The 108,195-nt window shown below is 38.1% G+C and overlaps 14 protein-coding genes and 2 long non-coding RNA genes across 23 annotated transcripts; 6 read left to right on the forward strand and 10 right to left on the reverse strand.

The window, feature by feature from the left end:
* Positions 1–1,692: 1,692 nt before the first annotated feature.
* Positions 1,693–5,591, forward strand: LOC118439529. Its single transcript, XM_035860921.1, has 4 exons — positions 1,693–2,077; positions 3,269–3,318; positions 3,775–4,083; positions 5,426–5,591. Exons 1-3 carry the CDS (start codon positions 1,768–1,770, stop codon positions 4,051–4,053), a joined length of 639 nt encoding a protein of 212 aa, XP_035716814.1. The 5' UTR covers positions 1,693–1,767; the 3' UTR covers positions 4,054–4,083; positions 5,426–5,591.
* Positions 5,592–11,125: 5,534 nt separating this feature from the next.
* LOC110861189 (protein Skeletor, isoforms B/C) lies at positions 11,126–12,531 on the forward strand. Its single transcript, XM_022110298.2, has 4 exons — positions 11,126–11,511; positions 11,715–11,880; positions 12,231–12,258; positions 12,344–12,531. The coding sequence occupies exons 1-4, from the start codon at positions 11,231–11,233 to the stop codon at positions 12,466–12,468; spliced, it is 600 nt and encodes a 199-aa protein (XP_021965990.1). The 5' UTR covers positions 11,126–11,230; the 3' UTR covers positions 12,469–12,531.
* Positions 12,532–14,063: 1,532 nt separating this feature from the next.
* LOC110861150 (platelet-derived growth factor receptor alpha) lies at positions 14,064–17,717 on the forward strand. Of its 6 annotated transcripts, none has more exons than XM_035844497.1 (10): positions 14,070–14,636; positions 14,699–14,798; positions 14,893–14,978; positions 15,054–15,330; positions 15,398–15,682; positions 15,743–15,851; positions 15,919–16,021; positions 16,091–16,213; positions 16,647–16,862; positions 16,924–17,065. In XM_035844497.1, exons 1-9 carry the CDS (start codon positions 14,436–14,438, stop codon positions 16,827–16,829), a joined length of 1,467 nt encoding a protein of 488 aa, XP_035700390.1. In that variant the 5' UTR covers positions 14,070–14,435; the 3' UTR covers positions 16,830–16,862; positions 16,924–17,065. The 6 variants fall into 6 exon arrangements, with proteins under 6 accessions (XP_035700391.1, XP_035700390.1, XP_035700389.1 ...); XM_035844496.1 differs by having other exon boundaries at positions 14,072–14,633; positions 16,759–16,862; positions 16,924–17,717; XM_035844495.1 differs by having other exon boundaries at positions 14,075–14,636; positions 16,759–16,862; positions 16,924–17,717.
* Positions 17,718–23,273: 5,556 nt separating this feature from the next.
* Positions 23,274–27,764, reverse strand: LOC110861179. Of its 2 annotated transcripts, XM_022110291.2 has the most exons (5): positions 27,659–27,764; positions 26,002–27,357; positions 25,214–25,360; positions 24,901–25,086; positions 23,274–24,730 (listed from the first exon to the last, which is right to left on the reverse strand). In XM_022110291.2, exons 2-5 carry the CDS (start codon positions 26,170–26,172, stop codon positions 23,363–23,365), a joined length of 1,872 nt encoding a protein of 623 aa, XP_021965983.1. In that variant the 5' UTR covers positions 26,173–27,357; positions 27,659–27,764; the 3' UTR covers positions 23,274–23,362. The 2 variants fall into 2 exon arrangements, with proteins under 2 accessions (XP_021965983.1, XP_035700426.1); XM_035844533.1 differs by lacking the exons at positions 26,002–27,357; positions 27,659–27,764 and having other exon boundaries at positions 24,901–25,105; positions 25,214–25,631.
* Positions 27,765–30,003: 2,239 nt separating this feature from the next.
* Positions 30,004–31,671, reverse strand: LOC118433018. The gene is made up of 4 exons (XM_035844542.1): positions 30,929–31,671; positions 30,620–30,846; positions 30,417–30,549; positions 30,004–30,335 (listed from the first exon to the last, which is right to left on the reverse strand). Exons 1-4 carry the CDS (start codon positions 31,086–31,088, stop codon positions 30,010–30,012), a joined length of 846 nt encoding a protein of 281 aa, XP_035700435.1. The 5' UTR covers positions 31,089–31,671; the 3' UTR covers positions 30,004–30,009.
* A 2,373-nt stretch (positions 31,672–34,044) lies between these two features.
* On the reverse strand, positions 34,045–35,035 carry LOC110861151 (zinc metalloproteinase nas-20). The gene is made up of 2 exons (XM_022110259.1): positions 34,938–35,035; positions 34,045–34,399 (listed from the first exon to the last, which is right to left on the reverse strand). The coding sequence occupies exons 1-2, from the start codon at positions 35,033–35,035 to the stop codon at positions 34,045–34,047; spliced, it is 453 nt and encodes a 150-aa protein (XP_021965951.1).
* Positions 35,036–38,873: 3,838 nt separating this feature from the next.
* LOC110861152 (galactose mutarotase) lies at positions 38,874–46,907 on the reverse strand. 2 transcript variants are annotated; one of them, XM_022110260.2, is made up of 7 exons: positions 46,670–46,907; positions 41,637–41,888; positions 41,079–41,288; positions 40,920–41,010; positions 40,326–40,464; positions 39,168–39,354; positions 38,874–39,087 (listed from the first exon to the last, which is right to left on the reverse strand). In XM_022110260.2, exons 1-7 carry the CDS (start codon positions 46,784–46,786, stop codon positions 39,004–39,006), a joined length of 1,080 nt encoding a protein of 359 aa, XP_021965952.1. In that variant the 5' UTR covers positions 46,787–46,907; the 3' UTR covers positions 38,874–39,003. The 2 variants fall into 2 exon arrangements, with proteins under 2 accessions (XP_021965952.1, XP_035700421.1); XM_035844528.1 differs by lacking the exon at positions 41,637–41,888 and having other exon boundaries at positions 46,670–46,906.
* A 4,283-nt stretch (positions 46,908–51,190) lies between these two features.
* On the reverse strand, positions 51,191–52,213 carry LOC110861153 (putative per-hexamer repeat protein 5). The gene has a single exon (XM_022110261.1). It carries the CDS (start codon positions 52,211–52,213, stop codon positions 51,191–51,193), a length of 1,023 nt encoding a protein of 340 aa, XP_021965953.1.
* A 9,429-nt stretch (positions 52,214–61,642) lies between these two features.
* Positions 61,643–64,280, reverse strand: LOC118433002. Its single transcript, XM_035844505.1, has 3 exons — positions 63,802–64,280; positions 63,161–63,466; positions 61,643–62,676 (listed from the first exon to the last, which is right to left on the reverse strand). Exons 1-3 carry the CDS (start codon positions 64,270–64,272, stop codon positions 62,659–62,661), a joined length of 795 nt encoding a protein of 264 aa, XP_035700398.1. The 5' UTR covers positions 64,273–64,280; the 3' UTR covers positions 61,643–62,658.
* An 11,220-nt stretch (positions 64,281–75,500) lies between these two features.
* On the reverse strand, positions 75,501–76,949 carry LOC118433016. Its single transcript, XM_035844537.1, has 2 exons — positions 76,726–76,949; positions 75,501–76,128 (listed from the first exon to the last, which is right to left on the reverse strand). Exons 1-2 carry the CDS (start codon positions 76,899–76,901, stop codon positions 75,621–75,623), a joined length of 684 nt encoding a protein of 227 aa, XP_035700430.1. The 5' UTR covers positions 76,902–76,949; the 3' UTR covers positions 75,501–75,620.
* Positions 76,950–78,412: 1,463 nt separating this feature from the next.
* Positions 78,413–81,731, reverse strand: LOC118439532. The gene is made up of 2 exons (XR_004837471.1): positions 80,762–81,731; positions 78,413–78,775 (listed from the first exon to the last, which is right to left on the reverse strand). It is a non-coding gene; the product is annotated as an uncharacterized LOC118439532 (long non-coding RNA).
* A 422-nt stretch (positions 81,732–82,153) lies between these two features.
* Positions 82,154–83,176, forward strand: LOC110861200. Its single transcript, XM_022110313.2, has 4 exons — positions 82,154–82,290; positions 82,366–82,460; positions 82,541–82,658; positions 82,717–83,176. Exons 1-4 carry the CDS (start codon positions 82,224–82,226, stop codon positions 82,968–82,970), a joined length of 534 nt encoding a protein of 177 aa, XP_021966005.1. The 5' UTR covers positions 82,154–82,223; the 3' UTR covers positions 82,971–83,176.
* Positions 83,177–86,471: 3,295 nt separating this feature from the next.
* On the reverse strand, positions 86,472–87,920 carry LOC118433013. Its single transcript, XM_035844534.1, has 2 exons — positions 87,697–87,920; positions 86,472–87,099 (listed from the first exon to the last, which is right to left on the reverse strand). Exons 1-2 carry the CDS (start codon positions 87,870–87,872, stop codon positions 86,592–86,594), a joined length of 684 nt encoding a protein of 227 aa, XP_035700427.1. The 5' UTR covers positions 87,873–87,920; the 3' UTR covers positions 86,472–86,591.
* A 1,463-nt stretch (positions 87,921–89,383) lies between these two features.
* LOC118439531 lies at positions 89,384–92,702 on the reverse strand. The gene is made up of 2 exons (XR_004837470.1): positions 91,733–92,702; positions 89,384–89,746 (listed from the first exon to the last, which is right to left on the reverse strand). It is a non-coding gene; the product is annotated as an uncharacterized LOC118439531 (long non-coding RNA).
* Positions 92,703–93,124: 422 nt separating this feature from the next.
* On the forward strand, positions 93,125–94,147 carry LOC110861199. Its single transcript, XM_022110312.2, has 4 exons — positions 93,125–93,261; positions 93,337–93,431; positions 93,512–93,629; positions 93,688–94,147. The coding sequence occupies exons 1-4, from the start codon at positions 93,195–93,197 to the stop codon at positions 93,939–93,941; spliced, it is 534 nt and encodes a 177-aa protein (XP_021966004.1). The 5' UTR covers positions 93,125–93,194; the 3' UTR covers positions 93,942–94,147.
* Positions 94,148–96,083: 1,936 nt separating this feature from the next.
* On the forward strand, positions 96,084–97,343 carry LOC110861202. Its single transcript, XM_022110315.2, has 4 exons — positions 96,084–96,220; positions 96,318–96,406; positions 96,757–96,874; positions 96,941–97,343. Exons 1-4 carry the CDS (start codon positions 96,154–96,156, stop codon positions 97,198–97,200), a joined length of 534 nt encoding a protein of 177 aa, XP_021966007.1. The 5' UTR covers positions 96,084–96,153; the 3' UTR covers positions 97,201–97,343.
* The last annotated feature ends 10,852 nt before the right edge of the window (positions 97,344–108,195 follow it).

Consider the following 108,195-nt stretch of genomic DNA (forward strand, 5'->3'; position numbering starts at 1 on the left):
TATTTAGATATTTTACACACATATCCTATTAGCCTACATACTTTGCGATTATGAAATTACGATTTTAATTAAGAAACCTATCAGTACATAGGTTTCGTACAGTTTGCTTCGCCCGAACCGGGTTTGCTTAGTAAATCCATGTTTATCACTACTTTTCTATAAAATTGTGTGCTACTACTTTGAACTAATTCTTGCCTTGTCATCAATTATTCGTATTACATAACTACTTGGTTCCAAATTGTAAAAATATTTACTATCCACTCGACTACTTCCAATGACCAGAGGAGGTCGCCTCAATAAAAATTCCGAAATTCAACTCTCCCATATGCTAATCATAAGTTATTTTTCGATCCATTCTAAGTTTCAACTGATTATATAAACCCAATCGCTAGGGGTCACCCCCTAATACCCCTCTGCCCAATTTTTGTTCATATTTATATATCGGCTCATCGTCGCCTTCCGCAGGGGTCAAAACAGTCGAAAATCTAAGTTTTTCACCCAGTTTGCGAAGTTTAACTGATATCACTTGGGTTTAAAAGTGTTTTATACTGACCCCTGCATGTCTGGCACCCCTCCTTTGTCACACCGAGTTAGTCCCAGTAATTATGTTAATTCTTCCAAAAGTGCCGTTGTGCAAGATTCCAGTTTTTATAGCAGAACTAGCTTATTTCCTTGCAATTTTTTATGCAACCTAGCATTTTTTTGATGGGGAGAGTATCCTCGAACTATCTGAACTGCGTTTGGGTGTAAAATATTTTTTGATGCTCGGAAATCCTAGCTTCTTTCGAGTGTTTAAATTTTCAATAAACCCAATACCCTGCCCTGTACTGGATGATGATATATGTAGTGCTTATTTCCGTGTGCTGGCGAGACGACTTTCCCTTTGGTATCGTATTGCAAAAAATATTTCACAACAAAACTTACAAATACAAAAGTTGTCAACAAAAACCGAGGGAAAAGTCATCGGAGAAACTTTTAGGACACCCTCCATACAATATGGTAAAAATTTCAAGTCAATCGGTAAACTTGTTCGTAAGTTATTGAAGGACAGACAGAAAGACGGACGGACATTACAATTACATAAGGCCTGGTTCGGGCTAAACAGTAAATTATTTCGTTGGAAATTTTAATGAATAGCGTTGTAAAATAAATCAATTGGTTGCACAAGTCATGATTGGCGAAGTTATTAATTTTGGTTGGAATAATCCATATTTTCGTTGGATGGTATAAATAACTTCTTTGCGAAAAAATCGGAGCTAGACTGTTGTTACATATGTACTGTACATATGTGTACCTAAGTGCACAACACGGTTGGCATTTCTATGTACACATTACGAGAGAAATCAGTCGAAAAACTGACTAAATAAGATTCGTGTGGAGTCAGTATTTCGATATGTATGTACGATTCTTGTGACAAGGCCCTAAGCCCTGACCTACATACCTAGATAGATATGTATGTATGTACGTACATAAATAAGTACAATATATATCTTTACGTATGTATGGTACATGTTTACTACAGTAACGTTACATTATTGTCATAGTCACACCATCAACCGCAAGGTTGACTACTGCCTGCGGCATTACTAAAATTGTGAGCCCTTTTGGGTACTTATGTATGTACATATACCCAAATCATATCATGCCCTCATATTTATTTCAACATAAAGTCACTTGGCACAATAAAGGCCATCAAGGACTTCACAGTATCAAACTTTTCCCCCCCAGAGCAACAACAGCCTTTGCCTTACTCAATATCTGTTTAAAATGCACTTTAAGAAAATCTCCTTACTTACCCTATTCGTATTTATCTTCGGGAACATTGGAGGAATTGTTACTGAAGAAAATGTCGCCTTACACTTGGCTTCCGATTGTTATCACCAAATTGGAAAGAATTTTTATCTTGACTACAACTCCGAACTTTCCCCATTGTATTCCAACAAAACTCCCACAATTGCAAAATTTTCGTTGAACGTGGAACTTGCAACTATTTTCGGTTCTATTAAAAGAGCAACTGCTAGCGCGACGATGCTGTGGGAATGGAACGACCCGAGATTAGCGTGGGGAATGGGAAGCGGTAAGTCTGGTGGTTTAGTTATTTACACTCTTAGAAATCCGGTATAAAATCACACCAAGTGGTACATATTAATATACGACTCTACCAAAGTAGTGTTGATACGTAACGCTGTGAAATGATAGCTCAGTATTAATGTTTTACCGAATGGGTAGCAAATATTTTAGGGTATAGTATAATTTGATGTAATAGAAATCGGTAGCAGCGTTAATACCGAGAAATCAGTACCTTCATGTCTGCACCAGATTTCTAACAGTCTATGAAAAAAATTCATGTGTTTACTCGACCCGTTTCCAAACTTCTTGATCTAAATGTACATCCTCTAAACAAGGTTGTAACCGGTCATACGTGAAAATGGAATTAATCAGCCCCCGACTTACAATGCGATGGTGTGAAGTGTAACCCTCCGATTTGGCTGAAATTTTGAAATTAGGTAGTCCAAGTCAGTACAACTAACGTTTCTTCAGCCAGTTTGTGCGATGGTTGGAGTTACTCAAAATATTTGAGGTCAAAGTTGAAAAAACGGCTGACTTTTTTCAGGTGGAGTGAGAAAACTCCACTTCCATTCTCTCCTCCTCGCATTGATTCTCACTCCGAAAAATAATTCATTTCATCAATTTTAAATTTAATTTATTATAGAAAAACATTAATTATTCATTGCACATGGGTCTTGGTCTTTGTTTTCAAATGATTTGAAAAACAAAATAACCAACGGTTTCGAAATGGAAAGTAAGTTAAGTTTTTCCATGCTTATTTGCCGTTAATGAATTTATATTTATATTAATGTTTGTATGAATGTTTAATGCAAAGAAGTAAAAATCTCACTTATTCAATTATGAATTAAATTAAGCGAGCATGAGGCGTGTTAATTCCTATTTAAGTAATGTTTTATTTTGGTTATTTTGCATCACTGCTTATGCTTGTTTATGAAGGCGTATGTGTGAGAAACTGAATAAAATCAATGCGAGGGGAAGAGAATGGAAGTGGAGTTTTCTCACTCCGCCTGAAAAAAGTCGGCCGTTTTTTCAACTTTGACCTCAAATATTTTGAGTAACTCCAACCATCGCACAAACTGGCTGAAGAAACGTTGGTTGTATTGACTTGGACCACCTAATTTCAAAATTTCAGCCAAATCGGAGGGTTACACTTCACACCATCGCATTGTTAGACACATCTGGTTGCCTCAATTTGCAGATTCAACTTATCGAGAGGAGATGTTTACCATTATTGGGAGAAATGGAGAGGTACATAAGTTACCACAAAACAAATTGTTTCCTGACAAAGGAACTCTACCAGCGTGTTCGCTCAGATTTTGAGTAAGCTAGTGTCCATCGATTACAAATTTGATTAATATGAAATTCACAAAAGAAATGTACTATGTACACATCTCCCAATGCCCATGTTTGGCAAATTTGCTTGCATCTGAGGACAAGGTAACCCGCAGTAAGTCTGGAAAGCGTAAAGTCTGTCACTTTATGAAGGTTGTCTCCTCTTCAAATGCAAACGTTTCTGCCAAACCGAAGGATTGGCAGGTGTGTAGTGTATTTCTTTTGTGAATTTCATATTAATCCAATCTAGCATTGATGGACACCATTTTAATCAAAATCGAAGCGAATCCGCTAGTAGATCTCGATTGTTAGCTAGTTTAAGAAAACAATTAGTAGAATTTTAGCTCATGTGTCACTCGAATTTTCATCCAGATTTCCCGTAAAACCAAGCAGAGTTACATTAACCTTGACCTTACACGGATTAACGGCACCGAGGTTACAGCATCCTTCGACCTCGTACCGAAAGAGTTTAGTGATCAGGTCATATTCGAGTGGCGTCGTAAGAACCCTGTAACAATAGCGCCACAAGTTCTGAACGAGTATCGAATGACCATTACAGCAAACACGTACAAAATTAGTGATGACGTTGGGGCCTTGGGAAAGTTGAAAAAGATTTGTTTAAAGGCTCTGGTTTCTTTTGTTAGAATTTAAGCATGAAAACACTTGAAAAAATTGCTGCCTGTTTGTTAAACAATATATCAAGTGTCCCCACAAAGAAAGTGTCAAGTTTCCCCTTGTTTTTTCAACCATTTACAAATTAATTTTGGATATGTAAAAAATAGGCAAAATAGGAAAATTTGATAAGCTTTCTAAAACTGAAAGCAGAATTTGATTATCTCTGTTCGTTAAAAAATGACAAAATTAGGGGGAAGTGGAAAAATTATTTTGCCACTCAGTCAAAAAAATGTTTTTCTCGAAGCGGAAAATGGCTCGTGACCACTTCATTCTTCAAGGGATGCCCCGGACAAAATTAGTCATACGCTAGACATATCTAAGGATCGTGAAAATGCAAAATGTAAAATTTTTCTTTGTCAACCTGTCCGCCAGGAGACCAATATTCTCACGCGAAACGTGAAAAAATCTTTTTGACGCAACCCCAACATACCCATAAGGGTTGAACCCAGACAACTAAAAATTTCAAAAACCTATCTTCACAAGATCAAAGCCAATAACATGGGCTTCAAAACTTGCAACACTAAAACCGCGACAAAATACAATGAAGATAAAAAAGCTGGAGCTAAATCATTTTGTGGAAAACTTATGGAGAAAATGTTAAAATTGACTCTCAGAAGTTTCTCGTCGTGGATGATGAAAACCACTGCCCCGTTGACCTCGAAGCGTCAATGGTGCAATGTTCTACTCATGTTGAAGTAAAAATGACGTTCGTTCGAATTATAAATTCAAAGCCAAGCAAAATTTCCAATGAAATACATAAAATGGCTGTCCATGAGAGCATCTCCAATATACATATTTGCTTCAACCATGAATATGAACTTTGCACTTTATTTGAAAGAGTGTATCATCAAGAGATTGACCCCATCTATCAAAAACCAACACGTTTCATTTTGGCCTGACATGACTACGTGCCAGAATGCCAAAATAGTGACTGGGTACCATCGAGTTAAAAAAACTGATTTCGTCGAGAAAAAAAACATCGCTCCAAACGTACCTTAATGTCGGTCCATTGAAAGATTTTGGGCACTAATTGCGTAACAATATACTTAGAAACAAAGCACACCAAGAAATTTCTAAAAATTTCAACGGCTATTGAGAAAGTCATTATAGAAGTTGATGAAACGAGTGGCAAAGCACTCATTAGAGGTGCTCGACAAAGTCGGCTCTCCACCGGCATCCAAGATGTATTTTGACCATTGAAGGACAAAAAAACTTCGGTATACCGAAACTCATCATTAGTATAACACAAAAGTTTCATTAAATTTGATTCACGCATTCATTTTTACTGGTCTAAAACGTTCTGACACTTTCTTTCTGGGGACACTTAATAATCTGTGTATTTATTAAGTTTGATAATGATCATGGACTTACATACATGTTTACCTATATATATATATATTTTCATCAGGTTTATTCAATGTTAAACTTTTGGTGTTATTGTTGCGATGCTTATTTGTTCAGATATTTGTGAAGGATAAGCAATCGGAGAAATAAATCTTTAGACTTTTTGAAAATTATCTTGTGGGCATTTCTTGTTTAGTTAATCGTAGTTAAAATTTCGGTTTGAATGTATGGAATTCAGCCAATAATGCCTGAAGTAACGAAAGCAATTATCCTCATGCAGGAAAAATATATTATCAAGGAAATTAAAACCCATATGGATTAAATAAATAGTTCAGTAAAATTCATCAACTGGGAAAGCATTTTTTATTTTTTATGTAGATATCATTTACTTAAAACTTTAAGACTAATTAAAATTTGCAAGTATGTAGATATTCGTGATAAGGATAAGTTTCAATCACTTAAAACAGTTGTTCTCAGAAAGTATGTTTTGTTGAATTCTATTTACGTGTAGAGTAATAAATAGTTTTTAATCCTGATGAGATTATTAACAACATATAAAATTTATTAAAAAATATCGCTTCACATATTCCAAAAAGTACACAATTGTATGTATGTAGCTGTATCCGAATTAGAATGCTCACAACTGGCCACACACATACATGCATAAACATTCGAGTCTCGATTTTAACAATAATCACATTTTCACCACGAAAAAAAAACATTTTGGTAGAAATTTCAACAAATATTTAATGTGACAAGTAATATTCCAAATGTAAATACATACAGGCCTTCAAAGTCTAGATATGCAAATATATATACATTAAATGTAAGTTACATTAAATCTTTATAACGAATTAAGAAGAAAGGCAACGAATTTTAAAAAGTGGGCAGAATACACGTTACCATGAGTAACAGATAGACTACATAAATAATTGTTGACTCCAAAATCGTCTTAGGACTTAGTATTTTCGACACTAATTTTTAATCATGTCTTTTATCCACATTACAATGTGCACATTGAGTATAATTTCATTAACCTGCAGTGCCCAACCTGATGTGATTGATATTCAATATTATGCCACCATTCTCTAATCCCAATGTTTACTGCGATTTACAAATTTTGCACGATGGCATGAAGTTTTTCATCATTTGTTCACTCCGCGTTCCCGTCAAAATTGTGTACATGTCCAATTATATACCTCACATTAGATCAAACAGAGACTTCGAGGGTGCGCAACTGCCATCCCTTAATATCTTGCAGTCTCGTCTTCCTCCATGCAAGGTGACATTTATAGTAAGTTCATTTTTTACGGGAAATTCTCAGGAACAAATTTCATGGTCCATTCTAAAGAAATGGTTACAAATAACTTCAGAATATCACCTCTCTTACCAGAGACATTTTCCCGACCTCAAATCATACATACGCTCGCATAATACATTCGTGGTTATTATCTATACACGAAAGCCGGAATATTTTTATCGAGACGTACCCAATTACTTTTTCACCTACGAAGTCCCCTATGTCCACCTAAGCGTTCTTTTTGTTCACCAAGAGAAATATAACTTATGCCATATTCCGATCGAAATGTGGAATAAAGCTTGGTATCTATTAAGACGATCGTATTGGGCTAAATTTCGATGAATTATAAAACGATGAAGCCCACGAACGATTTTTCTGATTTTTTTATACGATATCAAACAACTTTCAAACTACCATTCCTGAAAATTTCAGGAATGGTACATGTCCACAAGTGGAGAAACAAATATTCTCCTGGGCTATGTTTAACACGTATTTAGATAGGCCAAAAACAAAAACGCAAATTAAAATACGAAGCCCACGAACGATTTTGTAAATATTTGCATATGTTGATGGTCATACTATTGGTGATTTTTCATCAAAGAATTTAAGATGGTACATTTCTAGATTTCGAGCAATAAATTCAAATGCATCAAAAAACAGGGAATAAAATGGAAACCATGCAAAATTACCACAGGTATTAATAAAATGGTAACCATGTTGCGCGTTGCTACCATTTTGCATAACATTTTCAATGCCTATACACCAAAGCCCGATAAGATAAAAACGGTAATTACATTCGTGGGTTGGAAGGGACTCAAACGGGTCCCTTCGAGTTATAGTAGACACACTGAATAATTGTTTGATAGTATAATCTGCCAAATCGTCAAGTTTTTAATCAATCGGGGTTCATTTGACGAAGTTGAAAATGAACAGACATACGAACAGACAGACTTGCAAACCGGTTCCCCAAGCCTTAAATCGGGGTATGAATCATTGAGCCCTATTTACTAATCAAAAACCACTGACAACCAACCGGATTTTGATAAAATATATTAGCCCAAAATATCGCCTTAATTACTGATCAGAATAATGCAAAATTCAAAGAAATTTAGCCCAAAACGATCACCGTAACAGATACCCTTCTTTGACCCTGAATTGCCACTTTATCACTAAAGACATTCCTATTCGCTATCTTCTCGAAGAAGACACAAGTTCCAAATTTATCAATTGGTGTTACAGGATGCCCTTTGGAGAAGATGTTTACCAAAAATATACAACTTCAAGTAACCCATTTGATCGAAGAAATAAATACTCGATAGCACATTTCGTTCAAGCCATAGTTACTAAAGCTAATGCCATGCTACATTTTGTACCTAGTGATGGGTCCTGCAATGCGATGACAGAATTCAAAATGAACGCACTAATTAATGGGTTTAACGGGGAATTAGTGGTCATAGTGACGGAAGTAAACGGCTTCGCATTTTTGTCGTGTTACACTGACAACTACGTATCATTTCAGTTTTACCTTGCCCCATTCCAGCCCGCCATGTGGTTGGTTTTAATCATCTCATTACTCGTGGTGATAAGCGTCTTATCCCTGAGTATAAGGTGGAGACGTGATCGGTTTTCATCACCGGCATGGTTATACACTTGTGGGACATTATTGGCCCAATGTTATGTTCCCGGAAGGAAGATTGAGATTCCCTATTTCCGCATCGTTTTCAGTATTTGGTGTCTTATGTTGGTGATTTTATCAAACGCGTATACCGGTTTAATTACGACCGAATTAAATTCCCCATTTCCTGCCTCCCATCCGGAAGTTTGGGAAGACCTTGTATGTAAAAAACTACCTAGTAGAGACGATAATTCAACTTCGATACGTGATACCGTAAACCAGCTAACGTCCTACGCGAAAATATTAATAAGAATTTTACAAACGCATGAAAGATTACCCACGTTCGGAACTGATAACTGTTTTCATTTTATATCATTGCCGGTGGAATATAGTGATGGATATCCAAGTTGGCTTATTTTCGTATTCTTTTTACTTGGCGAGGCTGAACGTATGAGCAGAAAAGTATTTACCAATTCGTTTATAGACAAGCAAATTCTTCTAAGCATCAACCTACTTTTGCCGCAGAATTACCATCATATTAAAGATTTTAATTACGGGACGAAGTATAATGATAGTACAGAGTTACAGAAAAATATTGAGCCCGAAGTGGTAGATTGTGGGAAAAAATCGGTTTTCGTTTCGCACGAAAATCTAGTCGAGGAAGAGTTCAGATTTTTGTCAAAGCAGTACGCTGGGAAAAAGTTTTACAGGGGGAGGGACATAATGGGCGGAAGTTGTTTAGTTAATGGACTAGTGTTCTCGTTGAAGGGGAAGAGATCCCGATTGCTGAGATATTTTTGGTATTTGGTGGATACCGGCGTTTATGGACGTATCGAGAAAGAATTGGGCGACAGGAGGTTACTATTTCGAAGGCCAGCACTTGCTGTTGGGAAGGAGAATGACATAGTGGTTCCACTAAGTTTGGGTGGAGCCATTGTTACCGTGTTCATATTGTCTGGTTTGTTAATTTTGTTGGCAGGAGTTGTGTTTATGATCGAAAATAAGTTACGGATCGGTAAATTTCTAAGACGTATTTTAGCTGAAATATACTTGTGTTTGGATCGAAGTAAACACCTGTACGCAAAATCTAGAAAACACAGGATGTAAAATTAACCAGAAGGGTAATTTTTGCTTGTAGCGAAAAGTAATTAATTAACAAATTAAAGTTGTCACGAAAGTAGTTGTACTTAAATCAATAGATCAAAATTTCTTACATCCTGGAGGAAAGCACTTAAGAAATTGAAATATTTACTTCAAAATCAGCCTTCTTACATTAGTTTATAGTATTGTCGATTAATACATATGGAGAAGAATATGTAAGCATGATGCTTCTGGATCTAAAACACTTTATATCTATATATGTGCACATAAAATAATTATAAGAAAGCTTTAGTTACTAAACACCTTCATTAAGAAGTCTCAATAAACATAAAATAAAAATTCAGAAAATGTTGCTCTGTTGCGAATTAAATTTTGGTGGGTTCGAAAGTTTAGGCAGATGTATATATAGGTATGCACATAACATGAAACTCTGGCTTCTGTGGCGCTATGACGTTTGGTAATTATCTAGTATGTATTGAGCTCAGATTAAACTATAAAATATTTTTAACATAAATACAATATCTAGACTTAACCAAACATCAGGAAGACATAGTTTCTTGGGATAAAATCTACAATTTCGGACCTATTTTAAAAACAAATGTTTGCGTGACTGTTTTTAATGTAACTACGGCATTTGTCATCAAAAGTATCTATTTTCTGCGTGGATTTCCGCTAATTTGTGTCACCCAACCAGATGTGATGGAAATTTCACCAGCATTTTCTTTTCCCAACTACCTGTATGTTTCATGGGATTTGCAAATTATGCATGATGGGATGAAATTGTTAAGCCTTTTTCGGCCTTTCAGAAAGCTTGGAAGCAACGGTAAATCTGTTAATTCATGTAATTATCACTCATTGACCTTATTGCTACCTAACACAATTTATGCCAGGTGTGCATGAAACAGATCTTCATTAATAAGCAAATTTGACGTCAGTGTTTCGTTGCTTACGGGTTTATTTCGGGTTGCATGATTTATTGCACTACAAATAAGCAAACTGCTAGAAATTCTAAGTGAAACAAAACAACAAAAAAATGCAGGAAATTCGTGCCATCTAGCCAAGCACCCCATGAATTAAACTGGCGGGAAGGATTTTCTTGCACGTTGTAAGAAGCGTCTCCACAAATAAAGTGTCAGAACGTTGTAGAGTGCAAAAACTGGAATCAAATGTAATGAAACTTTTGCGTAATACTAATGATAAGCATGCCGAAGGTTTTTATCCTTAGTTATCGAAATACGTCTTCCCCACAGGTGGAAGAAGGCTGTGTCGAGCACCTTTCAGGAGCGTTTTGCCACTATTTTTTTCCCAACCCCCATGACGAATTTCTCCATAACCGGCTGAAATGGTCCCAAATTTTTTGGTCTCCTTTTTACTTCGGATAGTATCTGTTACTTTATCCCCAAAATCTTGTCAGTTACATACATGTCCTAAATTAATTTCTAACTGATTCAACAGATATCTAGATATGGGGAAACTTGTCACTTTATTTGTGGGGACAATCCTTATTTCTTGCAAGTCAAAATACTTAGGTGTAGGAAACCACTTTCTTGCCATTATTTCTTGCACTTGATTACTTGCACCCGGAACACTGTTTGACGCATATTTATTTCCCACTTGGGTGACCCAGGTTGGGTCCCACTTGCGTGTCGTAGGTATTTACTGCTGAGGTATGAACATATGAACTGGTTCCCTAAACGAGTTAGTGAACCAGTCCATTTCATTTTCAGGTTGGTGTCAGGTACCAGCTCGTGCATACATATATTGTTCCATTTCTCACCTTTCCAATTTAGAAAATGTTAAAATTATTATTTACCTCCATAACCTTAAAATTAAGCTTGTTAATATTGCACTTGGATATTGCAAGTAGTAAAGGAATGGAGATTGGCAGAATGCATTCTTTTATGCACGGCGTCAAAGGCTATGTCTCAGTAATGGACGAGACCACGATCCAGATCAACGGATTGACCTATGATGGTGAAGGGCCCGGAAGTTGGTTCGTTGCTGGAAAGGGGGACGATTACATTAAGGAATTTGTAGATCTGGATGGAATTGTCGTGCCAGATGAGAAAAACAGGTGCTTAAAGATTTAACAAAGTTCAGACTCACTCTTTATTCTAAATTACGCCACTAATAAACAGGTCGAGATCGGAAGTTTTTAGCATAATTAAATTTTTGAGTGTGGCAAAAGTTAACTCTAGAGTAAAACCGCTAAATTTAACATAGTAGTCTTTCTATAACCTTACATATTAATTAGACATGTTTCTTTTACTACAAAAGGTGTACCCAATTACGACGATATTCCGGAGAAACTATCACCTTAACACTTCCCGGTAAAGTGACTGACTATGACTATTTGTCAATCTACTGTCTCAAATTCAACCACAACTTTGGCTATATTGGGTTTCCGGATGACATGAAGATTCCTGCAACGGAAAACAGTCAGGTAAGGAGAAAACTAAATAATCTACAAATAATAAAAGGACATACATATACATTACCAACGATAACTTCGGCTATAAATTTATTAAAAAATTATTAATAAAATTTAGCCGTAATAAATTTATTACGGCTGGTCGTAAATTTGTTAGCCTACATCTTATCCCAGGATTACAGTTAGTGCGAACTTGGTAACAAATTTATTATCACTTGGGAACAAGTTTATTACCATGGAGGTAGAGTCATAATATGTAGTCACCGACTGGTAATAGATATTACTGGATTATTTAGAGTGTTCAGATATCGCTAATTGTTAGTAACACTGGTAAATAAAATACTTGTTTTATGAAATTACAGTGGCGAACTCAAAAGAACGTGCAAGCATGTATGACAATATTTTAAACATTAATGTTCTACATTACTTACAAAAATCGGGATAACTTCAACATATTCATGGCTGACTTATCTAGGTGAGGGTGTGGACACGGACGCCGCGGAAAATAGGGAACCTACATGCGTTCCTTGGCCAGCTTGTTGGGACAAACCTGATGGTGATGAGGAAGACGATATTGATGGAGAAGATGATGAAGAATAAATTTAAGCTTTGTATTGGGTTTTGACGAATTAAAATCAATGTGTTAAGAGACTACTACTGGAATCTTATTGAGAAATTGTGTGCCATTGTTTCCCCTCACCAGCAGGAGCTTCATGTTATGTCGATAGATTTAGATTGTCGAATTGCCAAATGCTTTATTACATCTTCAAGAATTGCTTTTCTGAAAACAAGTTTAATCCCCAGATTAAATGGTACATAAATACGTTGAGTATGTGGTTTTTCCTTCGCGCACTATGATGATCTTTTATACTTGTTGCTGAGGTGTAAAGTTAAAGGGTTTACCATACGGAAAATAAGGACTACGAGACCCATCGGAATCTATGGGGGACTGATGTAGGATAATTTTTATGTTTGCAAGCAATCAACGGGAACTACGTTCCTAGTGACGACGCTAAATTAGACAATTGCCTCGGTGATGTCGTTTAGAATCAGTACTACATAATTAATAAACTTACATAAAGCCCAATGTAAAATTTTGTTTTCTTACATACACACGTGCATGTACGTATGTATGTTCATACGTAAATATGTAAATGTAATGATGTAACAAACTTGCATGACATGCACGTATGTAGCAAAATGTCTGTCGACACTGATAATTACGTTGCAATTTTTGTAGTTTATGTATATCGAAATACTTGATGCATACATACATACATACATTCTTTGCATAAATTTGTGAATTTTTGTATGCACCTTATGCTTACTCGTAGTACTGACAATTGTAAGTACAGGCAAATAGGTTGTTTGAATTCATAGTCTTATTTTTCCCCAAGAATTTAAACTGAGCGCTGGTGGTATCAGCATTTTTCCAGATCTTTCTTTGGTCAGTTAAAAACGTCAGTAGTAAGGTGAATGTATGTATGCGAGAGAGCATCAAGGAAGAGTCAGTAAAGTTTTGTCCAGTATTTAATTAAATTGGAATAATTAAATAAAGTAATTTGTTATTGCTCGATTGGCGTAAAATTAGAGTTTGAGTTTTTATACAATTTCATTTACACCACAGTAGTATTTTTAAGCAACGACCCAATCTTTTTAAGAAGTAGAACCTTTCAAGCTGGTAGTTAGTTTGGTTTTATAACACAGGTCAATGTATATTAAAGTATTTTTACGACTATTTCGCATTTAGTTATAAATACATACATACATCTCAAATATCTGGATAATTCTGTAAAATAAGATTTCAACGTATCAGGTAAATATCAATTTGTGTTCTATTTGTGTTTGAACTGGACTACTGGATTTTCTGGGCATTGCCACCAGCTTACACGGATGCCATTGTGGCGTTGATCAAGCCGAACTTAATTCCTCTATGGCTCGAAATCACTCCTTATCAGTTAAGCCAGATAAGTATGTAAATTGACCAATGTACGTATGCAAACGAAGTTATACGTGCAAACATATTCCGATCAGTAATACTATATTAAATATCCTCATTTATTGTAAATATGTATATATGTACCTTCGTAGGCGCCTGTCTTATTCCTTCGGCATTGACCATTATTTTACCCAGCATTTTAACAGCAAAAAAACATACATAGTTTCGAAAGATACATATTGCTCACTATTAGTTGTTATCGTGATATGAGGTCTGATAGAGTTTTTTTCGACGTCTGCTTTGTTTTTTTTTGTTCCCACTACAAAAACTTAATATATGTATTTTTGACTGATTGTGCTAATCTTCGAAATCGGTCTGAATTTTATAAATACTTAAGGATTCAATTATTTTTGTTAAAACACGTTTCATAGAAATGGTACCACGCAGAGATAAAATTTTCAACAAATTTGAGGTTTCATCCATCATTTTCATACATGGATTTGTTGCGTCGCCACCACCACCATTAATCAACATTCCATTGCCATGTTTAACATTACAAGGTATTTGTTTTGGGAGCTATCGAACAAACAAACTATTAACTAAATAGTTTGATCAACATACGAAAAACATGACGTTAATCTTGATCATTATCACAATAATGTATGATAAAAGTAGTGCAATAACCCTTTCCTGGCTAAGCCATTCATTGTGCGACGATTCACGAATCACCATCTCAATAATGGGGCTCAATTATAAAAATCTGATATTACAGCCGTGCATGGGACTGTTCCTGCGTGGGGCTGTGAAAGCTGCAGCAGTGGTTGAAGTTGTAGGCATATTTTTCAAATTACTTACGCTTGGGTGAAATAAAGATGGTTTCGTAATTTTCAGGGTGTCAGCCTTGTAATGATAATTATGGCTACAGTCGACTACGCCAACCACTTAGAAATAGTTTGGAGTAAGAAGGACTCTAATGTCTCACAGTTTTGTGGTATCAAATCAATATTACGCAATTCATATGCAATTTCCTTCGTTGTATAATTATAAACCTTAATTGATGTTATGCTACATTTGTTGTTGAGTAGGTTACATGCTAAGTTGGATCTTCTGCTATTTCTATAGGCTTGTTACAATTGGCTTGGCAATTCGATTATTGATGATAGTTTCTAAGGTTGGCATCTCAAATCTTTTTTACCATTTATTATTATTATATGTATGTTATATGTACGAGTAACACTTTTCACAGAGAGATAGAAAAGCTTTGAAATGGTGGTTGGTCCAGTCCGCTTTCTTGTATATCATTTGGTTCTGCTGTTTCATCATTAACGCGCATCACGGACTTTTCTACACTAGAGTTTCATTTGTTACTTTAATCTTACTAGCAATTTACAAGCTATACTTCTTTTGGACAGTTGTTTCGTTTAATATAGAAATTGGAAGGAATGGGTCGATCGACCCAGCACTTCGTGTCTTGTCAGACGAAGATTTGGACGACTTCTTTAGCAGTAATCAGGCTAATAGACGTAATTGCTTGCCTAAAAATAATACGAACGTTGTATCAAATTTAAATATGCTTTGGCCACATTTTAGACCAACGTTACAATAAAACGTTTGAAATCTCGTTCAATGATTTGGCCTTTGACACGAATCCTCCACTGGGCAGCGGTGCTTTTGGAATTGTGTACAAGGCATCATTAACAAGACGCCACGTGGATTCTGTGTCGACTCAAATTGTTGCCCTAAAGACGGTTTTACCCTCTCCAGACGTCACATTTCTTAAATCTTTACTACGGGAATTGCAAGTTCTGAATTTTATAGGAAGTCATGAAAATATAGTAAACTTAGTGGGTGCTTGTACGTCGGAAGTGAAGAGAAGTATGTTGCCATAAGCTGTTCAAGATGAAATAGAAATTTGTACGATTTTTTGTTGTCTAGGAAAGTTGTACTTCGTCATGGAATACTGTGCGTATGGTAGCATCAAGTCGTATTTGAGAAAAAATCGTGAAGCCTTCATAAACAAAGAAGCATGCGACCTTATAAACAGGTACTCGATTCTTGTAAAATATTATCTTATTTATTAAGTAATCCGTATTTCGGTTTGACTTACACAGGGATTACATTTCATGGGAAAGCCCGAAAACCATTACCATTCAGGATTTAATCACATGGGCATTTGAAACAGCGAATGGCATGGAATATATTGCCGGCAAACATGTGTGTTCAAGAATTTGAAATGGGCTTATGTAAATGCATATGTTGATTTACATTTAATCAATATAACAGGCCATACACGGCGATATTTCGTCGAGGAACGTTTTACTCAATTTAATGAGAACAGCCAAAGTTGCGGATTTTGGGTTATCTCGACAACTGTATCGTTACACCACTTTTACGAAACATGAAAACGTAGGCTTTGAACGATTTCATAATTCTTAAGGCTCTACTTCTTTTTCATCGAGTGTTTTGCCTCAGTCAACCCTTGCTAAATGTCTTTATATACAATTTCTAAAATGGGATCAAATTCATGAGTCTTAAGACAAATGGGACTTTTGATATTTTAATTTAAAGCTAATTTTTGTTACTACAAAACCTTGGTGTTTTTAAAAAAAATAGAAAATTCATTTACTATTTTTGCACACTAAATTTCTTCAAAGACGAATCTTCTATTTTTTAAAACACCAAAGTTTTGTAGTACCGAAAACTAGCTTTACATTAAAATATCAAAAGTCCTATTTATCTCAACGCTCATGAAGTTGATATGTAGCATTTGAGAAATTACATCGAAAAACATTGAAGAAGGGTTGAGTGAGATTAAGATCATGACAATTTTTCTGTCAAGAAACCTTCACCATGGAAATGGATGGCAATCGAATCATTAGTAGATTCGGAGTATTCAACACAGTCTGACGTGTGGTCATTTGCTCTGACCGTTTGGGAATATTTTTCCTTAGGAGTGTCTCCCTATCCGGGGAGAGATCTGTCCGACTGCTTTCATTCAACGATTAAAAAATGGAGAAATTAAGCCTGACCAGCCAACACTAATGACAAACGAGATGTAATAAGTATCCTTATTAAAAATACGATTCGAGCTAAAATTTTTTTATCTATATTTGCAGTTACGAGGAACTATGTAAATGCTGGGTTATGAATCCGAAGTCTAGACCGTCATTTACAGAATTAAAATTATTTTTCGCTAAACAAATTTTGCGCAGTATTTCTAATACTGATGTACTTCCTCGGGCAACAGCTCGAATTGATCCGAATATGACCGCACAGCCCTACTTGATTGTTGGAGACGCAGCCATACACATATGATTTTTATTGGAATTTCGAATACGCCCAGGGAACTGATGATACATGACTGTGTACATACATGTGCGACAATTTTTCTTAGGGTAAGCATACATTGGTTGATCGTTGTTCCAAATGATATCTGCAATGTCAGCGATAAATATCAAAAATCAATTTTCAACATTATCCAACATTTGACCTCGTCCACAGGGGCACAGATCCCCCACGTTAATAGTTTGTCGTTAAAAGCATAGCCTACGATAAGATCCAGGATCACTTACACTAATTAATGTTTACCACTGCTAGTGTAATTGGCAATCACCTTAAAACCATAGTACCTCTAGTTGTCATGAATGCAATCGTGTTTAAACAACAGATCATAGTTCTTACACCCCAGGTGAAAGCACTTATGGAATTGAAATATATAATTCAAAATCCTGCTTCTTATATTAGTTTATACTAGCTTCGATTATTATGGTGTATGTAAGCATGAAGCTTCTGGATCAGAAACTCTTTGAACACATGGACACATAAAGTACATAGTTATAAGTAAGCTTTACAGATATTTTTTAAACACTGTCATTAAGAAATCTCAATAAATATTAAATGCAATTTGAAATAATGTTTCCTCCATGCCGAACTTAAGTTTTACGGGTTAGCTTGTTTAATCAAATGCACATATATACATATATTTAACATGAAACACTGTATACTTAGTTATGACGCCTGGGAAATAGTATTGAGCTCGGATTACTCTAGAAAATATTTTTAAGGTATAATTTTTAGCTTTAAACAAGCATCAGGAAGACAGCTTTTTAGGCCTACATCTAAATACAATTTCTGACCTACAGACATATTTTGAAAACCAATATTTTCTAAACTGCTTGTAACATAACTATGGTGTTTGTCATCAGAATTATCTATTTTCTGAGCGGGTTTCCACTACTCTGTGTCACAAGGTACGATATGATAGATATTTCACCGGCATTTTCTCTTCCCCATGTCCCGCACGTTTCATGCGATTTGCAAATCATGCACGACGGGATGAATTTTTTCAACCTTGTTTCCTATAACATTCCTGCAACACTAATGCACTTGACCAAATATCAACTCAACATATGCGAGTACCCTTCATTTAAAGACCCCAACCTACCATCCATAAATATCTTGCAGTCAAGATTCCCTCGCTGCAAGGTAACCTTCATAGTTAGTTCTTTTTTCATGAAAAACATGTCACGCCATATTCTCGAGAAATGGTTGAAAATAGCGTCAGAATATCGTATGTCTTACAACACTTATTTGCCCGAATTTCTTAAATCCTACCTACCCACGAATACTTTTGTCATCTTGATCTATTCTGGAACACGGGAAGAATTTTATCACGAAATTGACAAGTACTTTGTATGGTACGTAACTAATGCTAACTTCGTTCACTTCAGTGTACTTTATATTACCAAGGTGAAATATAGGTTATGTCATATCAAACTTGGAACAACTCGTGAAATGCATAACCCCAACTGCAACGTTATCAGCAGTGATATGAACGAAAATCTTGACTCATTGGTCCACACAGACGATAGTTTTTCCAATTTGATCACCTGGTGTTACATGGTGCCCCGGAAGGATTGGCTTAAACTAGATTTGGCCTGGTTTTCATCATTAAATCAAATTAATCCATTTAACCGTGAAACTAGCTACTCCATGCAGCATCTCATCCAACTCGTATTTAGGAAAGCCAATTTCACCTTAAAATTCCAACCAAGTGACGACTTCTGCTATGAAATGCCGGAATTTAAAGTCAATTCACAAATAGACACTTTTGATATTAAGCTTGCTTGGACTTCAATCCTACTAGTGACGAAAATCAATGGATATTCGTATTTGTCATGTTACGCTGATAAATATATATCTTTTCAGTTTTATTTGGCTCCATTTAAGCCCGCTATGTGGTCAGTTTTGATCATCTCATTCTTCATGGTGATCAGCGTTTTGTCCCTGAGTATAAAGTGGAAACGTGACCGATTTTCCACACCGGCATGGTTATACGCTTTCGGTACATTATTAGCCCAATGTTATGTGCCTGGAAGGAAGATTGAAATTCCCTACTTCCGCATCGTTTTTAGTGTTTGGTGTCTTATGTTGGTAATTTTATCAAACGCGTACACCGGTTTGATTACGACCGAATTAAATTCTCCACTTCCTGCTTCCCATCCAGAAGTGTGGGAGGATCTTGCTTGTAAAAAGTTACCAAATCTTACAGACAACTCCACCTCAGTACGCGTGATTATGGAGGGAATTAAATCTCATGTTAATGAATTGTGGAGAATGGGCATTATGCGGGAAAAGGTAACAATTTCCAGTGAAGTAAACTGTTTCCGTCTGTTGTCGTTGCCTCACGAATACTATCCGGATGGTTCTCCAAGTTGGCCTAAATTCGTGACGTTTTTATTTAAGCAGATACTAATTGGAGACAGTTCAAAACTTGCAGGCACAACGGATTCCTATGTCGATAAGAAATTACGTCTCAGTCTTAACCTTGTCATGCCAGGCATCCAACATCACACTCAGGGTTACAACTATGGCAAGATATATAATGATTCCACTGAATTGCAGAAAAGTGTGGAAAAAGAAGTAGTAGATTGTGACAGTAAAACAGCTTTTGTTTCAGAAGCAGATTTGGTTGAGGAAGAGTACAGGTTTTTGACGAGGCATTACTTTTGGAAGAAATTTTATAAAGCGAGAAACATATTTAGTGGAAGTAGTTCAATTTACGGGCTAATCTTTCCGATCGCAGGGAAGAAATCGCTTGTAACGAGATATTTTTGGTATTTAATTGAGACGGGTATTTATGGACGAATCGAAAAAGAACTGGAGGAAAGGAGGTTCTTATTTAGAAAAGCAGCACTAAATGTTGACAAAGAAGAAGAAACGGTAGTTCCATTAAGTTTTGATGGATCTATAGTTACAGTGTTTATATTGTCGGGTTGCTTGGTGTTGTTGGCAGGAATTGTTTTCCTGAATGAAACTAAAGGAGGGATTTACATATGTTTAATGAATAGATGTCATGTAAGTTTTCGTTAAGTTAAATGCAATTGTGAACAAACTGAATGTAAAGTGAGCAAAAAGTGCACACGACAGATTATCACAAAGTACTAATCTTTATTCAATTTTGCATGAAAATCATTAATCAAATATAACTAAACTTCCAATTTAATTAGCAAGTTTGAATTCAGTGTTTTAAGATGGTCCCTTTTAGAATTATAAATAATAATATTCAATTCATAAATATAATTAAACTACTGTTCATGTGAAAAAAGTATGGCCCTAGAAATACTGAAAGGTTACCTGGCGGAATTTGTCTATTTTTCTTATTTTATCAATTACAGAAATTTATTTCAGTGTCAAAATTCAAACGTTGCTACGATATTCCTTAAAATTACGATAGCTGCCAGGTAACCTTTTAGAGAAATTTGGCTCGGCGAAGGCCACACTTTTTTCACATGAACAGTAGTTGATAAAAATGAGGAACTAGTGTTTTTGAAATATGTATGCTTCATTTTAGTAGAAATCCATTACCTACTAATCTGAGGATGAGTACATGCACGCATAAAAATGTAGTTTGAAATTGCCGTGTAATAAATAAAACAATGATACGATATAAAGTAATAATGTAATCCACTTCGTATATTTTCTGATTGGAAAAAGTCTAATAATAGTTTGCAGAGCGAAAAGAAATTAGCATAAGAAATCCACGGCTAACAAATTGGTATGACTATGTATGCAAATAGCTATGATGAATATGTAATTTGTAAGAATTTACCTGGATGAGTTATGTATGTAGCTAACTCAACCGTAATAATTGTCTGATTTGTACATACACGTAACCTAAAAATTGTTTCCATTTCATAATTTGCTTATCTGCGCAGAAATCTTAAAACAATGTCGACCCGATGAAATTAATTCTTAAAACTACATGCGTATGTACGTACATAAATATTGATTGAGTAGAAATTAATTGCAAAAACCAATTACTTTTCCTGGCTTGTTTTCAACCTCACGACCCTTCCCCACTCGGGGCGAACCACTTCCAAAATAAGAATTCTCTCCTGAATTGTGGCACAATATTTTCGAAAAATTAGAATGAATAAGCTTCAAAAATTTTGGGCTCACTCAATCTCAAGTCTCACTGCGTTCGAGGCTTTACAACATTTCATTCATTTTACGGAGACCTTCATCTACCACCAATATTTGACATGGGATCGAAAACTAGAACAACCGACGCCAGCTTCGAGGGCGAAACTAACTCCATGGTATTTGCAATCTGGCCTCGTTTTTGTGTCGTGTTTTGTCCTTCCTCTGAAAATCTTCCAAGAGATAATGGCGTACAAGAAGGACCCCGATATTACAGTGACGGCATGGTTGATGTTCGTTTTCTATCAGTGCCTTCTAACAATCTGTGTCGCAAATATTCTCAGCTTTATTTTCAAAATCGACGAAATGTGCTTAGGACTGAAAAATCTATGGAGGATGAAACAAGTTGCTGATCAAGATGGAAGAAGGATCAATTCAAGTGAGTGAAAGATATTAAGATTTTCATAAGTGGTAATGTGCACTTTGCATTAAACAATTCGAACCCAATAATTCGCACTCCACAATATGAACTCCAAACAAGTTCGAACCCAAAAAAACATAATTCGCACTCTTTACAAATTTGCACACAACCATTTGCAATCAAAAATTCACACTCACATATTCTAACTTTTTACCAGCTCACGCTAAAACAATACGAACCCATTTATCAGTACTTTTTTTCAATTCATACCAAACAATTCGCACTCTACAATTTTGATCTTAAAAAATGCACCCATCGTTCCAGCTGCGTACCATGTCATACCACAACGTTATTAGTTTGTACATATGTACATGCATAGGTAACCCGGCGAAAAAATGCACAATATTAAATAAATAATGTAATTTTGGTAATAAAACAGCAATAAAATCTTTGCAGGTGATCGATCTCCACGATACGATCTTGTCGGTGTATTTCTCCACGCACTTATTCCTGGTTCAATCACCATCCCACTTACGATCGCAACATTTCCATTCCTTTTTGAAAATGATGACCCGTCGTACCACATCATCCGCCAATGGACGTTCCTCTCCCCCAATGCGCAATTTTGGTTACGAGTCTGCAGCCTATTTTTTGTTGGGTTGCACGTGACTACGGTACTATTTTTGTGCGCAATATTTTGCACCACGATTGGCCTGGCTTTCCACACATGTCAGGCAGCGATGATTCGAAATTTCAGCCGTTTCGAGGTAAATGTGTTTCGTAGAGTGCGCCAATTTGAGAAAGACGTCATTCACTACAGACGGTTCACCATAGTTGCCAAGGCGACGAATGACTTTATTTTCTACACGCTACCAATCGCCTGCTTAACCACGTTGGTAGGAAGCATCGTGTGCGGGTACATCTTAATCAAGCTGACGGGACGGGTATCACTCATGATGACGTTTTTTGTCGGAGACGTAATGGTCGTCTTGATCATGGTAGTTCTTTGGGTCATTCGCCAATTTGGGGATGTTTTCCACGAGTCGGGGGAGGTTATTAGGGTGTGGAAACTTAGCGTGGGGGCATCGAAGTATATGAGTAGACAAGTTAGGAGCTGTAGTAGGTTGAAGATTGAGGTGGGACCGTTCTTTTTTGTAAGGAAGGAAACAAGGATTGTGATGATTTCGGTGATCGCGTATCACACGATTTCGCTCGTTATATCGGTTTAATACGAACCACCCTTTTGAGCTATAAGGTCAAGGAGTCTTTTATTAAAGTGATACCAGAATGCGTTCCATACAAATTGGTTAAAAAATCACATTTTGGAAACCAAGTATGTAAATATGTATATATGTATGTAAGCCGTAAAATGTCTAGTTTCTAAATGTATGTAAATACACTGTAAAAATGATTGAGTAAAATTGCCACTAATACAACTGTTGGGTAAAATTCGGCTGGGATTGCGCGACTAATAAGCAAAATTTGACAAGTTTTACTCAATTTTGAGTACGTTTATCCAACTTGTTGCATTGGTGGCAATTTTGCTCAACCTTGAGTAAATTTTGGTGATTTTTTTAGTGTGTAAAATAAAATAAATCATATAAATACGGATAATTCAAGTAATTACTAATATACAGAGGAGAGCCAGCAGGCACTGCTTTTTATTCATCTTATTAGGGTCGCATTTTCCAAAATGAATGGGAAGCATAAAATTATTGCGTCCACGCCCAAATATTCTCCACGTTTGGAATATAGCAAACAAATTCTCGCTCATCCTGATTCCATCTTCCAAACGCTAAAGTATCATTACAAGTTCGGCACGATTCTTGACCACATTCATCTCCATCCCATAGGACTAGAGATAACGTATCTGGGCGAAATTCGGACATGTGTCCCTTACTTTTCTTTGTCACTTGGCTACTTAATTTAGCCCCCCACATGAACTCTGATTCTGTCCAATTTAATGACTCACCAATCCACAACTTCTTCAAATTTGGCATGCATCTTGGCAGTTTTATGGGCTGAGTATAGCGTGCGGATAATTCCAAATTTTCCAAACTTCCCGCCTGATTATGTAGGAAACAAAGCAACGCTTCCTCCACTTCTACCGGAGTAACTTGAACATCAATAAGATCAATCTCCACTTTAAACGACCGTACCTGATCTGCCGGCAAAGTTCCGATCTGGCTTAAGAAATCGAGTAAATTGAAAATTTCCACGTTATAATTACACCCTCCGTAAATCGTAATTTTCCTCAGATTCTTAAACGGTCCGAAGTCAGAGGGAAGTTTGGCATAATTTTTTAACACGAGCTGCTCAATTCCTTTGAAACCTTCGAGTAGTTGGGCGAGATATTTAGATTCTCGAATTTTGCCCAAGTCACCTTCCTCCTGCTGGCAGAACTCTAGCGTTAACTTTTTCAACTTTGGAAATATTAAAGTTTCAAGGAATCTTGTTTTATTTTCATCTCTTATCCAAATCATGTTAATCTGGATGGTTAGTTCTTCCAGAGAATGACAGAATTTAGAGAGGAGGGTGCTTATCGGGGTTAAATAGTCGATATTCATGGTGAGAACTTTGACCGGGTGGAAATCCGGGTGGTTTATAAATGCGGAGAAATCTTGATTAAATTTTACCACGGCTTTGTCCCTTTCTTCGTTATCTCGGATGTAGTATGTGCTCCGCTGTGGCCAGATGTTGATCTTCATGCCGTCAAATTTTAACCCTTTCATGCGATGTGTCTTCCAGTGAAGGCGATTCGCGAGGGAGTTGGGGTCACGGATTAGATTGTCCATCGTTATGGTTAAATTGAGCACGAGGTTTTTCTGTAGGACGAGAAGCGACGATTCATTCCATGATTTTGAGACGAGTCGACAGTTGAAGAGATCTTTTTGCTGATTGTCATTATTTTCGGGGATTAAATATTCAAATATTTTCGTGAGTATGGAATTTTCATCGAAAATGGGATGTTTCACTAGTTTCGGATTAGTTGAGGATCCATGAAAATCTTCGGAGTTTGCATTGTCCTCATGATTTGCTTCCTTATTATCTTGTTGTGTCCTACCTTTAGGGGTCAATCTCTGCAAAAAAGGAAGTATGCAATCTATGATAAGTGTTAATTAATTTAGGGGGTATTCACAATTATCTTGGGATCCTTAGTGTCGTAACATACACAATTTAATTTGCAAAGACAAAATAAGGACGCAATCATGGAAAAAATTGTATGCTACCGTCATGTTGCTTATCTTACCTTGAATTTGAATACGGCAAAGTCTCTACCACACGCGTTTCGTCGATACAGTTTCCAAATTTTACTCTTGTCCAGTTCTGGGTCCCATAATTTTGAGAGATTGAGCGAAAAATAAAACATATCCCCAAATTTTAGTCTGTCTTTGGAATCTAATAGCTTCCCGTTTACAAAAGTTTCTCCGTCTCCCTGCATAAATATGGTCTCCCTGTATAAATTCCTTTATATATAAAGGAATTTATAGTGTATTTCTAGTGTATGCATGTATGTATATATACATGCATACACTAGAAATGAACTGTTTAGTTATACTTACCAAACTACACAGCCAAAAATTTCCACTCGTATCGCATTCAATTTTGCATTGTTCCTTGGTCACATCCGCGTAGTTTGGAAATAGTAAAAATTGTCCATATTTTGCAGCATCCAAACTCTCCAAATTTTTCCCAGACCCAATGGTATACTACAAAATTAGAAAAGAGATTTGCATATGTACATACCCACAAAATAGTACTAAAGGATGCCCTGTAAAAGTCATCCAGTATTCATTTCTCGGAATTGAAGTTGATACTGCTTGGAATTAAAATTATGCCGGTCCGTAAAAATTTACTGCCGAGATGATAAAACATACCGAGAAATTTACTACATGGTACTACTTATCAATACCACGTTGGTAGAGTTACACTCTAAATAAAATTTGCTTAAAATTTACCCAAGGTTGAGTAAAATATGCGATGACTGTGTTAAATTTACCCAATGTACATAAGTTATAATTCAATGATTATACACGGAACTCCACTAATAATAATAATTTATCAATATTTTAATTTAAAATATTTCAATTTAATTAAAAATGTAACTCTATGGGCCATGCCCACATTACATACATACATACATACATTAGTTATAATTTCTCCAACGTTACAGGATTTTCGCCCAACCTTGAGAAAATTTTACCTTTGTCGGATGAATTTTACACTACCAGTTGTGTCATCGCATATTTTACTCAACTTTATTTAGCGTGTATGTATATATGAAAACCACTTGGTATTATTTGAAGAAATTCTAGATTTCTAAGTGTAATACGGACCAAATTTGACTCACTTTTTGGCCAGGAATATTAAGAATTACGGCTTCTCGCTTCCACTCATCGGTGTGTTTTGCTAAGTCGATGCAATAATCATCGCGACAGACAGGTGAACAATTTTTCCCTTTCAAAACGAACAGGACACCGTCACACCCGTGCGTTTTTGCTGGAAGGGATTCTCCCTCCATTCCAATTAATGTATTGATTAGGGGCGTCGAATTTTAAGCAACACTTAAATTTAGTTCTCTTCACTCGTTAACATTAAATTGCTATGCATTTATTAACCAGAAATTTGTCCAGCTCCACATCCGATGGGGTTGGATGTTAGACTAAAATGTGAAGAGATCTGGTTTGCATGAAATTTGATATACAGTAATGTACATATATACATACGTAAGTTGCTGGCGACAGCAAACTTTGAGATAAACTTACACTCAGATTCTGCAGATAACTTAATCCCATCAATGTTCATATATATTTACTTATCTATGCACATACATACGTACGCGAGTCGATAAACTATTTCCCTTTACGCAGATGTAAAATTTCATGGAAAGAGAAAAACGTTAAGTTACGTTGTAATGATGTTGCATCATATTTTCATACATGCATAGGTACATTGGTACGTATGTATGTAACTCTAAACTTATATAAATATGTATGCATGTACGTACATACATGCGTATACATATATTTCTCTGTAGCAAATGTGGATATGAACCATCAATCTATATAATGTAAGTAACGAAGTAAGTAAGTAGTTTGTAAGTTCAGAAATTAATAGTCTTGTATGTAAACCCAGCTATTTTTTTAACCCGATGCCAACGTTATCTGAGTAGAAGGAACCGTAGCGATAGTACTCGCTACTACCGCCATCGTGGTCGTCGCCTCTCCCGCCAATGAATCCAATAGATTCGCCAACATGTTGCGAAGCTCTAGTAACGTACCCTCGATTTCGATCAAGCCACCAAGTGCTTTCTCAAACTGCCCTGCCAATGTGATATTTCTATTCTCAAGTGCTTGTTCCAGTTCTGCCTGCAGGGATGCAATGGCCGTGTTAAGAGACGGTATATAACTTGCAACAAAGGCATACGGCGGGTTGAGTAACGCTCTTAACAGTTGGACCGGTGGGCTGGCTGCTGTGACCATGAACTTAACAATTGTGGTGTCGAGAACCTTGACCCCCGTGGACAGTTGAGTCGCGAGCATGGTCAGCTGTGCCTGACGCAAAGGCAGCTGTGAGGGTAGGTCAGATAGGAGGTTGAGCAGTAAAACGCTCAGCTGGTCTAAGGTTTGGATAATCATGGACATTTTGGGTAGCATGCCCGGTATCGATTCAGGAGCTGACGCTTGCACGACTGGTGATTTGGGAGCTGAAAGAAGTCGGTTTCAATTTTTTTAAACTTAAAAAAATAATTGATGAATTTTTAAATTAGTATGTATGTATTAGTATGTACTCTCGTTCCATGCAAGTTTGAACATTTACAGAAATTGGGAATTCTGAGAAACTACAATAGTCAGTCTCAAAGTTCCCCGGCAGCATTATTTGAGGGAATTTGAGACGCACAGTGTCGTAGTTTCGTGCCGTGAAGTTCAAACCTTCATGAAATGAGAGTATTTATTAAACTGGATAATCAATTTAGAAATGATGAAAAGTTTAAATTCAGTCTTTACCTGCCCCAATTAAAACAACAAAGGAAATGCCCAAGATAAGAATGGGCTTCATAGTTTCTGGAAATTTCTCGAGATTTGGATAAAAATGCGATTGTCGATTGTCGAGGCTAAATTGAGACTATGTTTTTGACTTCGGCGAGATCGTGGCTAAAACTGGTTTGTGTATACATATTTGTGTCAAGTTCCCACTGAATAGGGAACTGAATAAGTTGTGAATTCACAGTGTGAACTTTGGATTGATAACGATAAATTTGTGCGCTGCTTGTGAAATGTTGTGGTTCGATACCTTGTAATACATATTTTAAGTAGTTCTCTTATTAATACGTATTTAAATAAATAAATACATACATATTTTCTATACATACAGTCCGTTTACTCACGATACGACCCTCGACGTCACCACTGCAATGCTATTAGTAATGAGAGTTATGACGTCGAGGATCGTATCGTGAAAAAAATGAGAGTACATACACACGTTTCAATAAGCCCACATACTTATGTATTTATAGAGCAAATGTGGTAAACCAGGAAGAAATAAAGAAGAAATTGCAATAAGCGTATGCATTTAATGTTCTTCGTTTATATGACTGAATGGCTTTTGTTTACTTTTTCTCATAGACTTACATACGTACACATGTCCTTTTCTAATTCTTAATTTAGCTTGCAGAATTAAATGCGAAGTATTTAAAAAGTATTAAAAATTATTGATTTCGTTTTTGTTTTGTAAAATCGACAAATTTCGCGTTTTTATTACCGTATCAAAATATGAAGTATGATTTTAAAATGACATTTTCGTCATAAAAATCAGGTGTCATTTTTTGGCCGATTTTTGGAAACATGATTTTACCTGCCCCCTTCTTCGCGATTCAATGTCAGTCATGCAGGGGAATGTGGTTATACACAATGTCTAACTTTGCTGCCATAATTTAGATATGCATGTAAATTTACTTAGCCAGGTTAAGTTCATACATAAAATATTATAGAGACAATAAAAAAATAATCTTCCCTAACAACTGCAGATTCAATATTCAGATACATATTTAATATAGCATCAAATCAAATCCACTCAGGAAAGCGAGGATATATATTTACATATGCATCAGTACCCGCAAACAAGTATGTCAAAATCATTACATCCTCGCATCAAACCACCAAACGGAATACGCAGTTCGCGAGGATTACTCTCCAGAAAATACCCGGGTATCAGGGTCTGTTCGTTCCCAACTTTTTGGAGGCATTTCCCAACATAAATATTTTCTCGGTCCTTCGTTCTCCCGCCTTTAATGGCACCCTTCGGAATTGCAAAGTTATCGGGCCTCCTAATCCATCTCAGGTTTGCTCTCCCATTCGGATTTGTGAGCACATCGAACTTCTCTTTAAATTCTATTTCAGCCCCATTGTACCCAATCCAGCATTTGTTATCGTCCGGAAGTGACTTCCCGATGAGGAGATGGCCATCATGATAAATTCTGCAGACGTAAAAGATGTTTTTGTCCAACTCATATCCGGCCGGGTATGGATCCTGGTACGAAGATAGCTGTTCAATTTTCCTGAATCGGTATCCATAGCAACCTATCAGCATAAATGCGTCATTTCAGACTTATGTCCCACCTTTTGTTCGTTCAAGAAAATAAAAACAAAAAAATCTGAGAGGTTAACAGGCAAACGTTCTTACATGAGGCCAAAAAAATTTAATTTCGAAAATTTAAGTTGTCTCTATTATAGTGAACCTAGATATCCATTAACGCATGAAACCAGTGGTCGCGGAAGCGTGGGGACAGAGGGACAATACCGCTTGGTATTGTTTTAATACCGATTTTCCAAAAGTGACGTAATTCTTAACTTTACTTACCACCACAGTCATAAATAGCGTTGATCTTCTCAATATCCAGCAAGCTAAGGGTCCTATCATCCCGAGCAAAACTGACCCATTAATTCCAACTGGCAAGGCAGATGGGAGAGGTAGTTGGAAAGTGAGGTAGATTTCAGACTACATAATCCAATGGGAATAATTTAGAAGATCAGATTGTAATCGGACAAATCATTTGGGAATTTAAATGCATTTCCTATTGGTCTCATATTCAGATATGCAAAAATGGAATTTTCCAGCATGCAAAATAAAACCTATTCATATTGGCAAATTCATTTAATTTTAAATTTATTTAGCCGTAATTAACGTTTAAAGAAAGCATTGTAATAGATATTCTGAGCACATTAATATTATGAATTGTTCACTGCTGCTAGTCGTTTTCTTGCATCGCCAGGGATGTTTCTCAGTTTTTGCTCAAACTCAACCATCTCCAGTGTGTTGGTTTTTATTCCACAAGATTTGATTTTAAAATCTGAAATAATTAGAGTACATTAAACATAATTACATAACACACACCATTAAGTAGTAGCTGTTTACCTTTCAATACTCCAAATCGTACTGGATCCAATGCTGGCCGGGTTAGATGTCGGAAAAGTGGCGAGGATTTACCAGTCATGGATGAACCAGCGATTTCTTCAAGTTGGAATAATCCACCTTCGAACAGCAATTTTCTAAAAAATAGTGACGGACGAGAGGAATAGCTTATCTGGGTGAGTTCAACGAGGGACTTGTCCAAACTTATTCCATGGGCCAATTCGACTCTATCTTGGGATTCCTCGTTAGAAACACCGGTTTTCTTTATAAGACCTGGAAAATGAAATAAATTTAATTCCTGGAATGTGAAAAACGATTGCATATCAAAAATAAACTTAATCATTGAAGTTTTACGTTTTAGTTGCTTAACTGTAGTTCTCAACGACAAATTCTCTGCCTGGAGCATTGCAATTTCTTTGTCCTTCTCAATCAAGCGCTCTTGAAGTTGAATCACGTCCGCGTCGTGCCGTCCGTGATTAACCTCAACCTAAAATAACAAAAAAAAACAATAGACGACTTTACTAATATAATATTATAAATTATACGTTCTTCGTCACCTCACGAGAACCTGATCCAGGAGCAAGGACGAGACTAGCTGAAAAATTTCCTTCATCAGAGTTTCGCACTTCAGCTTCGAAAATTTCAGTCCCACCATCAAGTTGGGAGTGTCCTTCCGGTGGCGGACCTTCTTCCACTCCCTCTTCTCCATTATGTTCATAAAATGACATATCTGCAGCTTCTTGTGCCTTTTCTCCTTCCAGTATTTTCATGTCTTTTCGTGAACCTATAATTAAAATAAGAAATAAAAGAGATCACAGATACCATTGCAATTTAAAAATGATGAGACACATTACTAAATTACTTACCTATTCCAATTATCTTCCCCTTCTCTTTGTCCCCACCCCATTGTACGTCGAAAGACTTATCAAGCAGATCGTCCACACCGCAGTCTCCCTTAATAACTTTTTTTAATTTAACGCATGAATAGGATTTCTCCTTTTCCCAGTGCACGACAACATGCGACATTATTCGTCCACTTTAAGTTAATTTAAAAGTCTTGCTAAGACAGCTAAGTTTGGTTTTTAAAGTTTATTAATTTAAATTAAACTTGGGCAGAGAGGTTTAGTAAGAAACAGTGACGAAGTGCTCTGCCAGTGCGGCTCAGTTTAAAACCAGCGGTTAAAAAATCTCAATTCCGTTTCTCATTCATCTGGTTTTGTTTAAAAGTAATCATCAAGTATTTAGCAAGATGAATACTTTTCAAGCTACTTTTTCGAAAATATCTAAAAGGCAGAAGTTATCTTATAATAAACAGCATACATTAAATGTGAAGGTAATATCACGTGTTTGATTGGCCTGTACAGTGTCAATTTTATAGTTTCTTGTGACTTACAAATATAAATAATTTTCGCAAATATATTTAGGTTCAACAATTAAATTTAAAGCGGAAACGTCACGAAATTCTGAGTGACAGTGAGGACGATAACGACAGTCAGAAGCAGACCAAGATCAGTGACTTAACCAGTGAATTACTTCCTAATTCAGACAGTGAGTAATTAAGATAACTAATTTCAAAATATAACAAAAATTAATGTTTCTGCCTGGTATTAGACGCTGTGGAACTATTTAAATTGCCGGAGTGGGATTTATCCAGCATTGACGACAGTGACGACGATATCACTCCGCCATTAGAAACCTCCAGTGATTGCTGTGAAGAATTAGTTCATGTCGATAATGAAGTAATTTCTAAAAATTAATAAGTCCCAGTTGAATAAATAAAATTTATTTACTTCTTAATAATATTCTTAATTTTGTCATTATAATTTTAGGCTCCACCGCTTCATCCTTGTTGCAACATTTCCAAAGAGGAAAGCATTTATGGAATTCTACGCCTCCAGCAGAAGCACAACTTAACTAAGAGATGTACCGAAGATATTTTGAAACTCTTCAGCCGTCATGTCCCCACCGACGTCAATTATCCTAGGTCTTATCATAATCTTATGAAAGAAGTCGCACTTGAATCGAATTGGTTTCAAAAAGTGCCATATTGCCCATCCTGCGAATTAATTTTAGATGTCGAATTAAAATGTCCCTCCTGCTTATCACTCTATAGTAAGACCGATGTATACAAGAAGGGGAATTTCTTTGTCTTAATGGATATTAGAAAGCAGCTCTTAACACTTTTAGAGAACTCAACAGTAACGGAGGCATTATTAAAATCCCTGCGTAATGTTGAAAGTAAATTTTCATATGGTTGCGTTAAATCAGGACTAGGATTTCAAAAAGTGAAAAAATCTTCAAACGATATTACTTGCACTTTTAATACAGACGGTGTTCCACTTTTTAATAGTAGTAATTATTCAATTTGGCCCGTTCTTATTTCAGTCAATGATTTGCCATTTTATTTGAGGAAAAAATTCGTTTTAATGGGTGGTATATGGTTCGGGAGCTCGAAGCCGAATATTAGTATTTTCCTCCCACGAATTGTAAATGAAATGAATTCTCTGGGTGATGTTCCTATTGTCTGGAAAACATCAGAAGGCTTATCAATGCATAGCAAGGTTTTTTTTATACAATGCTCTGTAGACGCCCCAGCAAGGGCTATGTTGCAGGGTCATAAGCAGTTTAACGGTAAACACGGGTGCAATTGGTGTAGGAATCCAGGTATTTCCATTGAGAAAGGAAGAGGTCATTGTCGCGTGTACGAAATGAGTAAAAGCACAGGTTGGAAGTTAAGAGAGTCTGAGGTGTATGCACAAAATGCTAAGAATGGAAAGTTTAAAAAAGGACAAAAGGTAGAAAGTCCGTTGCTTAAATTGGTGAATTTTGATATAGTCAATGGATTTAGTGTTGATTACATGCATTGTGTTTTTCTTGGAATAGTTAGAGCATTAACAAACAAATGGATGAATGAGAAAAAAACGGACTGGTACATTGGCAAAGAGATTTCATTAATTGACACGCATTTATTAAAAATAAAGGTTCCCCATGAGATTGTTAGGGTAAGTAGATCAATTGAGACCCGAGTTCACTGGAAAGCTTCTGAATGGCGGACATGGTTATGTATTGTTCCGATTGTCTTAGAAAAGATTTTACCATCATGTTACTTAGAACATTTTTCACTTCTTTCTCGAAGCATATTTCTATTGTCCAAGCCAACAGTATCTACTAATGATATTGATGAAAGTGAGATTTTAATTAATAATTTTTTAAAACAAGGGGGTACTCTTTACGGTGTAGAATTTTACAGTTTTAATGTGCACCAGTTGGATCACTTATGCGATACAGTGAAAAATTGGGGTCCTTTGTGGAATAGTTCAGCTTTTCAATTCGAATCCTTTAATGGTAAACTTTTAAACTATGTTAAATGCGCAAATGGAGTTGCAGTACAAATTGTAAACAAGTTTGTCAATGAATTTCAAATTGGTTGTCTGTGCCTAAATTCCAAGTGGAAATCCAACAATTTGTTTGAACGCTCAAATTTTCCTAAATATGGTATTGTAAAGCAAAAACAAGTAGTCGGTCTAAATGACTATTTTAAAAATTATGTGCCTGGTCAAGAAATAATAAATGTATGTAGTGGAAAAGTCGTTAGTAGTTGCATCAATATGCAATTTTAAATACTTTTATGCAAAAAGATCCTATATGACTTTCACTTGCTAGTCATATTGGCAAAAAGAAATTTATATCATGTTTACCTCAAGTATGATTTCTTAGAAATTGCCATATGGGAGTTTATAGTTGTGCCAATACGAAATTCGGGAACATTTTGGTTACTAAGTTCGTATATGATTTCCATTCATTGCTCATATTGGTAAATGGAAAGTTTCATCGTGTAAATCTTATATATGATTTTTTTCGGTACTTCCATATGGGAACAAACCTCCCATTCAACGATAATTTTCCAATCTGATTTTCTGCGGCTCATATCATATTGGGAAGTTGAGTTGATCCAACTTGATCATATAATTCTATATGGGAGTCACATTCTCCCACTGGTTCCCACTCTGTAGTTTTGATCGGGATCACTACTGCCGCCACCTAGCGGAATATCCTTCGGCATTGGAGGCTTCGCCCAATAGCACTCTGTCCAATCGGCCATTAGGCTGACATAGTCGAACCGAATTTCCAACGCGGCTTGGTCCAGGTTGCCCGCTTTTCCTCCAAAATCATCACCTTTGCAGTCTTTCTTATTTTTATCCCAATAAATGTAGTCATCCCGGTCCATTCTGTCCTGCTCGTGTGGGAATCCGAGCGCGTGGCCGAGTTCGTGAAGATAAAAGGGGAGGATCAGTCCACTACTGAATGTGATTTCTTGACCTTTGCCCTCTTGTGTTCTGATAAATAAAAATGTCAACAGGTTTAAGTATAATAAGAGTATTCTCATTCGTGTCCTTAGTATTCTTCGTATCGTAAAATACACAAGTTGCGACGGTTAAGTAATCTTGTCAGAGGGGTAATATTTTGTCATTAAAAATCACTTTACGATTTTTATGAACCTTGACCCCTGGTTTTTTCTGTAAACTATTTTGCGATTCTATGGATACCACGATAATTGTGAATACCCTTAATGTTAGATTTACATTCATCACATTACATTATCTCACCTCAGTCGTCCACCCCAAGATCCACAACACCCACCAAGCACGACTATCAGCCAAAATCTATCCGGTCCTTGCTTCTCTCTAAACCTGACGCAAGTTCGGTCAGAAATGTATTTCGTCGCTCGTATAAACATATTCCCTATCCTTGGCAGGGAAATCGGGTTTGAATTCGTACGGAAGTAGAGCGTCATCCCAAACAAAGGTGATTGCAGATCGTTCCTCCTAAATGCGAAATTGGTATGTAAAGTGGCAACAATTAAGTGATCTTTACCCGTAAAGTGGTTTACCCAGGTCAGTCACGTTGCTGGCCAAGGCGATGTTTCCAAACAAGTGGAAACAAAGGATCGTAATAAGATTTTGAGCTAACATGTTGCTACAAAGTCATGAGCAGAAGCCGGACTACATTTTAATACGTGAGGATGGCCAATTTATTGAGAAACCGGGGGCTAATTTTGGATTACATAAAACAGGTGCAGCTGCGTAATTAAAATTGTAATGGCTTTGGTCTGTCATTAATTATCCTGGTTTATTATACGTAATTTTTTTATTGTTAGGTAGGGCAGAGCCAGTGAATGTTAACTATAAATAAGACGTTGCAAACGAAATGTAGCAAAGGGGTAAAGCGATACGGTCATGGCACGTCGAAACTATGTCGATTTTTGAAATTCCCACCCAAAACTATGTCTCAAACCATCAAAACATAAAATTCGATATCTGTGATTGTATATCTCATCGCCGTGACGTTATGACCTACAACGACCATCTTCGAATTCATCCGTACTTCTAAAATTAGAAACAAGTTGGCAAAAACTTCATGTCGAAATTCAAATGCATTCTAAAGATATCGTAGATACGGACAGCCGGATAGATATGATATTTCCATAAAAAGATCGTAAAAACAACTACATACATACATATGAAATTCAAGTTACTTATCCTTCGATATTTAGCTAGACTTTACGTAAGAAATTTTGCTTATTTCAAATTTAAGCCGTAAGAATTCCAAGAAACACAAATGTTCTAACCGAACAAATGTTTCCTAATAACAACATGCAATAAATTTAGCTCATTCAGGGTCACCTGTTTCGATTTATTCAACCGAAGGATGCATATTACTCAAATTTTCGAAGGTAGGGAAGGAAAAAATAAGTAAATATGTTGTAAATGATCCATCAACATGCAATTTATTAATCCAGAGTATTTAGCGCATAGTACATACGAAAACATATGCAGATAAACTCATGCAGATATACATAAGTATTTACTGTCAGATTTGCCAAAGACTATAATTCAATGAGGTATTATAATACTTAAAAAGATTTAGAGAATCCGAGCTACCAATATAACCATGCTGTTTTCTCCAGATTGTTTATTAATCCATCTCCAAAACTCACAGTGAGGATCATTTTTGTGTTCCGAACTGTTCCGCATATAATTTTGTACTCAGGCGTTGAACCATTTGGACCACAGATTTTCGGGTTGTTGTGGATATTAATGATGGTCAAGAAACCGTGTTATTCTTAATAAGTGCATAGTGAGATTCTTCGTTTTCACATATAATTATACATCTGTAGAAGCTTTGCATTCTTTATTGCTCACCTTCTATAAATATACGAGTAAATGGTTGAACAATCCTAATTTTAATTTCACGTGTTCCATAACCATCAAGATTGAAAATATCATTTTTTTTTCATTTAGTGAAAAGTCAACTCTAGTCATAAACAGAAAACATGTTTTGTGCGACAAATTAGACTTCAAATAAATAGCAACCACATACATATCTTCAAAAAGTGAAACCAATAACATTAAAAATTTACGATAACGTAAATGTGGAAAGTAGAACTTGCAAATATCGAATTGCATAGAGTCCAAAAAACCAATTTCGCACTGCCAACCTTTCAGCAATAATGAAATGAAATGTTCCAATTCATGGTTAGAATTGTAACTCACACTTTAAGAAGACCGATACGTATTAAATTTTCTGGCAGCAGTGTATTTATGTGAGTCTTTAATTTTCTTCAATTTTAAAAATTTATGTTGACCGATTTGAATCAAGTTTTCCAATTTAATCGCCAGGAGTTAAGGTGTACGTGCAAGCCTCAAATTTTTCTCAAACCCTTCTCTGCTTTACCAACGTGCTACGATAAAATTTCCAAATTTCTGATCAAAATTGAGAAAATATGCTATCCTCCTACTTCAAAGTGATACTCACCCTACAAACTGTATACTTTGACCATTATCCTTTCCTGTATAAACCTCCCCTTGAAATATTAAGTGTCAAAAATGGGAGCGGAATCAGGCTCAGCAAAGTTAGGCAACGATTTGATCTGCCGCTCTCCCTCTTTCCCGCGTTTCTTTTCAGCGCGGCGATTTTCCTCTTCGTTTTTTCACTTTTAGATAGAATTCCAAGGGTCCCCAATCCCAGGGGGGATCCAAGAATTTGTGCGTGGACCTTGCTAAGCATCATATGCTTTTGTGGCCTCGTCTTCTACACCTTGTGGTTCCTCGTCCACAGAAGTGAGTTCATCGCCGTGTTCAATGAAGGATTCCGGCACGAGTCCGAGTTACGAACAGGTAAGTAAATCGGTATTTGGGAACGCGTGTATATTACGTCATCAGAAAGTTGCGTGGGTGATTTTGGTTCGGATACATGTGTTACGCTTCATACGAATAGGGTGTCTGCTCACCTAAAAATCGCAGTTTTTGATGAAGTAATGTATGGACGTTCCAATTAAACTAAAAATCAGCGGGATATTTTGATCTATGTTTTTACCCAGATTACAATTCAACAAAAAAGATAAAACCGCGCTCTACCACGGAAAAAGGACTCTTCTACATCGCAAAGATGACCATCTGGGCGTTCTACATTTTCACCCCGATTGGCACCATTTTCATAACGTACCTCAACTTTGACCCGCTCCTCCCTTTTTTTGAATTTATCCTCTCAATGTTCCCTACCCTCCGAAAAATTCTACTTCTTTTCGCCCTAAATTCCGAGACCCTTTTCACCTTTGGAATGTTCGTAACAAGAGTAGTCTCTGTAACCGTATTCGCGTACGAAGCCATGAGGATCATATTATTCGGGATTTCAATTGTATTGGTTTGGGGTAACGTGATAATTTCGCTTTTGACGAGCATCTCGTCACTAGTGGATAGATTTTGGAGAAAAATTATTCTTCAAGGGTTCAGACGCCATTTGAAATTTTACAAGGTATTGATGATCATTTTTCACAGTTTGGATGAAGCAACGGCAACTTTGGCGCTTTTGGCCGCCACGATAGGCATTTCCGGCTGCATGTTTATCGCCGTGAGACTGCATTCCGTTAATGAATCGTATTTCACGGGATTTAATCTCTTCGTTAGTGTGAATTCCGTAATCTGGGCAAAAATCATTCTCGACATGTTGGGAAACCTTTGCATGGTGTCGGTTAAAGTGTTGAGGCATTTTGGGACGATTGGAATTCTTAGGAGGATGGGGCGTCATGAGAATAAATTATATTTGAGGGAGGTGAAATATCTTAAATTTTTATCGATCCCGGTTGGCTTAGGAACGGCCAGGTTCTCCTCGATGACGCAGGAAGTCAAGTCGAAAATTTTGATGTTCATGATTGAACAGGTTAGCAACTTGTTGATGACATTTTAATTTGGGGTTTATATAAGGGGAATTAATAATTGTAAATGATCAAATATTGGTAATCAATTTTAAAACATCGACTTAATTCTCCCACGTGCCTTGAGTTCTTTGTACCCATCGGATTAATTTCTTAAAGGTTTCAAATTCCAATTTTAGACAATCCAATATTAAGTTTGTATTTAATTATTTTTAACTCGTGGTATCATTTCTGCTTGATAAGCGGAAGCAAGACAAACACAATTCATTAGAAAATATGTATTAAATGATTCAAGATTTGACTTTAGCTATAGCCTATTACATGTATAATGTTCATAGATAATATTTATAAATATAATTCTACGGTAGATAGATATACATATCCTTTCATACGTATTCAAAATACCCTGAATGTAATAAATATTGCTAAATATTGCTAAATTTTGTTTTAGCAATTCCACTCAATCTTGCTTAACATTGTTCTAATCTATATGAAATTATTAGGATAATTTCATGCATGGTACGTCTACGTATTTATGTCCGTAATATGTACGTTTGCATCAAGTATGAATAAAAATCTGAACTCAAACAAGAAAATTCTTATTCATCGATCACAATTTATAAGCTAAATAAATTTTAGAATTTATTCTTGGAGCCAAAATAAATATTTAGTTTTCGGTATATGTCGTTTTGGAAATATGGTAGTGAATTTGGATGAAAATATGCATCACTTTTGCATTGTGGCGAACGCATAGATCGTCCTGTGTTGATGGATGTTACCCGGACGAAGAATTGCGGTTGGAAAATGGGCCTACATATATTTACATTTTGAATAGTACTTATCAATCTAAATAATTTTAGTAAAACTCGTTTGAGAAAATGTTTGGTTACGTGATTAACAGCATCCGGATAGTTTTGAGCTTCAAAGCAGAACGCGCCATGTTTGAAATAGTTGGCGCCATCTTTTCCAACAATGGGTGGCGCGCCCTCTTCTGGAAAACCGTTCGCCGTAAAGAGTTGCATCCCTGGTTGATCAGTCGTCAAGAGCATGACACGCCCAGACTCGGAATCTTCCATACTAACAAACAATTTTATATTGTTTTCGTAAAATAATAGATTATTAGCTCACCCTGCGTAGCATGAGAGCTATTGAATTCCTCTTGTCCGTCTGTCCGTCTGTCTGTCTGTCTGTCTGTCTGTTCACGAGTTTTTTGCATCAATTGATGCTAATTAATAAGTCCCAAAACCATTTTGACCCAAATTAGTAGCCCAATTGGTATGCAATAATCTATGTCAAAATTGGCTAACAATTTTTTCCGCTTATTTTCCACCATTGGTGCATAATTCTATCAAAATTACATATCTAGGTTGTCTATTTTGTATGGTACAAAACAATTGGGACAATCGATGCAAAGCGCACCAGAAGTACAGAATAACTGGCAGTAGCAGTTAAACAATCTTGGCATTTTCAGGAGAGCTAGCTCAGAGTCGATATTAGGTTAAAATTATGTATCTATTTTCATCGCTTATTTTCCATTATTAGCTCACCCTGCGTAGCATGAGAGCTATTGAATTCCTCTAGTCCGTCTGTCCGTCCGTCCGTCTGTCTGTCTGTTCACGAGTTTTTTGCATCAATTGATGCTAATTAAAAATAAGTTAGGCGCACCATTGGTACTGAACAAACCGAATCGAATTTTTTAATAAATTAATAGCACCGTTGATATCTAACAATCGGTAACACAAAATGATGCGAAATAATTGAGACAAGGGATGCAAAACGCACCAATAGTGCAAAATATCCGGGAGAAATGGTCATACAATTTTGACAAAGTTTTCAAAATTATGTATCCCGGATGGTCGCTAATGCTGCAGTAATGGTGCAACGGCTAGCCGTTTTTGTTGCACCATGGGTGCAAGAATATATACGAGTTATGATCTATTTTGTCGGCTTATTCCGACCCTTCGGTGCAAAGTTCTGTCTCAATCATTATGACAGGGTGAGCTACTTCTAACGTTACTACGGTTTATTTTAAACATTTTCAAACCAACCGGGCATTATAGACTTGTTGATCTCCCATGTTGAGGCAGTAATTTATGTCGTAACCTTCCGGATATTGTTGCAGCAAGGCGTGCAGGTCTGGATTCCCACGAAGGTCGAATCGTGTCCCTTCAACGGGAGCAATCTCGCCTGAATAATAGTCATGCGTTGTTATCATTATTAGAGAAATTGCGCAAGGGTAATTCTTTTTGATTGTAATTTTGGTTATCAACCTATTACTGGAGATCCCTCTAGTATGAAACTTACAGTCACAATTACACCTGTTTAATCTCTCAATTATCCCATCCTTACATATATGAAGTTTTTTGATATTAGAAATGCTGGGGTAAATTAATTAAGCGAAAATTGTGCAAATGTGCATATACTGTGAATTAGTTCGTAAGCTATTATCACCAGCCGGTGTCTATATATGTGTAATGACTACGGGAATTATTATTACCCTATACGGCTATGAGTTACTAACAAAGTCTTATACCGGCAGCGAATTGTTACAAATGACGAGAATTATACGATGTGGTAACAAACTCAATTCTATCAAGTTATGTTATGTATGTAGCTCTATGAAATTGTTAGGATGTACTTACCTGTAATTATCAAGTCCACCGGATTAACCGGGGTGATATCATCTGCATTAATGGTAATAAAATGTCCGGCTAATTTTTTGTCGCCATTTTGCTGAAAATATGTACTGAAATTATAGATAATTGCGTACCAATTAATTTAAAATTAATTGAACCACTTACGTGTCCCGCGAGATTGAAATATGTATGATTCGTGTATCCGACTGGACACGGTTTCGACACTATGGCTTGATACTCAATGATCAGCTGATTGAATGTCGTCAGCTGGAAGGTAACTTGGGTGAACAGGTCGCCAGGATAGCCTTCCGCGCCATCAGTGGAGTGATAGCTGAACACCACGCGACCACCGGAGATGGAAGGTTCCCACATTTTCTGAAATCAGGGAATTTCAGGATTTTAAAAACATTTCGCCCTGCTTAAGATTATTTATTTATAATAATAATAATAATAAGGATTTATTCATTCCATTAGTCAGTCCATTACATTTTAAGATAAGATAAGATCAAACCCTATCTAGTAGGAAATACTTGATCTTACAAGCTTTTAATTGCATAATGCACAATATAATTAAAATACATTTTAGTTGCTTTGAGGTTATAATTTTAAACAATTTTAATTATAGCCCTTCCATTTTTCTTTAAAAAGTCCCATAGCTCAAAAAATCGTCCATTACATTCAATAATATTTTGTATTAAAATTTTCAGCGCTTGATTTATTTGCCTTATCGAATCCAATAAAACCTCCGTGTAAATGATTCTCCCCATTGTTGATGCTCAACTGATAATCTGTTCCATCCAGAGTAAAGTGGCCTTTCGCTATGCGCCCCGCCGTACGCCCAATAGTTCCGCGAAAGTAGGGCGTCGTATTTTCCAAGTAACCCTCAATCGAGTCAAACCCAAGCACGACATCGTCAAGGATACCGTTTCGATTGTGCGCTTTCAATGAGGTCAGAGTCGCCCCGTAGTTGATTACCTATCCGGATAAAATCTATTTTAAAATATTGGTTTAGATGCTTATACATTCTTAGAAAGGAGGAGGCACCCTTCTTATGGGAAACCTGCCTGCCGTCGAATTTTCTGAATTTTTGATATGTTGTAGACTTCGATGTGCTGAACAAAAGTCTCCATACCTCCGACCCCAGATTTTCACTGGTTTGACCTCCAACCGAGGTCAAAAGTCAATAGAACTTGGCCATAAATAAAAACATGCAAGATTTTGAAAATTTCTTGTGACTTATGTTGTTGATGGATTTTCAAAATTCCAAATGTTTTTGAAGCCTTGGACCGTTGGGCGAAATATATATTCCCAGATTTTTTAAATTCGACCACACCCCCCCGATATTGAGGTCATAAGGTCAACAAGCGAGATACATTTTTCCAACTAGTTATTTCAGTTTAAAATGGATGTATAATGGCTCGGTTACCAATTTTTGGCGAAATCACGGCGAATTGTAGGGTCATCAAAGGAGAGCTCAGTAGGTCACACCCCTCTAATATGGGCCGTGGTGGGTGTGGTCGAAAGTGGAAACAAATGAGTAAAATCCGTTTCCACCATGGTTTCACAAATTAACCATCCCTATTTAACGTAATTTTGACCGTGTTATCCACCTCAACACAATGACCTTATGTTGTATGACCATGGGGGCAGGGGGTGTGGCTATCAGCGCTTTTGTATCAACTTGATCAATACCTGGCATGCGCCATATCATTTTTCTCAGCGTGCCGAGGTGATTACGATGCAATACTTCAAATTTGGAAACCACACCCCCAGTGGGTGTGGTTCCCGGCGACTTTTCCAATCCTTTGCAGATAGGTCATGTAGCATATCATTTTTCTCAGCCAACTGAACAGATTACGATGCAATACTTCAAATTTGGAAACCACACCCCCAGTGGGTGTAGTTCCCAGCGACTTCTACAATCCCTTGCAGATAGCTCATGTAGCATATCATTTTTCTCAGCGGACCGAGGAGATTACGATGCAATACTTCGAATCTGGAAACCACACCCCCTGTGGGTATTGTTCGGCGTGATTTTCAGATCATTCGCATATAAGGCATGTAGCATATCATTTTTCTCAGCGAACTGCATGGATTCTGATTTGATACTTACAATCTCATAACCACACCCCCTGTGTGGTTGTGGTGTTTGGCAGCTTTTCTCGTCCAGTAAATTCGGGCTGTCAATGTGCCAATTGACACGTCGACATATCATAATTGTCATAAATTTCAAATATAACTGACATTTAAAACGTGTCAATGTAAGTATTTGTCAAATTTGGTGACACATTGACATTGACATGTTGGATATTTTTGACATTTTCACAAATCTGTCCTTCTGGCAACAATGAGTTAACTATGTGGCGGAAATTTTAGGACCATACTTTTATCCTTTTTTTCCGTTTCAGGGTAAAAATTCATGTGGTATTTAATACGAACGATCTTGTGTAACAAATGACGAAGTCCTTGCATGTGGCAACGCAAAAGCATGGATTGGACTGTCAGCAAGACATTGCGTTGCCACATGCAAGAATTTTTACTCTCAAACGGAAAAAAAGGATAAAAGTATGGTCCTAAAATTTCCGCCACATACAGTATCATGCATATATGATGATACAGTGTTTTCTACAAAATTCAAATTGTTGGTTCTCCAGAACAGCTTATTATTTTAATCTAATTTGTACACCATTTATTCACAGTGGCTATGAGTACATATGTGCATAATTTTGAGTTAATTGAATGGAAACTGAACTTTCTATGAACATTTGAGTCTCGAAAAACGTAAATTGCATCGTGCATAAGTGTTGATACAGCCACGTCATCCCCTTCGATATTTTGTGTGACCACCGTTAGCCCCAATACCTGCTTGAATGCGCCTCGACATGGACTCCACTAACCCTTTGGTAACATTTTGACCAATGTTTGCCCATTCTTCTGTGATCACTACTTTTAGGGATACAAGGTTACTGGGTTTCGGTTCCGCGATCCGACGCTTCAGTGCTAACCAGAGGTTTTCAACGGGGTTGAGGTCAAGACACTGGGTAACCCAATCTAACGTGTTTATCTTAGTCTCCTTCAGCCATTTGCGGATGATTTTGGCTTTATGTTTTGGATTTCCGTCCTGTTTGAATATGAATTTGCGAGCCAATTCAACTTATGTAGCAGACTGGCGGATATTTATTTTTAACAAATCCAGGTAAACCTCCTTAGTCATGACACCGTCGATAAATTCCAGTGTCCCGACACCTTTCCAAGCTATACTACCCCATGCCATGACTCTTCATGCAAAATTAACGGTTTTTTAGACCTAATCTTTTGAGCGAATAAACCATTGATTGGTTCACCTCCACCATGTTTCGTAGTGGGTCTAAGATTACGCTTTAAAAAGGTCTGTTTAAAAAGGTCTGTCGGATCCAAAACATAAAGCCAAAATCATCCGCAAATGGCTGAAGGAGACTAAGATAAACACGTTAGATTGGGTTACCCAGTGTCTTGACCTCAACCCCGTTGAAAACCTCTGGTTAGCACTGAAGCGTCGGATCGCGGAACCGAAACCCAGTAACCTTGTATCCCTAAAAGTAGTGATCACAGAAGAATGGGCAAACATTGGTCAAAATGTTACCAAAGGGTTAGTGGAGTCCATGTCGAGGCGCATTCAAGCAGGTATTGGGGCTAACGGTGGTCACACAAAATATCGAAGGGGATGACGTGGCTGTATCAACACTTATGCACGATGCAATTTACGTTTTTCGAGACTCAAATGTTCATAGAAAGTTCAGTTTCCATTCAATTAACTCAAAATTATGCACATATGTACTCATAGCCACTGTGAATAAATGGTGTACAAATTAGATTAAAATAATAAGCTGTTCTGGAGAACCAACAATTTGAATTTTGTAGAAAACACTGTATCATCATATATGCATGATACTGTATGTGGCGGAAATTTTAGGACCATACTTTTATCCTTTTTTTCCGTTTGAGAGTAAAAATTCTTGCATGTGGCAACGCAATGTCTTGCTGACAGTCCAATCCATGCTTTTGCGTTGCCACATGCAAGGACTTCGTCATTTGTTACACAAGATCGTTCGTATTAAATACCACATGAATTTTTACCCTGAAACGGAAAAAAAGGATAAAAGTATGGTCCTAAAATTTCCGCCACATAGTTAACTCATTGTTGCCAGAAGGACAGATTTGTGAAAATGTCAAAAATATCCAACATGTCAATGTCAATGTGTCACCAAATTTGACAAATACTTACATTGACACGTTTTAAATGTCAGTTATATTTGAAATTTATGACAATTATGATATGTCGACGTGTCAATTGGCACATTGACAGCCCGAATTTACTGGACGAGAAAAGCTGCCAAACACCACAACCACACAGGGGGTGTGGTTATGAGATTGTAAGTATCAAATCAGAATCCATGCAGTTCGCTGAGAAAAATGATATGCTACATGCCTTATATGCGAATGATCTGAAAATCACGCCGAACAATACCCACAGGGGGTGTGGTTTCCAGATTCGAAGTATTGCATCGTAATCTCCTCGGTCCGCTGAGAAAAATGATATGCTACATGAGCTATCTGCAAGGGATTGTAGAAGTCGCTGGGAACTACACCCACTGGGGGTGTGGTTTCCAAATTTGAAGTATTGCATCGTAATCTGTTCAGTTGGCTGAGAAAAATGATATGCTACATGACCTATCTGCAAAGGATTGGAAAAGTCGCCGGGAACCACACCCACTGGGGGTGTGGTTTCCAAATTTGAAGTATTGCATCGTAATCACCTCGGCACGCTGAGAAAAATGATATGGCGCATGCCAGGTATTGATCAAGTTGATACAAAAGCGCTGATAGCCACACCCCCTGCCCCCATGGTCATACAACATAAGGTCATTGTGTTGAGGTGGATAACACGGTCAAAATTACGTTAAATAGGGATGGTTAATTTGTGAAACCATGGTGGAAACGGATTTTACTCATTTGTTTCCACTTTCGACCACACCCACCACGGCCCATATTAGAGGGGTGTGACCTACTGAGCTCTCCTTTGATGACCCTACAATTCGCCGTGATTTCGCCAAAAATTGGTAACCGAGCCATTATACATCCATTTTAAACTGAAATAACTAGTTGGAAAAATGTATCTCGCTTGTTGACCTTATGACCTCAATATCGGGGGGGTGTGGTCGAATTTAAAAAATCTGGGAATATATATTTCGCCCAACGGTCCAAGGCTTCAAAAACATTTGGAATTTTGAAAATCCATCAACAACATAAGTCACAAGAAATTTTCAAAATCTTGCATGTTTTTATTTATGGCCAAGTTCTATTGACCTTTGACCTCGGTTGGAGGTCAAACCAGTGAAAATCTGGGGTCGGAGGTATGGAGACTTTTGTTCAGCACATCGAAGTCTACAACATATCAAAAATTCAGAAAATTCGACGGCAGGCAGGTTTCCCATAAGAAGGGTGCCTCCTCCTTTAGTATTTAAATATCGATAATATCAAGCGGTATTCATATTTTGGCTATAGCAAAGTGGTATTGATAAGCAATACGGTATGGTAGTAGCTCGGTATTAAAGTTTTACCATATTGGATTCACATACCAAGCGATAGAAACTTTAGTACCAACAAATCAATACGTACCTGGCTTTAACAGATTTCTAACAGTGTAAGTATTACAATGTGACTCGCCTTCTGCCAACGGACTGGTAACCCTTATTACCACCTTGAATTTTTATTACCTGAGCACTAAATCCATTCGCAGGATTGGTCATGGTATATCGTTGAACGACCCGTGGTTCTTGATCCGGTCCACCCGGATGTGTTCCGAAAGTATCCTCAGTAATTTCTATCTCCATTATTCGTGCAAAATTGATCTTCGGATTTTTTAGCGGCAAGATACCAGAGTTCGAATTGTGTGCTTGCTAAGGATGATTCAATTGAATAGTGAGACTCCAACTTTGTTTTATATGTATGAACCAATGGCTTGGTCAGCCGCTGCGGAATGTACCGTTATCTCGAGGAACATTACATGTCAGATATAAATATTACAGCAAATATTCCGCAATCCATGAATTTGGAGTTGGTCTCATTCTCGTAAATGCTAAATATTTGCATTGAATCAGCTTCCGGCATATTTATATATTTACTCCACATAAAATAAACTATGGCAGGTCACATTTAATTGTAGTTTATGTAAATATATGCATTCTCTCGTACCAGTTATACTCTAATTATTCTACATATGTATGCAAATGCTCACTTAAGTATGTACACAAGGAAGCAATCACTCACAGTCAGTGATTATTTCCTTATTTACATAACTGAACATCACTGATTACAAAGCAGTGCTCCATTTATGAAAATGTTTTTACATTTTTACAATACATATTTACAAATTCACAGGTTTAGCATGATGAAGAAGAGTAAGAATTAAATAATTCGACAAGCAGATCCGCCGACTATTTCAAAAGTGGAAATACTCTATTGGATTATGTTCCCCATATGAATAGAATTAAAACTCGCCAATACCTTTCCAACGATACCCCATTTATGGGGCAATGTGACCTTTGACATTGTGACCTTTCGATCCCCAGAAAAGGTCACGCAGGTCGATTTCGACTTTTTGAGTAATTTAACCTTTATTCTACTACTAATAATTTGCAACATAGTAAAAATTGGTGAAACGCTAACGTATGAACATTTCGTCATACTTTTTCGTCATAGCGAAAAACTAATTTTTGAGTAAATCTTGCGTCGCTGGGAAAAACCCCTGAAAGCCGGAATTCCAACTCGGTTCGAAAAACCTATCGGGGTACTGATCCAGAGAGTCTAACAAAATTTTGTTTTTGAAATTTCATCAACCCGTTCCATAGATATGCTGTGCCCTAGGTGCACCATATGAATCTCCCATTATTCTCATAACCCCCCAAGGGAAATTTTGGCGCCCGAAAAAATTGCTAAGTTTTAATTCTTTTCATATGGGGAACATAATCCAATAGAGTATTTCCACTTTTGAAATAGTCGGCGGATCTGCTTGTCGAATTATTTAATTCTTACTCAGAATTGAAATGTTTGTTGTTCAGGTTTTGTAATGCTTTTAAGAATCGTTACGTGGGAGAGAATGAGCTGATACATATCGTCGTACTAATTCTACAAAGGCCTAAGTGCAGACAACACTTTATTTTACAAAGGCATATGTGCAGTCGATACGAAATTTTACAAAGGCCTATGTGCAGTCAATACGAAATTTTACAAAGGCCTATGTGCAGTCAATGTTTTATTTTACAAAGGCCTAAGTGCACAATAAAAACTATAAAAAGGCCTAACTGCAATTCCAAAATTATAAATAGTTAGTTAATCATGTAAAATCATACTGGACACTGAAGTAGGAATATTTTGGTCAGATAAGGTTATTCCTGGTATGATACTCTAAATTTCAAAACCACACCCTGCAGGGGTGTGGTACTTGGGGTCTAAATTATGTTCATAAAAACCGCGCACTGTCATATTTCATTTTCCTCAGCCCGATAAGGCAATCTAAATGAATCATTATAAATTTGAAAACCACACCCTCAGGGGGTTTGGCTACGGGCGTCAGGTTTGATTCAACAATATTTTGGCATGTAATATTTCATTTTTCTCAGCCCGATAAGGCAATCTAAATGGATCATTATAAATTTGAAAACCACACCCTCAGGGGGTGTGGCTACTGGCGTCAGGTTTAATTCATCAGGACCATACTGTAAATTTGAAAACCACTCCATTGGAATACATGGTTCTTGGCGCCTAAATAATGAATCGGCAAATAGTAGGTTTCCTCAAAACTGTATCTCATAAATAGAAGACAAAATTTAGTTTCAGAAAAATTCTTCATGTTCAAAAATTCCGGTTTTTCAGCACATATTACACACATATTTTGCGGAATATGATTACAAAAATATCCGCCCTCTGATTATGAGAATTTGATGATGCGTTAAATTGGTTAAACATATTATGGTGAGAAGCAGTTTCGTTTGTAGGGTCAGATAACTGTGAAATTAATGTGTTCAGTGGTGGTATTGCATTTGGCAACTTGTGATAGAAACGTGTCAACGAATTATCCATAATAGCGTGCATGAGGGAAATGAAATATTTCATGCCAGAATTTTCGTGAATTAAACCTGACGCCAGTAGCCACACCCCCTGAGGGTGTGGTTTTCAAATTTATAATGATCCATTTAGATTGCCTTATCGGGCTGAGGAAAATGAAATATGACAGTGCGCGGTTTTTATGAACATAATTTAGACCCCAAGTACCACACCCCTGCAGGGTGTGGTTTTGAAATTTAGAGTATCATACCAGGAATAACCTTATCTGACCAAAATATTCCTACTTCAGTGTCCAGTATGATTTTACATGATTAACTAACTATTTATAATTTTGGAATTGCAGTTAGGCCTTTTTATAGTTTTTATTGTGCACTTAGGCCTTTGTAAAATAAAACATTGACTGCACATAGGCCTTTGTAAAATTTCGTATTGACTGCACATAGGCCTTTGTAAAATTTCGTATCGACTGCACATAGGCCTTTGTAAAATAAAGTGTTGTCTGCACTTAGGCCTTTGTAGAATTAGTACGACGATATGTTATGGAAGAGATTTATTAAATACTTTCTGTGCCTTGTATCACTGCAGATTAAGAACAAATTTAAACGTATTTATATTCAAGTTTTATTGTTATTCCATGTATTACGACTTTTACGTACAGCATTTAATTTATAAAATTTAGAAACCGTGAATTAGAGTTTCACCATTTTTGGATATGATTCATACAGTCTTATCAAACTTACGTATTAGTAGATACTGTAGTAAAGGAGAACAACAACTAAAGATTTTTTGAAATCCATATTTACCCCGATAGAAAATTATTTTAAACCCAGTAAAGCCAACCAATCTATGGAATTTGTTCCAACTCAAACTCCCCTTCTAGTAAATATCTTTGAGTCATAAAATGGGACAAGGTCGTCCCATACTCGTACCGTTCCAATAACTCGATATAATTCTGCAATTTCATCAAATCTTCTTGCCCCGCAAATTTAAACATAATAAAAATCGTTTCCCTCAACTGGACATAATCTCGATAAAGCTTATCATGAAGGGCGAGTATTTCTTGAATGGCGACATCCACAGATTTTTGTTCAACACGGATTTTGAACATGATCGTGCTTCCCTCCTCATTTTTCACTAGTTCCTTCTTCACTCCGAGTATGTCGTTACGGACAGCGCCCAAGGTTGCGGACATGTAGCGCAGAGTCTGTAATTAATTTAAAAAATCGGGGTTTGAAATCTAGCACCGTTTCCACATTTTGTTCACTGCAAGAAATGTCATAACTACGCGCCATCTAGCGGTTTACGCTTAATATCGAATTTAGTTATAGATTGTCCGTTATATAGTGCGCATTTCTTCACTCAAGCAAGAACTTATCACTTCAAAACGGAACAAATACTTTACAAATACGTGTAATTGCCCTAAAGAATTTAGCAAAATAACACCTTTCACCTGAGCTCACCTTGACCATCACGTGGTCTCCCATATGCTTTGGGAGAGTCCCATTTTCCAACTGCAGAAGTATTTCCGTCGAGAGGAATATTCCACTTTCCAAATTTCTCCAGTGCAAAAATGTCTCGAACGAGTAGCCCTTCAAGCTTGAATCCATTATACCCCACGCGTTAGAATGTAAATACATCTTTATACCCTGCCCCACTTAGAGACAGAGAGACTGCCAGAGAGAGAGGACATCCCTTTTTCTCCTCTCTTGGAATATTTTTTTTTGTGCTAAAGTTTTGAATGTTACGGGCCACCCACACCCCAAAAAATCATCACTACCTCCTCATCGGGCCTTCAGAAAGTGTGATAGCCGAATTTGGGACAATTTCATTCGCCCGGGTGACCTTATAGACCGTTACGAATTTCGTAGTTTCGGACTGGACTTGTGAAGGGACTTCCTTCCCTTATTCTCGAGTGGACTCTTTCTTTCTTGTGGCCCTTAACCACTACTACTACTACCTGGTTTCAGCACGGACACCCACTACTCTGTTAGTGTAGGGGGGTGGTCCCTGCACTTCCAGGGGGCGGCACGGAGTACTGAGTGACCGTCTCCTGTGGGGTCGGCCACTCCCACGCACTTTATGTGCCTTAATCGGGCAAGAAAATCTCTTAATTTCTTTGGGATTTTATTCGAAGTGCGCATTTTAGTCAAAGTGATTTTGTTCTGATCCATTTATCTTTCTCCGAGTGGGACCAGTTGGGACCATCTTCGCGCTCGGTGCCAACTACAGGTTATCATGTTGATGATGGATCTGATGATGGGCGAAGACCCGCCGTTGGCCCCCGCTGGCCTGGCAGCACCTCGATCCCAATCCTTATTCGGCCGCTTTTTATCAGGTTTCACCTCAAATCGGACACCGCAAGACACGTCGCATCTCCCCGTGTCCGGCAATGCCCCCGCTAATGTCCCCGAAAGTCGGACACCGCCGGACACGTCGCTACTCTCCGTGCCCGTCCCGGTTCCCGCTAATGTTCCCGAAAATCGGACACCGCCGGGCACGTCGCTACTCTCCGTGCCCGTCCCGTTTCCCGCTAATGTTCCCGAAAATCGGACACCGCCGGACACGTCGCTACTCTCCGTGCCCGTCCCGTTTCCCGCTAATGTTCCCGAAAATCGGACACCGCCGGACACGTCGCTACTCTCCGTGCCCGTCCCGTTTCCCGCTAATGTTCCCGAAAATCGGACACCGCCGGACACGTCGCTACTCTCCGTGCCCGTCCCGGTTCCCGCTAATGTTCCCGAAAATCGGACACCGCCGGGCACGTCGCTACTCTCCGTGCCCGTCCCGTTTCCCGCTAATGTTCCCGAAAATCGGACACCGCCGGACACGTCGCTACTCTCCGTGCCCGTCCCGGTTCCCGCTAATGTTCCCGAAAATCGGACACCGCCGGACACGTCGCTACTCTCCGTGCCCGTCCCGTTTCCCGCTAATGTTCCCGAAAATCGGACACCGCCGGGCACGTCGCTACTCTCCGTGCCCGTCCCGGTTCCCGCTAATGCCCCCGAAAATCGGACACCGCCGGACACGTCGCTTCTCTCTGCGTCCGGCCGGGCTCTCGCTAATCCCCCCGAAATTCGGACACCGCCAGACACATCGCCTCTTTCTGTGTCTCGCCCTGCTTCAGCTAATATTTCCTCAGGACGGACCAAGCCAGGGATGTCGCAACTATCGGTTCTAGCTGCGGACACCGCCATTATTCCCGCAAGTATTTCCTGCCTCACCCAATCCCCCCAAGTTGATGAAACAATTCAGACCCCATGTAGTCCGGCATTTTCTTTACCACCCTCCCGCCGTCTTAGCGCGGTCTCACCGACGTCGCCTGGCGTTACTAGGAGGGAAACTACCGAATTCACAAAACGGTGGATTCATGAATCTTTCCTCGCCGTCGACCCTAATTCGCACCCCCAAGTTCTCTTAAAGAAATCCGAAGTCTTTGCCCGCTATGCCGTTGTTGTGGACCGCTGTGGGGTTGGAGGAGTAGCGGATACTACGCTTGGGAAATATATTAAGGAGCTATTTCCCGAATCCGCAGCGCGCCGAATCGGGTCGAAAGGAATATCCCAAAACTGTTTTGTCGGCATCCAATGGGCGGACGCACCTCCACCAGTGGGACCACAACCACAGCAACGAAAGGACTGGGGGGAAATTCTATCGCGTCTTAAGGCGACCACACCCACCCTACGCAGAGTACCCCGCGGTGCAAGGATGGCAGTCTCAAGGTGCCTCACTAAAGTTTTAAAGGCGGTGGTCGAGTCAGATGACGAGGAAGTCTGGGCAAAGTTGCTCCTCTTCAGTTACGCAACCCTTCCCGTCCCGCAGAAAACTGATGAGGTGAAGAATTTGACTTCCTGGGTCAAGGCATCCACTGCTGACTGGGACCAGCGTTTCTCCATCCCACCAGCGCGCCCCCCACGTCCACCGTCAAGTAGAAAGGGGCCCCCCGCCGATACAACTGCGAAGAAGGTCGAGGCCAAACTCTCGGACGGCGACATTCGCGGTGCCATTCGCCTCGCATGTTCAGACGACTCCATTGCCCTCAACGATGATGTAACTCTCCCTGCCCTTCTCATCAAACATCCCGCCCATCCACTGCCAGTAAATTTCCCGCCACCTCCAGAAGATCCCATCATCCCGCCTGTACTTGATCACGAAGTGGTCAAGGCCATTTCAACGTTCCCGCCAGGATCGGCGGGAGGACTTGACGGAATGCGGCCTCAAATCCTGAAAGACCTTTTGGGGTGTACCCACGGTGAGGAGGGTGACGGCCTCGTTGAGGCTATTGCATCTTTTGTGAACCACGTCCACAACGGAGGAGTGCCCGATATCTTCTGCCCCCTTTTCTACGGCGCGTCCCTGACGGCGCTGAAAAAAAAGTCTGGCGGGATTAGACCTATCGCCGTGGGCAACACGTGGCTAAAATGCTAAAATGCTAAAATGCTGTCGTTTTACATCGAAAGGACTCAAATGTTCTCTGCTTTTCAGCCTTAGATGTGGACTTCTTGCCTAATAATCTGTGGCAAGTCGTCTCATCCCAACAGAGAACGGAACTCTGCCGGGGGCTGACTCAATGGCATTGCCATTCCGTATGACTGGGCTCACCCTGCCATGAGAGACAGCACCTACCCCGTACTAACACAGAGCCAAGTAGGATTAGCAATAGCTTCCCGGCTGGTGGAATCGAACGTGTGACTGCGTGGTGACAATCCTACCCTCGTACCACCAAGCCAAAGGGCCTTGCTTTGGGCTAAGGGCGTCGTCTCGCGGCCAAAATTGTTGTCGCGCGAATTACCCCTGACCTCACGAATTACTTTTCTCCGCACCAGTTGGGAGTTGGCGTCAAAGGTGGTGCCGAAATTGGTGCCCACACCGCCCGGGTCTATTTGAACGCCTTCAATGAAATCCGGCGGGATACTCTTCTCAATGTCGTTCGGGAGCGGTTTCCCTCAATCTTTCCATTTGTGTCCCAGTGCTACGCCAACCCCTCGTCGCTTTTTTACGGGACAATACCAATCCCTTCGCTCCTAGGGTGCCATCAAGGGGACCCTTTGGGTCCCGCCCTATTTTCCCTAGTCATCCACCCCATCGTCGAAGTGCTAGAAACGGAACTAAATATGTGGTATCTCGACGATGGGGCCGTGGCGGACTCTCCAGATAAGGTTTTGGCGGCTCTAGAGACCATTTCCAGAATGGGTGTGGAAGTGGGGCTACACCTCAATCATGATAAGTGCGAGGTGGGCATTTTAGGGGCCGATCGAGACACCGCCATCGACATTCTCCTACAATTCCAGAAAGTAGCCCCTGGGATTCAACTATTGTCCCCCGAAAGTGCTATGCTTCTTGGCGCCCCCCTCACCAAAGAAGCGATGGAAGTTGTTTTGGCAGCAAAGACGGCGCAATTGGCTAATTTTTCCCAACGTCTACAGCAACTCTCGACCCATTCTGCGTTCTTCCTGCTTAGGGCATCAATTTCCATTCCCCGCCTTATTTACTTTCTCCGCTGCGCCCCAAGTTGGAGAAAGTTGGATTCCCTGGCTCACTACGACGCCACCCTGAAGGACGCTCTCGAGGCAATTCTCAACTGCTCCCTCTCGGCGGCTGCTTGGATGCAGTCGTCCCTACCTGTCAAGGAAGGCGGCCTAGGGATTAGGCACGCTGTGGATGTGGCGATTACGTGTTTTCTTGCGTCCGTCCACAGCGTCCTGCCCCATATGGAACGTCTGCTTCCAGGTGATTTGCATGGCACCGACGCCGCCATGATAGAGGGGGAGGAGCGATGGACCGCCCTCGGACCAGCCGAACTCCCCGCCGAAACAATCAGAGGAGTTCAGGCGGCGTGGGAGCGACCAATTCTGGATATCACCTTGTCCCAGTTAACACAAGGAGCGACCACCCCGGAGGACACCGCCCGCTATCGTGCCCTGCGGGATAAGTTTGCAGGCTCTTGGCTTAATGCCCTTCCATCTCCCCAACTTGGAACCCTTCTATCCAACGAATCGTTTCGTGTCTCAATTTCCCTCCGATTGGGCTGCGACGTCTGCCAACCCCACAAGTGCCCGTGCGGAGCACAAGTAACTGCGCGAGGCTACCATGGCCTCTCCTGTCGGCGCAGTGCGGGACGTTGGTCCCGCCATGAGGCCGCCAACGACGTGATTGCGCGAGCGCTCCGTTCGGCGGAAGTTCCTTGCATCCGGGAGCCGGCGGGATGCTCCACCCAGGACGGGAAGCGTCCCGACGGAATGACGCTTATTCCGTGGTCAAGAGGAAAATCCTTGCTTTGGGATTTTACTTGCGTAGACACTTTTGCCCCCAGTTACCTTTCCAACACGGTGCGCTATCAAGGCGCCGCTGCGAGCATGGCGGAAGATAGAAAGAGGAAGAGGTACGCCTTCCTCTTGGACCGTTTTATTTTTGTCCCCGTCGCAATGGAAACGACGGGGGTGTGGGGCCAGGAGGGGCTCTCCCTCATCAATCAAATCGGTGAACGGATCACCGCAAGAACCGGACAGCCTAATTCTGTCACCTTTCTCCGCCAACGAATCTCTCTAGCTGTTCAGCGGGGAAACGTAGCCTCCATTTTAGGGACGCTCCCAGAAGGCAGAGAATTAGAAGAGGTGTATTATTTTTAATGTATTTTTTAACTTACTTTGACTTTTTTATGATTTCTACGATTTTTATTCAGGTTAGGGACTTTTAATGTACGACTCCTTTGTTAGTCAGCTTTTCTGATGTGAAATTTGTGTAATGCAATGATAATTAGTGAAATAAATTTTTTAATCTTTATACCCTTGATAAAACTATGCCTCAGTTTGGCATAATCTGGCATAATTTTTCCTGCCAGGGCATCACACTCCGCATAACCTGTAAGGATGGCATGAAGGAAGTGGTCAGAGTGCACCCTAGCAAACACCCTAGCAAAAGGAACATATTGTGAAAATTCTATGATTATCCACACTAAGAAATCTAGTAGTAAAATAACAAAAAGAGATATGAATATGTGTTTAACTCTACCAAAGTGGTAGTGACAAGTAACACCGTTTAGTAATACATACGTACATAACTATTTCGATATTGAAGTTTTATCATATCGGTCACAAATTTTTAGACTAAACATTACCCCTTTCTTCTCTCCAGTCGCAATAAATTCCACAATGTAGCCAAGAATTTCTACCCGACGTGAGTCCGGCTTAATCTTGTTTTGACTTTCGATCCAGTCGTCCAAAATCGCACCCCACGCATGTATCGTGGCAAAGTAGAGTTGCTTGTCATAACTTGAGGCAAAGTAGTAACAAAATGTGGCAAACGTGGTCGAATGCAGGGCAAGTTTGGCGTAGTACTTGGACTCCTTGGCGTCTTCTAAGACAGCAAAATGTCGCACCACGAAGGCTTGCACGTCGCGAAACAGTTCACTTGCTTGGATTGTCTCCATGTCGGGAAATGAGGTCATTACCCGAGCTGGTGTCACAAGGTCGAATTGGACTGTAATCTCGTTCGTGGAAGGGGATTCCTGGTCCGGGCGTAGCCTGTATTTTATCCGGGTTTGCTCGAAATTAGTGTTGTTGGGTTCGTATTCTTTGTGGGGTGGCATTTTGTTGTATGTAGGATTCTGCAAAGGAGGAAGGTGTTTATATATCTGTATTTAGAGGTTATGTTTAGCAGCTATATATGGTATGATATTTTATAATTAGACCCTTTTTACATAAGAAACACCTAAGAATGGTAAAATTTTGATGTACAGATAATTAACAAAAATTTAGTAACTATTATAGGACAAAAAGAATGGGTAGTTGTATGTATATATGTAACGAGCTTTCGGGAGTTTAATGAGGTGGACGCTGAACTCCACATGGTCGGAAAATTCGCAGAATTTCTTTGCCAATTAGGCAACCTCAGGGAGGGAGAGATGAGAGTTTTGCTTTCATTGAAATTACCCTATTTGCCATTTTCATTAATTTAGTATGGTGATTAAGATTTGAACTAAATTTCAATGAGGAAATTTATAAGCGAAACATATTTGAATTTTTAGATATGTAGATGTTTAATGATAAATCACGTTTTCTGCACTTTGCCCATTAGCATTTCCTTTGAAACTGCAGATACTTTATGTATGTAAAAATGCAGTAATGAAATTTTGAATAATTGCATCTCGCTTTTTATGTATATTGTGTGAGTCACCATAGCAGAATTATTTCGTTATAGTTAGCTTAAAGTTTTATGACTTAATTACTTCAAGTTTATGATGCAGCGTTATCACAAAGAACACAGAAAAGCTTTCTAAAGTGTAGAAAAGTTTTATTTACGTGTGTCCGTATTGTCAATCGATTCAAGATTTGGTGTATTATCTATGCAATTTAGAAATATTATGTAACACTAATTATTTCACATCCGGATGGTGTTAACAGCCTACGTATCTATTTATGTAGTACTAATTCAGACAAGAAGACAACCGCCTCATTTTGTGAGCCATGCAATTTATTTACTGACATAAGACAATCTGGTATTTTAATAAATAAACTTCTGCTTGACTTCCCAATAAAAATAAATAATGTAAAACATTGCAATTTCATTAATTGTATCGTAAATATTTATTTATAAACTCTTATAACAATTGTATAGAATAATCACCAAATTCCGTCGTGGTATTGAATATTTGCCACTCAGGAACAAATTGATCGTTCGTGTAATAAATAAAACGTGACTCATTTATGTATTTCAATTTTCGTAAACATATGTACATCTGTATGCACCTTATCTTGAATAATGGGGACTTAAATCATGTTCCACCCACATTAATTTTTGACCAGGTTAGTTTGGAAGAGCAACTCTTAGGAAGTAACAAATAGTACAGAACTTGCACAGATGCGACAAATTCGGAGCGTCAAGTTCGAGAACACGCTCGGTTTTCCAGAGGATTCTGTGCTTGTCGCGAACCTGCGGCGACCAAAACTTGTTTAATTTTTCGCATCTTCGCAAATACCGCAATAAATGTTGTTTCCAAAGAGTTGCTCTTTCAAACTACTTATTTAACCTGGTCAAAAAATTGTCAAAGACACGGTTTGCGTCCCCATTGGAAATAAATTTCTGTTACACATTTTTAACTGCAGGATTACACCGAAATTATCAAAGACAACGCATAGTCAAACATTTTCGAAAATAGCGCCCCTCTTGAACCCTTCCCAACATAGCCGAACGGTCCAACAGCCACCTTAAGCAACTTACAGCTTCTCAACTGTCTCCTTCTCCAGGCAGTAATTTCTTCCAGTTTCCAAATTCTGATAAAATCCCGCGCCGAAATCTACACTTCTGTCATCATCGGTATCCCAAAATGTACCAAGGCAATTTCCAAAACGATTAGCGACCCTGCCATAAAGGTTAACGGGAAAGGAACAAAGGCCCCCAACTTGACCAAGATGTAACCAAATATGGTAAAGCATATCACCGGTATGAAACTTAGGGATGAAAAGCTTAAGTAAAAAATGTCGTTGATAGCCTCAGTGATAATTTGTAGCTGTAAATATTTTCTGAAAACAACTTTGAAATGTGTAGATTGGCACATGGTTTTTACACAAGTGGTCACAACGGGGATTGTGTTTCCCATGATGGTGAACCAGCCCACAATTATGGCGCAGCAGTGAAAGATACTAAAGAAGATGATGGGCATCTGAAGTATAATTTTTCCATAGGGAGGGACCCCTGTCAAATTTCGGAAGAGGAAGTAGGTCGGGTCGCTGTTGTGAAGAAGAATGGGGAGAAAAGCTGCTCCTAAGGGGGTGGTAATGACCATGGGGATGAGGAGATGGAGAAGTAAGCCGAGGACTGAGTCGATATGGTCTGTCACGATCCGTACATATTTACATGTCGTACTAATTCCGAAACCACATAAGTGCACTTGATGGTTAATTCCGAATCCACACAAGTGCACTCAATGCTTAATTCCGAAATAACGTAAGTGCACTCGATGCTTAATTCCGAATTCACATAAGTCCACAGAAAAAACTATTGAAAGACATAAGTGCAATTCCAAAAATGAATTTATTATTTGTCCAAGATCTTCATACAAACTGAACGCACATACATATGTACTGGTGACAATTATTCTTACATAGACTTACTATCACGTTTATATGCTAAAGTAAATTTCACGCGGTTGCTACGAATTAAATTAAGGAAGTTTTAACTTAATTTTGAACTTAATTTACTCTCCAAATAAATATAAGTTCGCTATATTTACATTTATATATTCTCCGACATATGCACAGTTTGTAACGTATTTAATGATACATTTTCTTCATATCGACATGATTTCGCAATTAAAAAATTTAAAACTCCGTCCAAAAAAGTTATCCACGGTAAATTTTCTCCTCGTCGATTTGTAATGTCACAGACAGGTCAAAGGTCAAGATTATTTTTCCGACAAAATTTGAGGGGTAGAAAAAAACTTTTGTGGATATTTTTTTTTAACTTTGCAATATTTTTTAAAATGAGCTTATGTCGGACCGTGTACGATTTTTTTGACGCCTACAGAAATTTTTCGCCAAAAACAGGTTTGAGGTCTAAAATTGCCATCGCGTCGAAAATTCGAAAACTGAGATATACGTTTGCATATCCAGCCTGTCTGTATGCAAGCGTATATTTCAATATATTTTCGTATATTTCATTTTTAAATTATGAAATCATGTCGATATATAGAAAATGCGTGTCATATAATATAATTAAATCTGTATCAGTAAATAAGTTACATACTGTATATACATACTGTACGTACATACTATATAAAAATACAAGCAAAAATATGCGAATTTTTATAAATTATTTCAAGACCACAGACGACTTGACTGATAAATCCGCCTGAAATACATCTTATCATGCCCCGGTTAACTTGTTCGTGTGATAAAAAATTTATTACAATTTTATGCAACAAATGTATAATATATTATGATGTATATTCAGAAACTTTTTCCAATGACAATTTAACAAGAATATGTATTTCCATAAAAAGTTTGAGTATGATTTTCAGCACCAGTGTAAGATTTATTTAAACATTTCAATATAATTGGAAAGGGCAAGTAATCACATTTAAAATCATGGGCATATTTACACACAAATCATTGACTAATTAATATTAAAATTGCACTTATGTCTTTTCAATAATTTTAAATTTACTTTAGCATATAAACGTGATAGTAAGTCTATGTAAGAATAATTGTCACCAGTACATATGTATGTGCGTTCAGTTTGTATGAAGATCTTGGACAAATAATAAATTCATTTTTGGAATTGCACTTATGTCTTTCAATAGTTTTTGCTGTGCACTTATGTGATTTCGGAATTAAGCATCGAGTGCACTTACGTGATTTCGGAATTAAGCATCGAGTGCACTTACGTTATTTCGGAATTAAGCATTGAGTGCACTTATGTGGTTTCGGAATTAGTACGACGATATTTAGAGATTGCAAATATTTATTTATACAAATATATTCAAGTTTAAAAACAGTAATAACAATGAAAACTTTTTTAAAAATAGCCTAGCGAGTTATATCAAAAAGCAAAGCCAACCCTTGGAACTCAAACTGCACTTATTTATCCTTAATTTGTGTGAAAGTTGCACATATGAAAGTTGTTTAAAAAAATATATTTGCGTCAAAGTGCAATTTTCGTTTTCTACAACGGGACGAAGACCAAGGCGGACGTGTTCAATCCCCCCACCCCCGCAAAAAAAATCCTTGAATGGGATCATGCGACGGAAGATAAGCGCCTTATGATTCCTACATTATGGCAGGATTTTTTGATATAACTCGCTACAAAAACAAGGGGAAGGTTGAAAAAATGGTTGAATAATAAACTTTAAAAATCCACACTTACCACTTTTCTTTCGTAATTCCTTCAAATTTAGCAAATTCATCAAAACGAAACAAATCTGGCCAACTTTTCTCACCCAAGTCAGCATCAAGACGGATGCGTATATTTGAATAGAAATCGTTAGGATGGATACCAGGCCAAGACTGATAGTTACGTTAACATCTTTACTCGAGTGAAGATTTCGTCGCAAAATATGCTAACGTAGACCAAATTGAGGATAAGACTTAAGAGGAGAAACCAGGGGACCAGCCGTGTCATAGGCGTGGTCCGGTGGGGTGTCAAGTTTCCCCAATCCCACGTTATGTATTGCGGGTAGAAGACCTTCGACAATTTAGTGAATATTTGCATAGCCTGAAGCGGCCTATGTGAGAAAAATAATGGGGTTATAGTAAATCTAATTTTCTTGATACGCATAATTTTAAATGGTGAAATGGGGATGCTTAAATTTTAAACTTGCAGGCAAGAGAAATTTGGAATTACAGGTAAGAGAATGTGCATTTAAATGTATATGTATGTATGAAGCCTAAAATTCTTTTCTCGGTCAAACAATGTGAAGTTTCCATATATGCATATCAACTCTTCATGCAGAATAAGATTTTCGAATTGGCGTCATACGAAAATTAATGAAAACCGTGAATTGGATTAGCAATCATATACAAGACTATATTTTATGTTGAGTCAGGTTATTTAATTCTGTTCTTTTACCTTATCAGCATTAAATTTTAATTTGAAGAAGAATGAATGGATTCTGAGGACATCGTGTTTTATTGTAAAATTTGACACTAGCTTTCGGAATGCTTATTCCTTCATCAGGTCTTTACAAATTCGAAAAATTAATTGACAAACATGTATATCAATTTCCGTTATTTTTGAATACCAATATACATTAGCAACTAAGTTACAACTAAATTTTAATTTTTTATTATTCAAGCATAAAAAACATATCTTAGCCAATCTCTGCTAACGCCATATTTGCAAATTATGCCTTTGTCAGACTTATAATCTATAAATTTAATAAGTCTGCACACTTCATCAAATTCGTTCGTAACGTATTTACTTACGAATTGTATGAAATATTAAATTTAATCAAATATTTCAATAACATTTTTCATTTTTTTCTTAAAATTAGGGTATTATGAAAGAGCTCAATAAAAAAGTCAAAGCTATAAATGTATTTCATTAAATATTTCAATCAATTATTTCGACATTTCAAGTAAACGATTTGAAAATTCGGGGAATTTTACAAAGATTTACATATCTATGCACACGAAATAATTGATGATTTTCAATTTTAACGGTTTCAGGGATAATATTTTTTACACGTCTCATGAACCAAAATAACTCCGGGTTTCCCTTGTTCCATGTTAAATATTAGAAAAGAAACTGTCCCTATAGTTTCTGGAAGGCTTCAAAAAACAGGATACAAATATGTGCTATATAAAACCTATGAAATGTAACCAATCTATTTAATCTGTTCCAACTCAAAGTAGATATCTTGGTGTCATAAAATGAGACAAGGTAGTTCCATATTCGTACCGTTCCAATAACTCAATGTGATGCTGAAGTTTCTTAAAATTATCTTGCCCCGCGGATTCAAACATGGTCAAAACTGTTTCCCTCAACTGGACGTAATCACGATAAAGCTTATCGTGAAGGGCAAGCATTTCTTGAATTCAGGGATTTTCCTTCAACACGGATTTTGAACATGACCGTGCTTCCCTCCTCGTTTTTCGCTAGTTCCTTTTTCACTCCGAGAATATCGTTTCGGACAGCGCCCAGGCTGTCACATGTATCGAAGCGTCTGAAATGATTGAATAAAAAATGAGTAATTGAGTTCTTGCAACGTTTGTACAGTTTTCAAAAAGCAATAAAATTCAAGAAACCAGCGCCACCTAGCTACATAGGTTCACTACGAATTTAATAATATGCATAATAATATGCATAATCTAATAACATGCCTCTTGATGGCGTTTATTTCTTTCATTTATATCTCCCGTTCAAAACTCGAATAATTTCTTGTGAGCATTTCTTATGGAAAGCACTGCTCAAAATTTCAAACAATGAAGGTACTTGATCTCATTCAAAAACTGACTTAATCTACGAAAAATTTAAATATACCCATTTATGCATGTATATCTTTCTAAATTTGTAGTAATTGTAGTATCGCACGGTGGGTAAATCTACTGCAAAAATCCCAAAGCAAATTCCTAGTTTTTTTCCGAAGCTACATAGGTAAATATATTTCGCAGATTCATTAATAAAAAACACCTTGGTCCCAATCTCACCTTAACCATCACGTGATCTCCCACGTGCTTCGGGAGAGTTGCATTTTCACACAGCATAAGTATTTCAGTCGAGAGGAATATTCCACTTTCCAAATTTCTCCAGTGCAAAAATTGTTCGAACGAGTATCCCTTCAAACTTGAATCCATTAAACCCCATGCGTTCGAGTGTAAATAATTTTTTAAACCCTTGACATAATCGTGCTTCTGTTTTAGGTAATCTGGAATAATTTCATCCGCCATGGCCTCACATTCCGCATAGCCTCCCATGATGGCGTGAAGGAAGGGATCAGATTGAGGGGGCATGACCTATCAAAAATCATAAACGGTATTAATATACATCTAGACATGATTGATCGAATCGGAAATCGGATCATATATAGGATCAGATTTTTAATTCAACCATTGCCTATGCCTATAACATGGATCTGATCAAATCGGATCCATGTTATATTGAATGGCGGGTAATCCTGTCCGGATCGAAGCGGATGACCAACGCTAGATATATTTTTCTCATATTCTATTTAACAACTATTTCAAATAAGCTTTGTATTGAAATTTTTCCTCCGATACATATCTTTGCTCGAAATTAATTGAAATATTATGGCGAACATGTTACGAGCAACTCGTACACTCAGCGTTACCTCTTTGTTTGTTCCAGTCGCAATGAATTCCTCAATGCAGCCTAGAATTTCTACTCGTGCTCTGTCCGCATTGAGTGCATTTCCATTTTCAATCCAATCGTCCAAAATCGCACCCCACGCATGTATCGTAGCAAAGTAGAGCTGCTTCTCGTAATTTGAAGCAAAGTAGTAGCAATATGTGGCATATGTTGTCGAATGTAGGACAAGTTTGGCATGGTACTTGGAATCCTTGACGTGGTTAAGGGTAGCAAAGTGTCGCACTACGAAGGTATGCACGTCATGAAATAGTTTACCCCCTCGGATCGTTTCCGTGTCGGGAAATGAGTTTATGACCAGGGCTGGCGTCATAAGGTCGAACTGGACTGCAATCTCCGTCGTGGAAGGGAATCCCTGGTCAGTGTGTAGCGTATATTTAATTCGAGTCGCCTCCAAATTATTGTTATTGCTTTCGTGTCCTCTGTTGGGTGGCATTGTATTTTAGGATTCTGCAAAAACGTAATGTTTCTTAAGTTTCTATAATCTTGTAATTTCCTGTGGCGTATTTAGTTCAAGAAATGTTGAAAATATGCAAGAAAATAAGCACTGTGTTACGTACATAACTGATTTATTATTTTAGAGTTATGACAAAAGACTAAATTTACGGCTGAGAACTTTGTTTGTCTAAACTACATATAGAATTTGTTGGCGGTTAGAATTGATGTATTCGCAAGGCAATTTATGTCTGGCTGGGTTTCAGTTGGAAATTTCCTTTTATATGGTTCATGTCTTGCGTGGAGATGAGTTGTTCTTGAAATACGCATGTATTTAAAACGTAATTCATTAGGTATATATATTTATATATATATACCTTCACTCTAGCGTTGTATCTATAATTATTAGAAATCATTAGCAACGTGAATTAGAGATACAGCATATCCACGTACATATGTATGTAAGGTGGACGATGTTATTACCTTACATCAATAATGTCAGGTAAAATCGGACAGGCTAGACATTTTGTTTTCAATTAAACTAGTTCACACTAGATAATTCGATTGACGCATTCAACGACGAATTCACTAGACGCATTCAGCTGGCTAATAATTCAGATTAAGCCCCCCCGTCAACACAAATGTACCTTAATTGCCAGTCTTTCGTAAACATTAAAAAATTAGGAGAGATGGTCTGACGTAGGTAGAATTTTTTTATTAATGCTCTTCGAATGAGGTTGAAACTATTGCTACCAAAGTACCTGAATTGCCTAGGTTAGGTTGAGTCAGGTTGGGTTAGGTTATGTATTTTTTTGCCAATGTAGTTCATTTTTAGGTACTCATTTGACTAGAAAACACGATTTGCATATGTATGTATATATCGAATTCAAGGAGGAACGAACCCAGTCATATCTACATACTGGGCCCACTGTAACTGTAAGTGGCTGTTTTCTTCGAAACCGACAGAGATAATGAAAATCTGATGATTGCATTGGATTCCCCGTGCGATTTTGCATAAGTACCATAAATCAGGTTTTTACTATTTGCAATGCAAATTCGCATGGAAAATGTTGAATGGAAGCGGGCGGCGAAAATTTTTCATTACAAAAATGGGGAGAGAAATGGCGAATTTTAAAAGTGTGGCAGGAATCGAACGAGCCGTATAATTTAGCCCAACAGACTATAAAGACGTTCATGGGGGCGGGGTGGACTAACAACAGTCGAAGAAAAAAATTTTGAAATCCTACAAGGACCACACCCATCATGAAGGCGCTGAAGGATGGAATCCGAAGAAATTCACGAAATTCCAACGGAAACCAACCTCACAGCTGACAGTGTAGAAGCAGATTATTCAATGAGTGCTTAAATTGAACCTTAGACTTAGGACTTTGAAATGTGGTACTTGCCACATGCCGACCATCCCCCAAAGGGAAACCAGATTAAAGAAACCCAGGAGTGACTTCAAGCGGTACGCTCAGAAAAAGTGACGAGGATTCTATTTACAGATGAGGAGATTTTCACATAGGAAAAATATTTTAACAAGCGAGTTGGCCTTATCTACGCCAAATCTGTCAGAGACATCCCCCAATATAGACAAAAGGTCAGAAAGCCACATTATCCAAGCTTTGTGATGATTTTGGCAGGTGGGAGCTAATTGGGGCAATTTCTCTACATTTTGTTGAAAATGGGGGGAAGGTGGGGGGATCAAATTTCTTAAAATACGTTTTCGAGTCCGCGGTACATCCCCTAAGTGAGATCCAATTCATTGAAGTCGACTGGACCTTGCAGTAGGACTAGGAATCAGCTTATAGTGCAAAAAATGACCCAAGCGTGGGTAAAAAACAAAATTCCGAACTTTTCCTCCTCTCGGAAATGGTAATTCTACTTTCTGGATTTGAATCTCCGGATTATGAAAAATGGTCAAAGTTAGGGGCAAATGTGTGTTCTAAGCCTCGTAGAAGTGTAGACATCGGAAAAAAATTTTTGACCACGGAATGGAACACTTTGCCCAGGAATTAGTGCGTGCTTCAGCGGAGAACTGCAGGCGGTTTCCTCAGCGCTGCATTAATGGCAGGGGAGGAAATTTCGAAAACTAAAAATTGTTTTCTACTCAGAAATTAACTGGCTTTCGGTTAAAATTAACTCGAAATTCGTAACATAAAAACTGTTGAAGCCACAGGGTTTCATTTCACTTACAGTTTCAGTGGGCCACCTAGTATGTATGTATGTACATCTCGAGGGTTTCTTCTATTGAGGATCTGAGCCATCCATCCTTTAATAAATTCAGGAGTCCAAAATCCCCACGATATGAAAATGTAATACACATAGTGGCCGCGGATTTCGTGGGGACAATTCAAATTCTCAAATAGAAAATTCCAAAATTATATGAAGGTTTATCTCCACTTTCGGATTTTAAGATTTGAAATTTAAAATTTAAATTAACATTGTTATGAAATGAATATCTTATTTTTCCACATGCATTTTTCTGGCAACTTAGAAAATGTGTAATATTTCGTTAAGTTTCAAGAAGAACTTAAAAACCAAATTAAGGAGGCAAGGTAAAGCACTAGCGAAATGTAATATCTAAAATTTCCAATTATCAAAGATACACATTACGGTAATGTCATTACCCACCAAATTACAAAGTTGGCAAGGAAATTTGTTTCTAAAATTCCTTAAAATGTCATATTTTTCAGCCTTATGGATCACATGAACTAAACAGCCAATAAGGTACGTACGTAGTCCATATTATTCTGGAAAAAGGTTAAATAGATTCAAAAACAATAGACCAAAAATTAATTCAAGTACTAATCTGAATCAAAATTGAGCACAATACATATTTACATATATTCACAATACACCACAAGTTCAATAATTTATTCTTGACGTATGTACATACCCAAGAGCCAGCCCAAAACAGGGACAGGGTTTTGCAATTTTGTTTATCTCATTTTGGAGTACCTCTGGTTCTCGAGTCTTGGCTGACCATAACACTTGTCACGCACCCGTGTCACTTCTACGGGTAGGATTATTCGTGTTCACATACATACATACACTCTTAATAATCCGGTAAAGTCACGCACGTAATTATTTCTCGGTAATAAATTTGGTAATTATATTTTACCAGGTAGTAAAAATTCGTTACTATTATGGTAAAACGTTAGTACCAAGCCATTATCACAGGTACAACTTATCATTACCACTTTGGTCATATATTTGTGCTTTTTGGTTATGTTTATTACCAGATTATTTACAGTGTACATATTTGCATGTATGCATATCTGCATTTCAAATGCAGCATTTGAATAGTTTGGCATTACTATCGCTCATCCTATATTTAGAAGGAGAGACCCTCTACATGTCATCTTCAGATCTTGATGCCCTTTGGATATGTTGGAGTACCTTATGAGTCTACTAAAACCCCCAAGTGGTTTTATGCCATGGCTCCATTTCCGCCAGCCACACCCCCTCAAAGGTGTGAAAAACAAGAAAAAATCCCTGTTTTCATATAGTTTAACTGTCACCAAAAATTAAATTTTGCTCGGATTTTCATAAAATTTACATTTTTGTGATCCCAGATACTTGTGTGTTCATATGAAAAAATCATATAAAAGATCATGACAAAGGTATTGGACCGCCCCTTAAGACGCGCGCCGGGAGGGAACACAGCGAAATTAAATTTCGAAAAAATTATTTTTGAATAGACCAAGTTATAAGCTTTCCATTGATATATGTCACCAATTATTGAGTCATGGCTAAGACTAGAATAACTTAGGTTGAAAGGCAAGAGTTGGGAAAAAGAGTGATTGAGTTTCATAAAAATCGAACAAACTATGATTCCAAAATCACTTGGCAATTTTTCTAGCAAGAAGGTATTCCTCATTCTTTCTAGCAAGAAGGTATTCCTCATTCAAATGTCAACTCTTACATAAAAAAGTACGAGGAATCCAATGAACTCAAATTCAAAGTCCCTACTGGTCGACCTGCAAAGCTAGCGACGACAAAAGTCAAAAATCGCATAAAAAAATTTAAAAAAATCATTCATCAACGGCAACGGCTGGCGCGACCAGGAAGGTCAAGATTTCAGAAAGCTATCTGTGCAAAATCAAAGTCCATAAACTATGGATTATAGCCAGGGGAAAAAAAACAGCACCAAATTACAAACCAACACAACAGGAAAGGATTCATGCGTTCTGCAAGAAATTATTGAAGAAAATTGGAGGAAAAGTGGTCATCATGGAAGATAAGCCCCACGTCACAGCTGACCCCTCAAATCTTCCATGAAGGAATTTTTTTCATAGTTCCAACCCCTATGAGAAAAAATATGAAGCCAAAGTCCAAAAGAAAGGCCAATCCTCCAAAAAATGAAGAATTTTGCACCGCATGTCTGGCATTGGTCATGTTTCCGATCCCGTAATTTTTGAGGGCACTGTAAACCAGGGGGTTTATCTTAAATCATGCATTAAAGGGTGATTGGAATCGGTTATTACCAAAGATCATAAAAAAATAGCTTTCAGAAACGCCAGACACCTTACGAAAATTTAAGACCAGATGAAAGGAAAACAGCTTGATAGAAGGTGCCGTCTATAGGCGGAATTTGACGCGAAATCGGAATAAAAAAATCCAATCTGTAGCAGACAGCGGAATTGAATCATTAAAATTTGAACTATATGGCAATCCAGACCCTTTGGTAGTAAACATATGCAACTTTTTTGAAATTGCATTAACTGTGTAAAAAGTTCTGAGCATTTTATTACGCCGGTCCAATACCTTTGTCATGATCTTTTATTATCCAAATATTAAAAGAAGTTGGAAAATTATAAATAAGAATGTTTGCGCTTTATTAGGTTGCAATACTAAATTGATATTTATAACAGACTACATGAAATTTCTGTATTTTTGGCTTCTAAATTTAAATGGCTTATTTTTAGCGTGACAAAATTGAATATTCATATTTTGAAATACAAAATGAGCTGCGTTTTATTAATGTGTTATCATTTTATTTATGTACATATTCATTTTAACTATGCAGGATAAGTTATGGTTTGTTCAAGATTCATAGAAAGTCGGACAAATGTTACATATTACTATTATTAATACATACAAAGTGAATCAAAGTTTCACACTTTTAGTATACTTTCAAACTTTTAGCATAATGTTGGAAAGGTGCCAACAAGCAAACTAGGAATACGTGTAAGGTTACTGAATACAGGACCACCGTCTGATAATCGTGAGACCGAACAAATTTTTAAATCGTAATTCTCCAGAATTTCGAAAAGAATTTAATTTGAAGTGTAACTTGCATTATATTTGCTTAAAAATTCATAACTTTGATCGGATTCTCTCCTAATTTTGCCCAAATCATACATACCAGTTGCTACTGCATATATACATACTTACATATGTATTTTTTAGTTGTTCATTACAATGGCAAATTCAGCGCCCAAGTCAGATGTTTATTCGTCCATGTTTTCTTCCTGCACTGATCAGGAGGAGATTTGCCGTTTGATTAAGACAGAAGTTCTGAATCACCAACGGGGTTCCATTGTCTATAAAGTTCGAGCCGAATTTGATTTTCAGTATGCCACACGCCTTAATTTCTCTCGACAGTATGGACTTCTTCCCTCCGAATTGAACCGTATGTGTGACATGCTTTTGAAGCACTTTCATCGAGGTACTATTGACCCAGGACGCCAGAGTGTACACAAATATGTTCGTAATCACGGTGTCCACCAAGATGAGGGGGAAGATGAGAAACCCGGGCATCGCAATTTTGTCATGCAGCTGGACAGCCACGTATTGACAGACGATTTGAAGCATTGGAATGCTCAGAATCAGCGTGGGTACAATACGAACCATGAGAAATCCATTGATATACTTTTCCAATATTTGAATACTCCTGTAGAGTTTTAGGCAGATGTGATTGTCCTGAATTGTCTGAGCGTCTCTAATCCGACTTAATATAAAGTTAAATAGCTATTATGATTGTACTTGATAAATTTTTAGAGAAAAATGGTAAATAATATTTGTCGGGGAAACTGGTTTAAAACCAACTACTCCTTTTATGCATAATATCTCATTAAGGTTGTTACTTATTCAGCAGTTGAAAGTAGTCAAGAATCGCGACAATCCCTGCAAACAGAATGTAAAACACCCACGTAGTTCCAGCGTGGAACAAATGCAGAGTTATCCACGCCTCAAACAGGACGACAACTATTTCCGGTCCGAATGACATCCACGAGATATTGGTGCAGCGATGAGACATAGATAAAAGGAAAGGGGGAATGCAAGGGTCCATCATGATCAATAGGACCACCGCAAGTGGCGCGACAATTATAGTGAACTCCGTCAAGTAAACGAAGAGCCCCATCACCTTTGATTCCAGAGACGTTTTGATACTTTCGCCATCTGTGAACGGTAAAAAACCAAATTTGTAGTGTACCTGCGGAATACCTGCAACCAGAATTGCCAATACCTTTAAGGAGGTCTTTTTCAAAGTTGAGGATCGAGTTTATCATTTGTATCGGGGCAATGTCCAGTCCTACATTCCATCCGGTGGAAAGTAATAGCATGTACGATAGTAGGAACGGAAATCCTTGGAGCATTTTCAGCATAGGAAGCTTACCAAGGATAAAATGGTACGACAGAACAATAATGTACATCAGGGACAGGATGGATTGGACCTGAGTGGCTAAGATGCGCTTTCGTTCCTTGATGAGAACAAGTTTCCCCGATTTGGCATCAAAGTCGAAAGGAACGCTTCGAATTAGGTAGGAGAATTTGAAATGGTGAATTACTAAGGGGAGAAATTGGGTGGAATACATATTGATGGTTGGGTGGGTGTGAAGAAGGAATTGCTACAAAATTCGTTACCATTCAAAAAGGAAGTCAAATTTATACTAGGAAGAATATTCCCTGATAAGATAGCTCATTCTGCACATAAAGTCCTTATGCAGACATACATGAATAACACTCACCAAGGAATGCGATTTAATTATCGCGTGATGAAAACACTTGATAAAACTTCGGAATATTGTTATGGTTCAGCCAAGCTTATTTAATCAGTAGTACATATGTAATCTACATAAAGGATGTCACCATTTGCAATTCATGAAACATGTGTCAGCACGCGGTTGTTTTTTCTCAAACTTAAGTGACATCGTATTCATACGTTCCTTTATGTACTCATTTACCTTCTAGATTAAGCCTTCTCTTTCTGACGAGTTATCTGTTTAATTTCGTGGATTATGTACTTGTTTTTGTCCGGCTTATATACATACTGAGCTGTCGATGCTATTCAGCAAACAGAGGTAACTCCTCAAAGTCAGATTTTTAAATTACCAGCGCGTGGACCACAACAAACTGATTGATTATACGACAAGACGTGCTAGGAATATGTTTCAGGCTCAATCGATCGATGTCACGCACTTGTAATTTATGCATGAAGGCTTTGATAACATCTCTTTTAATTTTGCTGCTCGTAATCTCAAGTTTGACAAAACATGTTATTCTCCTTGAAATAAAATAATTAGATCAATCGAAAAATAAGGATTCTGCTTAGTTTCGAATTAAGTTTGGAATTTTATGTGATTGAAAAAAGTGACATGTTATTACTGCACATGTACCGCTGTCATGAAGTAGAAAAAAGTAATTAAGATTTTGTTTATTTCATCTTAAACGGTCGTGAGTAGTAAGTAAGTAGTATTGCTAATGTAACAATTTTAGATTTTAATTCATAACCGAAGTTATACACAGGTTGTACCAATCCTATGGAATTCAATCATAATGTCTTTGTCAGCAAATGCTAAAGAACTTCAAGGGAAATTAAATTTCTAACTTTCTTTTATGCCCGAAAATTTCAATTGCTGCAGTTATGAAATTTCGAATATTAAGACGGGTTGCAGCTAGTCGTAAGTATGTACATATGTTTCAGTGTAGCTCCATGTCGCCAAATAGAAGTTTTGCTCAGGAAATATGAATGAATCCTTCACATTTCTATGGCTTTTCGATAAGAACTCAGAAAAAATCCCTTAAAATCCAAGTTTCACAGCCGCTGGTCCCAGATCCCAATCTGCTTTCTATAAAATTCCTGTGTAACATATCACATATCAATTTTTATAAGCGTATACCTACGTACATTTGCGTACATGTTTGACATATGTATGTATGTAACCGAATGTTCTATCTTGCTCTTGCGGCGCTAATAACGTTCTGAGTTTTCCGCATCTGTGCAAGTTTTGCACTAAATGTTATTTGAAAAGTTTTAGCCTATCAAACTGAGGTAGTCAAGAAGTAATCGGGCTTGAACATGAATTTAGTTCGCAATAGAAGCTACCTATGTATGTTTTACATACAATAAAAATCTCTAGTTTATGTGATAAGAGCGGAAAAACCAAGATTATGTGATACCCACCCGTATATAAGGGAAATTGTTTGTTGATATCTCTCCGCAAGTCCAAATTGTCCAAATCCAAACACACGAAGTTGTGCATAATTGGATTAAACAGGTAAATGATACAATAATCAAATTGCCATAGGTCGTACTTATCGATCGGGATAATATATCTCTCGTTAATGCGTAAAAAAAATGTAAATGATGTGACCGGCTGAACAAATTCGACAGTAAGCATTTGCAGGAACCCAAATTTTTCCAGGCCTCGTGTATGTATATGTATTAATGATTAACTAATTAAAGTGTAATTGACATTATTGGATTAAAATGTCAATTCGCCTGCGTCAATATCGCCTCATTTAGATATTTGGACCTGAAAAGAGAGTCACGACAACAGAGAAAAAATTGTGTAAGTATTTTGTATTATTTATAGCTTATCGATTTCTGACTTACATAGTCACAAAAAACTTATCAAACAAAGAACTCCAGGTTAACGGTGAAGGAAATTGGGATGGCCTGTAACCCACATACATATTTACATGATTTATTTACATTATTTATTTAGACACCAAAATAAATTGCCTCAGGTACTGCGAAGGTTGCCAAGATAATTTGCTCCATGATATGAATCACAATTCAATTTTTGTTGAAAAATAAATAGTTTAATCCAACTCTATCAAATGATTGGACATAATTCAATCATACTCGACCAACTCATTTTCTATTCGGCCGTAGTAACTAGAAATCCACCATGGCAATCACATCGCTAATGTGGAAGTCTCTCGATACCTGGGTGAAAGTTTATCCTCGCCACCTGGGAATTTATCCAGTCGGGTGGGATTCTTCTAGTCGAACTGCAATTTGTCACAAAACTTGGAAAAATCTGATCCCATTTTTCATAACGATGGCATCTTCACTATTTACCGGCCTTGCCTCGGTTGTAGTCCTACTCTCGCAAATATTTGGCCCTGCCGATTACCCGTTTGAAGTGATTTTTATTTCAACTTTATCCCTCACCTCCGTAGGCTCAATTATCACCTTGAACGCAGTCGTTTTTCAACACGCGGACAATATTGCTTCGTCCTTCAACGGGATTGTCAAACTGGCGACAAAATTGGGTAAATTTTTGTCGAATTTTTCCTGAAATCAAGCCTTATTTATTAATAGTTATTAAACTTGCATTGCGGGCGCACACCATTTTCAACCCAGAATTCTTTTTGCCAGCTTAGTTTGGTAGACCTATTATTTACAAATAGCATTTAGTGCGGAACTTGCGCAGATGCGCTAAACTCTGGGCGCCACAAGTTCGCGAAGACGCTCCGCTTTCACGTGGAATCATGAGAAATATGTATTTAATACTGCATCAATGCGGTTAGAGCCCGCTCAAAAAACCTTTGTTGTGAACTTTAGCGCCCATAACGTTCTAAATTTCTCGCATCCGCGCAAGTATCGTAGCAAACTTTGTTTCTACAGGGTTGGTCTCTTAAACCGTGCTGGTTAAAAAAATCTGGGTTGAACATGAACTGCGTCCCCATTGTAAATGTGGAATACGTGTTTTTTTTTAAGTCTCGCGTATTAATCTCAAATTTGACAAGCCATTTGTTTCCTAGAAGGATCTCCACCCCATAAAACATCACACTTCGATATAGTGGGAATTATGCTGAACGTCCATGTCGCCTCGCACGTCTTGCTTCCCTTAATTGTTGGCCCATGCTGCCTTTATTTACAGCTGGACCCAGTCATTTGCATTCAAATTTATCTCATAAACGAAGCAAATTGGCGCCCTATGTTTAACCTGGCGGCCATCCCGCTACGTTTATCAGTTTTGGGGACATCTTATGAAATGGCGCGGATGTTTTCGTGGCTAATTTGCTTCATGACTTTGGCCTTTCACCTATTAATCAATTGCGTAACTTACTTAAAGAAAAGATCGATCCGTATTACGTTCTGGGGCGGGCTTACGATAGATGAATATTTCGCTAGATTTAGCGCCTTTGAAATTGCCATTACTTCATCATACATCTTTATTAACCCGATGATCGCGCTGGTCATGTTTGTCAGATTTCTGGGCACCGTTTTGTGTAACTTTGTTGCCTTAAAAAATGTATCGCGTCATCCATTTCCCTCTTTATGTGATTTTTCCCACATTTGGCGTACTACTCCCGACCATTGCAATGATCATGATGCCGCTTCCGGTCGCAATTTTTGAAGGGACGAAGGACTTATCGCGCAGGTGGAAATACTTGTTACTGAGGTGTAAAGTTAAGAGGTATATCGTACGGAAAATAAGGGCTACGAAACCCATCGGAATTTATGGGGGATTGATGCAGCATAACTTTTATATTTGCAAGAAATCAACGGAAACTACTTTATTATCGGCGATGGTTTACTACACAATTACTGCGGTGATGTCAGTTACAGTCCGAACTGCGTGATTGGAAAAATTAATTAAATTGCATAGACAACCTTTGGTTTCTAGTGGGGAAATACGTATTTTGACGTATACCAAATTATTTGCTAAGTACAGATTTCCTAAATAAGTGAAAGTTCATTTATGATACATATGTATGTGAGGAATACTATTCACAATTTTATAATGCAAAATAGAATTTAACAGATATGGTGTCGTTCATATTTGTGGAAGCACGAAGAATAAACTAGTTTATTAAGGAGATACTTTAAGGGGATGCACCTAGAATTTAGAATGTGTTTCCTGTTCCAAAGGGTTTCAGAGTGCACATTTAATTATACATACATACCACCGAACCAATATTCTTAAGAGCGAATGTATACAGAATACATGTATTTACATTAGCTACGTATTTATTCTGAATTGATCAAGATCACAGATTAGATTCTATTTCCCAACGTAATTACGAATATGTAGTAGTGTACTATTCTAGGTTTCATAAACAACTACGCAATACATATATTTATAAAATCCCCACATTTTATCCTCACCCAGCCATTTTATTTGCCTTGACCAACGTAAGCGACATGGTTTGATTAAGACAGAAATTCTGTATAACTAATGGTGTCCCACGGTCGATGTAGTTTGATCCAAACTTAACCTTCAGGACTGAACAGGCTCTCAGTTCTCGATTAATTATCGATCTTTTCCGCCCACTGTGACACGTCAGCCCCATTATTTTCTTCTTTAAAACGCCCAATATCTTGTCGGATGAGTTATGGACTAGCGATGCCATGGTCAGGACACAAATGTTATTCAGCGGCGTGTTTAATCCGAGTAGTGGAAATAGCAGGAAACCAGGCATGGCTATTTTGTCGTAGAAATTGATGGAGATGAAGAGGCTGATTATTTCCATGGTGGGGATGCCAAAAACCATCACGGGAATGACCTTGTTCATCGGGTAGGCGTTGAAGAATTTCTCCAGGATTTGAATACACCGATAGAGATTGATGCATTTCTTTGTATCTTGGTCGCTTTGCAGGGTAGAAATTTTACTATAATGGAAAAAATATATATTTTTGTTCAAGTGTGTATGTAGTAACCAAACTTTAGTAATTAAATTATTTAAACAAGGACTTTAGAAATAATAAAACTCCTCAAAAAAAAAAGATTGTTATTGCTAATTCAAGAAAATTAGCATAGGTATTCCAGATTAGAAAACAGAATTTTTGGCACATCTATTTAATCTGACGACCTCATAAAAATTCTAAGAATCTAGTCACGCAAGTATTGATATTTCCCTATTAATATTGCTACCGCTTGGTACTAAAATTATACCGGTCCGTGAAAGTTTGCTACCGATATTGTAAAACTTTAATATCGAGCTGTCACTACACTGCAAATAAACTGGTGTCAATTCCGCGCGGTGTAGTCACATATAGACACCACGCGGTGTTAATACGGGCAATTAACACCGCGTGGTGTCTATATGTGACTACACCGCGCGGAATTGACACCAGTTTATTTGCAGTGTACATACATGGTATAACTTGTTAGTATCACTTTGGTAGAGTCATTAATACATATATGAATACCGCTTGGTATTATTTTAATACCGAATTTCCAAGAGTGTATTTCTCCTCTATCCTTACTTTTCAATGATCCTGAAGTAGAACAAGATACAGATTATCCCAGCACAAAGAAGGTAGAATATGTACACCGTACATCCGAATATCATCTGGAGACACATCCAAGTCTCGAAAATGTGTACGGCCAACATCAGCATCCAGCTTGTCTTGTCCGCCATTTCTCCACAGTTAGGAAACATGGAGAAGATGAAGGGCGCCGTGCAAGGCACGCATTGCAACAAGATCAGCTGAAGGATTACGAACGAGAACCCCGAAATTTCAGCAACTTGAATGAATAGCTTCATAATTTTGGCACCCAGAGAAAGTTCAAATGTTGGAGTATCTGGTTAAAAATTCCATCAAAATAATAACATAATGGGGGCATTCATTACAAGTTTGGATGGTTAGCAAAAAACATTCGTGCAAAAATTCATTTGCAATCTTGGGCATCGAAAATATTTGGAAATATTTCGAAATTTTTTTTCAACTGCGAATTCGAATGAAATACGAACTCGAAATGAGTTCCCCCAATGTTCACGATCCCCCAAATTTACAACCTTACCCTTCAAGATATACTTCTCAAAATCCAGGAATGTATGAATCACTTGAGTTCCCGCCATATCCAAAGAATAATTAAATTTCATCCAGGATGCGACGAAGTAAACCATGAAGAAGGTGAAACCTTGAAATTTTGCCGTGGTTGTGAGCGGACCGAAGCAAAGGTTCAGAAACAGGGCTGCAATGTACATCACGGAGAGGACGCATTGTACCCGAAACAATAAAATATGTCCGAAACTCTTGGCTTTGATTAATCGCCCAGTTTTGGAGTCGAATTCGAACGGAACACATTTCAAGATTTGGCAAAGTCTGAGATTGTTTTTAAGCATGGGAAGAAAATCGGAGTGGAACATTTTGAAAGAAGGATGAAATCTGACTAGTTCCGAAATACTCTTTTTTCAGGTGTTCGTTTGTGACTGGTTATGCGAAATATGTATTTGCAAGGCTCGTGTATTTACATAAATAACGCAATCCCAAGTTTTACTGCGTATTTGGCAAGATAATTAATGCTTGCCTCTTTCCAGGATATATTTAAATATTTCTTCAGTAATCTTAATTAAAATGCTCTGATAATGCCGTAGGTAGATCGTTCATTGCCGAGATTAAAATTTGAATCAAGATATGCGTGGATTAATTATGTTCGGAATGCCCGTGTATAAAAGGTCACCACGTGCCTACTTTTGTGGCACGATACTAAATAACATTCTGGTAATTAAGGTGAATCAATTTTATACGCAGTTAGATAAATCCGTACAATGTACATAGTTTGGATGGGATTTTAAATAACAGAAAAACGGTTCGATTCGGTTCTAATTACGGAGGAATTTACATAACTAGTTGGTGAAATAAATTAGACAGAAATTGAGCGTTAATACAAATGATGATTTTCATATCGTAGCTTGAATGGATCCACATATTAGTTTCGTATGGCATTGTTAGGTATATGTATGCCTACATAGATATGTATATGTAATTAGTTATGAATCTGTACATCACTCCAGCTTTAACTCTCTTCCAATAAATACTCTCCTCTGTCTCCTCTCACTGTGTACCACTTATTTATGTATAATCATACATACATAACATTGGTGGACCTCCAGAGTACTTTTTCTCCTCTGACTGCCAAGAAATTAACTTTTACATACATAATCTCTTAAAGTGCAAATTATACAATTTATTCAAAATTAAGTACACATCCTTTCCTGACAAACATAATGCAATTTTTCCACGACGATGCCCCTTTGGAACTTTTTCAGTCGACGCACTGACCCCTCACCTCCCCCGTCAAACCTGCTCGAAGCTCCCGAAAGTGTATTTGTTTCTGGCCGACGTTTTGACCATTTACGTGACCCTATTGACCCTGACTCTGACCGTGAACACCAGATCGTCAGCCCCACAGACAGTTCTCAGTGCGGTGTTGTGACTGATGACTTTGGAGATACCAATAGTGATCCACTTCCGCTGTCGCACCTCCCCTCGGCCCCTGACCCAGATCATTCCGCGTCGAGCATCCTCCCTGGAAATATAAATGATAATTTGTTAAACAACCAGGTACGTCCTCCTTCCGTTACTTTTATACGCGAGAATCAGCCAGTGAACTTCGTACCAACCCCGGAACCTTCGTGTCCCCCGAACCCTCCTCCTCCACCCCCAGCCAACACATTTTTCTTCGGACCAAGAGCATTAAACCCAGACGCAGTTTTTCAGTTTCCGTCCTCTCCATCCCCCTTCATCCGTCCGCCCCCGCCAAACCGACCTCCAGTTCCTCCTCCCACTCCAGCAGCTGCCACCGCCAACATGGCCGCGAGGAATTTTTTTACCGGTAGCCCTCCACAACCAGCTCCTCTGGTTAATATTAATCTCGAAATGCCAAAATATGGACATGAACTATCCAAGCTCGGACTTCGACTTTTTATTCAGCGTTTCCAGCGCTGGGCGGAAGCAAAACGCTTAACTGTTCCTCAAGCCAAATTAACTCTTCCCTTGGCTTTCTCCAATGCCACTGCCCAACATTATTTCACGATCAATTTCGCGGAACAAGACAATCCAGCCATTGACTGGGCTACCTTTATTAACAATTTTCTGACCAAATGCCCAATGGAGGTTGATGATCATACGTCCGTCCTGGACCTCTTAAAGTCCCCAAACCAGAGCTCGAGAAAGCATCGGTCTACTTGCAACGACTTCGCGCTGCAATGTCTGAGGAATACACACGCCATGCAGAACCAGATATCATTCGACTCCTTATGGACAATTTGGACCCTTCCCTACGTCAATTCCTCGAGTGCAAAGGACCTCCTTTGACCTATGGTGACTTAGTGTCACTTGTGAAGCATTATGAAGACCGTGGCCTGCAGAAAACACTGACCCCTCAACTCCAACCGCCCGTAACGATTATCTCCCCAACCGCTCCCCCTCAATCTGTTGGACTCGACGCATTCGCTGGCCTCCACCAGGCCCCCGTAACCCCACTAGCTCCGCCCACGGCTCAGCCTAAGCCCGTGAATTATGCAACTGACGGAGGACTGTCACTCGGAGTGAATTTGACCAATGTTAAGAATATGCAAGGTCTGCTTAATCACCTTAGCGATCTACAAGCTTCTATCATGCGACTTAATGTGTCGCCCTCCCAAAATCACGGCTCAAGATCTCGCCCAGATCAGTCCCAGGATAATCGTGCGCCTCGTCCTAACGGACAACGCCCCTCATTTGAATGTTACTACTGCGGCATCCGCGGACATAGAATTATAGAGTGTCGCAAGAAAATGCGTGGTGATGATGGCCTTCAACTTAACGGCCGAGGGCGTGGTCGCAATGGTGGGTATCGTAATAACGATACCTCCGGTGCTGGCTACCGCCGCGATAACCGCCGCCGCGACGACTCTCCTCGTGACCACCGCCGTCGCAATGACAACCGTGACTACCGTCGCCGAGATGACTCCCCCCGCGATCAGCGTCGCAATTCAGACTTTCAGCAACGCCGCCATGATGAATCTCCCCGTCGCCGTGACAACTTCCATCATAATACTACGGATCGTGACAACACGCGACGCGAAAACCATCAGTGGGATGAGCGTTCAACGCGTACCCCTCCCGGTTCACCGCCCCCGTCGGGAAACGCCCGGCTTTGGGCAGATTGATCTGCCCACCATCCCTGAAGCCTTTAAAATCTATTCTACGTCCATCGTCCCCCTCCCTTGACCCTGCTGGACCACGACATGTCACCTTTAACCAAAATACGATTGACTTACGCATCAACCTACAAGATTTCTCTGCCAATCATGGCCCAGTAACAATCGACACTTTTATCAATAATCAACGAATCACTGCAACAGTCGATAATGGTGCCAAAGCCTCAATCATTACAGAAACCCTTGCTGTTGGTTTACCCCGGATTAACCCAAATTTACCTTACCGACTGTCGGATTTTGGCAATCATACAATTAGAGATTGCGGCCTGGTCATTCTACCTCTCAAAATCGGCACAAAACAAGTGACATACCCGTTTTTCGTCGTCCCCTCATCACCGTGTCCTCTTCTTCTTGGGCATGATTTTCAAGAACATTTCCTCCAGCAACGAATCCTTTCGCTGTTTAATGTCTCCTATCCTTGGTTCCGTCCCGTATACAAGCGCCCCGCAACGATTATTCCATTCCTGCGATAACAAAGAAATTATGCAATCACTAAACAGAAATATGGACATGAAATTACTTGATGCGTCTCAGCGGACTCCCGCGACACAACCAGAACAACCCCCCAAACCCCAACCACTTCTGCCATCCCTAACAAGTTCACCAGCAGCCTCGGGGCCCTCACGGCCACCACCACCGCCATTACCATCAGCCCTACTTTCACCACCAGCCGCACTTTCTCCACCACCGGTAGCTGCAGCTGAACTTTCACCGCCACCTTTTCTTATGGATCTGACCAAACTCAAAATCAATCCCAACATTTCGCCTTCTACGAGGGCCAAGTTGCTTTCTCTGATCACGGAATTTAAGCATATTTTTTCATGGGACCCAACCAAATTAGGGCGAACCGACCGTGTAGAATTCGATATTGACACCGGAGATCATCCTCCCATTAGAATGCAACAATTTAATCACCCAGAAAAGATTCACAGAGACATCAAAAGTCACGTCGACAAACTTTTAGCCCAAGGAATTGTACGTCCCATCCGTGGGTCATGGTCCTCTCCTTGCTTTTTCGTCCCGAAAAAGGATGACGACGGCAACCTGACCTCTCAAAGATTTACGGTAGACTACAGGTCCCTTATCCGTATTACCAAAAAGATCCAGTGGCCACAAACTCGCATTGATGATATTTTTCAGTCCCTGCGTGGCAAGAAATATTTCACCAGTCTCGACTTTACCTCAGGCTACTACCAGGTACCAGGAAATATAAATATGAAAAAATAAGAATCATATTGTCTTATGTTGGTTAAATGCCAAGGTGAGACGAAAATCTGTGCAATAAGGTTTGACCTCTATATAATTAGCTAAATTTTAAGAATTTAGTAAGAAAAATCAACACCGATTACCAGCAACCAGATTTTTAAAACTAGGTATTACATCGATATGTTAAATATTTACTTAATGCCATTTATCCTTAGATATGTATCTACTTGGTAGCGTACATATTTGTACAGATGGTGCTCCATGATTACACAGAATTTGTTGGATAATTCACTTATTTACTCGATCATAACGTATTGACCACACCCTGAAAATAATAATAATCACCTCAACATATTTACATAATAGTGCACAATAAAATCCTTAGAAGCTACATTTCCAAGTTTCCCACGTCACCCCAGATTTCCTGGATTGATGTATATTTGCAATTTCTGTTTCCCCATTGTACACCGAATTCCCAGTGGAATATAAAACTCGACAGGCATCGCTATCTATTCACTTGTATAGCCCAATTCCCTATCAGTAGTCGTATTGTAAATACATTTCGCAATGTCTCTACTACTTTTCATCTGCACTTTGCAAATTTTTGCAATTTTTAGTCCAGCTTCGGCACAAAGTATGCACTGAAATTTAAAATTTATGTTTCCAAAATTTGACTATGTAACCTCTCATCTTTTGATTTATATTTCAGCAACTGGCCCTCCTCCTCAAGACTTTCCAGTCTTTCCGGTTCTGCTTGGCACCGTGGATTTGAAATCGTACTACTACAACAGCACACTATTTATGGTAAATCCCACAAGAAAATACGCCTGAAATTATTAAAATAATTTTCCAGGTAAGAAATCTCACTTTCCCCTTTTACCTAGGACTGGTTTGCCGCTAGCCGATACTGCGAGCAGTGGGGAATGCGCCTGGGCGAAATAAAGACGCAAGCCGAGCAGGACTTTTTTGATTTGAAAACTAAAAATGAAGCATTTACTGGACGTAAGTGGAGAATTTCTGAATTAATTGTTAAGACAATTTCAAACTTGCTTTGAAATAGAATTTTGGATGGGAGCGCGGGATTCTGTGTCACGTGACCAATTCACCTGGGACGGGTACGATTCTTGGGAACAACTGAAATTAGGCGATTTTGGACAACGGTTCCTCTTTTATTCACCTCAGACGTGCGTAACTTTGATGGCGTATGGTTCCTTCGGGGAAAGTGAGACTTTTTGGTATTCCATGCCATGCGAAAATGACTGGTTCTCCCCGTTATGTGAAGGTGCTAATCGACATAATCCGTACAGGTTTTAAAATATGTTTGTTTTGTGTGGATAGAGATAAAGATAAAATTTGGCATTAAAATATAAATTTAGCACATTTGTCGTGTTATTTATAATGAAACTGTAATTCCCAATTATATTTTAATAATTCTGATAGTATCATACATAATCCTGACAGACTTTATGTAAAACAATCGTGGGAATAAATAAAAAATAATAGTACTCAGCACTGCAAAATTACTGACGATTACATAAATTTGTGCATATACAGATATATAACTTTGCCAGATATAGTCAAAATGATATAATATGCATTTAATTCTTGGATAGATTATGTTATATACATGTACGCATTAATACATATATACTATTAAATGTCTACCACTACATTCTAGTTTAATTTACACAGTAGATCTAAATAATGATCGGTTTCAGATTATTCAATTGTGTCAAAGTTGACAATTTTTGAACTTTATTTTCACGTGAGATGTTCTATCAAGCTATCATTTGTTTCCCAAAGTGACGGGGCTACTGGAAAAATGATGCATGAATTTGTATGCAATTTTTTAGATGTGCAATAAATTCGAAGTTGAAAGAACGGCGCGGAATTTTTTTAAAACAGGTATTCTTGCTCTTTCGCGAGGATGCTGAGGGAGCATGGGGTAGATGCGGGGAAAATATATTTGAGTAACTGACAATCGAACCTTTTTTCAAGCTACACCGGGATTGCCTAACGAGTTATATCCAAAAATTAGGAATCATTTGGCGCTTATCATTCCATTGAATTGGCCCTTTGAGGAAAAATAAGTATATACAGATATGTACATACATGTGTCTTGCATCTGATCATGTATCTAAGCACTTAATCGAAGTAAGATAATCAAGGTTAACCCATTCGAATCTAGATATTCAAAATTATCCTAAGAATTCCGGGCACTAATTGAACTAATGCACATTAATAAATATTGAACAATTATTCAAAATTTACTTTTCACTTAACATTTGCATACCACATTCTAAGAATTTTGTGGTGGAAACAACCGTTACATAATAAATATTTAGACAATTCCAACAAAAGGCTTCCAACTTTGATCGCATTTTGTACCGAAATACAAATATAAAGTAATACAAACTAGCTAAGCAAACTTTTAAATGTCTGTGCTTACACTTAATTCCCAATACAGCTTACAAGGAAACATACCGAGGTGTCCAACGAGTTAAGGGTCGACACCTATACCAAAATGACCACAATACATGACTTATTAAACAAACTGAAGGAATTTCCGTGTAAAATTCACTTTTCGTCAAGTTGTGACGATATTTGTGACGAGCGCATGACCATCGGGTTGCCAGAGAGGGAGAGGTCGGCCGCTGAACGATCACGTCGAACACAAAGAAGCGTCGTCGTCTTCACGTCGTCTTCAGAGATTTCAAATTCTATCAAATTTTGAAAACCACTTGAAATTTTGAAAAAAAATTGAAATTTCTCAAAATTTCAAAATTTCAAAATTTTCTCAAAATTTCAAAATTTTCTCAAATTTTCAAAATTTTCTCAAAATTTTTTCAAAATTTCAAGTTGTTTTCAAAATTTGAAATCTCCGAAGACGACGACGCTTCTCTGTGGTCGACCTGATCGTTCAGCGGCCGACCTCTCCCGCTGCCAACCCGATGGTCATGCGCTCGTCACAAATATCGTCACAACTTGACGAAAAGTGAATTTTACACGGAAATTCCTTCAGTTTGTTTAATAAGTAATGTATTGTGGTCATTTTGGTATAGGTGTCGACCCTTAACTCGTTGGACACCTCGGTATGTTCCCTTGCTAATATTGATATAACGACATATGTGCCTATTGTACTAATTCAATTGTCGATTTATATGTACACAAATCTCGAAATTCCAAAAAATTGTTAAGTAATGCAATAAACTGTTTACCATCGAATACAAGCATTAAATACATATGTAAGTCAGGTTCGAATAATACATAAAATTGTAAAGAACATAATTCCAGCTCTTCCCACGTCAATCGAAATTCCTGGAGCTATGTACACACATATTTGCAATTTCTGCTGCTCAATTATCCGGCGGAATATAAAATGCAAACCCCCAATTAAGAAATTCACACTTGAAGCAAACTATTTACAACATTAGACTTGTTTTCCAAAATGTTTTTGACACTGTTGATCTGCGCTTTGGAAATTTTGACAAATCTTAGCCCAGCTTCGGCACAATGTACGTACATAGATATTTTTACTAATGTACATACACATACTGCACCCACCCATTCTGAAATTTGACTAAAATTTGTATCAATTTATATGATTTACATCACACTTCGATATAGTGGGAATTATGCTGAACGTCCATGTCGCCTCGCACGTCTTGCTTCCCTTAATTGTTGGCCCATGCTGCCTTTATTTACAGCTGGACCCAGTCATTTGCATTCAAATTTATCTCATAAACGAAGCAAATTGGCGCCCTATGTTTAACCTGGCGGCCATCCCGCTACGTTTATCAGTTTTGGGGACATCTTATGAAATGGCGCGGATGTTTTCGTGGCTAATTTGCTTCATGACTTTGGCCTTTCACCTATTAATCAATTGCGTAACTTACTTAAAGAAAAGATCGATCCGTATTACGTTCTGGGGCGGGCTTACGATAGATGAATATTTCGCTAGATTTAGCGCCTTTGAAATTGCCATTACTTCATCATACATCTTTATTAACCCGATGATCGCGCTGGTCATGTTTGTCAGATTTCTGGGCACCGTTTTGTGTAACTTTGTTGCCTTAAAAAATGTATCGCGTCATCCATTTCCCTCTTTATGTGATTTTTCCCACATTTGGCGTACTACTCCCGACCATTGCAATGATCATGATGCCGCTTCCGGTCGCAATTTTTGAAGGGACGAAGGACTTATCGCGCAGGTGGAAATACTTGTTACTGAGGTGTAAAGTTAAGAGGTATATCGTACGGAAAATAAGGGCTACGAAACCCATCGGAATTTATGGGGGATTGATGCAGCATAACTTTTATATTTGCAAGAAATCAACGGAAACTACTTTATTATCGGCGATGGTTTACTACACAATTACTGCGGTGATGTCAGTTACAGTCCGAACTGCGTGATTGGAAAAATTAATTAAATTGCATAGACAACCTTTGGTTTCTAGTGGGGAAATACGTATTTTGACGTATACCAAATTATTTGCTAAGTACAGATTTCCTAAATAAGTGAAAGTTCATTTATGATACATATGTATGTGAGGAATACTATTCACAATTTTATAATGCAAAATAGAATTTAACAGATATGGTGTCGTTCATATTTGTGGAAGCACGAAGAATAAACTAGTTTATTAAGGAGATACTTTAAGGGGATGCACCTAGAATTTAGAATGTGTTTCCTGTTCCAAAGGGTTTCAGAGTGCACATTTAATTATACATACATACCACCGAACCAATATTCTTAAGAGCGAATGTATACAGAATACATGTATTTACATTAGCTACGTATTTATTCTGAATTGATCAAGATCACAGATTAGATTCTATTTCCCAACGTAATTACGAATATGTAGTAGTGTACTATTCTAGGTTTCATAAACAACTACGCAATACATATATTTATAAAATCCCCACATTTTATCCTCACCCAGCCATTTTATTTGCCTTGACCAACGTAAGCGACATGGTTTGATTAAGACAGAAATTCTGTATAACTAATGGTGTCCCACGGTCGATGTAGTTTGATCCAAACTTAACCTTCAGGACTGAACAGGCTCTCAGTTCTCGATTAATTATCGATCTTTTCCGCCCACTGTGACACGTCAGCCCCATTATTTTCTTCTTTAAAACGCCCAATATCTTGTCGGATGAGTTATGGACTAGCGATGCCATGGTCAGGACACAAATGTTATTCAGCGGCGTGTTTAATCCGAGTAGTGGAAATAGCAGGAAACCAGGCATGGCTATTTTGTCGTAGAAATTGATGGAGATGAAGAGGCTGATTATTTCCATGGTGGGGATGCCAAAAACCATCACGGGAATGACCTTGTTCATCGGGTAGGCGTTGAAGAATTTCTCCAGGATTTGAATACACCGATAGAGATTGATGCATTTCTTTGTATCTTGGTCGCTTTGCAGGGTAGAAATTTTACTATAATGGAAAAAATATATATTTTTGTTCAAGTGTGTATGTAGTAACCAAACTTTAGTAATTAAATTATTTAAACAAGGACTTTAGAAATAATAAAACTCCTCAAAAAAAAAAGATTGTTATTGCTAATTCAAGAAAATTAGCATAGGTATTCCAGATTAGAAAACAGAATTTTTGGCACATCTATTTAATCTGACGACCTCATAAAAATTCTAAGAATCTAGTCACGCAAGTATTGATATTTCCCTATTAATATTGCTACCGCTTGGTACTAAAATTATACCGGTCCGTGAAAGTTTGCTACCGATATTGTAAAACTTTAATATCGAGCTGTCACTACACTGCAAATAAACTGGTGTCAATTCCGCGCGGTGTAGTCACATATAGACACCACGCGGTGTTAATACGGGCAATTAACACCGCGTGGTGTCTATATGTGACTACACCGCGCGGAATTGACACCAGTTTATTTGCAGTGTACATACATGGTATAACTTGTTAGTATCACTTTGGTAGAGTCATTAATACATATATGAATACCGCTTGGTATTATTTTAATACCGAATTTCCAAGAGTGTATTTCTCCTCTATCCTTACTTTTCAATGATCCTGAAGTAGAACAAGATACAGATTATCCCAGCACAAAGAAGGTAGAATATGTACACCGTACATCCGAATATCATCTGGAGACACATCCAAGTCTCGAAAATGTGTACGGCCAACATCAGCATCCAGCTTGTCTTGTCCGCCATTTCTCCACAGTTAGGAAACATGGAGAAGATGAAGGGCGCCGTGCAAGGCACGCATTGCAACAAGATCAGCTGAAGGATTACGAACGAGAACCCCGAAATTTCAGCAACTTGAATGAATAGCTTCATAATTTTGGCACCCAGAGAAAGTTCAAATGTTGGAGTATCTGGTTAAAAATTCCATCAAAATAATAACATAATGGGGGCATTCATTACAAGTTTGGATGGTTAGCAAAAAACATTCGTGCAAAAATTCATTTGCAATCTTGGGCATCGAAAATATTTGGAAATATTTCGAAATTTTTTTTCAACTGCGAATTCGAATGAAATACGAACTCGAAATGAGTTCCCCCAATGTTCACGATCCCCCAAATTTACAACCTTACCCTTCAAGATATACTTCTCAAAATCCAGGAATGTATGAATCACTTGAGTTCCCGCCATATCCAAAGAATAATTAAATTTCATCCAGGATGCGACGAAGTAAACCATGAAGAAGGTGAAACCTTGAAATTTTGCCGTGGTTGTGAGCGGACCGAAGCAAAGGTTCAGAAACAGGGCTGCAATGTACATCACGGAGAGGACGCATTGTACCCGAAACAATAAAATATGTCCGAAACTCTTGGCTTTGATTAATCGCCCAGTTTTGGAGTCGAATTCGAACGGAACACATTTCAAGATTTGGCAAAGTCTGAGATTGTTTTTAAGCATGGGAAGAAAATCGGAGTGGAACATTTTGAAAGAAGGATGAAATCTGACTAGTTCCGAAATACTCTTTTTTCAGGTGTTCGTTTGTGACTGGTTATGCGAAATATGTATTTGCAAGGCTCGTGTATTTACATAAATAACGCAATCCCAAGTTTTACTGCGTATTTGGCAAGATAATTAATGCTTGCCTCTTTCCAGGATATATTTAAATATTTCTTCAGTAATCTTAATTAAAATGCTCTGATAATGCCGTAGGTAGATCGTTCATTGCCGAGATTAAAATTTGAATCAAGATATGCGTGGATTAATTATGTTCGGAATGCCCGTGTATAAAAGGTCACCACGTGCCTACTTTTGTGGCACGATACTAAATAACATTCTGGTAATTAAGGTGAATCAATTTTATACGCAGTTAGATAAATCCGTACAATGTACATAGTTTGGATGGGATTTTAAATAACAGAAAAACGGTTCGATTCGGTTCTAATTACGGAGGAATTTACATAACTAGTTGGTGAAATAAATTAGACAGAAATTGAGCGTTAATACAAATGATGATTTTCATATCGTAGCTTGAATGGATCCACATATTAGTTTCGTATGGCATTGTTAGGTATATGTATGCCTACATAGATATGTATATGTAATTAGTTATGAATCTGTACATCACTCCAGCTTTAACTCTCTTCCAATAAATACTCTCCTCTGTCTCCTCTCACTGTGTACCACTTATTTATGTATAATCATACATACATAACATTGGTGGACCTCCAGAGTACTTTTTCTCCTCTGACTGCCAAGAAATTAACTTTTACATACATAATCTCTTAAAGTGCAAATTATACAATTTATTCAAAATTAAGTACACATCCTTTCCTGACAAACATAATGCAATTTTTCCACGACGATGCCCCTTTGGAACTTTTTCAGTCGACGCACTGACCCCTCACCTCCCCCGTCAAACCTGCTCGAAGCTCCCGAAAGTGTATTTGTTTCTGGCCGACGTTTTGACCATTTACGTGACCCTATTGACCCTGACTCTGACCGTGAACACCAGATCGTCAGCCCCACAGACAGTTCTCAGTGCGGTGTTGTGACTGATGACTTTGGAGATACCAATAGTGATCCACTTCCGCTGTCGCACCTCCCCTCGGCCCCTGACCCAGATCATTCCGCGTCGAGCATCCTCCCTGGAAATATAAATGATAATTTGTTAAACAACCAGGTACGTCCTCCTTCCGTTACTTTTATACGCGAGAATCAGCCAGTGAACTTCGTACCAACCCCGGAACCTTCGTGTCCCCCGAACCCTCCTCCTCCACCCCCAGCCAACACATTTTTCTTCGGACCAAGAGCATTAAACCCAGACGCAGTTTTTCAGTTTCCGTCCTCTCCATCCCCCTTCATCCGTCCGCCCCCGCCAAACCGACCTCCAGTTCCTCCTCCCACTCCAGCAGCTGCCACCGCCAACATGGCCGCGAGGAATTTTTTTACCGGTAGCCCTCCACAACCAGCTCCTCTGGTTAATATTAATCTCGAAATGCCAAAATATGGACATGAACTATCCAAGCTCGGACTTCGACTTTTTATTCAGCGTTTCCAGCGCTGGGCGGAAGCAAAACGCTTAACTGTTCCTCAAGCCAAATTAACTCTTCCCTTGGCTTTCTCCAATGCCACTGCCCAACATTATTTCACGATCAATTTCGCGGAACAAGACAATCCAGCCATTGACTGGGCTACCTTTATTAACAATTTTCTGACCAAATGCCCAATGGAGGTTGATGATCATACGTCCGTCCTGGACCTCTTAAAGTCCCCAAACCAGAGCTCGAGAAAGCATCGGTCTACTTGCAACGACTTCGCGCTGCAATGTCTGAGGAATACACACGCCATGCAGAACCAGATATCATTCGACTCCTTATGGACAATTTGGACCCTTCCCTACGTCAATTCCTCGAGTGCAAAGGACCTCCTTTGACCTATGGTGACTTAGTGTCACTTGTGAAGCATTATGAAGACCGTGGCCTGCAGAAAACACTGACCCCTCAACTCCAACCGCCCGTAACGATTATCTCCCCAACCGCTCCCCCTCAATCTGTTGGACTCGACGCATTCGCTGGCCTCCACCAGGCCCCCGTAACCCCACTAGCTCCGCCCACGGCTCAGCCTAAGCCCGTGAATTATGCAACTGACGGAGGACTGTCACTCGGAGTGAATTTGACCAATGTTAAGAATATGCAAGGTCTGCTTAATCACCTTAGCGATCTACAAGCTTCTATCATGCGACTTAATGTGTCGCCCTCCCAAAATCACGGCTCAAGATCTCGCCCAGATCAGTCCCAGGATAATCGTGCGCCTCGTCCTAACGGACAACGCCCCTCATTTGAATGTTACTACTGCGGCATCCGCGGACATAGAATTATAGAGTGTCGCAAGAAAATGCGTGGTGATGATGGCCTTCAACTTAACGGCCGAGGGCGTGGTCGCAATGGTGGGTATCGTAATAACGATACCTCCGGTGCTGGCTACCGCCGCGATAACCGCCGCCGCGACGACTCTCCTCGTGACCACCGCCGTCGCAATGACAACCGTGACTACCGTCGCCGAGATGACTCCCCCCGCGATCAGCGTCGCAATTCAGACTTTCAGCAACGCCGCCATGATGAATCTCCCCGTCGCCGTGACAACTTCCATCATAATACTACGGATCGTGACAACACGCGACGCGAAAACCATCAGTGGGATGAGCGTTCAACGCGTACCCCTCCCGGTTCACCGCCCCCGTCGGGAAACGCCCGGCTTTGGGCAGATTGATCTGCCCACCATCCCTGAAGCCTTTAAAATCTATTCTACGTCCATCGTCCCCCTCCCTTGACCCTGCTGGACCACGACATGTCACCTTTAACCAAAATACGATTGACTTACGCATCAACCTACAAGATTTCTCTGCCAATCATGGCCCAGTAACAATCGACACTTTTATCAATAATCAACGAATCACTGCAACAGTCGATAATGGTGCCAAAGCCTCAATCATTACAGAAACCCTTGCTGTTGGTTTACCCCGGATTAACCCAAATTTACCTTACCGACTGTCGGATTTTGGCAATCATACAATTAGAGATTGCGGCCTGGTCATTCTACCTCTCAAAATCGGCACAAAACAAGTGACATACCCGTTTTTCGTCGTCCCCTCATCACCGTGTCCTCTTCTTCTTGGGCATGATTTTCAAGAACATTTCCTCCAGCAACGAATCCTTTCGCTGTTTAATGTCTCCTATCCTTGGTTCCGTCCCGTATACAAGCGCCCCGCAACGATTATTCCATTCCTGCGATAACAAAGAAATTATGCAATCACTAAACAGAAATATGGACATGAAATTACTTGATGCGTCTCAGCGGACTCCCGCGACACAACCAGAACAACCCCCCAAACCCCAACCACTTCTGCCATCCCTAACAAGTTCACCAGCAGCCTCGGGGCCCTCACGGCCACCACCACCGCCATTACCATCAGCCCTACTTTCACCACCAGCCGCACTTTCTCCACCACCGGTAGCTGCAGCTGAACTTTCACCGCCACCTTTTCTTATGGATCTGACCAAACTCAAAATCAATCCCAACATTTCGCCTTCTACGAGGGCCAAGTTGCTTTCTCTGATCACGGAATTTAAGCATATTTTTTCATGGGACCCAACCAAATTAGGGCGAACCGACCGTGTAGAATTCGATATTGACACCGGAGATCATCCTCCCATTAGAATGCAACAATTTAATCACCCAGAAAAGATTCACAGAGACATCAAAAGTCACGTCGACAAACTTTTAGCCCAAGGAATTGTACGTCCCATCCGTGGGTCATGGTCCTCTCCTTGCTTTTTCGTCCCGAAAAAGGATGACGACGGCAACCTGACCTCTCAAAGATTTACGGTAGACTACAGGTCCCTTATCCGTATTACCAAAAAGATCCAGTGGCCACAAACTCGCATTGATGATATTTTTCAGTCCCTGCGTGGCAAGAAATATTTCACCAGTCTCGACTTTACCTCAGGCTACTACCAGGTACCAGGAAATATAAATATGAAAAAATAAGAATCATATTGTCTTATGTTGGTTAAATGCCAAGGTGAGACGAAAATCTGTGCAATAAGGTTTGACCTCTATATAATTAGCTAAATTTTAAGAATTTAGTAAGAAAAATCAACACCGATTACCAGCAACCAGATTTTTAAAACTAGGTATTACATCGATATGTTAAATATTTACTTAATGCCATTTATCCTTAGATATGTATCTACTTGGTAGCGTACATATTTGTACAGATGGTGCTCCATGATTACACAGAATTTGTTGGATAATTCACTTATTTACTCGATCATAACGTATTGACCACACCCTGAAAATAATAATAATCACCTCAACATATTTACATAATAGTGCACAATAAAATCCTTAGAAGCTACATTTCCAAGTTTCCCACGTCACCCCAGATTTCCTGGATTGATGTATATTTGCAATTTCTGTTTCCCCATTGTACACCGAATTCCCAGTGGAATATAAAACTCGACAGGCATCGCTATCTATTCACTTGTATAGCCCAATTCCCTATCAGTAGTCGTATTGTAAATACATTTCGCAATGTCTCTACTACTTTTCATCTGCACTTTGCAAATTTTTGCAATTTTTAGTCCAGCTTCGGCACAAAGTATGCACTGAAATTTAAAATTTATGTTTCCAAAATTTGACTATGTAACCTCTCATCTTTTGATTTATATTTCAGCAACTGGCCCTCCTCCTCAAGACTTTCCAGTCTTTCCGGTTCTGCTTGGCACCGTGGATTTGAAATCGTACTACTACAACAGCACACTATTTATGGTAAATCCCACAAGAAAATACGCCTGAAATTATTAAAATAATTTTCCAGGTAAGAAATCTCACTTTCCCCTTTTACCTAGGACTGGTTTGCCGCTAGCCGATACTGCGAGCAGTGGGGAATGCGCCTGGGCGAAATAAAGACGCAAGCCGAGCAGGACTTTTTTGATTTGAAAACTAAAAATGAAGCATTTACTGGACGTAAGTGGAGAATTTCTGAATTAATTGTTAAGACAATTTCAAACTTGCTTTGAAATAGAATTTTGGATGGGAGCGCGGGATTCTGTGTCACGTGACCAATTCACCTGGGACGGGTACGATTCTTGGGAACAACTGAAATTAGGCGATTTTGGACAACGGTTCCTCTTTTATTCACCTCAGACGTGCGTAACTTTGATGGCGTATGGTTCCTTCGGGGAAAGTGAGACTTTTTGGTATTCCATGCCATGCGAAAATGACTGGTTCTCCCCGTTATGTGAAGGTGCTAATCGACATAATCCGTACAGGTTTTAAAATATGTTTGTTTTGTGTGGATAGAGATAAAGATAAAATTTGGCATTAAAATATAAATTTAGCACATTTGTCGTGTTATTTATAATGAAACTGTAATTCCCAATTATATTTTAATAATTCTGATAGTATCATACATAATCCTGACAGACTTTATGTAAAACAATCGTGGGAATAAATAAAAAATAATAGTACTCAGCACTGCAAAATTACTGACGATTACATAAATTTGTGCATATACAGATATATAACTTTGCCAGATATAGTCAAAATGATATAATATGCATTTAATTCTTGGATAGATTATGTTATATACATGTACGCATTAATACATATATACTATTAAATGTCTACCACTACATTCTAGTTTAATTTACACAGTAGATCTAAATAATGATCGGTTTCAGATTATTCAATTGTGTCAAAGTTGACAATTTTTGAACTTTATTTTCACGTGAGATGTTCTATCAAGCTATCATTTGTTTCCCAAAGTGACGGGGCTACTGGAAAAATGATGCATGAATTTGTATGCAATTTTTTAGATGTGCAATAAATTCGAAGTTGAAAGAACGGCGCGGAATTTTTTTAAAACAGGTATTCTTGCTCTTTCGCGAGGATGCTGAGGGAGCATGGGGTAGATGCGGGGAAAATATATTTGAGTAACTGACAATCGAACCTTTTTTCAAGCTACACCGGGATTGCCTAACGAGTTATATCCAAAAATTAGGAATCATTTGGCGCTTATCATTCCATTGAATTGGCCCTTTGAGGAAAAATAAGTATATACAGATATGTACATACATGTGTCTTGCATCTGATCATGTATCTAAGCACTTAATCGAAGTAAGATAATCAAGGTTAACCCATTCGAATCTAGATATTCAAAATTATCCTAAGAATTCCGGGCACTAATTGAACTAATGCACATTAATAAATATTGAACAATTATTCAAAATTTACTTTTCACTTAACATTTGCATACCACATTCTAAGAATTTTGTGGTGGAAACAACCGTTACATAATAAATATTTAGACAATTCCAACAAAAGGCTTCCAACTTTGATCGCATTTTGTACCGAAATACAAATATAAAGTAATACAAACTAGCTAAGCAAACTTTTAAATGTCTGTGCTTACACTTAATTCCCAATACAGCTTACAAGGAAACATACCGAGGTGTCCAACGAGTTAAGGGTCGACACCTATACCAAAATGACCACAATACATGACTTATTAAACAAACTGAAGGAATTTCCGTGTAAAATTCACTTTTCGTCAAGTTGTGACGATATTTGTGACGAGCGCATGACCATCGGGTTGCCAGAGAGGGAGAGGTCGGCCGCTGAACGATCACGTCGAACACAGAGAAGCGTCGTCGTCTTCACGTCGTCTTCAGAGATTTCAAATTCTATCAAATTTTGAAAACCACTTGAAATTTTGAAAAAAAATTGAAATTTCTTCAAAATTTCAAAATTTTCTCACAATTTCAAAAATTTCTCAAAATTTCAAAAATTTCTTCAAAATTTCAAAATTTTCTCAAAATTTCAAAATTTCAAAATTTTCTCAAAATTTCAAAATTTTCTCAAATTTTCAAAATTTTCTCAAAATTTTTTCAAAATTTCAAGTTGTTTTCAAAATTTGAAATCTCCGAAGACGACGACGCTTCTCTGTGGTCGACCTGATCGTTCAGCGGCCGACCTCTCCCGCTGCCAACCCGATGGTCATGCGCTCGTCACAAATATCGTCACAACTTGACGAAAAGTGAATTTTACACGGAAATTCCTTCAGTTTGTTTAATAAGTAATGTATTGTGGTCATTTTGGTATAGGTGTCGACCCTTAACTCGTTGGACACCTCGGTATGTTCCCTTGCTAATATTGATATAACGACATATGTGCCTATTGTACTAATTCAATTGTCGATTTATATGTACACAAATCTCGAAATTCCAAAAAATTGTTAAGTAATGCAATAAACTGTTTACCATCGAATACAAGCATTAAATACATATGTAAGTCAGGTTCGAATAATACATAAAATTGTAAAGAACATAATTCCAGCTCTTCCCACGTCAATCGAAATTCCTGGAGCTATGTACACACATATTTGCAATTTCTGCTGCTCAATTATCCGGCGGAATATAAAATGCAAACCCCCAATTAAGAAATTCACACTTGAAGCAAACTATTTACAACATTAGACTTGTTTTCCAAAATGTTTTTGACACTGTTGATCTGCGCTTTGGAAATTTTGACAAATCTTAGCCCAGCTTCGGCACAATGTACGTACATAGATATTTTTACTAATGTACATACACATACTGCACCCACCCATTCTGAAATTTGACTAAAATTTGTATCAATTTATATGATTTATAGATGATGGTCCACCCCTTCCTCCACCAGAGACAACCCAACTCGGATACGTGGATGGGAAATCGTATTACTACAACGATTCACAAATTATGGTTTGTTTGAACAATTAATTCTATGAATTACTTTCATATTTACTTATAAAATTTAATAATAGCGTTAAAAGCTTGAGATTAATTACATTCTATAAGAAATCCATTAATAAAATTAACTTCCAGTGATAGGAGAATCCAGCGATATTCATGTATGATTCTACCAAAGTAGTATTGATAAACATTGATATTTAAGTAGTGCTTTACCATGTCTTTGTCAACTTTTAACACCAAGCGGTAGTAACTTCAACACTGAGAAATGAATACCTGTCTGATTATTTACATATTTCTAACTTGCATCCTTAAATTTTAGAATGTGATACGTAATCATTAATTGACTCATCTCTTTCCAGGACTGGCAATCTGCGAGTCAGTTCTGCCAATCATTCGGTTGGAGACTTGCTGAAATCAGGACACAAGCCCAGCACGACTTTTTTGTCGCTAAATCCCAAAATGAAGGATTTATAGGGCGTACGTACATGGAGATTTTTTTACTATTTTAAACTGATTGGATTTAAATTTTACTTTATTTTCCAGAATATTGGCTTGGTGCGAGAGACTCTTCCACGGTTGGGCAGTATTCTTGGGACGGGATTGACTGGTCACGTGACAACAGATTGAAGAACTTTGGACAGCAAATATTATTATATCACCAACCTCAGATGTGCCTGCTTTTCGAATCCTACGATTTGGGAGCAGGGTACAAGAGGAGTTATTGGTCTACACAGCCTTGTGTAGGATCCTCGGCGGCCATCTTGTGTGAAAATATCCCGAGAATCAATTACTATAAATTTTAAGAGTGTCTTAATTGAGGCAAAAATTAAAATTAGGATTGTTCATATTTGATTATATTTAAATCTTGGAAATTAAGAGCTGGTTCTTACAACTATCTAAATAAATAAACCGTAGCAACAAAATGCAGCAATAGATCCCCCAAGAATTTACCGTGAGTACCCTCTCCTTGCTTACTTATCTCGTCATTAGCAACAAAGACACAGTCTGATTAACACAAAAATCCTGTATGACCAACGGTGTTCCTGCAGCTATGTAATTGCTTCCGACTTTCAGACTCATAGAGTTCGTAGCCTGCAATTCTTTTCTGTTCACCTTGCGCCAAGTGTGTCCTTCAGTAAGAAATTTGGTCCTTAATCGGTCCGACTTGATGGACAAATTTGCCGCTAGAGTTTGCAAGATAACATTTAGCAGTAGCATATCCATATACATTCGTGGGAAATAGAGAAATGCTGGCATCGGAATGTCTTCATAGAGACGAATCATTGTGAAAAAGGCGAGAATTTGTACGCTAGGGAAGCCTACGAGTGACACGGGAACTATTATTCGACCAACGCAGTGGTTCAGCTTGATTTCCAAGAGTTTCGTTTGCTTGTAGAAGTCCAGAATGGCTCGCGGTGAGAGGGTCGACCTGTCGAAATGTGTCTTAAAATCAAAATTTAAGACTGAAGTTTTTAATTGTCAATTTGAAATCCGAGTTAAGCCTGACAGACTTAATAATGCTTTATTAACGAAGCTGGTTATGCGTTGTTGCATTGTAATTTGCGTACCAGGTAGCATTCAGAACGTTCAAGTAGTCCAACAAATACGTGAGCCCGCCGTAGTACACTTGAATAAAGTAGAACATCGCGGACCACAGACATTGAACAGGAATGAACCACTCGATAAAATAGACGAGAAACTTGCTCAGCATTCCGGGAGTGGAGTTAACTTCACTTCGGGTACACTTGTCAAGAAATATGGATCCAAAATAGGGTGGGGCGCATATATTGTTGCGCAGAATGAACAGCTTGACGCTAGGTGTGACGCAGCACGTGAACAGAACGAGACGCAGGGTTATCTTGAAAAGCCGGTCTTGGGTTGTGGTAGGATAAGTAGAATCTATAAGTGGGTTATATTATTCTTAGAAATCCATAGTTGAAAGCGGTATTCATACATGACTCTACCATTCTGGCATTGATAGATAATACATATCTCAGTAGTAAAGTTTTACCAGATCGGTAGCAAAAATTTTTTGCACCATGCTATTTGAATACCAAGCGTAGAAAGTAAACCAATTAAATCAAGAATATCAAGTTCAGTGTGACTCTATCAGACTTATGAATATCTGCTTAATTGATATAGGACCCTCCATAAATTATGTACGTAACGCAAGAGGGGGGAGGGGGGGGTCTAAGGCTCAATTATATCGTGCCTATGTTACACATGTTAAAAGGGAAGTCTAGAAAATCACGATTTTTGCATTACGTAATTTATGGACGGCTCTTAAGTATTTAACTTGTTACATACTTTTGATTACATTCTGCTCGAAGAGGATAACAGAATTTAAAAAGTTAATCGAGCGTGGTCCGGCTGCCACTTCCACCGGAAAAGTAGGGACGTTATGTGAGCAACAATTGGCATCAAACCCTGCACTTGTTTTACTAAAGATTTCTCTCCTTCTAAAAGCATTCCCGTAAAGAGGACACAGGTATATGTAAAGTGACAAAGAAGGTGAAAGTTTGCAAGGAAATGGACAAGTGGGGATCCGTTTGGTAAAATTTTGCCAGAAGTGAATTTAAATGGGAGAAGGGCGAGAAAGTTGCATATTTTCAGATGGAAGGAAAGGTATGAGAGAAATTTGTTCGTGAGCATGGCGAGCTGGAATTTATTTTTGTGTTCAAAAACTTGATAATTTAGGCGAGTATGTTCGTATTTCCGTATTTATATAGGTTGGTGCGGAATAGGAAATATTTTGTCAAATGTTTGCAGCTATGTCGACCTGCTTGTTTAATTGGGAATAATGACTTTTAATTGCGGTTTGATTTCGATAGTAATGTTTGAAAGAGTGTTAAATTATGCGTACCTGGATATTCGGGTAGGAGAATTTGTTTTGTTTACAAATACTGACATTGGCCTTAGATCAGGCTAAGGCCGAGGTTGACAGGTACACAGGTGTACAGACCATTTACATATTTATAAGGGGACTAGCTTTAAAAAGGTGGAGGCCAGGCCATGGTGTCCATCGCATGTTAATTACAGCATTTTCACACATGTATCGGTCATATGAGTTTGTGGATGTGTGTAAAACTGCTCAATATCTATCACTACTTTATTTTACAGCTAGTGAAGCAACCTAAATATGCGTGCAGTCATATATGTTTGTAATGATAGATAAGTGCATGTGTACATCGACAAGCATGATATTAAGGTATAAATTTTGAACCCAAACATCAATAAGTATCGAGTGCATTAAATAATGAAAAACTTCTAAGAAATTCAACTTAATATCATTAATAAATGAAGTTAAATTGCGAATTTATTATTTCATATTGTAATATGATACATGTACAACAATTCGGTACATAATAATAATAATAATAATTTATTCTGAAATTCGTACAAGGCTCATGGCCCATAGAATTACAAGTTATTACAGTGTTGGAGTAGTAAATCGAGTCCATAAATACATCATCTCATCATAAAATTTTAATTGGAATACAATTTATTATAATTATTTGATAGTTGCATTAGTTGTGTTAGTTCGGTTAATGGTCAGATTATCTTCCTCCAGCATCAATCTCCGCATTCTTAAGACCTCATTTAAATATTTGTAAATAGAGTCAGCATGGCCAATTTTATTGCAGAGTAGACCCATTGTTTTATCCTTTTTCCTTTCTAGTTCTCGTATCCACATTCTACTACCACCGTAAACCCTACAGTTCCACAGCACATGAAAGATAGATTCCTCTTCCTTGCAGTTACATATATTGCAGATTTCATCAACATTTAGTTTATGAACATATTTCTCATGGTAGAAGGATGTTAAATTTAGTCTCGCTTGTCCTATTAGAGTCAATTTTTTAAAAGTAGATTGAACTCAAGATAAGGGGCTGGACCTGGTGTCAAGTTAATGAGTTCTTTGTAATGGCTGTATCTTGTGGAACAGTTCACTTTACTTATGTCCTCTTGACGCGAAATATCAATGACTCGCTCCAGCATTGCTGGGATAAGAGATGCATCTAAAGAGTGCATAAAGTTTCCATAACCCATTTCTTCTAATAGCTTATTTACTTGTCCAACCCAGTTCAGTGGACCATACTCTCCGCTCCTCAGCTCCTTATGTAAAGCAATAAAGCATCTCTTAGTATAGCGATGCTCTTCCATATTACAAATCCTCATCATATAGTGCAGGCATTGCTTGATTATGTGCATCTTCATATAGGGAACTCCGCACTCTAAACGAACAACATATCTAGGAACGCATCTACTTATACCCAACAGCTACAATTCGGTACATGATACACTCTAAACAAAGTTGAGCAACGCTGGTTGAGCAAAATGAAATTGATCAAATTTTGTTCAACGTTGGACAAAATTTATGCTTCTAAAGGGTAAAATTTACACAATAAAGTTGTGCAAAGTATGTTTTACTCAACATTGAACAAAATTTGACTTTTTTGCTGATCAAATATAAAGTTAATCAATTTTGGGCGATAAATGAACAAGTTGATTAATTTTTACTCTACGCGTTGATTAATTTTTACTCTACGCGTTGATTAATTTTTACTCAACCTGTTGAATAAGACCAACTCTGCCTATTTATCAGCCACACGGATGCTGTCAGTTGGTTACAGCAAGTTAAAAAAGGAGCAGCAGTAAATTAACTCCTCATTTTAAAAAATCTCTTCAAATTAAATACCGGTTGACTCCAATATGCCGATAAGTTCAAAGGTAAGGTGATTTTTTTGAATTTTTTTGCAAATTTGGTCATATTTGGCAATAAATTGAAATATTTATTTGTGCTTATTTTTTTTACAGAGAACGATGGTGGCGACAAAGTTTTTTTAGTTCCTGGACGGTGCCGCTGGTTCGTTTGCTGAAATAATTTCAGCTAATCAGTTAGCCACATTTAATTAAATTAATCAAAACAGCTAGAGAGATTAGTGGATTTTAGTTTCGTTGGACTATCTGTCAAAATTTTAATTGTGTTTAGAATTTGTACAATTTATAACATATTCATGAGTATCAATTACAATAAATAATTAGTTTTAATAAGGTAAATAATCTATTTTAATCAGCATAAAAAGCAAACTTTGATCAACCAAAGAGTAAATTTTAATCATTCAATTGAGTAAAAATTTCACAACTCGTTGAGTAAATTTCACTTTTAGTTGTGCAAACAGATTGCTCAACCTGGTTGAGTAAAATTTAGCCACCGGTTGTGTCATCCTCTTTTCTACCCAAGGTTGGACAAAGTTTTACACAACCTTGTAGAAATTTTCTACAACTTTCATTAGAGTGTACATACATGTGTAATAACATCAAGCATTGCATAAATATATTTCAAATGTATGTAACTGTATGTATTATGAACAAATGTTTAGCTAACCTCTAGTCTAAAAACTCTCAGCGCAAAAGGAGCGGAGACATACACAAATGGTAGAAGTAAAATAGAGGAAGAAAAATAGAGTGTAAGTGGCAGAACGTTTATTTTATTAGTGGCTGTACATGAATTCCGTAACTCAGAAATCGCGATATTCCAGACGGCCCCGCCTGCCCTTCAGATATGTATTGTGTAACGTATTTAGGAACGATATTATTGGAGCCTTAAACCCTCCTCCACCCTCGCGACTTACGTAATTTATGGACGGCCCCTTATTTTACTAATATATTTAGTATATGGGTATTTAGAGGTTAGGTGGATTACCATATTTTGAAACTAACAAATTTAGATCCAATTCCGATTTACCCTAAGTTCTTCAATTATGATCGTCCAGTTTGATGACGGGATGTGAGCTGAAATAACGGAGAAGTCAAATAATTCTGAAACTCTCTTTGACTTGATTTAATTTGGACAGCGTGTCAAGAAGTTTGACAAATCAAGTTGTTCATCATGGGAAGGAATAATTAGACAAGTCGAAAATTAGGAATTCTGTGTTAATAAATTTCTACGTGGGATACGCGCACAGGACATTGTCTAACTTAATGAAGGCCATTCATTTAATATATGGTATATTTATGTGTGTATATATGTGTCACGAGTGGTAGACTATTGTTGTACTTGTTCGATGAATGCAATAAACTGGGAAAGACACAGCACTTAATAGAGATAAACAAATACAATATTTAAATACCTAAGTGCCTAAATACGTAAAGTGCATAGTTACATATACGTATAACGTAGCAAATTTGTACATAGCATTTCCAACTAATTTAAGACAAGTCCTTACCACAAAACGTTTATATACTCGCATTTATTTATAACACATTAAACTTTCTCATTGAAATAGCCACACGAGGATAACTTATTACGTACATATTTATCGCGTCATTAGTAACAATGATACTGTCTGATTAACACAAAAATCCTGTATGACCAAAGGTGTCCCGGCATCGATGTAATTGCTCCCAAATTTCAGACTCAAATTGATCGTGGCCTGTAACTCCTTCCTGTCCACCTTGCGCCAAGCGTGTCCCTCTGCAATAAACTTGGTCCTCAATCGCTTCGACTTGATAAACAAATTTGCCGCTAAGGTTTGCAAAATGACGTTAAGCAGCAGCGTGTCTACATACATTCGGGGAAAATAAAGAAACGCAGGCATCGGAACGACGTCATAGAGACGAATCATTGTGAAAAAGGCGAGAATTTGTATGCTGGGGAACCCAACGAATGAAACGGGAACTATTATGGGGCCGACGCAGTTGTTCAGCTTAACTTCCAAGAGCTTGATTTGCTTGTAAAAATGTAGAATGGCTCGCGCCGATAGGGTCGACCTGGGGTAATGAGACACGTAAAGATCTTATTATTTCATAATTCAATAAATTAAATTAATGACTATTTTTTCCTACATTTTTAAATTAATGAATACTAAATAAATAGATACTTAATCATTTTACTCACGAAGAATGAATGAATAATGTTATTCGTTATTCATTTTTCACCTTATACTTAATACAAGGGGTATAGTGAGAAATCAATCTAATAATGCAAATTTGTGGTAAAATGAATAATATGAAAATATTTATTTTCAAATATTGAATAGACGAATAATAGTGAATAATTTTTCTCAATTTACAAACTGAAAAAGTCACGAAATAAATATTTTTTGAACAAGTACAAAAATTGCCCCACATACCATTTCTCGTCCAGGACGTCCAAATAGTCCAGTAGATAGGTAAGCCCGCCGTAGTACACTTGAACAAAGTAGAACATAGATGACCACAAGGACTGAACGGGAATGAACCATTCGATGAAATAGATGAGAAACTTGAACCAAGTTCCAAGAATTGAACTGGTTTCACCTCGTGTACACTGGGCGAGAAGGATGGATCCCAGGTAGGGTGGGGCACATATATTGTTCCGTAGAATGAACAACTTGACGATAGGTGAGGCAAAATACGTAGACATAACGAGGTTCACGGTTATCTTGAATAACTTATCTTGGCTCGTCATAGGATATGTAGAATCTTCAAAAATGATAAAGCTTAGATATATTATGTATATATGTATAATAACTGGCAGGTCGCTGTTTAACTATTACAAAATACACAAACAATCTATAAATCAAAAATCTGAAGTATATGTACCTTTAATAACCCTGTGTTCAAAGAGGATTGCAGAGTTCAAAAAATTGATCAAATCGTGGTCAGGTTGCCATTTCCACCGGAAGAGAAGGAGCGTTACATAAATAATGATTGGCATCAAACCCTGCACTTGTTTTACTACCGACTTCTCTTTTTTCAAAATCATTCCAGCAAGAAGGACCGCGGTGTAAGTGAGATGGCAAAGAAGGTGGAATCTAGTTATGATTTGAGCTACTTTGGATACATTAGGTATTATTTTTCCGTAGCTGAATTTAAACGGGAGAAGTGCAAGCACGTTGCATATTTTTAGGTGAAAACGAACATAACCAAGAAATTTGTTTGTAAGCATTTTCGATAGGATTCTTTCGGTTAATTTAATTTGAATTAAGAATTGTCTAGAAATGCAAAAACCTATAGTTTTATAGTTTACTACGGAACAGGAAACATTTAACCAAATATTGTAGGCAGTGTCGACCTTTTTCCGGTAATTGGGGATAATTGCTTCCTTTCAATTTAGGTTTAATTTGCATGGTAGTGGTGTATTGAAAGAGGGAAATTTGTAGCTATATTCGTGTGATTTGGTCAATTCGGGTGAGATAATTTGTTTACAGATGCTGACATCGGGCAAAGGCCAAGGTTATGACACGTAGTACAGAACTATATTTTCTTTATATGCAATGCGTTGGTGCTTTTTGAAGGTGAGAAAGCAATTATACCTTTGGTCACGGCCGGACTCAGCAATTTAAATAATTGAAATATGCGTACCAATCTTTTCGAATAAACGATGATTACTTGAAAGTTGCATGAACTGCTCTAGAGATTTAAGCGACTGCAAATAACGTTTTTTCGACATCCCTAGTAGGAGTAATTGGTTGGTCAAAATTGGTAGCTTAGAAGCTTACACAGAAATTACATGATACAAAAATACATGTTTAGAATAACTACGAAACTTAATATTTCCATGACGTTTATGTATGTATATATTTCGGAACCAAGTGAACATCATAGATATATTAATAAGGATCACATTACATAATTTTATAAATGTACATTTATAAAATTATGTAATGTATGTATGCGTACTTGCATGTTAACTATTAATTAATACGGACACGCTTTGTTGGTGGGAAAGATTGCAGATAAAGTTAAATAAATTGCTATGGTGAAAATCGAGTTATTGGGAAATACATGTAAATAATCCCTAATCATTTAATGCATATTTTTCTTGCAGACAAGCATGGATTTTCTATTTGCATAATACAAGCTTGTGTTTACAATGTCTGCCTCAATTGTGACGCATCCTTGCTAAAATATTGGATTCCTATCATAACCAATTGATTAAAGGGTTTCTATATATATATATAAATATATTAGTTTTCAATGGATGTATGTGTTTAACTACAACACAAAGAACACAGTAGTAAAATATATAAAACAATATAAAGGACAATACAAAGTTCTAATTAATTTTAAATTCCACGTATGTACAGCAACTTGCTATACATTCAAGAAGGGACCGTCCATAAATTATGTCACCCGGGAGGGGGGGGGTCTATGGCTCCAATGATATCGTGCCAATGTGACACATGTTAAAGGTGGGGAGGGAGGTCTAGAAAACCGCAATTTTTGCGTAACATAATTTACGGATCTCCCCTAAGCAGATTACTTATTTGGTGATCATAAGGAACGATATTGTCTGCCGGATACAAAACTCCTGTACCACCAGAGGCGTTAACACTTCAACAAAATTATTTCCAAATTGTAACCTCAGCGGGATCAAAGATTTACGAAATTTCCTCTCCCAACTTTTCCTCTTCCCAAATTTACAACTTCCTACCCAATTCTCACTCATCCGGTATATCTGCGCAGCCGCGGAGAAGATAAGCAAAGTAACGCTTAGCGTAAGGAAGTACACCCATAGGAATGCTACCGACATGAAACTTTGATTTTCCGAGTGGTACAGAATAATCGTTACGAAGGACATAAACATTTGAAACGTTGGCATTAGGAATGCTGTCTTGAGAAAAATGCTTTTTCGAGTGCAAGCGTTCAACACTTTTTCCAAAACTTGAACCTTTCTGTACTCTATTTGGTAGATTTTGCTGCTGACATTGTTTGAAATAAAGATTCCGCACTCAATCCACAGGAAGATGAAGTCCGTGAGAAGGACGAGTACCACGTAGAAGGTCGCTCGAACAGTGACCTGCATCAGAATGAAGAATTCCAACGCAGCGAAGATAAGACGAAGACAGTTTCCGGTGTAGAATATGTGGTCGTTCGAACAGGCGATGGAACTTATCAGTCCAGGCTGACAGGGAAGCAGGATAGTCAAAGCGAACATAATGGTGGCAAAAGTATGGTAGCCGATCTCGAGCGCATCCAGCAATAAGATTAGGAAAGTGAGAGACATGTTTTCCTTCTTGCCTAATCGGTCACCTGTAGGCAGAACGATTATCTAATTAACGGTGATACATATTTACATTAAGAAATCTTGTTTGCTGCATATTTTTTAAAAACAAAAATTCATGCTAAGTGATCCCTTGTTTTCGAAAAATTATTCAGGAAGCGTTTTTAAATCAAGTTAGCATACATATCTCGCAAATTAAGCATAACAGTTTAACTTGAGAGGTTATGCGAAATTTGCAACTTTCCGGAAAACTTTTAGTGGAAAACCGTAGGATGTTTTTTACAAATTTCCCAGTAACTGAGAATATTTTTGCTTCAAAGGATTATTTCGCAAACTCATCCTCCTTATTAAATGCTTTAGATATTCCACCGAAACCGAATAAGATAATAGCCCAGTTTGTACAGATTTACGAAATTTGTGAATCCCATCACGATATAGCTTTTTTAACGGTGCTAAACGAGTTGCAATTTGCAATTGCGAAATACGTAAGACGTTGTCGTGAGTATGTATCTGCATATGTAGGCTCAAAATGGGATTATGTTGACCCCAAAACAACTTATCGGACAACATGACATAATTCCATGATGGCTTTTAACCTTACCTCGCTTGGAAAAGATGTAATTCAAGAACTCCACTTGAATAAAATCGTACCGCTCGCATCGAAAAAAGGTCCCAAATAATGTAATGGATGTCAAAGCAGTGCCAAGAATATAATCTGAGGAAGTCGTCCACTTGGAAAAAGTTCACCAAATCCGAATAGAAATGACGATAAGTTGCAAAATCGTAAAACCGTATACAATACGACGTTTTGTTTTCGGAATTTGCACAAACTTCCCCATATTACTGTTCCATGTTGCATATATGCAGAAGAAATGGTTGCCATGTTTTAGGTGACGCTTCACTCTTGCCTTCAGAATGATTAGTTTTGTCATGTTCTTGCTAGCGTGAGTCGAATGATAATTGTTTGACAAAATTTTCGGAAATTGTTTGAATTTTTTTTTAAATTAATGGTAAATACAAAATTTTTTGCCATCCAATCCATAATCCATTTGGATTTATCCAATCCATCCAATCCATTCGAAATTTTGTAAAAAAAATATCCAATCCAATCCATAACTTTCAAACTATTAAAAATCCAATCCAATTCAAACCAAAACCAAAAAATCTATATTATCCAGGACTAGTTTTAAATTAAATCAATAGAATCCTGTGTAAAAACATTGATATAATATTTACAAAATCAGCAAAACTATATTTAAAAAAATACTACCATGATATAGGTACACACCTATTGTTAAATTTCATTATATTTGTAATATAACAGAACTAGTTTATACGACCGCCAATCGACAGGCAAAAACTGGATACAAACATTAGTGAATTTGGCTCTCCTTTCAAATGCCAATATGTTACCGACCAAACCAGCAGTACACCCTCCTGCTTTAAGCTAAAAATATACGTAGATAAATACACAGATTTTAGAATATTTAGAATGACATAGCGTCCTGGTTATGATTTCTACACAGAAAGTCACAGTGAAAATTCATAATTTTTTCCACAACCGAAAATCCATCCAATCCAATCCAGATTTCCAATTATCCAATCCAATCCAATCCATATTTTTCCACAACCAAAAATCCATCCAATCCAATCCAATCCATATCCATGGATTGGATTGGATTCCAAATGGATTGGATAAAATGGATATCCATTTCACCTCTAATGTATTCCATCGATTTCTGTAAAACAATGACACTTACAATGGAGGTCTCCCGACGTATGCTCGTAGATTTAGGGCAAACTTGTA

The sequence above is a fragment of the Folsomia candida genome, unplaced genomic scaffold (genome assembly GCF_002217175.1).
Source record: "Folsomia candida strain VU population unplaced genomic scaffold, ASM221717v1 Fcan01_Sc038, whole genome shotgun sequence".
In the NCBI taxonomy this organism is placed as follows: Eukaryota; Metazoa; Arthropoda; class Collembola; order Entomobryomorpha; family Isotomidae; genus Folsomia; species Folsomia candida.

Bases quoted from the DNA above. Each gene is read 5' to 3' on its own strand.
- LOC118439529 (XM_035860921.1), top strand. From the start codon at position 1,768: ATGCACTTTAAGAAAATCTCCTTACTTACCCTATTCGTATTTATCTTC. The intron at 2,078-3,268 runs GTAAGTCTGGTG...CTCAATTTGCAG, and splicing joins AGCGTGGGGAATGGGAAGCG to ATTCAACTTATCGAGAGGAG. The intron at 3,319-3,774 runs GTACATAAGTTA...ATTTTCATCCAG, and splicing joins TTATTGGGAGAAATGGAGAG to ATTTCCCGTAAAACCAAGCA.
- LOC110861189 (XM_022110298.2), top strand. From the start codon at position 11,231: ATGTTAAAATTATTATTTACCTCCATAACCTTAAAATTAAGCTTGTTA. The intron at 11,881-12,230 runs GTAAGGAGAAAA...ATGAAATTACAG, and splicing joins CTGCAACGGAAAACAGTCAG to TGGCGAACTCAAAAGAACGT. The intron at 12,259-12,343 runs GTATGACAATAT...TGACTTATCTAG, and splicing joins TCAAAAGAACGTGCAAGCAT to GTGAGGGTGTGGACACGGAC.
- LOC110861150 (XM_035844495.1), top strand. From the start codon at position 14,436: ATGACGTTAATCTTGATCATTATCACAATAATGTATGATAAAAGTAGT. The intron at 14,799-14,892 runs GTATCAAATCAA...GTTGTTGAGTAG, and splicing joins TAATGTCTCACAGTTTTGTG to GTTACATGCTAAGTTGGATC. The intron at 16,022-16,090 runs GTGTGTTCAAGA...TCAATATAACAG, and splicing joins AATATATTGCCGGCAAACAT to GCCATACACGGCGATATTTC.
- LOC110861179 (XM_022110291.2), bottom strand. From the start codon at position 26,172: ATGGAGGGAGAATCCCTTCCAGCAAAAACGCACGGGTGTGACGGTGTC. The intron at 25,361-26,001 runs GTGAGTCAAATT...CTAATTTTGTAG, and splicing joins TTAATATTCCTGGCCAAAAA to TATACCATTGGGTCTGGGAA. The intron at 24,731-24,900 runs GTAAGATAAGCA...CCTTTTTTGCAG, and splicing joins TTGCCGTATTCAAATTCAAG to AGATTGACCCCTAAAGGTAG.
- LOC118433018 (XM_035844542.1), bottom strand. From the start codon at position 31,088: ATGTCGCATGTTGTCGTGCACTGGGAAAAGGAGAAATCCTATTCATGC. The intron at 30,847-30,928 runs GTAAGTAATTTA...TTTTAATTATAG, and splicing joins GGGGAAGATAATTGGAATAG to GTTCACGAAAAGACATGAAA. The intron at 30,550-30,619 runs GTGACGAAGAAC...TTGTTATTTTAG, and splicing joins CTGGATCAGGTTCTCGTGAG to GTTGAGGTTAATCACGGACG.
- LOC110861151 (XM_022110259.1), bottom strand. From the start codon at position 35,035: ATGTTAGCTCAAAATCTTATTACGATCCTTTGTTTCCACTTGTTTGGA. The intron at 34,400-34,937 runs GTAAAGATCACT...TTTATTTATCAG, and splicing joins CTGGGTAAACCACTTTACGG to AACACAAGAGGGCAAAGGTC.
- LOC110861152 (XM_022110260.2), bottom strand. From the start codon at position 46,786: ATGGAGATAGAAATTACTGAGGATACTTTCGGAACACATCCGGGTGGA. The intron at 41,289-41,636 runs GCAAATAAATCA...CCCTGATTTCAG, and splicing joins GTTTTATTGGATTCGATAAG to AAAATGTGGGAACCTTCCAT. The intron at 40,465-40,919 runs GTAAGTACATCC...ACTATTATTCAG, and splicing joins GGTGGACTTGATAATTACAG to GCGAGATTGCTCCCGTTGAA.
- LOC110861153 (XM_022110261.1), bottom strand. From the start codon at position 52,213: ATGGCGGTGTCCGCAGCTAGAACCGATAGTTGCGACATCCCTGGCTTG.
- LOC118433002 (XM_035844505.1), bottom strand. From the start codon at position 64,272: ATGCCACCCAACAGAGGACACGAAAGCAATAACAATAATTTGGAGGCG. The intron at 63,467-63,801 runs GTAACGCTGAGT...GATTTTTGATAG, and splicing joins CGACTGGAACAAACAAAGAG to GTCATGCCCCCTCAATCTGA.
- LOC118433016 (XM_035844537.1), bottom strand. From the start codon at position 76,901: ATGTTTCCTAACTGTGGAGAAATGGCGGACAAGACAAGCTGGATGCTG. The intron at 76,129-76,725 runs GTAAGGATAGAG...TTTCCATTATAG, and splicing joins TACTTCAGGATCATTGAAAA to TAAAATTTCTACCCTGCAAA.
- LOC110861200 (XM_022110313.2), top strand. From the start codon at position 82,224: ATGTCTCTACTACTTTTCATCTGCACTTTGCAAATTTTTGCAATTTTT. The intron at 82,461-82,540 runs GTAAATCCCACA...CCTTTTACCTAG, and splicing joins ACAACAGCACACTATTTATG to GACTGGTTTGCCGCTAGCCG. The intron at 82,659-82,716 runs GTAAGTGGAGAA...GCTTTGAAATAG, and splicing joins AAATGAAGCATTTACTGGAC to AATTTTGGATGGGAGCGCGG.
- LOC118433013 (XM_035844534.1), bottom strand. From the start codon at position 87,872: ATGTTTCCTAACTGTGGAGAAATGGCGGACAAGACAAGCTGGATGCTG. The intron at 87,100-87,696 runs GTAAGGATAGAG...TTTCCATTATAG, and splicing joins TACTTCAGGATCATTGAAAA to TAAAATTTCTACCCTGCAAA.
- LOC110861199 (XM_022110312.2), top strand. From the start codon at position 93,195: ATGTCTCTACTACTTTTCATCTGCACTTTGCAAATTTTTGCAATTTTT. The intron at 93,262-93,336 runs GTATGCACTGAA...TTTATATTTCAG, and splicing joins TAGTCCAGCTTCGGCACAAA to CAACTGGCCCTCCTCCTCAA. The intron at 93,432-93,511 runs GTAAATCCCACA...CCTTTTACCTAG, and splicing joins ACAACAGCACACTATTTATG to GACTGGTTTGCCGCTAGCCG.
- LOC110861202 (XM_022110315.2), top strand. From the start codon at position 96,154: ATGTTTTTGACACTGTTGATCTGCGCTTTGGAAATTTTGACAAATCTT. The intron at 96,221-96,317 runs GTACGTACATAG...TATGATTTATAG, and splicing joins TAGCCCAGCTTCGGCACAAT to ATGATGGTCCACCCCTTCCT. The intron at 96,875-96,940 runs GTACGTACATGG...TTTATTTTCCAG, and splicing joins AAATGAAGGATTTATAGGGC to AATATTGGCTTGGTGCGAGA.